General features: G+C 60.1%; 9 protein-coding genes and 4 long non-coding RNA genes across 26 annotated transcripts; 6 read left to right on the forward strand and 7 right to left on the reverse strand.

The window, feature by feature from the left end:
- Positions 1-17,330: 17,330 nt before the first annotated feature.
- Positions 17,331-20,530, reverse strand: LOC139176791 (uncharacterized). The gene is made up of 3 exons (XR_011561245.1): positions 20,102-20,530; positions 19,906-20,007; positions 17,331-17,817 (listed from the first exon to the last, which is right to left on the reverse strand). It is a non-coding gene; the product is annotated as an uncharacterized lncRNA (long non-coding RNA).
- Positions 20,531-26,462: 5,932 nt separating this feature from the next.
- LOC139176792 (uncharacterized) lies at positions 26,463-32,004 on the forward strand. 3 transcript variants are annotated; one of them, XR_011561247.1, is made up of 4 exons: positions 26,463-26,802; positions 27,517-27,886; positions 29,815-30,298; positions 31,138-32,004. It is a non-coding gene; the product is annotated as an uncharacterized lncRNA (long non-coding RNA). The 3 variants fall into 3 exon arrangements; XR_011561248.1 differs by having other exon boundaries at positions 26,548-26,802; positions 29,815-29,933; positions 30,102-32,004; XR_011561246.1 differs by having other exon boundaries at positions 26,550-26,802; positions 29,815-32,004.
- A 2,619-nt stretch (positions 32,005-34,623) lies between these two features.
- ZNF70 (zinc finger protein 70) lies at positions 34,624-42,811 on the reverse strand. Of its 4 annotated transcripts, none has more exons than XM_070769914.1 (3): positions 42,509-42,811; positions 40,013-40,910; positions 34,624-39,401 (listed from the first exon to the last, which is right to left on the reverse strand). In XM_070769914.1, the coding sequence occupies exon 3, from the start codon at positions 39,353-39,355 to the stop codon at positions 37,994-37,996; it is 1,362 nt and encodes a 453-aa protein (XP_070626015.1). In that variant the 5' UTR covers positions 39,356-39,401; positions 40,013-40,910; positions 42,509-42,811; the 3' UTR covers positions 34,624-37,993. The 4 variants fall into 4 exon arrangements, with proteins under 4 accessions (XP_070626015.1, XP_070626014.1, XP_019833356.2 ...); XM_070769913.1 differs by having other exon boundaries at positions 42,349-42,811; XM_019977797.2 differs by lacking the exon at positions 40,013-40,910 and having other exon boundaries at positions 42,349-42,811.
- A 936-nt stretch (positions 42,812-43,747) lies between these two features.
- On the reverse strand, positions 43,748-45,035 carry LOC109571012 (V-set pre-B cell surrogate light chain 3). The gene is made up of 2 exons (XM_019977137.2): positions 44,879-45,035; positions 43,748-44,188 (listed from the first exon to the last, which is right to left on the reverse strand). The coding sequence occupies exons 1-2, from the start codon at positions 44,925-44,927 to the stop codon at positions 43,872-43,874; spliced, it is 366 nt and encodes a 121-aa protein (XP_019832696.1). The 5' UTR covers positions 44,928-45,035; the 3' UTR covers positions 43,748-43,871.
- A 1,062-nt stretch (positions 45,036-46,097) lies between these two features.
- C17H22orf15 (chromosome 17 C22orf15 homolog) lies at positions 46,098-47,851 on the forward strand. The gene is made up of 3 exons (XM_019977196.2): positions 46,098-46,862; positions 47,257-47,343; positions 47,445-47,851. Exons 1-3 carry the CDS (start codon positions 46,838-46,840, stop codon positions 47,567-47,569), a joined length of 237 nt encoding a protein of 78 aa, XP_019832755.2. The 5' UTR covers positions 46,098-46,837; the 3' UTR covers positions 47,570-47,851.
- Positions 47,852-48,882: 1,031 nt separating this feature from the next.
- CHCHD10 (coiled-coil-helix-coiled-coil-helix domain containing 10) lies at positions 48,883-50,767 on the reverse strand. The gene is made up of 4 exons (XM_019977990.2): positions 50,627-50,767; positions 50,210-50,432; positions 49,321-49,468; positions 48,883-49,082 (listed from the first exon to the last, which is right to left on the reverse strand). The coding sequence occupies exons 1-4, from the start codon at positions 50,665-50,667 to the stop codon at positions 49,063-49,065; spliced, it is 432 nt and encodes a 143-aa protein (XP_019833549.2). The 5' UTR covers positions 50,668-50,767; the 3' UTR covers positions 48,883-49,062.
- Positions 50,768-54,178: 3,411 nt separating this feature from the next.
- Positions 54,179-63,365, forward strand: MMP11 (matrix metallopeptidase 11). The gene is made up of 8 exons (XM_070769920.1): positions 54,179-54,340; positions 58,977-59,206; positions 60,057-60,200; positions 60,290-60,423; positions 60,537-60,778; positions 60,859-61,075; positions 61,747-62,004; positions 62,570-63,365. Exons 1-8 carry the CDS (start codon positions 54,224-54,226, stop codon positions 62,701-62,703), a joined length of 1,476 nt encoding a protein of 491 aa, XP_070626021.1. The 5' UTR covers positions 54,179-54,223; the 3' UTR covers positions 62,704-63,365.
- A 1,454-nt stretch (positions 63,366-64,819) lies between these two features.
- Positions 64,820-81,833, forward strand: SMARCB1 (SWI/SNF related BAF chromatin remodeling complex subunit B1). 2 transcript variants are annotated; one of them, XM_070769921.1, is made up of 9 exons: positions 64,820-65,080; positions 68,381-68,519; positions 70,006-70,135; positions 72,961-73,098; positions 73,744-73,871; positions 74,050-74,216; positions 77,822-78,012; positions 81,141-81,272; positions 81,501-81,833. In XM_070769921.1, exons 1-9 carry the CDS (start codon positions 64,988-64,990, stop codon positions 81,538-81,540), a joined length of 1,158 nt encoding a protein of 385 aa, XP_070626022.1. In that variant the 5' UTR covers positions 64,820-64,987; the 3' UTR covers positions 81,541-81,833. The 2 variants fall into 2 exon arrangements, with proteins under 2 accessions (XP_070626022.1, XP_070626023.1); XM_070769922.1 differs by having other exon boundaries at positions 68,381-68,492.
- A 1,099-nt stretch (positions 81,834-82,932) lies between these two features.
- On the reverse strand, positions 82,933-85,670 carry DERL3 (derlin 3). Of its 2 annotated transcripts, none has more exons than XM_019977868.2 (7): positions 85,516-85,670; positions 85,338-85,403; positions 85,173-85,246; positions 84,962-85,055; positions 84,362-84,557; positions 83,877-83,967; positions 82,933-83,773 (listed from the first exon to the last, which is right to left on the reverse strand). In XM_019977868.2, exons 1-7 carry the CDS (start codon positions 85,606-85,608, stop codon positions 83,692-83,694), a joined length of 696 nt encoding a protein of 231 aa, XP_019833427.2. In that variant the 5' UTR covers positions 85,609-85,670; the 3' UTR covers positions 82,933-83,691. The 2 variants fall into 2 exon arrangements, with proteins under 2 accessions (XP_019833427.2, XP_019833428.2); XM_019977869.2 differs by having other exon boundaries at positions 85,338-85,400; positions 85,516-85,667.
- Positions 85,671-90,529: 4,859 nt separating this feature from the next.
- LOC139176794 (uncharacterized) lies at positions 90,530-94,471 on the reverse strand. The gene is made up of 2 exons (XR_011561252.1): positions 94,374-94,471; positions 90,530-91,231 (listed from the first exon to the last, which is right to left on the reverse strand). It is a non-coding gene; the product is annotated as an uncharacterized lncRNA (long non-coding RNA).
- SLC2A11 (solute carrier family 2 member 11) lies at positions 94,038-109,185 on the forward strand. Of its 7 annotated transcripts, none has more exons than XM_070769919.1 (12): positions 94,040-94,532; positions 97,989-98,087; positions 99,679-99,839; positions 103,101-103,225; positions 104,841-104,970; positions 105,436-105,584; positions 106,517-106,704; positions 106,818-106,928; positions 107,388-107,489; positions 107,594-107,669; positions 107,925-108,052; positions 108,295-108,710. In XM_070769919.1, the coding sequence occupies exons 1-12, from the start codon at positions 94,512-94,514 to the stop codon at positions 108,493-108,495; spliced, it is 1,491 nt and encodes a 496-aa protein (XP_070626020.1). In that variant the 5' UTR covers positions 94,040-94,511; the 3' UTR covers positions 108,496-108,710. The 7 variants fall into 7 exon arrangements, with proteins under 7 accessions (XP_019833628.2, XP_070626017.1, XP_070626016.1 ...); XM_019978070.2 differs by having other exon boundaries at positions 94,041-94,720; XM_019978069.2 differs by having other exon boundaries at positions 94,038-94,720; positions 107,925-109,185.
- Positions 101,158-103,103, reverse strand: LOC139176793 (uncharacterized). Its single transcript, XR_011561251.1, has 2 exons — positions 102,138-103,103; positions 101,158-102,003 (listed from the first exon to the last, which is right to left on the reverse strand). It is a non-coding gene; the product is annotated as an uncharacterized lncRNA (long non-coding RNA).
- Positions 109,186-115,714: 6,529 nt separating the features above from the next.
- Positions 115,715-116,517, forward strand: MIF (macrophage migration inhibitory factor). Its single transcript, XM_019977119.2, has 3 exons — positions 115,715-115,932; positions 116,072-116,244; positions 116,327-116,517. The coding sequence occupies exons 1-3, from the start codon at positions 115,825-115,827 to the stop codon at positions 116,391-116,393; spliced, it is 348 nt and encodes a 115-aa protein (XP_019832678.1). The 5' UTR covers positions 115,715-115,824; the 3' UTR covers positions 116,394-116,517.
- Positions 116,518-132,543: the final 16,026 nt, after the last annotated feature.

Genomic DNA, 132,543 nt, shown 5'->3' on the forward strand with positions numbered 1-132,543 from the left:
GAACTGGACTACAGATGAAGGACCCTAGGGAGACATCAGAGGGATGCAGAACCGTCAGAGCTGGGGACCAGAGTCAGAGGGCCAGGACAGGCTGGGGACCTTGGGTCTAGGGATCCGGGTCAGGGACTCGGCAGAGGTGGAAGGGCTCCCCCAGGCCTCCATGGGGCTGCCGTGCAGATCCTGGGCCGGCCAGGGACCCAGGGAAAGTGCAAGGGGAAGACGGGGGAGGAGAAGGTGCTGAACTCAGAACTGGGGAAGGAAATAGGAGGTCAGGACACGGGGGACGAGGACTTCTGAGTCTGCAGGACACACTCCTCAGAGGCAGGAGTCCCTGAAGAAGCAGAGAGACAGGTAGTAGGGTAGGAAATCTCCACCCAAGAAGACTCAGAGAGGAACCTGAACTCAGATCTGCCAATTGGGGGACTGAGGACAGGCAGACAGGCTCCCCCTCGACCAGCACAGAGGCTCCAAGGGACACAGACTTGGAGACCAACGGACGCCTTCGGGCAAAGGCTTGAACAGACATGTCAGCTCAAAATATACCTGGACTGACTCAGGCAACCAGGGAGGCCACATCATCCACTCAGGGGACAGACAGACAGACTGCCAGCCCCAGGTAGACCCCCATCAACCGTCAGACGGGCAGGCAAGGAGAGTGAGGGTCAGATGTCTGTGTGGGAAACCAAGAACCAGGGGGACTCAGGACAGCGCTGGCAGGGGTCCAGGCTCAGGCTTTCCCAGGAAGATGGGGAGGTGCCTGAGAAAACCCCACCCACCTTCCCTGGCACAGGCCCTCTGGCTCACAGTGGTGCCTGGACTCGGGGTCCTGCTGGGCTCTCAAAGGATCCTGTGTCCCCCTGTGACACAGACTCAGGGGCTCCCATGACGGGCACCAGACCTCTGATTGAGTGATCTTCTTCCCCTCGCCCACTTTGCAGGTCAGCCCAAGTCCGCACCCTCGGTCACCCTGTTCCCGCCCTCCAAGGAGGAGCTCAGCGCCAACAAGGCCACCCTGGTGTGTCTCATCAGCGACTTCTACCCGGGTAGCGTGACCGTGGTCTAGAAGGCAGACGGCAGCACCATCACCTGCAACGTGGAGACCACCCGGGCCTCCAAACAGAGCAACAGCAAGTACGCGGCCAGCAGCTACCTGAGCCTGACGAGCAGCGAGTGGAAATCGAAAGGCAGTTACAGCTGCGAGGTCACGCACGAGGGGAGCACCGTGACGAAGACAGTGAAGCCTCAGAGTGTTCTTAGGGCCCTGGGCCCCCACCCCGGAAAGTTCTACCCTCCCACCCTGGTTCCCCCTAGCCCTTCCTCCTGCACACAATCAGCTCTTAATAAAATGTCCTCATTGTCATTCAGAAATGAATGCTCTCTGCTCATTTTTGTTGATACATTTGGTGCCCTGAGCTCAGTTATCTTCAAAGGAAACAAATCCTCTTAGCCTTTGGGAATCAGGAGAGAGGGTGGAAGCTTGGGGGTTTGGGGAGGGATGATTTCACTGTCATCCAGAATCCCCCAGAGAACATTCTGGAACAGGGGATGGGGCCACTGCAGGAGTGGAAGTCTGTCCACCCTCCCCATCAGCCGCCATGCTTCCTCCTCTGTGTGGACCGTGTCCAGCTCTGATGGTCACGGCAACACACTCTGGTTGCCACGGGCCCAGGGCAGTATCTCGGCTCCCTCCACTGGGTGCTCAGCAATCACATCTGGAAGCTGCTCCTGCTCAAGCGGCCCTCTGTCCACTTAGATGATGACCCCCCTGAAGTCATGCGTGTTTTGGCTGAAACCCCACCCTGGTGATTCCCAGTCGTCACAGCCAAGACTCCCCCCGACTCGACCTTTCCAAGGCCACTACCCTCTGCCCCTCCCCCAGGCCTCCCCCTCACAGTCTTCAGGGGACCGGCAAGCCCCCAACCCTGGTCACTCATCTCACAGTTCCCCCAGGTCGCCCTCCTCCCACTTGCATGTCAGGAGGGTCCCAGCTGACTTCGAGGTCTCTGACCAGCCCAGCTCTGCTCTGCGACCCCTTAGAACTCAGCCCACCACGGAGCCCAGCACCATCTCAGGTCCAAGTGCCCGTTTTGGTTGATGTGTTCCGTGAGCTCAAGCCCAGAATCAGGTTAGGGAGGTCGTGGCGTGTTCATCTCTGACCTTGGGTGCTTTCTTAGGAGCTCAGAATGGGAGCTGAGACACGGATAGGCTGTGCTAGGCACTCCCACGGGACCACACGTGAGCACCGTTAGACACACACACACACACACACACACACACACACGAGTCACTACAAACACGGCCATGTTGGTTGGACGCATCTCTAGGACCAGAGGCGCTTCCAGAATCCGCCATGGCCTCACTCTGCGGAGACCACAGCTCCATCCCCTCCGGGCTGAAAACCGTCTCCTCACCCTCCCACTGGGGTGACCCCCAAAGCTGCTCACGAGGAGCCCCCACCTCCTCCAGGAGAAGTTCCCTGGGACCCGGTGTGACACCCAGCCGTCCCTCCTGCCCCTCCCCCGCCTGGAGATGGCCGGCGCCCCATTTCCCAGGGGTGAACTCACAGGACGGGAGGGGTCGCTCCCCTCACCCGCCCGGAGGGTCAACCAGCCCCTTTGACCGGGAGGGGGGCGGCCCTGGGGCTCCGAGTGCAGCTGCAGGCGGGCCCCCGGGGGTGGCGGGGCTGGCGGCAGGGTTTATGCTGGAGGCTGTGTCACTGTGCGTGTTTGCTCGGTGGAGGGACCCAGCTGGCCATCCGGGGTGAGTCTCCCCTTTCCAGCTTTCCGGAGTCAGGAGTGACAAATGGGTAGATTCTTGTGTTTTTCTTACCCATCTGGGGCTGAGGTCTCCGTCACCCTAGGCCTGTAACCCTCCCCCTTTTAGCCTGTTCCCTCTGGGCTTCTTCACGTTTCCTTGAGGGACGGTTTCACTGTCACCCAGCAAAGCCCAGAGAATATCCAGATGGGGCAGGCAATATGGGACGGCAAGCTAGTCCACCCTCTTACCCTGGGCTCCCCGCGGCCTCCGGATAATGTCTGAGCTGCCTCCCTGGATGCTTCACCTTCTGAGACTGTGAGGCAAGAAACCCCCTCCCCAAAAGGGAGGAGACCCGACCCCAGTGCAGATGAACGTGCTGTGTGGGGACCCTGGGAGTAAGTGGGGTCTGGCAGGGACCGTGATCATTGCAGACTGATGCCCCAGGCAGGGTGAGAGGTCATGGCCGCCGACACCAGCAGCTGCAGGGAGCACAGGCTGGGGGCAAGTCATGCAGACAGGACAGGACGTGTGACCCTGAAGAGTCAGAGTGACACGCGGGGGGGGGGCCCGGAGCTCCCGAGATTAGGGCTTGGGTCCTAACGGGATCCAGGAGGGTCCACGGGCCCACCCCAGCCCTCTCCCTGCACCCAATCAACTTGCAATAAAACGTCCTCATTGTCATTCAGAAACCCTGCTCTCTGCTCATGTTTTTCCTTGTCCCGTATTTAATCGTCAACCTCTCCAGGATTCTGGAACTGGGGTGGGGAAACCCAGGCACCAAGGAGGAAAATACCCCTAGGGGAGCAGCTTACAGTGTCGGGGTGGGGGAGCGTCTCTGGGAGACTGGTTGGGACCCACCCCCACCCGCCCTCTCCTCCTCCAGCTCAGGGCCTTGCCCACCCCGCCACCTTCCTGGACTGGTGCCGTCCAGATGAGCCCTCCCTCCCTGCCCTGCTCGAGACCCTCTAGACGGCGACCCCGCCACCGCCACCGCTGTGTCATCTCTTTCCTGCCCTGGCCCTGCCCCTGGAACGCCCCCCTCCCTCGCTGCCCAGTTCATCTCCTGCCCACCCCCACGTCTTCCTTGTCACCCCCGAGGCCTGGACCACCCACGGGGGCCAGGCCACTGCAGCACTGTCAGCGTCCTAGGCTCTTAAATCTAGGGTGCGTCTCAGCTCTCCACCCCACGACAGGTTCAGGGGTGCAAGAGGCTGGAAGGAAGCCAGGAAGGAAAACGGTTGCATGAAAGACCCACCTGGAGGAGGCTTGAGCCCGCGACAGAGATGAGCTCTGAGCTCCTAAGGAAGGCGGCAAGAGGTGCCTCGGAATCTCCGAGATTCGCAACAAAGCCTTCGCTGGAGGGAAGCTAGTGTCTCTGTGCCGAAGCCAGGCACCTTGTACCGCAGTTAAAAGTGAGGTCATGTTTTACTGGAGACCTCAGCCCTGCCGGGAGCCAGGCTCTGACACACACACACACAGGTGATGGTCCGGCAGCCTCGGGACAGGGCGAAGACCATGAGCTGGCACGGCTGCCCCTGCACAGGGAGCCGACCATGTTCCTGTCTCGGGTTCCATCTGGGGCCGGGCGACGGCTACATAGTAACGGTCCCTGGGTTTGGCCCGTGGGAGGTGCACCAGGTAAGCTCCTGCCTCTGGACGCAGGGTGGACCCTTGGAACAAAAACCCACCACCCTGCACACACAGCACACCTAAGGCCTCTCCCACCCCTGCCTGAGATCCCTTGGGTGTCTCCGGGCCCCCAAGCTGTCCCCCAACTCACCACCCACCTCTGCCAGGTGGGAGCAAAGAGGAGAGGGCTGCTCTCCCAGGCCTGAGGCCCAGGAAGGCGCCTGCCACCTCCCCAGGGCTTGTCCACTGGCCACTTGCTCCCTTCCACTATGACGTCAGGACTCACTCCCTCTGTGAGGCCCCCAGGGTCTGGGGGATCCAGGGGCTCTGACGACAAGGGGTGTGATGGGCCCCAAAGAAGCCTTCCATGCTGGGGCCCTGGGCGGTGCCCCCCTCCCGCTGCACTTGGGGGCTAGAAAGGTAGGCTGCGGTCAGGGCTCGGGGTGTCCCTTGGTGGCTCTGTCCCTTGGCTCTTGCATTAGCGGCTATAATGAGTCACCCAAACACAGGCTTTAAGCAATCAATACACATTTATTCTTACAGGTCAGGGGGCAGAAGTACAAAATGAGTCCTACAGGAGAAGTTCAAGGCATCTCAGGCTGAGCTCCTTCCGGGGGTTTTTTCCAGCCTCTGCTGTTTGTTGTTCAGTCGCTCAGTTGTGCCCGACTCTTTGCAAACCCATGAACTGCAGCAGGACAGGCCCCCCTGTCCTTCACCATCTCCTGGAGTTTGATCAAATTCATGTCCATTGAGTCGGTGATGCCGTCTAACCATCTCATCCTCTGTCGTCCCCTTCTCCTCCTGCCCTCAATCTTTCCCAGCGTCAGGGTCTTTTCCAATGAGTCAGTTCTTTGCATCAGGTGGCCAAAGTATTGGAGCTTCAGCATCAGTCCTTCCAATGAATATCCAGGCTTGATTTCCTTTAGGATTGACTGGCTTGATCTCCTTGCTGTCCAACGGACTCTCAAGAGTCTTCTCCAACACCACAACTTGAGAGCATCAGTTCTTTGGCTCTCAGCCTTCTTTGTGGTCCAGCTCTCACATCCCTACATGACTACTGGAAAAACCATGGCACTGACTACACTCATCTTTGTCAGCAAAGTGATGTCTCTGCTTTTTAATACACTGTCTAGGTTTGTTACAGCTTTCCTTTCACAGAGCAAGCATCTTTTAATTTCATGGCTGCAGTCACCGGCCACAGTGATTTTGGAGCCCGCCCTAAAAAAAAAAAAATCTATCACTGCTTCCACTTTTTCCCCTTCTATTTGCCATCAAGTGATGGGACCGGATGCCATGATCTTAGATTTTTGAATGTTAAGCTTTAAGCCAGTTTTTTTTACTCTCCTCATTCACCCTCATGAAGAGGCTGTTTAGTTCCTCTTCACTTTCTGCCATTAAAGTGGTATCATCTGCATATCTCAGATTATTGATATTTTTTCCAATAATCTTAATTCCAGCTTGTGATTCATTCAACCCAGAATGTCACATAATGTATTCTGCATATAAGTTAAATAAGCAGGGTGACAATATGCAGCCTTGACGGACTCCTTTCCCAATTTGGAGCCAGTCCATTGTTCCATGTCCGGTTCTAACCGTTGCTTCTTGACCCGCATACAGGTTTCTCAGAAGGCAGGTAAGATGGCCCAGTACTCCCATCTCTTTAATAAGAATTTTCTACAGTTTGTTGTGACCCACACAGTCAAAGGCTTTGGCATAGTCAGTGAAGCAGAAGTATTACATTATGTCCTTTTGGAATTCCCTTGCTTTCTCTATGACCCAATGGATGTTGGCAATTTGATCTCTGGTTCCTCTGCTTTTTCTAAATCCTGCTTGTACATCTGGAAGTTCTCGGTTCACATACTGCTGAAGGCTAGCTTGAAGTAGTAGGAAGCATTACTATGAACAAAGCTAGTGGAGGTGATGGAATTCCAGCTGAACTATTCAAAATCCTCACAGATGATGCTTTTAAAGTGCTGTACTCGAGAAGTGAAAGTCGCTCAGTCGTGTCCGACTGAGCAACCCCATGTCCGACATAGCAACCCCATGTCCGACATTGCAACCCCATGGAATTCTCTAGGCCAGAACACTGGAGTGGGTAGCCTTTCCCTTCTCCGGGGGATCTGCCCAACCCAGGGATTGAACCCGGGTCTCCCGCATTGCAGGTGGCTTCTTTACTAGCTGAGCCACAGGGAAGCCCATACTGCTGCACTCAATATGTCAGCAAATTTGAAAAACTCAGCAGGGGCCACAGGACTGGAAATGGTCAGCTTTCATTGGATTGGTCAGTATCAGTGTCCAATCCCAAAGAAGGGCAATGCCAAAGACTATTCAAACTGTCATACAATTGCTCCCATGCTAGTAAGCTGTGCTCAGAATCCTTCAAGCTGGGCTTCAGCAATCGTGAACCGAGAACCGAGACCTTCCAGCATCCAGATGAGCCCAGTCCTCGGCTCAACCCTCCCCCTCTGCTTCAAAGCCGCAGCAGCTTCTCACCTCTCTCCTTTCCCCTTTGACCTCTGCCCCCATCTCACCCCTCAAGGAGGTGTTATAGCCATGCGTTCCGGGAAACAAACTCACTCAGAAGGACAATGCAGATAGTGGAGCGAAGTTTATTACACTGGTGGGCCCAAGGCAGAGTCTCCTCTTAGCCGAGGACCCCGACCAGCATTTGTGAAAATCTTTAATACCTGTGTGTACGTGTCTGAACTCACCACCCCAATTTCTTTGAGACTTACATAAACCAAGGAAGGGTAAATACAATCGCAATAACCCCGTCATTCGAGTGTTAGGTGTTCAAACAGTTAATAATCAATAAGACTGCACTCCGATAGACACAGAAAGAATTTATGACCTGTCTGGAGGTAGGGGTGATTAGAGTATGTTTTCTCTTAGGCGATGAGTAACCTGGATGTGATCTTCAAGATTCCCCTGTCCAGAGGGGGTCTTATCCTTCTACTGAGGTTTCCACAGGCTCTAAACACAGAGTTCAGAGTCCATTGGAGAGGTGGCATGAGCAGCACGAACAGGCCTGAGATGGGCTCCAGGCCCTGTGAATCCCTTCTTCAGAGGCTCCAGGTCCATCAGGGCTGTCGTTGCCCACTTCAGAGGTGTCAGCTACAAACTGGCGCTTGCCGTGGGCACTCGCCACCTGCTTCTACAAGGATTAAAGCACGCACTGCTGCAGCTGCCGACCCTCAACACCCGCCGAAAGGAGTTCAGGGCGGAAAGCAGAAAGGAGGCCCTCTGTGCTGGGAGCAGGGGGTCTTCAGAGAGTTAGACTGACTTTATGAGCCCAATTCTTGTATGTCCTCATATCTAGAAAAGTACCAAATCCTTCATGGTGATGATTGCTCCTCGTGCCTGGCAAAAGCTTCACAAGACTGGTAGAAATCTGAAAAGATACGTGCTCGGCTGCATGTCTTCCCCTTCACCGAAATCACACATACACTCGCCTTTCTCCCCCTGCCTCTTCGGGGCAGTTTCTCAGAGCTATCTGAGGGGCTATCTCCTGGGCCACAGTCCTCATATTGTCCCAGATGAAACTTGCAACTCTCACGCTGTGCTTTTTATTTTTAAGTTGACAGAGGGCAGATTGACCAAGTTCAAACACACCAGGCTTGCCCTGCTCAGCCAAGCGCTGGCGCAGCCTCTGCGGACTGAAGGCCCCAGAGCACTGGCTTGAGCGGTCCCAGCTCATGGCCCCAGGGTCAGGTCAGAAGAGGGGGCTTGGCCTGGCCCTGCCCTGCCTCGCTGAGCCACGCTGGGCAGCACCCTTGGCCCGGGCTTGCTTGCTGAGGCCAAGGCAGGGAGAGGCAATTGAGTTGGGTGGGGGAGGGGGGCTGTGACTTCCTCCACTGCCGGAAAGAGGCCTAGAATAGCCTCGGGCTGTGGGGGGAGGTGGGAGGAGAAGTGACTGCTGGGCCCTGGGGGAGGCCCAGGAGTTTCTACCGAGCTGAGCTGGGTGCCTCTCCCGACTGCCCAACCCCCTGAGAGTCGACGGGAGAGCACAGCCTGGCCAAACCTGGGCAGGGCACACGTGTCCTTCACCCCACAGTGGTCACGAGCCCAGCGTGGTCCCTGCGTCTGGCGGGAAACACAGACCCTCACACCCCGCACAAGGGTCCGGCCGCTTTCAAATAACAGCAGCCGTGCCCTCTGGGCCGGTGACCCGGACGCAGAGAGATGAAGTCCGCATCTCTCAGAGTGCGCTGTCCTCCGCCCGGTCAGGCCCGGGTCCCCTGCTTCTCTGAGGTCACCAGGAGGGATTGCATGTGGGTCTCAGGGACACAGGTTCAGTGATGTGACAGAGGGTAGTGGGTCCCAGCAGGGCTGGTCTTTGGACCCGTTTTTCTGAAAAGCCAGTTGGCGACCTGGGGTCACAGCAAAGCTGATCCTGTTTGGCCAGGAGTCTCCCAGTGACGGCCTCCCCCAGAACATCGGGCCCAGTGGGGGCTCCAGGGGGTAGACTTGCCTCCTGTATTTCCCCTACATTCCCAGCTCACGCCCGTGTCTTGACAAGTCCATGATTTGGTAAAATTAATTTGTGTTGGATGGAGTTGATTTAGTGGTGTGTGAGTTTCTGTGGCGCAGCAAAGTCAATCAGTTATGCATACACATGTATCCAGCTCTTCCTACAATTCTGTTCCCATATAGGTCATTATGGGGTGTCAGGTAGAGCTTCCTGTGCTACGCAGTAGGGCCTTATTCAGTTCAGCTCAGTCGTGGCCGACTCCTTGTGACCCCATGGACTGCAGCACGCCAGGCTCCCCTGTCCATCACCAACTCCTGGAGCTTATTCAAACTCATGTCCATCGAGCCGGTGATGCCATCCAACCATCTCATCCTCTGTCGTTCCCTCTCCTCCTGCCTTCAGTCTTTCCCAGCACCCCCTAGAGAAGGGAATGGCAAACCACTTCGGTATTCTTGCCCTGAGAACCCCATGAACAGTACGGAAAGTCCTTATTAGTTTTCTATTTTATATATAGCAGTGCGCACGTGTCAGCCCCAATCTCGCAATTTATCACCCCCCTCCGCCGCCGATTGGTAGTCATGTTTGTTTTCTACATCTGCGACTCTATTTCTGTTTTGTAAACAAGTTCATTTACACCACTTTTTTAGATTCTGCACATACGTGGCAAGCCCACAGCAAACATGCTCAATGGTGAAAGACTGAAAGCATTTCCTCTAAGATCAAAAACAAGACGAGGATGTCCACTCACTCCGTTTTTACTCAACACAGCCCTGAACGTCCTAGCCATGGCAATCAGAGAAGAGAAAGAAATTAAGGAATCCAAATTGGAAAAGAAGAAGTAAAACTCACTCTTTGCAAATGACATGACACTTATACCCAGAAAATCCTAGAGATGCTACCAGATAACTATTAGAGCTCATCAGTGAATTTGTTGCAGGATACAAAATTAATACACAGAAATCTCCTGCATTCCTATAGACTGACAACAAAAGATCTGAGAGAGAAATTAAGGAAACCATCCCACGGCATGAAAAAGAGTAAAATACCTAGGAATAAAGCTACCTAAAGAGGCAAAAGACCTGTACTCAGAAAACTATAAAATACTGACAAAGGAAATCAGACGACACAGAGAGAGAGAGATACCACGCTCTTGGATGAGAAGAATCGATAGTGTGACAATGACTATACTACCCAGAGAAACATACAGATTCAGTACAACCCCTATCAAATTCCCAATGGCATTTTTCACAGAATCAGAATTAGAACAAAAAGTTTTACAAGTTTCAGGGAAACAAGAAAGATCCTAAAGAGCCAGAGCAATCTTGAGAAAGAAAAATGGAGCTGGAAGAGTCAGGCTCCCTGAGTTCTGACTGTGTATACAAAGCTGGCATGATTTTTAACAGCAGGGGTGTAAATGAACTTGTTCACAAAACAGATGGTGGGGTGGGCTTCCCTGGTGGCTCAGCTGGTAAAGAATCCTCCTGCAACGCAGGAGACCTGGGTTCGATCCCTAGGCTGGGAAGATCCCCTGGAGAAGGGAAAGGCTACCCACTCCAGTATTCTGGCCTGGAAAATTCCAAGGACCATATAGTCCATGGGTTTGCAAAGAGTCGGACACGACTGAGCGACTTCCAATCCTGGAAACGTCCCATTGTGGACGGTGAACTGGGGTTGTCCAAGCTCAGGGTAACCGTTTGCTGAGTGACTGACACTCCTTCTCATGGGTTAAAATGTGGGGCCCAAGGCCAGGACCAGACCCCGCAGTCAGCCGGGCAGACCCTGTGCAGCCCCAGCGAGTGTGTGGCCGCCGTGGAGTTCCTGGCCCCCATGGGCCTCGACTGGAGCCCCTGGAGTGAGCCCATTCCCTCCCAGCCCGTGAGAGGCTGGGTGCAGCCCTAACCATTTCCCACCCAGTGACAGATCCGCCTGTGTGGAAACCTGCTCTTGTCCCCAGGGAACCTGGCAGGACTCAGGGAGAATGTCTCAGGGCGGCCACAGATCAGGGGCTGGGGGGGCAGGGCTGGGTCCAGCAGAGGCCCTGTGCCCACTCCCCGGAAAGAGCAGCTGATGGTCAGCATGACCCACCAGGGCACCGACGCGTGCTTGCACACAGGCCGCCCCCTCATGGTGACACTCTTTTCCTGTGGCCACATCTCGCCCCCTCAGGTCCCTCCTGCTCCCCAGCTCCTGGCCTGGGAACCTCTTCCCCGCCCCGGGGACGTCAGGGCTGGTGTCCACTGAGCATCCCATGCCCGGGACTGTGCTGATCACCAGCACCTGCACCCCCTCTCGGGTCTCGCCAGGACGGGCAACTCCTGCCCATCCAGCACCCAGCCTCCTGGGTACACATCGGGGGAGGAGGGAGAAGCCTGGGCCAGACCCCCAGTGGGCTCCCTAAGGAGGACAGAAAGGCTGCCGTGGGCCAGCCGAGAGCAGCTCTCTGAGAGACGTGGGACCCCAGACCACCTGTGAGCCACCCGCAGTGTCTCTGCTCACACGGGCCACCAGCCCAGCACTAGTGTGGACGAGGGTGAGTGGGTGAGGCCCAGGTGCACCAGGGCAAGTGGGTGAGGCCCGAGTGGACAGGGTGAGTGGGTGAGGCCCAGGTAGACCAGGGCCCATGTGGGTGAGGCCCGGGTGGACCAGAGTGAGCGGGTGAGGCCCAGGTGGACAGGGCGAGCGGGTGAGGCCCAGGTGGACAGGGCGAGCGGGTGAGGCCCGGGTGGACAGGGCGAGCGGGTGAGGCCCGGGTGGACAGGGCGAGCGGGTGAGGCCCGGGTGGACAGGGCGAGTGGGTGAGGCCCGGGTGGACCAGGGCGAGTGGGTGAGGCCCGGGTGGACCAGGGCGAGTGGGTGAGGCCCAGGTGGACAGGGTGAGTGGGTGAGGCCCAGGTAGACCAGGGCCCAGAGCAAAGCCCCGGCTCAGCAGTGATTTCCTGAGCGCCCACTGCTTGCAGGGACCTCGGCGATGGTAAGGCAGCCCTGTTGGGGGCTCCCGACTGGGGACAGCATGCAGAGAGCGAGTGGTCCCCTGGAGAAACAGCCAGGGCATGGCCGGGCGCCCTGCCAGGCTGCCCCAGGGGCCACAGCTGAGCCCCGAGGCGGCCAGGGGCCGGGACAGCCCTGATTCTGGGTTGGGGGCTGGGGGCCAGAGTGCCCTCTGTGCAGCTGGGCCGGTGACAGTGGCGCCTCGCTCCCTGGGGGCCCGGGAGGGACGGTCAGGTGGAAAATGGACGTTTGCGGGTCTCTGGGGTTGACAGTTGTCGCCATTGGCACTGGGCTGTTGGGGCCCAGCAGCCTCAGGCCAGCACCCCCGGGGCTCCCCACGGGCCCCGCACCCTCACCCCACGCAGCTGGCCTGGCGAAACCAAGAGGCCCTGACGCCCGAAATAGCCAGGAAACCCCGACCGACCGCCCAGCCCTGGCAGCAGGTGCCTCCCTCTCCCCGGGGTGGGGGGAGGGGTTGCTCCAGTTCTGGAAGCTTCCACCAGCCCAGCTGGAGAAAGGCCCACATCCCAGCACCCAGGCCGCCCAGGCCCCTGTGTCCAGGCCTGGCCGCCTGAGACCACGTCCGTCAGAAGCGGCATCTCTTATCCCACGATCCTGTGTCTGGGATCCTGGAGGTCATGGCCCCTCTCGGGGCCCCAGGAGCCCATCTAAGTGCCAGGCTCAGAGCTGAGGCTGCCGCGGGACACAGAGGAGCTGGGGCTGGCCTAGGGCACCGCGGTCACACTTCCCCTGCCGCCCCTCACTTGGGACTCTTTGCGGGGAGGGACTGAGCCAAGTATGGGGATGGGGAGAAAAATGGGGACCCTCACGATCACTGCCCTGGGAGCCCTGGTGCGTCTGGAGTAACAATGCGGTGACTCGAAGCACAGCTGTTCCCCACGAGGCCTCACAGGGTCCTTCTCCAGGGGACAGGACCTCAGATGGCCAGTCACTCATCCATTCCCCACGAGGCTTCACAGGGTCCTTCTCCAGGGGACGGGACCTCAGATGGCCAGTCACTCATCCATTCCCCACGAGGCCTCACAGGGTCCTTCTCCAGGGGACGGGACCTCAGATGGCCAGTCACTCATCCATTCCCCATGAGGTCTCACAGGGTCCTTCTCCAGGGGACGGGACCTCAGATGGCCAGTCACTCATCCATTCCCCACGAGGCCTCACAGGGTCCTTCTCCAGGGGACGGGACCTCAGATGGCCAGTCACTCATCCATTCCCCACGAGGCTTCACAGGGTCCTTCTCCAGGGGACGGGACCTCAGATGGGCCAGTCACTCATCCATCCGTCTGTGCACCCATCCGTCCAACCATCACCCTTCCCTCCATCCATCTGAAAGCTTCCCTGAGGCCTCCCCGGGGACCCAGCCTGCATGCGGCCCTCAGCTGCTCATCCCAGGCCAGTCAGGCCCGGCACAGTCAAGGCCAAAGTCAGACCTGGAAGGTGCCTGCTTCACCACGGGAGGAGGGGGGCTGTGGACACAGGGCGCCCCATGCCCTGCCCAGCCTGCCCCCCGTGCTCGGCCGAGATGCTGAGGGCAACGGGGGGGCAGGAGGTGGGACAGACAGGCCAGCGTGGGGGGCCAGCTGCCGCCTGGCTGCGGGTGAGCAGACTGCCCCCCTCACCCCAGGTACAGGTCTCCCTGATGTCCCCTGCCCTCCCTGCCTCCCTGTCCGGCTCCAATCAGAGAGGTCCCGGCATTCCAGGGCTCCGTGGTCCTCATGGGAATAAAAGGTGGGGAACAAGTACCCGGCACGCTCTCCTGAGCCCACCCCCAAACACACACAAAAAAATCCCTCCACCGGTGGGACTTCACCAGCTCGTTCTCAGGGGAGCTGCCAGGGGGTCCCCCAGCCCCAGGAAGCCAGGGGCCAGGCCTGCAAGTCCACAGCCATAACACCATGTCAGCTGACACAGAGAGACAGTGTCTGGTGGACAGGTGCCCCCACCCGCGAGCCTGGAGAGTGTGGCCCTCGCCTGCCCCAGCCGCGGTCAGTCGGCTCAGCAACCGCTGTCCACTCCCAGCGCCCTGGCCTCCCCTGTGGGCCCAGGTCAAGTCCTGGGGGTGAAGCTAAGTCAGGGAGCCTCATCCATGCCCAGCCCGGAGCCCACAGCGCCGTCAAGAAATGCTTCTTCCCTCCGTCAGGAAACATTAGTGGGAAAGACAAGAGCCGGGGGGTTCTGGGGTCCTGGGGGATCAGATGAAGGGGACTGGGAGCAGCAGCAGCCTCAGGCACCCCAAAACAAGGCCCAGGAGCTGGACTCCCAGGGCTGAGGGGCAGAGGGAAGGAAGGCCTCCTGGGGGGTTGGCATGAGCAAAGGCACCCAGGTGGGGGCTGAGCACCCCTCGGCTGGCACACACAGGCCCCCACTGCAGTACCTTCCCCCTCGGAGACCCTGGGCTCCCGTCTCCCGCCTGGCCTGCCATCCTGCTCACCACCCAGAAATCCCTGAGTGCGGTGCCATGTGACTGGGCCCTGCCCTGGGGAGGAAGGAGATTCAGACAGACAGGATGCCAGGGCAGAGAGGGGCGAGCAGAGGATGCTGGGAGGGGGCCCGGGGAGGCCTGGGGGGCAGGGGGGCAGGAGTTCTCCAGGGTGGACGGCGCTGTGCTATGCTCAGTGAGCACAGAGGCCCCGGGTGTCCCAGGCCTGGGAACCCAGCAGAGGGGCAGGGACGGGGCTCAAAGGACCCAAAGGCCGAGCCCTGACCAGACCTGTGGGTCCAGAAGGCAGCTGCGCCCTGAGGCCACTGAGTGGCCCCGTGTCCCGAACCACCGCTGAAACATGGGACACACGTTCCCAGGTGGAGCCACTCCTGCCTTCCGGGAGGCTCCCAGCGGGCTCATCGCTCCATCCCACAGGGAGGGAAACCGAGGCCCAGATGACGAACATCCCGGCGAGCAGGTCAGAGCCAGCCCCTGGGGTCCCCTCTCCCGGCCTGGGGCCTCCCCTCTGCAGGGTGGGAAACCGAGGCCACACAGGGGCTCCATGGGGCTGCCCTCTGCCAGGCCCTGGACACCCCGCGGGTGACCCCCGCCTCTATCATCCCAGCCCTGCCAGGCCCTGGACACCCCGTGGATGACCCCCGCCTCTATCATCCCAGCCCTGGGGGACAGATGGGAGGCCCAAGCGTGGACCCCCTGGCCACCCCCTACCCCACAGCCGGGAGGAGCCGGGAGCTGGTGGCCAAGGGCCTAGAGGAGCCCAGACCCCAGGGTGGGGGGGGGGGGGGTCTCCCACCCACAGCCCTTCTCAGACGTGACCTGGGGCCACGTGCCTTCCTCCAAGTTCAGTTCCCTCTACACAAGGGGCAGGGGTGAGGGTAGTGAGTCTCCCTGAAGGGGAGCCGGGGATTAAAGGAGATGATGCCCGTGACGTGCTTGGACCCCAGTGACCCTCGCCCACCCCAGTCACTCTGTCCCCTCCTGGGCTCCTTGTCCAGGGCCTGCCTCTGCCGTGCTGTGTGACCCTGGGCAAAACGCTTCCCCTCTCTTGGCCTCAGCCTTCCCCTCTGCTTGGGGAGAAGCGGGTGGTGGGACTTGCAGGCCAGAAGCATCAGGAAGACCATTAGATTCCTGGGCCAGGGAGCTGGGCAGCCAGGCCCTGGGCCTGAAGGGGCAGTGGGGCCGGAGGTGGGAGCAGGGAAGGGAGCGGGTGGGGTGAGGCTCTGCCTGCAGCTGGCTGCCCCTGGGAATCCCCAGGCTAAAGTTAACCCTGCCCTGGCTGAAACCAGAACTGCGGGTGCCAGCCGGGAGCTGTAAGGGGAAGAGAAACCGAGCCGCGGTCGGCGGGGCGTGGGACGGGGGACAAACAGGGCCAGGTGTGGCTCGCGCGGCGGGACAGGCCAGTTTCAGGGCTGACGTTGTCAGATGTTTGTGCAGCTCGCAGGTGGGGGTGTGCAGACCCCCCCACCCGCCTGCGCCCAGCCCCTGCCCAGCCCCGGTCTGGGCCTGATGCTGCCCCCTAGCTGCCTCCTCAACATCCTTGCCATCCTGGGTCCTGGGATCCTGGAGGGCTGGACCCCAGGGGAATCTCAGAACTGGCCGGGGTGGCCCCCGTGGTCAGCAGGGCCCCAGGGAGGGGGCGGCAGGGTCACCGAACCCGTCAGCACAGCAGGGAGGGGCTCCGGCCTCGGCGTCCCAGCCCCAGGCGCTCCTGGCTGCAGACTGAGCCATGGGTGGGCAACGGGGTGAGCAGAGGCCTCCCCACTGCCCATGACTCCAAGGGGCCCCAGGGAGACGCAGTCCAGCCCTTCAGCAGGAAATGTATCCCCTTGTCCATGGCCTCGGGACGCACTGCCCTTTGGCCCAGCAGCCCTGCTCCTTGGGAGCTCCGCACTGGCCCGGGACCCAGGGACAACGTGCTGCCCAGCCCTGGGTCCCCACCAGCAGCATGTCCACACAGCCTAACGTCCACAGCCCCAAAGGGCCTCGGAGACGTGCCGTGGGTGGGTTCCACCGCAGGGGACGGGGACAGGGACAGGGGATGGGAGGCGGTCTTATCTGAGCCCACCTTTGGGAAAAGGCCATGACTGTCACAGAGAAAAGACTGCCAGCGTGCACACCAACACGCTGCGTGCCCCCTGGAAGCAAGGCCACGTGTTTACTTTCTTCCTTATGCGCGCCTGTTCCTTCTCATTTCTCGAAGAATGTGACACTTTCAAAATCAGAAAACAAAGCAGTGAACTGATTTACGATGAACGACCCTCTAAAAATGGTGTGGTAGAAGGTTTGAATGGCATCGTGAAAATAACATCATCCCCAAGAGGTCACAAGACAAGACCCAGCATATGAGCGTGTGTCTCTGTGTCTACAGGGCCATCCGTGTCCGCACCTCTTACCTGGGGCTACCCGGGCGGGTGGACATACCAGGGATGGTGGTTTTCACTTGGCCCTCGCCACTCTTTCGATTTTTTTCTACAATGATTATATGTTTACTGTGTAATTATAAAAACACATGTTTTTAAGTGTTTTCTTTTTCACTTGTGTTATTTCAATTCACTTAACATTCAACAAATATTTATTGCTTCCCTGCTACATCTATGACAGGCCGGGTGCAAGTTTGGGACTGACCACGTTGATGATAAGAGAGAGAATCATCTCTCCTGATCAGTGGTCCAGGGTGGTGGGGGTGGTTGTTGGAAAGAGGTCATTACAACGCTAAGATGGAGTCTTACCTCTGAGTCGTAGGTCATGTCCAAATCCATGAAACTCTCTTACAACCCCAGCTCCACACCCAGGCAGAAAGGCTACTGAGCCCCTAAGAACAGACAGGGCTATTGCAGGGGTGCTGAATCCTACCAGCAGGCAGGGAGCAAAGAGGATTGGAGAAAAGCAACCCCTTTCAGAAGCTCTCTGGTGGTTCACAGGTTAAGACCTTGCCGTCCAGTGCAAGGGATGTGGGTTGGACCCTGGTAGGGGAGCTAAGACCCGTAGGCCTCATGGCCAGACCACCAGAAAATAAAACAGAAACGACGTTAGAAGTTTAATAAAGACTTTAAAAATGACCCACGTCCAAAAAGCTTTAAAAACAAAGAAAAGCAGCCCCTTTTAATACAGCTAAAACCGTAAGAGTGAGCCATTGCACACCAAAAGTGTAAGCAATTTCTGCAGAGTTTAAAACAAAAAAGACCAAAAAAACCTTTCCCCCAAATAAAGTAGACTGGCCTGGGACAAAGTCCAGGATTGGCGGAACTTATAAAGGAAAGAGGCACTTTTTGAAGCAGACCAGAATACGCTTCAGGAGCGTTTAACCAGTTCTTTGGACAGGAAGAATTACGTGGTAGACGACAGCACAGTCTGTGTGGGTGAAGACCTAGGCTGACAAACTTCTCAGTGCATCTCAGCAATCCTCTGTCCCTGGGTCTGACCTGGTCGATGTGGTAGTCCTAGAGGCCACCGCACAGCTCCATCCCGAGGAATGCAGAAGAGGAGGTAAGTATGCCGTCTCACAGGATACCTGGCTCAGTGAGTGAAAGAAACAGGTTAGCAATAATTACTGGCAACTCACTCACACAGGGCTTGTTAACTCGAGTCGTAGTTACAGGAACCGAAGGATCTTGTATAGACGTCCTTCCTTTCTCTTATACTCCTAAACACTCTATTTAGATCCTCCACTTAAGGGGCTTCCCTGGTGGCTCAGACAAGAAAGAAGCTGCCTGCAATGCGGGAGACTCAGGTTTGATTCTTGGGTCAGGAAGATCCCCCGGAGATGAGAATGGCTACCCACTCCAGTATTCTTGCCTGGAGAATTCCACGGACAGAGGAGCCTGGCAGGTTACAGTCCATGAAGTCATAAAGAGTTGGACACAACTGAGCAACGAGCATGACACACACAAAGTCCTGCAGCTGGCGGCCCTGTAGATGACATGAGCTCGCCTCAGTCGCTCGCTCTACACTCTCTCCCCAGAAAAATATGGTATTTAGCCCAATTCAGTGGGTCTGGCACTGTGACTGTGAGTTCAAACAGGCAGGAAGTCAACAGCCATCTCTCCAGCCTGCCAGTCTCCTGCCTCAGCTCCCACTCCTCGACCCCCTCCGCAAAGGAGGAGGCGCAGCCCCTCCCCGGGCATCTCACCCCCAGCCCCGTGCCTGACCGCTTCAAGGCTCTCGGCAAAGAGTTTGAACGAGGGTGGGAAGGAAGGAAGGGAGATGAGACGGGAGGCCGGATGAGTGGGTAGGTTTGGGGGTGCACGGTTGTGTGGGTAGCTGGGTGGGTGAGTGGATGAATGGATAGCTGGGTGGGTAGGTGAATGGATGGGATAGCAGGTGAACGACTGCTGGATATGTGGGTGGATGGGCGGGTGTGTGGTTAGATGGATGGATGATGGCTGTGAGGGTGGATGGGTCAGTGGCTGGGTGGGTAGATGAGTTATTGGACCGGGGGTTCATGAGCAGGTTAGTAGTCAGATGCGTGAATGGACAGTTGAGTATGTGGGTAGGCCCTAGTCATGAAGAACACAGACCCTCAGCCCCGGGCTGCTCTGTGGAAAGCGGCTGAACTCAACACCCAGGTTCCAAACCCAGCTCTGGTCCTGACTTGGTGTGACCTTGGCCATTTCCTCAGTGCCTCGAAGCCTTGCCCCCTGCAGGCCAAGAGGACCCCAGCCCCTGCCCTGCCCACCTCACAGGCCGGCGGGAAGGACAGACTGCGTGGAGATGCTTTAGAAGCCCGAGAGACTGTTCAGGCACACTCAGGCCCTTTAAGGGGCCCCTGCACTCCGACCCCGGGCTTGGATGACATCTGCGGTGGGAAGAGCCTGCACTTGGGGCCCAGACAGATCTGGGTTCCAGTCCTGGCTCCACCCTTTTCCAAGTATGTGACCTTGGGCAGATGACTGTCCTCCTCTGGGAGGTGGACACGATGACCGCTCAGGGCTGTGGGAGGATTCAGGGGGATCGTTCGGGAAGGCACTCAGCACAGCACCCACCAAGGGCGCAGGGATGGATCTGGGGTCCCAAAGAAGAGGCCCAATCCCGCGTCTTGGCAGCAAGGAGCCCTGGAGACCGGGAAGTGTCCAGGACACTGACCCAGGGGTTCGAGGAACCCCGAAGTGTGTCTGTGAAGATGTGTTTTGTGAGGGGACAGGTCCAGAGCTTTGAGCAGAAAAGCGGCCGTGGCCTGTGGAGGGCCAACCACGCTGATCTTTTTTAAAAGGTTTTTGTTTTGATGTGGACCATTTTTAAAGTCTTCATTGAATTTGCTACAATATTGCTTCTGGTTTATGCTCTGGTTTCTTCGGCTGCAAGGTTTGTGTGATCGTATCTCCTCAACCAGGACTGAACCCACAGCCCCTGCACTGGAAGGCGAAGTCTTAACCCAGACCGCCAGGAACGCCCCTCCCCTCACTGATCTAATCCAAGACCCTCATTAAGGAAAAACCGAGATTCAAAGCTCCCCCAGGAGGACTCGGTGGGGAGGAGAGAGCCAAGCACTCAGCACTCAGTCCGGCACGGCGCCCTCCCTGTCCAGGGCGAGGGCTCGGCCGAAGGACCACCGGAGACCCTGTCGGATTCAGCAGTAGGATTGTGAGGAATTTCAACTTACTTTTTAAATCTGTCTCTCAAGGCTGTTACAAGCGGACTTTACCAGTAACTTAAAAGTTGAAAGGGACTTCCCAGGCGGCACTTGCGGTGAAGAACCCGCCGGCTGGTTTTAGGAGACATAAGAGATGTGGGTTAGATCCCTGGTTCAGGAGGATTCCCCTGGAGAAGGAAATGGCAACCCACTCCAGTATTCTTGCCTGGAAAGCCTCACGGACAGAGGAGGCTGGCGGGCTACAGTCCACGGGGTCGCACACGACTGAATCGACTTAGCTTCAAGTTGAGACAGGAAGAGGCAGTGACTGGTGGCAAAACACCGCACCCACGCTCCCAGGGGACCTGCAGCGCTCTGGTTCATGAGCTGTGCTAACAAAAATCAACCCAACGAGAGGCCCAGACAGAGGGAAGCTGAGTTCATCAAACACGGGCGTGATGTGGAGGAGATAATCCAGGAAGGGACCTGCCAAGCCCATGACAGACTGGTGTCCTGTCTGAGGGCCGTCCTGGCAGAGCAGTGCAGGGCCCTCCGAGACCCCCCGAGCTCCAGACCCGGCTGGGGGCTACAGGGTGGGGCTGAGCTGCAAGGACTCTGCTGTGAGCCCCACGTCAGGGAGGATCACCTTGTTTGTTTTCTGAGTTTCTCTTAAAATAGCCTTTATGGGTCCTGGTCTTTGGTTTTAAAATAACAACTGTTCTCCGTAAACAACGTGAAAAAAAACAAACAGGAGGAAAACAACGCAGCCCGGGCATTTCACCCGGAAGAGCCGCCTCTAACACTTTGACGGGTTGCCTTCTATTTTAACCCTGTTTTCATTGTAAACTGTAAAAACCACATCATAAATAAATTAAAGGTCTCTGTGAAGTTTAAAAAGTAAGCATGGCGGTGGCGATGGCTGTGCCACACCGTGAACGCTCGTTTCAAAACGGTAAATTCTAGGGACTCCCCTGGTGGTCCAGTGGGTGAGATTTTGCTTCCATTGCAGGAGCCGTGAGTTTGATCCCTGGTTGGGGAACTAAGATCCCACATGCTGTATGGAGTGGCCAAAAAGAATTTTTTGTAAATGGTGAGTTTTAGGTGACGTGAATTTCCCATTGATGCACTTCACAGGCTCAGATGCAGCCAGGCCCTCAGGAAGCCCGAGTCCACTGGTCCTTTACTTTTCCTTAGAGTTTTATGGCTTCTGTTTCTGCCCTTAAACCCACCATGTTTCAACCTCATCTGATTTTGGACTTTATAATAAAGTTAGGCTGTGTTTCAGGAAACTTTGCTCAGTATTCTGTAATAATCTAAATGGAAAGAATTTGAAAAAAGAGCAGACACTTGTACATGCATAACTGAATCACTTTGGTGTACACCTGAAACTCGAGTGCAGCCGCTCAGTCGTGTCCGACCCTGCGACCCCACGGACTGCAGCACGCAGGCTTCCCTGCCCATCACCAACTCCTGGAGTTCACTCAAACACATGTCCGTCGACTCGGTGATGCCGTCCAACCGTCTCATCCTCTGTCGTCCCCTTCTCCTCCCGCCTTCAATCTTTTCCAGCATCAGGGTCTTTTCAAATGAGTCAGTTCTTCACACCAGGTGGCCAGAGTATTGGAGTTTCAGCTTCAGCATCAGTCCTTCCAACGACCCCCCATACCTGAAGCTAACACAGTGCTAATCCACTGTGCTGCAACATGAAAGAAAAACACATTTTTTAAGTTTAGGCTGTGTGTGTCTTCCTTCTCTCAACACTGCGTCTGACCCCACCCACACTGCCCAGCGCTGCATTCCCCGTGGACGGGAGGCCCCCTGCCCCACAGCTGCGTGCCGGCCGGTCACTGCCGAGCAGACCTGCCCGCCCAGAGTGGGGCCCCCGGCACTGGGGACAAGGCAGGGGCCTCTCCAGGGCCGGTCACTGTCCACTGTTCCTACTGGTTTTGTTTTCAAAAGTGGAGGCAGCGTAATATTTCCCTGATTATAAAAAGAAGTACACAGGTTCTCCACAAATAAAACAGGGGAAAAGTATAAAGAATGGAAGTTCCCAGCACAGCCTGGAGATCACGCCGGGTGCACCTGGGGTGTCCTTCCAGGCTGGACCTCACATTTCACGCAGACATCAGAAGGCTGCGAGATCTACCCAGAAGGCTGGGTAGATGGGGGATAGGTCGGTGACAAACAGTAGACAGAGAGATATACAGACAGATGATGGATAGACAGACGCTAAGACACCGAGCGAGGGGACAGACGGACGGAAGACACCATCCTTTGTCACTGACCACACACCCACATGGGTGTGGTGAGCCGGCTGTCATACTTGTGAACCTGCTGCTCTCACAACACCAGCTGGGTCCCTCCAGCCCCAGCGTCCCACACAGCAGACTCCCGGCTCCATCCCCAGGCAGGAATCCCACCACCGACTGGGGTGGACCCTCCCGGCAGGAAGGTCGTGCTGTCTAAGGCCTTGAGAGCAAGTTACAGACCTACTTCTGGGAAGACAGCGCACAACCGCCTACCCCGCAGAGCCCAGGAGGACCCCTGAGTCCTAGGGAAGGGACCGCACGGCCTGGACGGGGAGCGGCCCCAGGACGCTGCCCCCAACCTGTCCCACCTCACTCCTGCTCTGCTCTGAGGCGGGGCGCAGAGAGGGCCCCGAGGCCTCTTCCCAGTTCTTGGGAGCACCCACTGGGCCTGAACCAGGCCAGAAGCCCCCTCCTCAAGGTGTCCCCAGACCACTCCCCTCCACCTCCGGTTGCTCTGTCTCCTGGCAGCAGGGAGCCCCAGTGAGAAGAGACAGCTCCAGGCTGTGATCTTGGCCCCTGGCTGCTCTGGCAGTGTGGGGGGTGGGGGTCGCTGGGAGGCCATGAGTGCTGGGGGTCGGGGCTGTGAAAGCACCTCGAGGTCAGTGGGCTGTTGGTCGGGCTCTGCGAGGTCCGCACGGGTAGAGCTGTGCCAGGACACAGGAGGCCTGGTCAGTGGTCCCAAGAGTCAGGGCCAAAGGAAGGGGTTCGGGCCCCTCTGGTTCCTCAGCTTCTGAGGCCGGGGACCCCAGTCTGGGCTTGGTAGGGGGGGATTGGAGGGGAGGCCCCCAGCCCCAGGACCTCCAGGAGCGGGACCTGGTTCCCCAACCCACCGGGCCCTGATCTCAGAGTCTGGGCTCGGCAGGTCCATCGGGGGTCCTGGCTACTCTCTCTGGCTGACTCAGAAGTCAGTGGGGGAGGTGGGGGTTACTGAGGGACCAGGAAAGGGGGCTTAGAGATCGGGGGCCACCACCCAGCTTTCACAGGAGAAACGGAGGCCCACAGGGCGCAAGGGACTCGCCAGGGTCACACTGTGAGCCCAGCTGCTGGACTCAAGGCCCAGGGCTGTCCCCCACCCATGATGGCCCTGAGGGCCCCCTCAACTCGGACAGGGTCAAGCCCCCTGACCTGCACCCCCAAGACTCAGGCTTGGCCGTTCTAAGCTGAGGAGCCCTCGGGGTCTGCAGTCAAGGCCACGGGGCCCAGCACCCCACCCCACCCCCCCCGCCACCCCGTCCTGTGCAGGCCTCTGGCCAGGCTCCTGTCGGCTCAGTGGGCCAGGGCCTGGCTAGGTTCCTGTAGGCCTCGCTCCCGTCTTCTTCCTCTGCAGCCCGGTGTGACAGCCCTGTAGCTGAGGCTCCGGCCTCCCTGAGCAGGCCGCTCCCACGGGGCCACAGGCATGGGGTACTGTGCTTACCCACCCCAATGCGAGGGTATGCAATGCCAAAGAGGAGGGGCCTGCCAGGCCTCCGGGAGCAGAATGAGCCCCCCAGACGGAGGTCCCATCTCACAGGCCGGGGCCTGGGGGCCTCGGTCCACGCCTGGGGCCTAGAGCTGGGCCTGTCGGGAGCTGACCCGGGGGGCAGGATGGCTGAGCTCAGGAGCCCAGCCAGGCGGTCCCTATGCACCACGTTCGCGGGGGGAGGGCGGGTCACCCACACAGCGGAGCCACAGCCCCCACCTGACGGTACTCGCGGGCCACGTGGAGGTGTCCCGGCTGCGTTCCTGACCGCGTGCCCGTGTCCCCGCACCGTGCGCCCCCGACAGATGCACACACGTATGCGAACATGCTCACATGCGTGCACGCACATAGGGCCCGGCGGACAGCGCCCTCTATCGGCCACAGAGCCAGAGTCACAAAGCTCACAGGCACGTCTGTAAAGACCTGGATGCCCGAGTCTGGGAAGACTGTTCTCTTTCACAGCCTGGGGGGTGTGACCTGGCTAAGGTCACACAGCAGGTAAGCAGCGCGGCCCTGACCCCTGACCCCGCGTGCGTGCATGGTAAGTCGCTTCAGTCGTGTCCGACTCCTTGCCACCCCAGAGACTGTAGCCCACCAGGCTCCTTTGTCCAAGGGATTCTTCAGGAAAGAATACTGGAGTGGGTTGCCATGCCCTCCTGTAGGGGATCTTCCCGACCCAGTGATCGAACCCGCGTCTCTTATGCCTCGTGCATGGGCAGGCGGGTTCTTTACCACCAGGGAAACCCCCACTGGCCCAGATTCCAGCTCATTCCAGCTCCCAAGGCCCTGCCAGAGCCCCCTGGGACAGAAAAGCTGGGGGTCTTGAAAAGCTTCCACCCTCCTCACACACGGTGCCTGCTCCCCCCAGGAGGGGGGAGTCACATGCGGAGAGGAATCTCAGGACCAGAGAGTCCCCAAGCCCAGTCTCCTCTGTGCTGATGGGATGGGGTATCAGGAGGGGAGGGGCTGGGTTCACAGAAACACCGAAATGCCAAGATGACGGACACAGACGGGACACCTGCCACACAGGAGCAAGACACACTGACCTGTGTCCACTCGCTTGGCTCCTCTCCCGAGGGAGGAGATCCGGTCACACCAGGTCCCCTTGTTCCCCAGGCCCAGGTCTCTCGTTCCCCAGAAGAAGCAAGCACCATCCAGTCCACACACATAGTCCCTGATCGGACTCGAAGCCCAGCACTGCTCTGGGCCCTGGGGATACGGCAGGGGCCTCAGAGACCAAGACCTGCAGCAAAGTCCCAGGAGGTGAAGCAGGCGGACAAGCAACACATTACATTCTAACGGGAGGTGTGATGAGCTCTTTAGGAAAGGAAGCGGTTGGGGTGACAACTGCTGGTTTAAACTAAGATCATGGCATCCAGTCCCCTCACTTCATAGCAAATAGAAGGGGAAAAAGTGGAAACAGTGGCAGATTTTATTTTCTTGGGCTCCAAAATCACTATGGATGGTTACTGCAGCCAGGAAATTAAAAGATGTTTGCTCTTTGGAAGGAAAGCTACGACAAACCTAGATGGTGTATTAAAAAGCAGGGCCAATGAAGGCCCATCACTTTGCCAATGAAGGTCCATCTAATCAAAGCTATGGGTTTTCCAATAGTCATGTACCGATGTGAGAGCTGGGCTATAAAGAAACCTGAGCACTGAAGAACTGATGCTCTCCAACTGTGGTGTGGAGAAGACTCTTGAGAGTTCTCTGGACAGGAAGGAGATCCAACCAGTCAATTCTAAGGGAAATCAACCCCGCATATTCACTGGAAGGACTGATGCTGAAGCTCCAATACTTTGGCCTCCTGATGCAGAGAGCTAACTCATTGGAAAAGACCCTGATGCTGGGAAAGATTGAGAGCAGGAGAAGAAGTGGGCAGCAAAGGATGAGATGGTTGGATAGCATCACTGACTCAATGGACATGAGTTTGAGCAAACTCCAGGAGCTAGTGAAGGACAGGGAAGCCTGGCGTGCTGCAGTCCATGGGGTTGCAAAGACTGGGCACAGCTGAGCCACTGAACAAGAGAGGCCACCCCCGAATGAAGAAGGGGAGCCCCAGCAAGAGCCTGGGGAGGAGCAGTCCTGGCAGAAGGGACAGCGAATGCACAGGCCCTGGGCTCAGGCGTGTCTGACAAGCCGCAGGAGCAGGAAGGCGGGCAGTGTGGCCGGATTCAAGGCAGGGGTCCGGAGAGGGGCCGGCCCTCGGGGCCTCACAGAGCAGGCTGAGCCCCTGAGGTTTGTCCAGGTTCTCAGGTGATGCTGGATGGCATCGTGTCACCACACCTGCCCCTTCTAACTTCCTGCACACTCAGGTCCTGGGTGTATGTCAAGCAAGGGGAACCAGATGGCTCAGCGTGTGGACACACGGCGGGTGCCTGCCGGTCAGCGAGGACGGACATGGCGCGGTTCCGACTCTTCCATCCCAGACATGGCTGGGGGGCCCTGTGCCTTCTCGGTGCACAGGTCAGCACTTCTGGGGGGCACAGGCCCACCTGGAGCCGCAGAGTGGGGCGTCTCTGTGAGGGTCACTGCGACCTGCCGCCACCTCTGCAAAGCAGCTGGACTCACGCCCGGGACAGGCCGAGCCCGGGCCTGCATCGCGCCCCTGCTCGGAACGTGGCCCCTGGACACTGTGCCCAGCGCACCCCCGCGGTGTCAAATGAGAACCGGGGGAGGCCCCTGACCCCGCCCCGGGCCCCCACTGCCCCTGCCTGGGGTGACGCCAGGCTCCAGCGCTCGGAGTCCCAGGGTGTCACTCGGAGGCTCCGAGTCCCTCCGTCTGGGCCCCTTCCTCCGGGTCAGCACTTCCAGCGGGGGGACAGCGACGCCTTGCGGCCACGGAGGGCACGGCCGGCCCCGGAGCCGGGCGGCAGCGCCCAGGTAGAGGGGCGGGGCGGGCAACTCGGCTGAAACCCGGACCGCTGTGCCCGCGGGGCCCCTCCAGGCTGCCTCCTCTGCTGCGGGCAGGACGCCCAGCTTCTGAGTCCTTGGGACGGAGAGGGAGACTTCTGAGTGCGCGACACAGGGAGCCAAGTCCTTCTGGTCGTGGCCTCGAAACTGCCCAGGCGACCGGGAGGAAGAGGGCTGCTCTCCCGCAGGAGGACCTGAGCGTCTCTCAACCAGAATCGGCTCCTTGGCTTCGTCTCTTAAAAAAAGGTAAAGGGAATTTTGCGCCTTGAGCCAGCTCCTGGGGAATTTACCAATCAGTTTGGGGGAAACTGGCAACTTGACCACATCGAATCTTTCAATCCATGAATATCCTGGCGCTCTCTCCCTTTAATAGGTTTAATAATTCTCAGTGAAGCTGCGTGTGGAGTTTTCCTCATAAACGAATGTCTTGGGCATCTCTGTAGATTCACGCTAGTAAACCTACACATTTGAAAGGGAAAGTGTTAGTCGCTGGCTTATGTCCGAGTCTTTGCGATCCTCTATCCATGGGATCCTCCAGGCAAGAATATTGGGTGCAAGAAATGGAGTGGGTTGCCGTCTCCATCTCCAGGAAACTTATATATTTGGGGGGGTGGATTCTATTGAAATATCGATTTACAATGTTGTGTTAATTTCTTCTGTACAGCAAAGCAACTCAAGTACATACATATATATATACTTTTCCTCAGTCTTGTCGATTATGGTTTCTCACAAGCTACTGAATATAGGTCCCGGTGCCACACAGTAGGACATTGTTGTGTATCCTTTTTATCCATCTTCTATATAACAGCTCGCTTCTGCTGATCCCAAACTCCCACTCCATCCCTACCCACCCTCTCCCCTGGGAACAAGTCTGTTCTCTACAAGCTGATATATTTTATGCAATGGTAAAATATATCCTCGTAAATGTTATTCTCTATTCATTTGCTATTCTATTCATAGACTGTGCTGTTGGAGAAGACTCTTGAGAGTCCCTTGGACTGCAAGGAGATCCAACCAGTCAATCCTAAAGGAAATCAGTCCAGAATATTCATTGGAAGGACCGATGCTGAAGCTGAAACTCCACTACTCTGGCCACCTGATGCAAAGAACTGACTCACTGGGAAAGACCCTGATGCTGGGAAAGATTGAAGGTGGGAGGAGAAGGGGACGCCAGAGGATGAGATGGTTGGATGGCATCACCGACTCGATGGACATGAGTTTGAGTGAACTCCAGGAGTTGGTGATGGACAGGGAGGCCTGGCGTGCTGCGGTCCATGGGGTCAAAAAGAGTCGGACACAACCAAGCGACTGAACTGAACTGAGAGACCCAGTAAGTCTTTATACTTGAAATCGCACCTCGTAAATTTGCTACACTATTTTTAATAGACTATATTAATCTGTCTACATTCTGCGGGACTTGCTACACACTCAAGCACACCCTCTGTGAAGAATGACAGCTCTGTTGCTATCTTCCTGATGCTTATGTATTCCATTGCTTTCCCAGTCATTTCAAAAGCTGGTTTGGGAGGGGAGAGCTCCACTTCAGGAACAGTAGCACAAAGACGTCCACAAACACACCCCCAAGCCAAAGGGCTGAAAATTATTTTTTAAATTTATGTTTATAACAGTATTTAAATACATGTATAATATGTTTCTAATTATTTATAATATCTGAATATGTTTATAAATATATATACAATATATAGGTAAATTTATTTATATACATGTGTTAGTCACTCTGTTGTATCCAGCTCTTTGCAACCCCATGGACTGCAACCTTCCGGGCTCCTCTGTCCATGGAATTCTCCAGGCAAACATGTTGGAGTTGGTTGCCATTCCCTTCTCCAGGGAATTTCCCCAAACCAGGGATCGAACCCGGTCTCCTGTACTGCAGGCAGATTCTTTACTGTCTGAGCCACCAGGAAAGCCCAAAGTTACTTCTACTTACAATTATGCTTATAATAATATATACTTGCTTATAAATACATTATAAACTATTATAAATATAACATATACTTGCTTATAATTATGCATTTATACTATATGCTTATAATTGTCTGCATGTATTTGTTTTATATATTAATTTTAAATTTCTGTATCAGTTCAGTTCAGTCACTCAGTCATGTCCGACTCTTTGCGACCCCATGAACCGCAGCACGCCAGGCCTCCCTGTCCATCACCAACTCCCAGACTTCACTCAGACTCACGTCCATCGAGTCAGTGATGCAATCCAGCCATCTCATCCTCTGTTGTCCCCTTCTCCTCCCACCTTCAATCTTTCCCAGCATCAGGGTCTTTTCCAATGAGTCAGCTCTTCGCATTAGGTAGCCAAAGTACTGGAGTTTCAGCTTCAACATCAGTCCTTCCAATGAACACCCAGGACTGATCTCCTTTAGGATGGACTGGTTGGATCTCCTTGCAGTCCAAGGGACTCTCAAGAGTCTTCTCCAACACCACAGTTCAAAAGCATCACTTCTTTGGTGCTCAGTCTTCTTCACAGTCCAACTCTCACATCCATACATGACCACTGGAAAAACCATAGCCTTGACTAGACGGACCTTTGCTGGCAAAGTAGTGTCTCTGCTTTTTAATATGCTGTCTAGGTTGGTCATAACTTTCCTTCCAAGAAGTAAGCGTCTTTTAATTTCATGGCTGCAGTCACCATCTGCAGTGATTTTGGAGCCCAAAAAAATAAAGTCTGACACTGTCTCAACTGTTTCCCCATCTATTTCCATGAAGTGATGGGACCAGATGCCATGATCTTCGTTTTCTAAATGTTGAGCTTTAAGCCAACTTTTTCGCTCTCCTCTTTCACCTTCATCAAGAGGCTTTTTAGTTCCTCTTCACTTTCTGCCATAAGGGTGGTGTCATCTGCATATCTGAGGTTATTGATATTTCTCCCGGCAATCTTGATTCCAGCTTGTGTTTCTTCCAGCCCAGCGTTTCTCATGATGTACTCTGCATATAAGTTAAATAAGCAGGGTGACAATATACAGCCTTGACGTACTCCTTTTCCTATTTGGAACCAGTCTGTTGTTCCAAGTCCAGTTCTAACTGTTCCTTTTATACAGTCTATAAATAATATTTTTATATAAATATTTAAAGTCTTTCAATATATTTAAAGTGTCTGGAAATAGACCTAAGGGCATACAAAAAATGGAATATTTATTAAAGACAATCTTCTGAAATTTGGCAAGAGCAGGGACAGTCTGTCTAGAGCATCTCAATCATGACCTGTTTCCTTCCTCCCGTTCCCAGCCCAACATGAGGCACCTCCACTCCAAGCAACTGCGGAAAGAACCCAGGGCACCCTCTCCACCGAGCTCCGGGTCAAGGTCGCATCTTCTCGACATTGTCCCCAGGGGAACTGCTGAGAGGTGAGATCTCCGAGACAAGGATGGGGACATCCAAGCCGGACCCCGAGGTTTGGCCAGCGGATGTAATGCCGCGTTCTGCCGGCAGACGGTGCTAGAGGAACGCGAAACACAAAAGCGGCCATAAAGCGCCTTTGCTTTCCTGGTTTCCCTCCCTTCTATCGAGCACAGGAGCCAGTGATGATGGCCCGTGTCTGCTCAGCAGCCCTGACGGACCAGTTCAGCAGGCACTCATGCCCCACTCTGTCCACCAGGCGACCCCTTCTGCAGTAGACCAGCCCTGGGCTCCCACACCTTCTGACCAGTTGGGGGCCACTTCTGTGCACCAGCCCGGGCCACGCCCTCCACGCTGTCTAGCCCGGGGCCAGGTAGGTTTTTTCTGCACCCTAGGACCTGGAATCGGCCCCCTGTCCTAAGACTTCACCTGATTTTATGTGTCACCCCAGATCTCAGCACCGATGCCCCCACCTTTGGTAGGGTAGGAGGGGGTGAGGGCGGCCCCTGAGATGGTGAAACTGCGGGTCGTGATCAGTCAAATCCATTCCGCCTCCCCGCGCTAATCAAGGGTGTTTTAAGACTTGAACGTCCTCCAGTCACGAAGCCAAAACAATAAAATACCCGCCCGGAGTGTTCTCTAGAAAGCCAGACTCAGCAGCGTCTAGTTGGAGCTGAGCTGTTAGGACTGGATGGACCGCTGACCCTCCCACTGGGCGTGGCCGCGTGTCCCTGGAAGCTCCGCCTCCAGCTCGCGCCGGAGGTCCTCGCACCTTGTCCATCGCTTTCCCCAGGCTCCCCACTCCCCACGCCACCTGCTGCTTGGTCTTCATCCGTGAGCACCCAGCCTGTGCCCGCAGGGAGGCAGATTCCAGAGCGTTCTCTGGTTGCCTTGTGGATGAACCCGCTCTTTGATGCAAACCTGACATCTCAGTATTTTGGCCTGCTGTTTGTAGGGGGGAAAAATGTTACCTAACAATAGTAAAACCATTACATGTAGCATTCAGAATTCCCTCACCGCCGAATCCCCCACAGATTGCTGACCACCCTAGTTTTGTCTTTGACTCCCTGCAATGGTGAATCTTCTAGAAAACTTTGGTCTAACCCAGGCCTCTGAAAGGACCCCAAGACAGCCCCTTTTCCCGGTCACTTCACTGCTGACCAGCAAACCTGGGCGGAGGACAGTGCTGAGATGCCTCAATACATCCTTTAGGGTCGCCCCTCCATCTGCTGAGACCGCTGCACAAGTCCACAACCAGAAGGGCAACGCTGGACACTGACCTGGGAGGGACAGCGGGCCAGAGACTGGGGGAAACCCGTGTCAGGACAGCCCACAGCTGACCCGGCTCAGGGGGACGCGATGCCTGTGGGCGCGATGCAGGCTAATAGCTCGGCCCCTGAGCCGACGCGCCCCAAACGTGCCTCCCGGTAAAGGACCATCATCATCGTCACGCGAGCATCTTCTCTAATAAAATACAGCCCAATGACTGGGAACACCAGGAGGAGATCTTTCCACACTAGAGGGCGCCAGAGACCGCGGGGTCGCACCTGGGCTCCCGGGGCTGCCGCGCAGAGTCTGTCCGCCAGGGGGGCGCGAGCGCTGGCCATGGGCTGGCCCTTCCGGTCAGCTGTGATGGGCAAAGAAGGGTCTGGTCCCAAGGGGACTGTGTGATGGGCTCTCGAGGTTAGGGGTGCTCCTCACCCCAGAGGGGTCAAAAAGTTAGGAGTCAAGAAACAAAGGCTTTGGTGCATGAACTGATGAGTGACCAGCAAAAAATATATATTTTAAAATAAGGTTAGATTTGAAGATTAGGCAGTATTGGGGACATACTTAGACTAAAATTATTCACTGGGCATTCTGTGTTTTATCTGCCATCCTACTCATGAGAGATGAACAAAACAGAACTGCGAGGACTGTCTTTTTTCTTTGCTCCTTATTGTTGTATGCCTTTGTATTTATCAACCACGTTCTTTTCTTCTCAGTATTGCTTTATGTAGGAGTTGTCAGAGGTTAGCAGAATGTTCCGTGGAACTGTGAGTGGATCCGAGGACGAATTAACACAATTGGCTGTGATTATAATGACTCTTGGGAGCAGCTGTTTTTCATTTTGGACGGAGGGTGCTCTCTCGGGGTCAAGGATGGGGCACCCAAACGGACACCGAGGTTTCTGTGCAGCGGGTGCCATGCCGGGCTCTGCCAGCAGATGGCGATGGAGGAACGCGCAAGGCCACCGCGGCCAGAAAGCGCTTTTCCCGCTTTCCTTCCTTTTATTGAGCACAGGGGCCAGTGGCGGTGTGAGGATGGCCCCGGGTCCGCTCAGCAGCAGCGCTGACCGACGGTCTAGTGCACGTGTGGCCCCGATCTCAGCACCGAGGCCCCCCCGCCCCAAAACCTTTGTCAGGATAGGTTGGGGTGAGGGCGGCCCCTGAGATGGTGAAACTGCAGATCGTGATCAGTCAAATCCATTCCGCCTGCCCGCACTAATCAAGGGTGTTCTAAGACTCGCGTGTCCTCCAATCAGGAAGCCAGAACCATAAAATACCCGCCGGGGTTGCTCTCTAGAAAGCCGGACTCAGCGGCGTCTAGCTGTAGCTGAGCTGTTAGGACTGGGTGGACCGCGGACCCTCCCACTGGGCGTGGTCGCGGGTCCCTGGAAGCTCCGCCCCCAGCTCGGCTGCAGCGCAGAGGCGGAGCTTGGGTCCACCGCGCGGACCGCGGTCCCGCACCTTGTCCATCGCTTTCCGCAGGCTCCCCACGCCCCACGCCACCTGCTGCTCGGTCTTCATCCGTGAGCACCCAGCCCGTGCCCACAGGGAGGCAGATTCCAGAGCGTCTCTGGTCTCCCTGCCTGGTTGCCTTGTGGATGAACCCGCTCTGTGCTGCTAACCTCAGCATCTCGGTGTTTGGGTCTGCTTCTTGAAGGGGAAAGACATCAAAACTGGTCCCGTAGCAACAGTAAAACCGTTACACGTAGCGCTCACCCCTCCATCCCCCACAGATTACTGACCACCTGTTTCTCTTCGAATCCCTTCAATAAAGAATCTTGGAGGAAGCTTCCGTCTAGCCCAGGCCTCCATTTTCCAGATCCCTGGAGGGGCAGTGGGGGAAAGATTATAATTCAAACAGAAGTCCCGGGTCCATGTAGAACCCAATCACCATTCGCTACGGGGAGGAATCCACGTAGCAGATGAGGCTGATCGTCTGGGGCGGCCTATATTGAAGGTTTCATGGGAAACTGCCTTCCAGGGACACAGCCCAGTATTTTGCCTCTGGCCCCTCGAGACTCCGGGGCTCACCTCCCCGCTCCACTCCCGTCCTCTGGGCTCTGATGGGGCTTCTCCGGGCCAGGGCCCCGCATCTGCAGACAGCCAGCAGCCCAGGGAACAGCAGGAGGCAGGTGGAGACCCCAGGCCGGCCCACCCACACTGGGTTAGACCAGAGGGGAGGGGCCAGCCGTGAGGACGCAGGCAGCTGTTCTGGGATGGCCTTGGGTGGGGGGGTAGCAAACGTGGGTGAGTCTCCAGCGCTCAGCCCCACTGGAGTCCTGGAGGCTGTGTGAGTGTGTGGCCTGTGGTGTCGGAGACACCCTGCTCAGCACCCCCAGACCACCTTCTGATTTGGTTTCCTGGTTATCAGACACTGAAGAGGGGGTCCCCCAAAAGAAAGGGGCTGCCTTTCCCCACCCCTTACCCCCCGAAGGTGGTGCATGTCCATGGCGCACACATCCAGATACCTGTGATCCCAGCGAACCTCCGCGTGGCCCCAGGAGCCGCGCCAGAGGCCATTTGGTTTCCACCTGGGCTGAGGTGACTGAACCCCCTTGTCACCTCTGAGAAGTCCTGGCAGCTGTAGTGGGGGCTCCTGCCTCCCACTGAACTGTCCCCCCGACCCCGCAGCGGCCAGCTGAGCTGATCCGAGACCACTGCACCCGCGGTAAGCTCCTGCCCTCGTGTCCCTCCTGCCACGGGAGTGGCCAGGGCGACCCCCTTCTTGAGGCTCTGCAGCTGTGATGGTGGCCGGCCCCCACCACAGGAGGGCGAGGGGAGAGAGGGGGCGGGTGAGGGGACCATCCTGGGACAGACAGGACGTGGGAGAGGGTCCCCGTCTCCCACGACTGTGTGGGCTCCCTTATGCAGGCGGCCTGATCTGTGAGGTCTAGTTCTTTGCTGCATCTCGTGGTATTTGCTGAAACTTTTCTAAAATGTAATCAAGCACCACGTAGCATTCTAGCTTATGTTGAACGGCCTTTGGGAGTTAGGGTAGAAAATCAAAGGAATATTTCAAAACGCTGACAGTGTGAGAAACACCTGTGCCCTCAGTCTGCCAGGCAGGTGTGCATCCTTTAGTCCTCCAAGCCCCATGGGGCTGGGCAGTGCCATCACACCCTCCGTGTCACAGCCGAGGTCGCTGAAGCACCAGCCTGTGACATCAGGAGTGGACTCAGGACAGAGCCCGGCACTGACCAGACCAGGAGGGGCAGGTGTGCCCGATGGTGGGTCTCTCGTCGGCCTAGACAGGGCGCTCCACACTCGGACAATAACTCACAGAGATGGGGCGGGGATGAGCATGACCTTTGGGGGTTAACCGACCCAATACATACTAAGCTGGAAATAAATCATGCCTCACTCTAAACAGCAATGTTACTCATAGGAGAACTTCTTATGTAAGAAGAATTACAGAAAGAATCAGAAAGCAAAATCCAATAATTTGCTGTTTATAAGTTACAGATATATAGCAAAAATATATACACAAATTTTAAAAATAAAATGCCGAGCTAAATAAACTCTCATGCAAATGCAAATTAAAAAAAAAAAAGCAAGGGGTTTCCATTATAATGTTTGGAAAAGAGAAGTTGAAGCTAGAAGCATTAAAAGAGGCAAAGAGGGCATGCAAAGGCACAGGTTCTCAGTTCATCTCTGTTAAATAGACATCTGCTCCAAATACGGTAATCACTTGATCACGTACACCCTGTCTATCGAGATAACGGCATGACTAACAAAGCGTAAACGGCACTCATAAAACAGAATAGAAACCAAGGCAAAACAGAAACACGTCAGGGAAAAGCACACAAAACCAGACCGTGGTGTGACCAGGTAAACCAGCGCTCCTAACTACCGTGGGGCCACAGGCTTCCTCCCGGAGCAGCCCAGCCGTGCACACACCCACAGGGCTTTGCTGGGCGCCTGGGCCCACGACCCCGGACCCCGGCATGCTCACCGGCTGCCAGGCGTCCTCACACCTCGAAGGGAAGACAAGTTAGAGCAAGTGCGGACTGGAGCAAAATAACATAAAGACTGAGGTAACAAACCGAACTGACAGAGTGAAAACACGTTTCTTGAGAGTACACAAATGCTGTATAAAACTGATAATATATTCAGGCTCAGAGAATGTCTATGGACACTTAAAAATCCTGACACCAGCACATAATAAGTAACAGCAATGACTGAAGCAGTCATCACTGGGGTTAGGATTAGGGTTAATTTAAAAACACTAATTTTTAATTATTAAAAAATACTAATTAAAATAATAATAATGGGGTCAAAGGGAAATTCCTAAGAGCAAAAAAAAACCCAGACGTCAACAGTATAGAGCAGAAAAAGCTGTAACTACAAGAAAACAAACACAGACCCAAGTACCCACGTTTACTAGAAATGTTAAAAATTATTAATTACCTAAATAATTAATCTTAGAAATGTAAAGTGTTAATATTAAGCAACAAAAAAGATAAAGAAAAGAGCAGAATACATGTACTTTGACAAAACAATTCGATTAGTAAACAGAACCAAGAACTGGAGCTTTACGACAGTCAACAACGTCTGCTAAAAGAAGGGAAAACTAAGACAATAAAACAAAATCCGACAACGAAACTCGAGGACAATTCAAATGCTACCAGGACGGCCTCTTACAACGTCGCTGTCTGGGAGCCCAAGTCAAAGGACTTAGAACACATAAGAAAACAAGGAAAGAGCATGAGCTGAAGACTAGGTTCCGCTCACACTTCTGAAAAAAAGCACTTGCCTGGTCTGACCACGGTTTTGTGTGAGTCTGTCAACCCTTCAGGAGAGGAGTCTTACCTGCCGTGTTACATAAATCAGAAAAGAAAGGGATGGGGGTGGGGGGGAGAAGGTCCGCGTTTAGAAGCTTGAGGCGAGCGTGAAGTAGCTGGAAGGCGCGGGGCTCAGCAGGCTTGCTGGGCTTGGGGGGCGACCCAGGTTGGCTGAAACCGGCGATTTACGAGCAGGAGACTCCGGAAGGGTGGTTTTAAGGAGAGTGGTGACGTGTGCAAAGTGATGCTTGGAAAAAAATAAAACAATTTGGCTGGGAGCACAGCGCGCGGAGGAGACGGCAAAGGTTGGAAGTGGATGACTGCCCTGCCCAGTAAGGACAGTCCTGGCCAAGGCTGAGGGGGTCCCGGGGGTGGGGCAAGGAGGTAGATCTTAGGGGGCCCTGTCCCCCTGCACCAAGCGGGGGTGTCAGCATTCTCTCAATTCTCACAAGTGATGGGCGATCCTCCAGGCGGGCTGCCACTCAGATGGGCGCACACAGGGGCTGGTTTAGTACCCCCACGGACAGCAGGGGCTGCACAGAGCTGGTCTCCCCAGACCAGCAGACCTGTCCTTTCAACGTCCCCAGCTGCCAAGCCTGCTGATGGAGGAACAGCTCTGGCCTTCCCATTTTTATTCAGGACCATCCTAGCTGCCGAGCCAAGCCCCATCTGCTGAAATAACCAGCATGACCCTGACGGGCTCGTAGGACTGCGGCCGCAGACATGTAAAACTTCAAAATCAGTTCAGCCCACCTCCTCCCCGAGCAGTGCTAAGGGGCCCTGCGAGGGACAGTACCAGAGACCACCGCCAACTCCCAGAGGCCAGGGACAGACGCTTCTGGGGCAGCCAGATGCGGCCCTGCCCGAGCCCATTCCTGGGCCAGGGGCAGGGGACTTAACTGGGATGGCCACCTTCAAGCCTTGCTGGGTCACAGCGGGCAGGTGTGCACCTAGGCGATGCCAGGGGGCTGCCTGGGAGCTGGCCGCCCGCCTGCTACTGGTGGGAGGAGGAGGAGCTCTGGAAACATGGCACCCTCAGAGCCCCGCCCTGAGGATGCCCAGCTGAACTGGCCCGGGGAACCGGAAAGGGTCGCTGTAGCCCCAGGCACCACACCCAGGGCACAAGCTGGAGGGGGAGGGGCCCTGCCATCTTGGGAACCAGACGGGCCTGTGTCTCCCCTGCCGGGGGGGCCGCAGCAGGAGGTGGGGTGTCACCCTGGGTCTCCGTCCTCAGTTGCCAGTTGCCAAAGCTCGTGAGTGCCCAGTCCCAGTCTGAATGGGAGCCTTGAACACACACACACACCCCCCAGGGGAATGTGGCATTCCCAACGTCCCCACCTCCTGGAGAGGGAAACGGAGCCTTGGGGCTTCCTCCAGGACACCAAGGCAGGAGGGGCCAGAGCTGGACCCTGAACCCAGCCCTTCAGACCGGAACCCCTTCATCCCTGGACAGGGCGCAGGCTGCCCAGCCACAGAACGGAGGCCCCGCAGGCGCCCCAGCCTGGACGCCGGGTCTGGCGGAGGGCTACTCCTCGTGGCAGGGTCCTGTGCCTGGCTGAGCCGGGCAGCGCCTCCACCTCCGCTGGAGGGCCTACAGCCAGGCCCGCCCTCAGCCAACCCAGGCCGAGGGCTGAGAGGCGCGGGGTCCTCGCCTGCCACCCCAAGCCCAGGAGGAGCCCTCCTGCACCCGCTCCGCCCCACCGCCGAGCGACCCTGCAGTGGCCAAGGTGACCCTCGACTTTGGACTCATCTTCCCCGGGCTGTACGGGCTGCGAGTCCGCTTCACTTCTTCAAGTGTCTGACGTTAGAGCTCGCCGGACGTCTCCCGGGGGCTTAACCCCACTTCGTCCCTCTGACGTGTATTCGTCTGCACTTTAGAAAAAAGCGAATGGAGGCCAAAACCAACCCCCCGGGGTCACGGCAGAGAAGAGCCGGCCGGGATTCCGCCGTCCGGCTGGCCCCCCAGGTCCACCCGCTGGGCCGGGGGCGCCAGGGCCGGCGTGCCCTCGCCCCGGGCGGACCCTAGAGCTTGTCCGCCGCGTGGACCTTCTGGTGGCGGAGGAGGTGCGAGCTGCCCCGGAAGGCCTTGCCGCAGCGGTTGCACTCGTAGGGCCGCTCGCGCGTGTGCGTCTTGTAGTGCTCGATGAGCGCCGAGCGGTGGCGGAAGGCCTTGCCGCACTCGTTGCACACGTAGGGCTTGCGGCCCGTGTGCGTGCGCTGGTGCTGGATGAGCGCCGAGCTGTGGCGGAAGGCCTTGCCGCACTGGCCGCACTCGTAAGGCCTCTCGCCCGTGTGGGTGCGCTGGTGCTCGATGAGCGCCGAGCTCTGGCTGAAGGCCTTGCCGCACTTGTGGCACCGGTAGGGCCTCTCGCCCGTGTGCGTCTTGCGGTGCTCGATGAGGTTGGAGCTCTGGCTGAAGGCCTTGCCGCAGTCCGCGCAGGCGTACGGCTTCTTGCCCGTGTGGACGCGCTGGTGCCGCAGCAGGTGCGAGCGGTGGCAGAAGGCCTTCCCGCACAGCTCGCAGGCGTGCGGCCTCTGCAGCGAGTGGATCTTGCGGTGCTGGCTCAGGCCCGAGCTCTGGTTGAAGGCCTTGCCGCACTCCTGGCACGCGTAGGGCTTCTCCCCAGTGTGGATGCGCTCGTGCTTGCGCAGGCTGGAGCTGCGGCTGAAGTCCTTGCCGCACTCGCGGCAGACGTACGGCCGCCTCCCGCTGTGCGTCTTCGCGTGCTGCGCCAGGGCCGAGCTCTGCCGGAAGGCCTTGCCGCACTCGCCGCACTCGTACGGCTTCTCCCCGGTGTGGATGGCCTGGTGCCGGAGCAGGTGCGAGCTCTGGCTGAAGGCCTTGCCGCACTCGCCGCACTCATACGGCTTCTCCCCGGTGTGAATCACCAGGTGCCGGAGCAGGTGCGAGCTCTGGCTGAAGGCCTTGCCGCACTCCCGACACGCGTAGGGCTTGGCGGGCTGCGCGGTCCTGGGCGGCCCCTGCAGCCCCAAGTCACCCCTGCCCACCGCCTCCCTGGCAGGCGGATCGGCGGCTTCCCCGCTGCCCGTGATCCGGTACGCAGTCGGGTCTGGTTTCTGGAGGAAGGTCGGGCCGAACAGCTCATCGTCCTGGGCCCTGTCTCCCGGGGGGACGCTCTGAGGCGGAACAGGGCTGGAGCACAGATCGAAGTCCCCCCGGTAATCGTCCTGCTCCCCGCCTTGCTCCCCGAGAGGGATCTCCTTGTAGATGACGGCCATCTGCTCCAGAGCCCTCCCCTGAAGAAAGGGGGCCCCCAGGTCCTCCTCCGCGAACAGGTCTGCCTGCATGTCCAGCCCGCCGGCAAACACGAAAGCCTCACCCAGCTTGGCGGCCGGGGGGATCTCCACAGAGGGGCCCGTCATCCCAGCGGCTGGGTCTGTCTGGGACACACACAGCTGCTCTCGGATTCTGAAAAGAAAACAAGAGACACTGTCACATCAGCAGGTCAAGCAGCGAGGAGCCGGACCCCAAAGCAGATGGAACCAAGGACACAACCTTGCCCTCGAAGACGGTCCTGGGTGAGTCAGAGACAAGCCAGAGACTTCCCAGAAACAAGCGCAAGGCGGACGCTGGTGTCCAGACTCTAGAGGCTCAGGGCACCGGAAAGATGGGCGAGGACAGCAAGGGAGCCATTCTGGAAGAGGGGCGGAGTCCGGCCCCGGAGGGTGCTGGGGCTGGGGTCTTGCTGGGAGAGGGCATCTGTTTGCCTCCTGTGCTCGGTGGGCGGCACCCCTCCAGCCCGGAGCCCCAGCCGGAACCCAGGAGTCAGATCTTCCCAACATCCGCCCCATCCACGTCCTGAGGGCCCACTGACGGGGTCTCTGCCTCTCTCCAGGCTGACTCCCGATGGATGCCCATCTCCAGCTCCCCCCCCACACATCTGTCCTCTACGTGGACACCAGGGTCAAACACCTAAACCCGGTCATGATGGCGGCGTCCCCCTTCTCAGGAGCCTGCAGCAGCCCACGCCCTCCATGGCCGGCCCTGCGGCCCTGTCCCCGGCCTCTGCTTCCACACACCCTCATGCTTCCAGCTCCACAACTCGTATGAGCCGCTCTTTCCTCCGCCTGACTGGTCCCCTCACCACTGGCTTCTCACGTGGCCACATGCTCATTTTTCCAGACTCAGTCCAAATGCCTCCTCTTCTCTGCACCCTCAGACCCGGACAATCTCGGGCACGTGGCCCCAGTGGCCGCAGATGCGGGACACGCATCCATCACAGCACTGGGCACTCGCAGGGCAGGCGTCCTGGCAGGACCCCCCGCAGCACTGCCTGTGAACTCCCCGAGGGCAGGTCCGGGGCTCCTCTGAAGTGGAAGCCCCAGCTCCCAGCACAGCCGCTCCGTCTCTACACGCACACACCCACTGAATAAATAAATGACTCAACGGAGGAAAAGCCACTTGCTTTTGTGTCAGTACTGCTTGCCACACTTTTATTTTTTGCCAAAGAACTTTGTATTCAATCAAGTCAATTATCTCTGAGCCAAAGTTTTTCCAGTAGTCATGTACCGATGTGGGCGTTGGATCATAAAGAAGGCTGAGTGCCGAAGAACTGATGCTTTTGAACTGTGGTGTTGAAGACTCTTGAGAGTCCCTTGGACTGCAAGGAGATCAAGTCACTCAATCCTAAAAGAAATCAACCCTGAATATTCATTGGAAGGACTGATAATGAAGCTGAAGCTCCAATACTTGGCCACCTGAGTCAAAGAGCTGACTCATTGGAAAAGACCCTGATGCTGGGAAAGACTGAGGTCAAAAGGAGAAGGGGACGACAGAGGACGAGATGGTTGGACGGCATCAGCAACTCAATGGACAGGAGTTTGAGCAAGCTCCGGGAGATGGTGAAGGCAGAAGGCCTGGTGTGCTGCAGTCCATGGGGTCGGAGAGTTGGACACGACTGAGCGACTGAACAACAATCTAGGAGATATAAACAAACACAAGAGACAAAAGCAGAGCTGCTCGGGTGGAAGGGGGTGTTCCACAGGGGACAAGCAAGGAGCGGGGACACCCCACTCAGCCCCCCAACCCCATGTGGGAGCCCCAAGGGAGCCCCGCAGGACCCCATTCAGAAACCGTGCAAGCTCCAAGGAGACTCTTGAGGTACCATAATGGTGACAACTCGAGGTTATTGAGCATCTGCCGCGTGCAAGGCACTACTAGGCCTTCTACAAGCCCGTCTCATTTACTCCTCAGGACTCCATACAAAGGCACGCTTCCCCAAACACGGAAGTTCAAAGAGGAATGGCCTCAAGAAGACACGGGAAATTCATCAGGATAGTCACGGCGGAACTCATTCCCAGTTGAATCTTTTTACTGAAATGTTTACTGGAGTCTAGCTGACTTACAATGTTGTGTTTGGGGTTTTTAAGTTGTACTTGATCTTTAATTGGAGGGTAATTACATACTGTGTTGCTTTCTGCCGTACACCCACATGAATCGCCCATAGGCACACGCACGTCCCCTCCCTCTTAAGCCTCCCTCCCACCCCTCTAGGCTGTCACAGAGCAAGGGTTGTTTTGTTTTCAGTGAATTTTCAGCCAGGTGTGAAAAAAAGCACAGAACTGCAGTATCCTCAAGACGTCTAAGCTCACTCCCATTCCTCACAACCCCCATCTCCACTGCTCCCCCTCCTCAAACTTCCCACCCCATTTCCACCCTGGCCCACCCCTTCCCCGTTAAGCTTAGACCTTCTCTACTCAGGCCTTCTCCAGCGGGTCCACCGATGGGCATCACTCCAACCAGCTCTCTGACCAGCCTCAGGTTCCTCACCTTCCTGCCCTGCTGCAACCGCCCACGAACTACCCGCCTCCCCCGCCAGCTCCTCCTAAGATGCTGAACGTCGCCAAGGAAAATCATAGGCCTTGTGGCTGGCACGGAGACAGATTTCGAGTTTCCAGTTTCGGCTGGCGCTTCAGCTCCAGTGTCCAGTGACCTCCTTGCAGCGGGCCAAGCCCTCTCTTCTGGGTCCTCACTTCCCGCGCCCCCCCCTCCAATTCTGGCAGGCACCCCAAGACCTCCTTCTCGAAAAACCCTCCGTTTCAGAGACTGCAAATGGGCAGCCTGGAGACCCTGTCACAGACGCCTTGTGCCTGGCTCTCAAAGAGTCGGGCTTTTCCTTATTGTTTGACTCAGCTGCCACAGTATTTAAAACTCTAGGTTTTCTAGCGAAGAGCTGGAAGATGTGACAATAAGGGGCCCAGCCTTCGCTCACTCACGGGGCAGGGGGCGGCTGCTGGATAACCAACCTCAAGCCTCGTTTCATTCCCTTGGTTTCTGAAAGCTCCTCTCCCCACTAATCTTCCCGCCCCACTGACCCCTCTTTCGCAGGATCTGGGCAGTTGTGACCTCCACCCACCTGCTAAATCCTGGTTTTTCCATTCCCCCTAGGTGCCAGCTACCCGCTAAAGTCTCCGCCGTGTTGAAAAAGTTGGCGACGCTTTTATCTGTGCCCAGCAATGTTTTCACCGATGCTTTGGGGCTGAAATGTCCTAGGTCTGGAACCCCGTGCTTCCCACCTCTCTCGGGCCTTCCCGGCTCCTCCGGCCTCTGTCACTCTGTCCTCCGGGGCTCCCAGGGCCTGGGCACCGGGCCGGCCCCCGGGGCCCGTCCTCCGGGCTGGAGGCTCACGAGCGGCCGCGGCCCCGCACCTGCTCCCAGCGCCGGGGGCCGCCCACACCTGCGCCCCCAGAGGGACAGGTGGCCGCTCTCCCGGGCCGGGGCGGGGCCGCTCTCCCGGGCGGGGCGGGGCCGCAGCTCAGCGCCTCCAGCCCCGCGGCCGTGGCCTCGCTCGCTGGCGGCTGCTGACGCGAAGCCCGCGGCCCCGCCCCCGCCCGCGGCACTTCCGGGGCCGCTCTAGGCCGCGCGGAGGCCCGCGTCTCGCTGGTCCCGCCGCCTGCACGCCAGGCCCCTGGATGCCGGACTCCGGGGGTGGGGCGGGGCGGGTAGGGAGCGGGCCGTCCCGTGGGCGCGCGGCTCTCGGGGCGGTCCCCGAGCGCGTCCCGGCCGGCTGGGCGGGCTGGGTACCTGTCCTGCGGGTGGGGCCGGCCGGAGGCCGAGGGGGGCGCTGGGGTCCCCGGGAGAAGGGCAGGCGTGCCCATCACGCCTGTTGGGATTTTCCACCCGCCGCCTTCGTGGGGAGCCCGGGACCCGCCTGCCCATCTCGTCCCCTCAAAGACCGATGAGAGCCCAGGAGATGGCTTGGCGCCTGGGCGGGACCCTCTCATGCATCTGATGGGTAGTCCCCCTGTTCATGTGGCGCCTCTTAGAGGAACCGGGAGAGAAGAGAGCTGTGTTCTTCAACCCCCCCACCCCCCTCCCAGGGCTAAGTTCTGCTTCTGGTGGCAAGCCTGCCTCTCTACCCCAGGAGGGCTGCTGCCCATGCCTCCCCTGCCCTCTGCCCACCTGCCTTCAGGTGCCTCTGAGTGTCTGCACCCCACACACACACTCACACCTGCCCCCTTGCCCCACCCAGGAGTAGGCAGGGGCTCCCGAAGACCCGGTCCAGTCCCCTCGTTGAGTGTTGGAACCCAACCAGCCATGCAGAGCCGGGACCAGCAAAGGCTGGTTCCTTTTTCTCTCACTCCAGCTCCTCCCGTCACAGGAAGGCAAGAGCCACCAGTCTGGGCCCCTGGGGGCTGGTGGGGAGGCTGGGCCCCACGCCAAGGGTCTCAGGTGCTTCCTCTTCTGCAGTAATCCCCAGGACCATCCCTACCCCCACACCCCGAGCCACAGGGATCTCATGACCCTCAGAGCAGTTATTGTTGACATGGTGAGTGTTATTAACCCATTTCACAGAGGAGGAAAACTGAGGCTCAGAGAGAGGGTCCCAAGGTCAGGAGTAGAAGTGGCAGGCAGACGGAAGACACTCATCCCACACCCCTAGAATAAGTCACCCACAAAGCAGTAATAATCGGCGTCATCTTCGGGCTGCACGGGGCTGATGGTCAGGATGCAGGTGTTGTGGGCTGCATCCGCAGCTGCAGAGAAGCGGTCCGGAATGCCGGGGGCCCGGTGTTGGTGCTCCTCTGAGCGGTAGTAGAGGAGCAGGCGGGGGGCGCTGCCTGCTCGCTGCTGATACCAGGACACGCCGAGGTCCCCGACGATGGCGTAATGGGGGCTGATCGTGCAGGACAGTTGGGCCACTTGTCCTGGGAAGACCAGCAGTGCTTCTGGCTTGGTCAGGGCTGGCTGGGAGGCTGAGAGACACACACTCAGGTCTGGCCTGGGCCCCTTCCCTCCAGCCCCTGCCCCACAAAGCCTGGGTCAGACTCCCCGGGAGAATCTGCTCCCAAAAGCTCACAGCCAGTGCTGTGGAATCAGCACTGTGTGGGCCACAGAGCGGGCAACCCTTAAGCCCCGTCTTCCCAAGGAGCCACATGCAGCTAAGGGTCCAGAATTCAGAGGGTGGGCTGGTGGGCTCTGGGTCCTCCTGCTGCCCACCCTCATCCCTTGCTCTGCAGACCCCCATCACTTAGGTCACTTCGGCTCGTCCAAAACCTGGCTACAGGCTGACCACCCCCAAGAGGCCGCCTGGGCTGTTACTATATCCATCGGCTCAGCCTCCGGCCACTGACTGCTGGAGACCTCCTCAGGGATAGCTTGTCCCTGAGGCCCTGCAGGGCAGTGACAAGGCCACACCAGCTTCCCCTCTGAAAAACTGAGTAGGAGACCAGTCTCTGAGAGCCCCCCAGAGTCAGAGTCCAAAGGTACCCTGGCTATCTGGTCACTCACCAGTGGGGAAACTGAGGCCAGGTCTCCTGTCCCCCTCAGGGCCCCTTCGGAAACCATCCCCCCTGCCCACTACGATTTACTTCCCCGCGATTTACTTCTAGAGCCCCGTGCTGTCTTACACACCCCTAGGTGAGCCAGGCCTTGGGAGGGCTCACCTGCCAGGAGGGCCCCGAGCAGAAAGAGGGCCAGAGGCGGGCAGGCCATGGCCAGAGGCAGGGAGGCAGGCAGGAGTCCGCTGTTCTGCGGGCGGCGCTCCAGGTGCTTCGGGACCTCCACACAAGGGAGGCCGCTGGACCCTGACACGACATGCAAATCGTCAGCCCCCCCACCCTGACAGCGGGGGAGGGCGGTGCCGTCTCCCCGTCAGCCAGTGGGCCCCGCAGGGCCGCCTGAGGGCAGGAGCTGGAAATCCACAGGTGCAGTCAGAGCAGGTGGCTGCTTTCCACCGAGGTCTCCTGTGTACGGTCACATGCACAGACCTCACACGTGTGGCTCGAGGGTTTTACACACACACACACACACACCCACACATCTCTGTAGCCTGTACCCAGACCAAATTTTAGAACATCTCCATCGCCCTAGAAGGCTCCCTCAAGTGCCTCCCTGACCTGTTACAGCCCTCCGCACCAATGTTATAAAGCTCCCACTGTGGGCCCCTCTTTATGGCACTTCTGTGACACTGCAGACAAAAGACTCCCTCCTCGGCGGCTCGAAAGACAAAAACCCCTTGACAAACAGGGGTGGTGGCTGGAGCCAAGGGTGCAGGCCGGAATCTGGGCACAGCCGCTCCCGACCGTGCTGCAGGACTCGGGTCCCCAGACACAGTGGTGTCCTGGGAAGAAAGCACTGGCCTGTGCGTCTGGGGAATGCTGCCCGGGGCCACCTCTGAGCACCTGCTGCCATCGAAGTGCGTCCTCCAGGTGGGGCTTCAGCCGGTGCTCCTTGCCCTTTCTCCAGCTATGAATGCCGAGGGAAGCAGAGCAACGCTGGTGGGCTGCGCTGGGATCTGGGCCTCCTCCCGCCTCCGGCGCTGAGCTCTGCCCCCAGAAGGGCACAGATGGCCTGACCACCTGGGGGGGAGGGCCGCTGAGAAGGAGGTCTCCTGAGTCCAGACGCACAGAGGGGCCGTGACATGGTGCAGCACACTGGAGAACACGGCAGCTTCTTAGAAACAGAAGCATACTCTCCCCGGACGGTCCGGCACCCCACTCCCAGGATCTGCCCTCAGGAAAGAGAAATAAATGCCTGTTCACCCAGAGACCTGCTGGCGAGTGTCTGTACTGGCCTCTTCATCATCACCCCATGCGGGAAACAACCCAAAGAGCAGGCAGCGAGCGGATCCACGGCACCTCCAGGCAAGGGGACCCTCCTGGCGTGAGAGGAAGGGGCCACCGACACGGGGACGACCCCGGTGGACCCCACACGCAGGAGTGCAAGGCCCTGCCCCGTCGGCCGCCTCCCTCTTCGTGACAGCCTGGCTGGGAGTTTGGGGGGACGAGGGACATGTTCTGTATCCTTAGTGTGGAGAACACTCCGAAGAGTGGCTGTGAACTGTATGCCAATCATACTTCAACAAGAGCAGGGGACAGAAGACGGGGAGGCCGGGAGTGCGCCTGGGAAGGGGGCCTGCAGAGTTGAGGATGCTCCCCCTCCAGGAACCTCCGACTCCCCGCCTGGGAGCTCTGTCTCTCCTTGCGGGCGGCGGCGGTGGGAGGGCACTGGTCTCTGGACAGCTCTGGGCCCGAGGCTCCAGCCCCCACTAGAGCCCTGCACCGGGAATGCCCGGACCCTCCACAAACCCCGTTACCCGGATACTGGCCGCTCAGACCTCTTGGCAGCTCCCACTGCCACAGAGACCAGCTTGGAAGCTGGGTGGGGGGGCAGGGGAGGGAACCTCAGTCTTCCCTGATCCAGTGAGGGGGAGAAGGCTGAGGATCCTGGACTAGCTGCAGGGACCGCCTGGACTGAGCAAGGAGCTCCGCTTGAGCCCACCCACCCATCACCCTCTCCACCCGTACACCTCCCACAGGGCCCCACCCTGCAGTCGAGCTCCACCCCAGCTCCTTCCCCAGGTCGGAAGTTGGGGGTCGGAGGGATCTGTCCCCACCACGGCCATGTTTATCAAGGTGATGTTCGGAGGTAAGTGGGGTCCCCTGTCCTAGCAGACAGGTGGGGGTGCGTTCCCTCTGCCTTGGAGGGGGAGAACGAGGAGGCGGTGTGGGGAAGGGGGTGTCCATGGGATGACATCCATGGGGAGTTGCTTGAGGGAAACAGGCGGGCTCTTCTGGGCCACACAGCTGCTGTGCCGCTGCTGGGGGAGCGTGTGTTCCAACTGTCCCATCTCTTCGCTGGTCAGGGGTCCTGCAGCTTCGGGGAGGGGGGGCGGGGAACCTGAGCTTCTGGTGGAGGCGGGGCTGCATGGTGGAGGCAAGAGTCCTTCAGATGTCTGGGGAGATGGGCGGGAGGAAGGCAGAGCATCCTGGTCTGGGGGGAAGGCGGGTGCCATGCGCCCACCTCTGCCCCTCTCCCACAGCCAGCTGCTGGGAGCTGGTGAACACCTGGTGTGGCCTTGGGACCCTCACCGCCCACCTGAGGCAGAGCGGCCAGGTGCCCCCTGACGGTGAGGGGGGGCAGCAAGGGTGCTGGAGGACCGGCTGAGGGCCCCCCCGCCCCAGCGGGGGTCGTACCAGCCCTGCCCTGCCTCCCTCTCCGCCCTCCCAGCGAGCGTCGCCCTGCTGGCTGAGGATGGGCACCTGGTGAGCCTCGCCGAGGGGCTGGAGGAGGGGCCTTCCCCAGCGCCCTCCGTGGCCAGCCCCCCGCTGCAGGAGGGGGGACCTATGTCCTGATGCAGATCATCAGTAAGTGGGGTCCAAGATTTGCGCCCCCCTGCAGTGACGTTGGAATATAAGAAGAGACAGGGGCACCCATGCCCTGCAGAGCCCCCAGCCTGGCCAGGACCCAGCCCTGTCCTTCCCATCCAATGCCCTGTCCTGAGCCCAGGCGGGGGTAGTAAACACGTCCAGAGTCGGGGGGGCGGGTACGGACCACCAGCCTCCCAGTGATCAGACTCCCTCCCTCCACAGAGGGGGAGGGAGGGGACCCCACCCGCTATGAGTGCCTCCTGGAGAACCCGGATGGGTGGCATCCAGAGCTGGCTGGTGAGTGTCACTCACACAGGAGAGCCTGGGGGCAGGGGCACCTGCCCACCCGCACCCTCAGGCAGGGTTTCCCGGGCCTCACAGAGGAGCCGCGCTGGCGTCGGGCCTGCTCCCTCAGGGCGACGGCCGGAGGCGGCGCCTGGGCCCTCGGCGTGGCCTCCAGAAGCAAGGTCCCCCTCCACAGCCCCGAGGGGTGGGCTCCCTGCTGTCCAGGACCCAGGAGCCGGGGCCTTGAGCCAGGTAAGGAGGAGACACGGACCCCAGGGGGCTGCTCGCACCCAGAAATGGGACCCCCTTCCCAGGGGACAGATGTTTGTGCTGAGAGGTGGACCGCAATGCCAGCCTCCCTCAGAGACACACGTAAAGCCACGTGACGGGACACAGTGTACCCGAGGGCAGGTCCCCACCAGCCCTGGGGGCTCGGTGACTGGGGAACGTGGAATAGGGCCTGGTACACAGTGGGCGCTCTGTGCGTAGACACTGAGTGAACTCAGCGGAGGCAGCAGCTCCGAGTGCTCGACGGCACTGAAGGGCCTGCTCCTCTGTGCCGGCAGGCCCTGTGACCTGGAACGTCACGGCCAAGCGGCCGAGCTGGACTGAGATCCAAGGGGGCTGGCCGTGACCTCTGCTCATGCGGTCAGGTGCAAAGGCCCGAAGCATTCCTCCTGCTGAATCTGCAATTACGGGGAAATTGCATCAGCAAGAGGGGCAAGGTGACCGACAGAGCGTGAGGCCACCGAGGGGCCCCCAGAGACGAGAAGGAGGCGGCACGCTCCTCCAGGGTCTCCAGCTGGCCGGAGTCGGACGCCCTTGAGGCTTGAGGTCAGCAGTTAGTGCCTCACCATCCGGTCTGCGCTGCCCGTCGGATTACGCAGGATGACAAGGTCACCCTCCCCACAGGGGGCAGCAGCTGAAGGGGTGGCACCCCACCCCGCAGTGGGACTTCCATCTCCCTCCCCCCCGCCCCCCGCAGACAGTCCAACAAGAGGAGACACAGCAGGTTCGGCTAAAATAAAGGCTTTTAATTGCACGTTTTCATCTCAGGTCATCTGTGGGGTGAGGGACCCCCTCCTCACTCTGGGTCCCAGCTCGGTGGGTACAATCTGACGTCATGGTCCGGCTGTCGGTGGGAGGGGGGTGCAGGTGGGTGCAGGGCTGGCCACCCAATCTGCTCTGGTCTCTTAGGGCAGGGAGCTCAGACCTGTAGAGGGAGGAGGTCAGGCCGAAGGTACAGGAGCCGCCGGGAGGAGCAGGAGCACCAGGGAGAAGTGGGAGCACCTGGGAGGCAAAGGAGCAGCCAGGAGGAGAGGGAGCACCAGGGAGAATCGGGAGCACATGGGAAGTGCAGGAGCACCTGGGAATAGCGGGAGCACCCCGAAGGAGTGGGAGCCGTGGACCGCCCTTCCCACCCTGGCGCCAGTCGGGCAGCAGCCGCTCACCGTGGTTGTACTTGCACTGCTTCAGGGCCTCGCTGAAGCCCTCACACAGGGTCAGGTCGCTCTGGGTGGTGGAGCAGTCCAGGAACTGCCTGATCTCATAGGCACAGGGCCCCATCTGCAGGGGCTGCGGGGCGGCGCGCTCCGGGCCCTGGGGCACAGCGTGGGAGGCAGCCGGATCAGCTCGGGCTGGGCACCCGGGAGAGGACTCCAAAGCTGGGGGTGGCGGCTGCCCCTCCGCAGAGCCCCCGGCCCTGGTGCCTCAGGGGTCCCTAGCGGGCAGTGTGCCCCAGGTCTTAGCGGCTCCATCCCTGAAATAGGGTGAGCCCACAGCCCTCTCGAAGCCCCTGCCGCTGCTGGTGGGGTGCGGGAACAGGGGCAGGTGGGGCAGGAGGCGGGACATGGGTCTAGAAAAGCCCAGGGCAGTGCTGGTATGAACTCCAGGCCGACAGGTTCTAACACCTTCCTGGCTCAGCCACACTGATCCTCATGATCCCTGACCCCGTCACTAAGCCCAAATGTGGCTCAGGACTGGTGGGGTGCCCAGTGGGGTACAGGTCGGCAGGCCCAAAGTCACTGACTACCAGTCACCCTTGGGCTCAGGAAGGGGCCTCCCGGGGGGTGGGAGAGCGGGCACTCAGGAACTCCAACAGCCCTCCCTTCTACTAGGGTTGGGCGACCTAGGGCTATCTCTGACCCCTAAGCACCTTGGTTTCCCCATATTTAAAGGGCTGGTTGGTGTCTGCCCACGGGGTTCTAGGGACCTTGGCCTCAGGGGATGGGTTGGGAGAGCCCGCCTGTGATGACCCCAGGCCAACAGCCGAGTGACCAGTAGGATCCTTCTTGCTGCGGCTCTGTGTCGGGCCTCAGTTTCCCCTGAGCCCTTGCTCACCTGCTGGGCCGCAGGCTGGGCGGGCTCTGAGCTCCCCCCACTGAAGGCTCCGGTCAGAGCGCTGCCCACGACGTGGCCCACAGCCGAGCCCACGGCCACTCCGGCGGCGGTGGTCGCCATCTGCGCCATCAGGCCGGGCTGGCCCGACGGGGCGGGGGCCGGGGCCGCGGCCGAGGGCGGCGGGTGCGCAGGCGGGTGCGCGGCAGAGGGCGCGGCGGGGCGGCTGCGGGATGCGGGGAGAGGCGGGGTCATTCCCGGCCGGACCCCAGGCCGGGCGACCACCGTCCTAGACGCGCGGCGGCAGCCCCCGCCCCGCCCCCGCCAAGATGGCGCGGCCGTCACCAAGGTCACGCCGCCGCGTCCTTGCGGGGCCGCGCTTCCCCCGCGCCCGCCCCCGGCGCCCGTGCCGGCTCCTACCTGGCTGGCCGCGAGGCCACGCTGCGGCTCCCCCGGGGCATGGCGGCGGCGGCGGCGGCGCGGCGGGGCCGGACGAGCCGAGTCGGAGACGGCGACCGCGGCGCTGGCTGTGGCTCAGGGACGGCGGCGGCGGCGCCGGTCCCCGCCGGCGGGGCGGGGCCGGGGCGGGACTGCGGAGACACGCCCCCGGCGGGAGGCCCGGGGCCCGGTCACGCGGCACCCCCGCGGGTCCCTGGCTTCTCCTTCGGCAGCTCCGGGGGTCGGTGAGCCTGCGCCCTCCGGGCCGCCGGCCCGAGCTGTGTGCGCCCTGGAGAATCGGAGCCGCTGTGGCAGCACGCGGAGGGCGCGCGCAAGGGCCACGGGACGGACCTTCAAAGGCCGCGGCGGAGCGCGGCAAGCCGAACCGAGGGCGGTCTGGCGATCGGCCGAGCCCTGCTCCCCCCTCCCGCGTGGCCCCAGGGTCGCGGGTGGACTGGGGCGGGTACAAAGCACTCACCCCCGTCCCGCCCCCAGAAAGCCTCCCAGGACTCTCACAGAGCACCCGCCAGGAGGCATCCGGTTCCCCCCTCGGCTCAGTTCAGTTGCTCAGTCGTGTCCAACTCTTTGCGACCCCATGGACTGCAGCACCCCAAGCTTCCCTGTCCATCACCAACTCCCGGAGTTTACTCAAACTCATCTATTGAGTCAGTGATGCCATCCAACCGTCTCATCCTCTGTTGTCCCCTTCTCCTCCCACTTTCAATCTTTCCCAGCATCAGGGTCTTTTCTTATGAGCCAGTTCTTCACATCAGGTGGTCAGAGTATTGGAGTTTCAGCTTCAGCATCAGTCCTTCCAATGAACACTCAGGACTGATTTCCTTTAGGATGGACTGGCTGGATGCAGCGCCAGACACCGACCGCGTTTACCCCGTGTGTCCTTTCCAATGGCTGTCCCCTGCGGGCCTAGGGGCATTGGTGCGGGTTTGAATCCTGTGGCCTTGAATTTTACGCCTTAGTTCCAGGTCCAGGGCAGGGCCATCCGGATTCAGGATGCTTCCCAGCCCTTCAGGAATGGCAGGTTTTCATGGTCCTTTCTGAGTGAGTTCTGAGTGGTCATATTGGTGCCCTTGGCAGGGAGGGCTCCTGACTTTCCTATCTTCACATCACTGTCCCCAACCCCCAAGAGAGGCCTCTTGGCCCAGGGACTGCAGGGAGGATGAAGTCAGGAGCAGAAGCATGGGGTAGGGGGCTCAGGTGGGCAGAGGAGGCCCCTCTGTGAGGAGGAACGGCAAGCGAGGAGGGAACAGGGGCACCGGCAGTGCCTGGCAAGCTGGGTGATGTCACGACTACGTCCCGACCACACAGTCCTCTCAGCCAGCCCGAGAAGCAGGGCCCTCCCCTGACCCCCATCTGGGCCTGGGCTTCAGTTTTCTCCTCCCTGCAATGGGGTGACTGTTTGCCTCCAGGAGAGGGGAGCATGTAAAGGTGGCCACTCTCTTCTGGCAGACATGCCAGGCCTGGGCCAGCCTCCACCCCTTTGCTCCTGCAGCCCCTGCTGACCTGCTCCTGTTTGCCACACCGGCCCCTCCTGGGCTGATCAGGGCCCCCCTCCTGCAGGAAGCCCTCTGGGACAAGCCCAGCTTGCTGTAACTGTGGCTTTCCACTGTGACCTGCAACGTGGGAGGCTGTTACTTAAAACTCCCATGACTGGTGGATTGCCGGTCCCCAGAACAAGGCCACGCATCCCTGGAGGCCCTCGAGACCATTTAAGGTAGTTAAACATTTTTACTTTATGCATTTTCATGTGTATCAGAAAGAAAAAAAATGTATCATCAGTTCATCAAATCCATGATTTCTTGACCAATATTGCTAAGATGAGGCTGAAATAGGCATTTCCATTTTTAAAAAACTGAATCACTCTGAAGAAACAGATGGCAGGCTTCCCTGGTGGTCCGGTGGTTAACAGTCCATGCTTCCAGTGCTGGGGGCATGGGTTCGATCCCTGAAAATTTTAAAAAGGAAGAAAAAGATGGCTCCCCCGTCCCTGGGATTCTCCAGGCAAGAACACTGGAGTGGGTTGCCATTTCCTTCTCCAGTGCATGAAAGGGAAAAGGGAAAGTGAAGTCGCTCAGTCGTGTGCGACTCTTAGCAACCCCATGGACTGCAGCCTACCAGACTCCTCCGTCCATGGGATTTTCCAGGCAAGAGTACTGGAGTGGGGTGCCATTGCCTTCTCCAGGCAAACGGCCTGCTACTGCTACTGCTGCTAAATCGCTTCAGTCGTGTCCAACTCTGTGCGACCCCATAGACGGCAGCCCACCAGGCTCCCCCGTCCCTGGGATTCTCCAGGCAAGAACACTGGAGTGGGGTGCCATTGCCTTCAGCCTGCTGCTGCTGCTGCTAAGTCGCTTCAGTCGTGTCCGACTCTGTGTGACCGCATAGACGGCAGCCCACCAGGCTCCCCCGTCCCTGGGATTCTCCAGGCAAGAACACTGGAGTGGGTTGCCATTTCCTTCTCCAATGCATGAAAGTGAAAAGTTAAAGTGAAATTGCTCAGTCGTGTCCGACTCTTAGTGACCCAATGGACTGCAGCCTACCAGGGTCCTCCATCCATGGGATTTTCCAGGCAAGAGTACTGGAGTGGGGTGCCATTCGGCCTAGGGAGTGAGAAATCACGGCTGTCTTCCCTCTTCTCGCCCTCTAGGGGTCTCTGTGGAGCCTCCCTGGAGAGGCCGCGGCGGCTCCGGGGACTGGAGGGGGAGGGGGGGTTGAGTCAGCCGGTGGCCCTCCCCTCGCTGCCCGTCTCCTCCCTTTTTAGGCACAAGCTGGGCGCCCTTTTTAGGCGCAGCCTCACCCTGCGGGCCACTGCCCGTGTTTCGGCTCCCCGGAGATAAAACAGATTGCCTGCACCCCGGGTCATCACAAGGATTGTATGACCGTTTCCCAGTGTGCTCACCACCCTCCCTCTGATTCTCAGAGACGCGCCCTCGCCTCAGGAGGCTGCTCATCCCAGGCCAAGGGGCGGCGTGGGGTCCCCAGCGCCCCGCACAGACACTGCCTTCTGACCACCTCCTCCCAACAGCTTACCTGCCAAGAAGGCCTCCTGACCCCTCATCCTGCCCGGTGGTTTGGAGAAAGCCTCATCTGGCCCCTCCTTCTCGGGGCCTCAGTTTCCCCCTCTGTGAACTGGCGGATTCTGCCAAGCTGACGTCCTGGCCAGCCGCCTCCCCGTGGCCAGTGTCCCCCGGGACACAGCTGAATGTCCCTGCTCGGGATGCACCTTCCCAAGTTGGCCTGTCAGGAGGCGGGGGCGAGCAGGGAAACCCGACTCCTCTCAGACGGCCCATCGCATTGGGGACGCTGAGGCCCGGAGCAGCGGCACCCTCCTGGCCAGGGTCATTCTCCCGCCCCGCCCCGTCCCTCCGGGCCTCCGAGACCGCAGCCCGGCCCGCCCCGGGAAGGACCGGATCTGCGGGCCGGGCCACCCCCCTTCCCTGGCCGCGGGCGCGGGGCGAGTGCAGAACAAAAGCGGGGGGCGGGGCCGGGGCGGGGGCGGGGCGGAGGCTATAAGGGGCGGCGGCCGGCGGCAGCCCAGCAGGCCCTGCAGCCCCGGGGCGGATGGCTCGGGCCGCCGGGCTCCGCGGCGCGGCCTCGCGCGCCCTCCTGCTCCCGCTGCTGCTGCTGCTGCTGCTCCCGCCGCCGCCGCTGCTGCTGGCCCGGGCCCCGCGGCCGCCGGTGAGTGCCCGCCGTCCTCCAGCCCCCCCCGCCCCGCCCCGCCCTCCACGCCGAGGGGCGCCGGCTCGCAGAGCTGGATCCAAGGGGGTGCCCGGGAGTGGCCCGGCGCGGCCCGTTACCCCGAAACGCTGTCTGGGTGCCCCGGGGGCGTGGTGGATAGTGAGCTTCCCGTCCCTGGAAGTATGCAAGTGAAGCCGGCGCCGGGATCGCTCGGGCTGGCTGGTGAGCGGGCGGGACTCGGTCGGGCGCTAGACGCACGCCGCCAGCCCCCCAGCTCCCAGACCTGCCCACTCCGCGCCCGCCCGGCCGCGATCCCGGGTGTGTGTGTGTGTTGCAGGGGAGGGACAGCGGGAGTGGCTACAGGGCTCCCGACTCACCGCAGGGACAAAGACCCGCGGGTCCCCAGCTGGCGTCAGCCGCCAGGTGTGTGGCCTCGGTGAGCACACCTCCAGGCGGGAGGGTTGAGGGAAGCGCTGTGGGGAGGGCATGCGGGGTCTGAGCCTGGAAGAGACGGATGCTACCGCCTGGGACCTGTGAGTGGCGGGATTGGGAGGCTATGGAATCAGGAGGCAGCCTAAGCGTGAGAGCTCCGGTGTGGCCTGGCGGGGGTGGTAGGGGGGGGACGCCCCTGTGTGTGCCAGCCTGCGTGTGCCCTAAAGGCTGCGCCCTCCCCCACTGCTGGGGCTTCGGGGGACCAGTCACAGCCTAGGCTACTGCAGGCGCACAGCTCCCCGGGAGCCCGGCCCACGCGGGTGTGCCGCTGAGCCTCCAGCCTGTCCGGGCAGGGGTGGGGGGCAGGGATGGGGTCGTTAGCGGGGTTGGGGGCAGACGCCCAGGCAGACTCTCTGGGCACAGCTCCGGTGACAAGGGAGGTCTGGCAAGCCTGGGCCCCTTCTGTCCAGCCACGCCAGCTCTGCCCTGGCCAGTCTTGCCCCCTGGCAGCGCTGGGGATGGAAGGGGGAGCGGGTACCTCAGTCTGGGGGCCCTGCCTCCTCCCCAGCCCCGCCCGGCCCCCTAGGCCTAGGGGCAGAGTCTAGGGGTCACCCTGGGGAGCTGCTGAATCCGCGGGTTTAGGAACCGGAGGGACCTGGGCTTTTGAACCACGTGGCCCTAGGTGAGCCCTCCGGCGCCTCGGTAGCCCTCACCCCCAGCCTTGTCCAGGTGGGCGGGTGGGAGGCGACAGTGCCCACTGCTGGGCTGAACAGCGTCTGCAGGGAGGCCAGGAGAGCTGGGCACACGGACACGTTCCATCACCTGGAGCTGCCACTGTGCCACTTGTGCGGGGTCAGGCGGGGTCTGAGCCGGGCTGTCATCTGTCACGCCACAGATATGCAGGGGGCACTCGGGGTCGCCTCGGACATGCTTATCCCTGGACGGCTGTTGGCAGGGCCGGGAAGGCTCTGTAAATATTTATCCATCCCAGCTCACAGCTTTCAGGGTTGATGAAAGCCCCGCCGCCCGCCCACTGTGGGGGACCCCGCCTTCCCTTCTGGAGCCAGCGGGGTGAGGGGGTGGGGGAGATGGACCTGCCTGCCCAGGAGCAGGCGGTGTGACTCTGGCAGGTCACTTGACCTCTCTGAGCCTCAGGGAGGGCCCGGGATGGTGTGCGGATGCTCTCTGCCTTCCTCCCAGCCTGACCAGTGTCCTCCCCTCGGGGTCGCCTCCTGCCCACCGCAGAGGGGGTGGCTATGGGGACCTGGGCCAATGGCAGGCAGGCCGGAGAGGGCATGCCCGGCTCAGCCGTGCCCAGCACTTCCCAGTCCAGGGGCCCCCGCCACTCCCAGCCGCTGGCTGCCTCCCATTTTCCCGATTGCAGGTTGGCCCCGAGGCTGACCGGAGCCTCTGGCTCAGCTGGGAGACTGAATTCCCCAAGCAATTCCTCAAGGATGTGTGAGGCTGTGGTGTGGTGCCTATCCGGGAGAGGTGGGGTGAGCGGACTGGGCACCTCCGCCCAGGGCAGGCCCAGGGAGACGCTGGCTGACGAGCAGGCAGGCCTGCAAGGAGGACGAGCAGCCATCTCAGGAATGTGGGTTTTGGAGACAAGCCACAGCTGGGGGGGTGGGGGGGCCATGGGTGGGGAGGCCTGATCCCCAGGTCTAGGTCCAGCTCTGGGCTCCCTCGCCGTGTGACCCTGGGCCAAGACCTGGACCTCTCTGGGCCCCGTCTCTTCCCCTGGGAGGTGGGGCGATGCCTGCTCCCCAATCCCCCAGGGCTGTGGATGAGGCAGACGAGGTGTGTGCTCATCCCCACCTCACTGCCTTCCAGCAGCCCCGGGCGGGGGGGGTGGTGGGGACTGGCGCACCCAGGTGAGGATCAGGCCTTGGAGCTAGGGAGGGCCCCCCAGCCCCAGGCCAGAAAGGACACGGGGAGACAGAATGCAGGAGGGCGGCAGAGCAGGGGCCAGCGGTGGGGAAACTGAGGCCAAGAGCCTGTGGACGATGTGCTCCAGGAAAGGACCTCGCTGCCTGGGGCCTGGATCCTAGAGCCTCCAGGAGCGGTGACCATGACGTGGGCAGGGAACCGGAGGCCCCGGCTTGCAGGTGGACCCGGCGCGAGTCACTCTTCCTCTCTGGCCCTGAGAGCTTCCTTCCAGCTGCCGCTCCTGTGTTCTAATGTCAAGTCTGGAGGCCTGGGGGGCAGGTGGGGGCTGACTGCCAGGTGGGGGAGGGCAGGAATTTGGCAGAGCAGCGTCCCAGAGTGGGAGAAGCCAGCCCATGGAGGGGACTCTCTCCATGCCTGCTGCCCCAAAGGGCGTTATAGAGAGAGGTCGGTTACCCCTTCGCCATGGCCCCGTTCCCATTGAACAGATGGGAAAGTGGAGGCTGAGAGAAGGCTGTGACTTGCCCAGGGTCTCCGTGGCATGGAACTGGGCCTGCTGAGTCTCAGGCCGGGGATCTCGCTGCTGCACTGAGCACGCCAGGATGCAGGGGTCTGGGCCTGGACCTAGCGCCTCGTGGGGGCAAGAGAGGAAGGCACGCTGGGCCTGCCTGTCACCCTCCACCCCACCGTGGCTTGTTGCTCAGGCCTTCCTGGGGGCAGAGGAGAGGGGAGATTTCACTCGCTGGCAGGCTAGGCCCTGGGCTCTCTGGGGCTCCGGGGGAACAATGCAGCCCTGGTCTTTCTGAGGAGGGTCCTTGGACCTCCACCAGGGTTGAGGAAAGGATTTCTGTTCCTCCTGGAGGTCACGGAGCCGACATGGGGAGGAGCAGGGGCAGGCCCGGGGCCCACATCCTCAGTGTGAGACCTGGACGTGTGTCCTCCCACCTGACGCTGGGGGTGGGGGGTGGGGGCCGGGGGGGATCCAGTGAACCCTGCCCCCAAATTGTCTGGAAGACAGCGGGTACTTGGTCATTTCCCCTTCCTCCTCTTCGTTTGCCCTGGTGGGGACAGTCCCTCCCCTGGGGAAGGGGGACCCCAGCCTGAAGAACAGAGCAGAGCTGGGGTCAGGGGTGTGCTGGGAGCGCAGAGAGCCTCCTGCTCTGCCTGCTGGTCATTCCTGGTGGCTCTGGAGTCGGCAGCTGGTGGGGAGCGGCTGGGGTGCTCGTCTGAGCTCTGGGGTGCCCAGGGCCTGGGAGAGTTGCCAGAGGCTGAGGCCGAGGGTGGGGCCCTGGCGGCCCGGCTCCTGCCCCAAATATGGCTCGGGAAGGCCACAGCGGCACTGAGCAGACAGGCCGGGCCAGACGGGCGCTGAGGCTCCCGGCCTCTCCCCCAGCTCCGCTGTGACCCTCACCTGCGGCCCGGGGTGCCAGGCCCCCCGCTTGGTTCTGCCGTGTCTTTGCAGGCTGATCCCACGGGCTCTCCCTGCCTCTCTGAGCTTCCGCCTTTTCCAGGCAGGGGAACCGCGACCTCCAGGCTGGGACGCGGGGAGGGTGTATGCGCCAGGTCAGAATCACCCCTCCACCGGGAGAGCGTGGTCCAGGGGCCCTGGCAGGGTGGGGACCGAGCATCTGGGAACTGCCAGCCACCCCCACCCATGCAGAGGGGACATACAGACCACACGGAGGCTGTGCCTCCGCTGCAGCAACTGGAGAACACCCAGCCGCGGCCAAACATAAATAACTAAATAATAAAAGTTTTAAAGATCGTTACTTAAAAAAACAAGTGTGCCCCAGTGATCGGACCCCAGTTCCCGGTGCCCTGAGTGGTGCCGGCCCTGTGCTGAGCATGGCCTGGTTGGTTCACCCCCAGATCCACACTAAAGGGTGGGATCACCCCTACTAGTCAGGTGAGCAGATGCAGGGGGGGAGGGCGGCAGCCCCTCCATGCTGGTGGGTGGCCGTGGTGGGTGTCCTGGGCAGGAGCCAGCTCACGGAGCTGGAGAGGACAGACCTGGGGGGCTGGGGGCGCCCAGGAAGAAACGCAGGGGGAGAGGTGTCTGCCGGGGGTGGGGGTCCCTTCGAGGCTGTGCGTGAAGAGGGCAGGCGGGCCTGCAGCCCCACCTACCCGTCCCCGGCCCAAACGGCGGGAGTAAGTGACCCTGGGCACCTGGGGCCCTCCAGGAGGGGGCGGGAGGCCTTGGGATCAGCATCTGGACGCCAGTCAGCCCGCGCCAGAGCGCCATGCTCCCCGACGGCCTCCGCTGGAGTGAGGCTGCGCTGACACCCACACCGCTGACCCGGGCCTCTCTCCCGCTCAGGATGCCCCCCGCCGCCACCCCGTGAGCAGAGGGCCACAGCCCTGGCCCGACGCCCCTCCCGACAGTGACGCCCCCGCCCTGGCCACCCAGGAGGCCCTCCCGCTTGCTGGCCGCCCCAGACCTCCCCGCTGCGGCGTGCCTGACCTGCCCGATGGGCCGAGTGCCCGCAACCGACAGAAGCGGTTCGTGCTGTCGGGCGGGCGCTGGGAGAAGACGGACCTCACCTACAGGTAGGGCCAGTGGCCACGAGCTGGCCTTTGATCTCCACCTGCTGTCTGAGACACGCTGGAGCTGGGGGGAGGGCAGATCCCTATGGCCAACAGGCTGGAGTGTCCCCCAACTCCCGTGCCCACTGCTCAACACCCCAAACCCACACTTAGATGCACTCCCATGCCCTCCCTTGGGAGCACGGTCTCCACACCCACCTGGCCACCCCACACACCCGTGGGGCACGGCCGTTAGTCACCCACGCAACCTCTGCGGGCACCGTGCTGCGGGCCAGGCCCTGGGACTCTCAGTGAGGGAGGCAGACACGGCCCCTCCTCCGGGGGAGCGAGGTGCTCCCCACGCCCGGTTCAGCTCTAGCACCGCACTCGGGACCCTCACAGGGAGGGACCCACTGGGGCAGGCCAGGTGACGGCTCGGGTGACCTCGGCCCCTGGCGCTGAGACTACACTTCCTGCAGTGGGCGGCGAAGATGGGTGTGGTGTCCCACGTCGTTGCAGCGGGGACTCCTGGGGCCTCGGAAGTGTCCTGGGCGGGGAGCCTGGGGAGCAGGAAGGGCAGGTCTTGGGGTCCAAGGCCTCCCCACGGTCAGGTCTGGGAGGGGGCCTCGGGGCTCTTGGGTCCTTTCCGCCCAGTGCAGACCCTCGCGGCCACCTAAGGGCACACAGACCACACAAAGCTGTGCCCATGCAGTGTGGGGAGTGGTGCGCACCCTCAGAGCACACTGGGCCCACATCACGCACGCCTGCCCCCTCACTGTGCATCCGGGGAAACTCCTGGCCCCGACAGCCAGCGGGGCTGACGCTACCCCGTGAGCCAGACCCAGGCCCCCCTCACCGCCCCTGTCCTCCCCAGGATCCTCCGGTTCCCATGGCAGCTGCTGCGGGAACAGGTGCGGCAGACGGTGGCGGAGGCCCTCCAGGTGTGGAGCGATGTCACACCGCTCACCTTCACCGAGGTGCACGAGGGCCGCGCCGACATCGTGATCGACTTCACCAGGTGAGCGGGGGCCTGAGGGCACCCCCACCCTGGGAAGGAAACCCATCTGCCGGCAGCCACTGACTCTGCCCCTACCCACCCCCCGACAGGTACTGGCACGGGGACAATCTGCCCTTTGATGGACCTGGGGGCATCCTGGCCCACGCCTTCTTCCCCAAGACCCACCGAGAAGGGGATGTCCACTTCGACTATGATGAGACCTGGACCATCGGGGACAACCAGGGTAGGGGCTGGGGCCCCACTTTCCGGAGGGGCCCTGTCGAGGCCCCGGAGCCGGGCCCGGGCTCTGCGTCCGCTGGGGAGCTCGCGCATTGCCGGGCTGTCTCCCTCTTCCAGGCACGGATCTCCTGCAGGTGGCGGCACACGAGTTTGGCCACGTGCTCGGGCTGCAGCACACGACAGCTGCGAAGGCCCTGATGTCCCCCTTCTACACCTTCCGCTACCCACTGAGCCTCAGCCCAGACGACCGCAGGGGCATCCAGCAGCTGTACGGCCGGCCTCAGCTAGCTCCCACGTCCAGGCCTCCGGACCTGGGCCCTGGCACCGGGGCGGACACCAACGAGATCGCGCCGCTGGAGGTGAGGCCCTGCTCCCCCTGCCCACGGCTGCCTCTGCAGCTCCAACATGGGCTCCTCCTAACCCTTCGCTCTCACCCCAGCCGGACGCCCCACCGGATGCCTGCCAGGTCTCCTTTGACGCAGCCGCCACCATCCGTGGCGAGCTCTTCTTCTTCAAGGCAGGCTTTGTGTGGCGGCTGCGCGGGGGCCGGCTGCAGCCTGGCTACCCTGCGCTGGCCTCTCGCCACTGGCAGGGGCTGCCCAGCCCTGTGGATGCAGCCTTCGAGGACGCCCAGGGCCACATCTGGTTCTTCCAAGGTGAGTGGGAGCCGGGTCACACTCAGGAGACTGCAGGGAGCCAGGAACGTCATGGCCAAGGGTAGGGACAGACAGACGTGATGAGCAGATGGACAGACGGAGGGGGTCCCGGAGTTTTGGGGCCCAGGAAGAGCGTGACTCACTCCTCTGGGCACAGCTGGGAGGCTTCCTGGAGGAGGCGGTTCTCGAAGCGGGAGTAGGATAAAAGGTATTGCACCCCATGAAGCACGTGTGATCCTTGCCCCTAGAGACAAGGCTCTGGGGCTCAGAGGTGGTGAAGTGACCCACATGAGGGCACAGCTTGGAGAATGTCGGGAGGGATGTGAGCTCAGTGTGCCAGAGATGGGAGCCTGGAGCATGCCAAGGGGCAGGGCCTGCTGCCTGAGAGCTGGCACTGGGGTGGGCAGCCAAGTGCAGGGATGGAGCGGGCGCCCAGGTGGCCTCTTTGCTGCTCAGAACGACCTTTCCCATGTATACCTCCCAGCGCCGCTGGCATTGCCCAGTGTCGTTCTTGGGGGCAGGGGTACCAAGCAGGCATTATTACTGGCCTTTTGTGTTTTATGGACAACGAAACTGAGGCTGGGAAGGTCCGAGGTGGTGTTGGTGGTGGAAGGTGGCCGCTGGGCAGCCCTGTTGCAGCACACACCCCCCACCCACCGTTTCTCCAACAGGAGCTCAGTACTGGGTGTATGACGGTGAGAAGCCGGTCCTGGGCCCCGCGCCCCTCTCCGAGCTGGGCCTGCAGGGGTCCCCGATCCATGCCGCCCTGGTGTGGGGCTCCGAGAAGAACAAGATCTACTTCTTCCGAAGTGGGGACTACTGGCGCTTCCAGCCCAGCGCCCGCCGCGTGGACAGCCCTGTGCCGCGCCGGGTCACCGACTGGCGAGGGGTGCCCTCGGAGATCGACGCGGCCTTCCAGGATGCTGAAGGTGTGCAGGGGGCAGGCCTCTGCCCGGCCCCCTCCCATTCCGCCCCTCCTCCTGCCAAGGACTGTGCTAACTCCCTGTGCTCCATCTTTGTGGCTGTGGGCACCAGGCACGGCATGGAGACTGAGGCCCGTGCCCAGGTCCCTTGGATGTGGCTAGTGAAATCAGTCCGAGGCTCCAGCCTCTGTCAGGCTGGGTGGCAGCTCAGACCAGACCCTGAGGGCAGGCAGAAGGGCTCGCCCAAGGGTAGAAAGACCCTGGGGCTTCCTTGGTGGCTCAGACAGTAAAGCGTCTGCCTGCAATGCGGGAGACCTGGATTCGATCCCTGGGTCAGGGAGATCCCCTGGAGAAGGAAATGGCAATGCCCTCCGGTACTGTTGCCTGGAAAATTCCATGGACAGAGCAGCCTGGAAGCTCCATGGGGTCGCGAAGAGTCAGACACAATGGAGCGACTTCACTGTCTTAAGGGCCACCTGAGGTCCTCAGGTTTCAAGGAACCCAGCAGTGGCCAAGGCCTGTGCCCATCCCTCTGTCCACTTACCAGGCCCTGACCCTCCTGTCTCCTCAGGCTTCGCCTACTTCCTGCGTGGCCGCCTCTACTGGAAGTTTGACCCCGTGAAGGTGAAAGCCCTGGAGGGCTTCCCCCGGCTCGTGGGCCCCGACTTCTTCAGCTGCACTGAGGCTGCCAACACTTTCCGCTGATCACCGCCTGGCTGTCCTCAGGCCCTGACACCTCCACACAGGAGACCGTGGCCCTGCCTGTGGCTGTAGGGACCAGGCAGGGCACGGAGTCGCGGCTGCTATGGGGGCAAGGCAGGGCGCTGCCACCAGGACTGCAGGGAGGGCCACGCGGGTCGTGGCCACTGCCAGCGACTGTCTGAGACTGGGCAGGGGGGCTCTGGCATGGAGGCTGAGGGTGGTCTTGGGCTGGCTCCACGCAGCCTGTGCAGGTCACATGGAACCCAGCTGCCCATGGTCTCCATCCACACCCCTCAGGGTCGGGCCTCAGCAGGGCTGGGGGAGCTGGAGCCCTCACCGTCCTCGCTGTGGGGTCCCATAGGGGGCTGGCACGTGGGTGTCAGGGTCCTGCGCCTCCTGCCTCCCACAGGGGTTGGCTCTGCGTAGGTGCTGCCTTCCAGTTTGGTGGTTCTGGAGACCTATTCCCCAAGATCCTGGCCAAAAGGCCAGGTCAGCTGGTGGGGGTGCTTCCTGCCAGAGACCCTGCACCCTGGGGGCCCCAGCATACCTCAGTCCTATCACGGGTCAGATCCTCCAAAGCCATGTAAATGTGTACAGTGTGTATAAAGCTGTTTTGTTTTTCATTTTTTAACCGACTGTCATTAAACACGGTCGTTTTCTACCTGCCTGCTGGGGTGTCTCTGTGAGTGCAAGGCCAGTATAGGGTGGAACTGGACCAGGGAGTTGGGAGGCTTAGCTGGGGACCCGCTCAGTCCCCTGGTCCTCAGGGCTGGGTGTTGGTTCAGGGCTCCCCCTGCTCCATCTCATCCTGCTTGAATGCCTACAGTGGCTTCACAGTCTGCTCCCCATCTCCCCAGCGGCCTCTCAGACCGTCGTCCACCAAGTGCTGCTCACGTTTTCCGATCCAGCCACTGTCAGGACACAGAACCGAACTCAAGGTTACTGTGGCTGACTCCTCACTCTCTGGGGTCTACTTGCCTGCCACCCTCAGAGAGCCAAGGATCCGCCTGTGATGCAGGAGTGAGTGAAGTCGCTCAGCCGAGTCCGACTCTTTGCAACCCCATAGGACTGTAGCCTACCAGGCTCCTCTGTCTATGGGATTTTTCAGGCAAGAGTGCTGGAGTGGGTTGCCATTTCCTTCTCCAGGGGATCTTCCCAACCCTGGTCTCCCGCATAGCAGGCAGACTCTTTACCGTCTGAGCCACCAGGCAATGCAGGAGACCTAGGTTCAGTCTCTGGGTGGGGAAGATCCCCTGGAGAAGGGAATGACAACCTGCTTCAGTATTCTTGATTGGGGAATCCCATGGACAAAGGAGCCTGGAGGCCTACAGCCCATAGGGTGCAAAGAGACACGACTGAGCAAGTCACACACACAGAGCCCTACGTGGATGCTCATAGCGGCACCTCATAGCTGCCATGTATCAGGTGTTGGCATGGGCAGCCATCAGCAGGGGGCCATTTCTGACCCACTGCCTTGTTCCACCGGATACACGGGTGCCTTCCTGTGTGTCGGGCCCACTCGGCTGTCAGCGCCCAAGGGCAGGGCTGTCGGGAGGCACAGGGCACAGAGTTAAGGAGGGGATGGGGACGTTAGCTCCTCCCCAGCTCTCAGCGGATGCAGCAGGCAAAACAAACGCTAGGAATCCTGCCAAACCCGGTAGTCTCTGCCCATGCTCGCCCCATCCCCAGAGCCACAGGAACGGGAGCTGGGGGGTGGCCCGGAGCTGGGATACTGGTCCCTGGGCCCGCCCATGTGCTCGGCCGCACAGCGTCCTCCGGGCGGGGAAACTGAGGCACGGGCGCCTCCGGCTTCCTCCCCGCCTTCCGGGCCTCGCCTCGTTCCTCCTCACCAGGGCAGTATTCCAGCCCCGGCTGTGAGACGGAGAAGGGCGCCGTTCGAGTCAGGGCCGCGGCTGTTATTTCTGCCGGTGAGCGGCCTTCCCTGGTACCTCCACTTGAGAGGCGGCCGGGAAGGCCGAGAAACGGGCCGAGGCTCCTTTAAGGGGCCCGTGGGGGCGCGCCCGGCCCTTTTGTCCGGGTGGCGGCGGCGGCGACGCGCGCGTCAGCGTCAACGCCCGCGCCTGCGCACTGAGGGCGGCCTGCTTGTCGTCGGCGGCGGCGGCGGCGGCGGCGGCGGCGGCGAAGCCCAGCGGCGGCGCGAGCGACCCCGGCCCGGCCCGCCCTTCGCCTCCCGAGTCGGCTTCCCCGGGCTAGGAGCGTCCCCGGCCCCGCCTCGGCCCTTCCGATCCTCGCAGCCCGGCCGTGGCCGCCCGCTTCTGCCGCCGCAATGATGATGATGGCGCTGAGCAAGACCTTCGGGCAGAAGCCCGTCAAGTTCCAGCTGGAAGATGACGGCGAGTTCTACATGATCGGCTCTGAGGTAGCCCGCGGCGCGTCCTTGCCTTCCGGGCCTCCCGGCCGGCCCGGTTCCCGCGGGAGCCTCGGGGCGGGTCTGCGCGCCGGGAACGCGCGTCTCCATTCATCGCGGAGGGCCTGCGTGCGCGTGCGCGGCCGGGGAGCACCGGGGGCGTGGCCTGTTGGGGCGTGGCCGAGCAGCCCCCGCCCCGGCCGTCTGGGCACGACCATCCTTGTCCTTGGGCGTGGCCTATCGGGGCGTGGCGGAGAAGGCCCCGCCCCGCGTCCGGCAGTTTGGGGACGCTTACCCGTGTCCCGGCAGCGGGGATGCGCCGCGCGGCCAGGGTCCCGGGGGTCGCGGTGGCCCCGGGTCCGCGCTGAGTTCCACAACTCCAGCCGGACGTACAGAAACGGGGTGTTGGGTTATCCCTTGCTGCGCACGGGGCGAGGTGTTGGATCCCTCGCACGCTCCCTCCCTCATTGCCCCAGCTGGAATCCTGAAACCGCTGATTGGAAACACCGAGCTTAGTGGGGACTCACCCGCTTGGTGTTCTTTGACTTTGAGGTGGGCGGGTGGGCGTTCTGACCTTCCATTATCAGCGAGAAGACAGGTTGGGAGAACAATGCTTGATTTTTGGATGGCTAGGGCCCAGCCGTCCCTGAGCTAGATCCATCAGCAAATGGGAGGCACCTGGCACTTCGGATATCTCGGACTAACTCTGAGTTAGTGCAAGTAAACGAGCCCAGAACCCCTTCATCCTTACCTAAAAGGTGACCTTTCGGCACTCTATTGAATCAGCTGGTGACTGACTGTCACTGGCAGCATGCACCAAGTATATTAAGTTCTTCCAGTGTCCCTCAACCTTTGGCAGTCTCTGGCTTGTGCTGTGTCCACACACACATTTTTAAATTACAAATCCGCAGTTCGGGTGTGCAAGTACTGAGCAGCAGTGCCTCCCTTTTGTAGCGAGGCGAGTGTGGGTCTTGGGGAGTCAAAGCAGTTACAAACGCCAATGCTTGCTTCTCCTAGCAACAGTTTTCAGTATTACACATTTCACTCTTTCTTTCTTTTTTTTTTTTTTTTTTTACAATTTTTCCCCCTCTTTATGATTGAATACACTGAATAAATTAAGCCTCATGATGGTCACACTAGATGAGGCTATTGGGATTCCCTGTGACTCCCTGTGGTTTGTCTGACTTGTATTGAGTTATGAGACCCGTGCTGTCAGTCGCATCAGAACTTTGTGTGTTTCCTTTCCTCACCCGTGTTCATGAAACACGGGGCCGGATGCAGTGTATTTTCACATCATCACAGAAACGCTCCCCTTGACAGCTGGCCGTACTGAAGAGAGGTGCCGCTGCCTGCCACATGCCGTAGCTCAGAAAGGTCTTTGCCAGCCTGTGGGCACAGAGGCGGCATGTGGTGACTGGCAGATTGATTAAAGAAACCTTCACCCAATCTAATGGGCAGGAAAAGTGGTCGGTTTAGCATTGGCTCTGAGTCGGTGGTACTTTTGAAAATCAAGCCTGCGTTTACTGGGTGGAACGCGGTGCCAGGTGGGCAGAACGCGAGGAGCTCTGGCTCCAGCTTGGCGTCCACAGCTCTTGTCTCAGGCATCTGATGAGATGCTTAGGCCAGACAGTTTCTGCGACTTGCCCTGTAGCACACCTTAGATTTGAGAAAGATAGCTGCAGTCTTCTGTTTCAGCCCTGGTGAGTGAGAAGATTTGTCCTGAGATGCAGTTTATGGAGACCAGACGGCAGGAGGGAGAGGCAGTTGCCGTCCGGGGCCTGATTTTACAATGTTCAGACCTCAGGAGGCCTGGGCAGGGTTCAGAGCTAGACTGGCGTCCACTCACAGCCAGCAGCTCCTCTGACGGCAGTGGTGCTTGGCTCCCGGGCCGGTTGCCCCGGGCAGACGGCAGGCGCTGGTTTCCAGGAGGTGCGCTGAGCAGAGCGTGCCCACAGCGCCCCACACCACTCGGGGGTAGCAGCCTTGGGAGGGTGTCCGCAGCTGCCCCAGTCCTGCCCCCTCCGATGGGCAGCCGTCATCACCATGCAGAGGCACAGCTGAGAGGAGCCCAGGGAGCTTCCATACCCACACCTTCGTTTTCCATTTGGGAAACCTGGGTCCAGAGGGGGCAAAAGCTGGTGCAGGGAAAACCCAGGGGGGCAGACCGAGTCCCCTAAGTTCCGAAGGGACCTCGGGAAGGGCCTGGGAGGCTGGGAGGCCTGCAGGACCTGCACGGTGGTAGTGGGGGCATCCGGGTCAGTGTCTTGTCAAAAACGTCTTGGAAACTGTGTTTACCCCCTGATGGTAACCACGCTCAAGCCAGATAACTCGCCCTGCCCCTGCGGCAAGGTGCAGGAGGGACCTTGTGGCCACGTCTCTCATGCTGTTCAGCAGCCCTGATTATGTAAACCTCTAAATCCATGAAAAATGCAGAAACTGTCACAAAGAAAACTCCTATAATGGGGTAGGTACGTGGGAAATAGCAGAAGTGGGTCCCTCGTGGGGTGAACTTTACAGCTGATGAACATTTGTCAAGAGGCGTAGGGAGGCCGAGAAGGGGGCAGTGTTGCCTGGTCACAGAAGGAGCCAGCACCCAGTCCAGCCACGGTCCCCTGCCACGTGATCGAGTGGTTGTTTCTGAAAAGTTGGCGGAAGAGTGGAGTTTCTTTGTAAAAACGTTAGGACTAGATTTGTTTTCGTCAAGTAAGTAGTACTTTGAGTAACTGGCACAGGCAGGCTATTGTTTGGGGCAGTGATGATGTATGCAGCAGTCTAGTGATTGCTGATAAGCGCTTTTGAAACTCTTTGGAAAATTCCTTTGGTATTTCTGGTTTGAGTTTCGTTACTAAACAAAGCAGCAAGGGCTACGGGGGAAATTATCCTACATCTGTCTGAAATTAAAAGCCCTTCTTGGTATTTATTACATCGTAAAAATATCAAAGTCTTAAGATAAAAGGAAGAGAGGCCTTACATTTTTGGACCGCGCCAGAGATCTTTAGTGCAAAGTCAGAGCTTCTCGGGCAGCTCCGGGGGGGCCGTGTCTCACCAGTGTCTGCGTGGCCCTTCCTGAACTTGGTGCTGTCGTCGGGAGGCAGAGCTTACCCCCTGCCAGTGGGCCAGGTGCGGGCCAGACCTTCGCTGCTGCGGAACCCCTGATGTCAGCAGATCGGGCTTTGCCTGCTTTCAGAGCCCGGCGCCTGCAGGCCGCGCGTGGTCTGCGTGTCACTGAGGTGGCAGAGCCTCTGCGCCAGGGCCCTGCCCTTCCCCGAGGAGCCCCGGCCCTCGTAATGAGCCTTCTCGCTTTACCCCTAGGTGGGAAACTACCTCCGTATGTTCCGAGGTTCTCTGTACAAGAGATACCCCTCGCTCTGGAGGCGACTAGCCACTGTGGAAGAGAGGAAGAAAATAGTTGCATCGTCACATGGTAAAAAAACAAAACCTAACGCTAAGGGTGCGTCTTCACGAGGGTTTGTAAACCTGTTTCAAAACCACTCGCTTATGTCATGAAGATAAAACGTTTTCACCCCGGCGCGTCTTCACGGCAGTCCTGACCTTAGCGTGGCGGAGCGTCCCCGGGGTGGGGGTAGGCTCCCCGGTGCGGGTGGGGGTCCGCGGTCAGGGCGGGAGGAGGGCCGGGCGGGGCGCGCGCGCGGTGAAGATGCACCGGTCTGAAAACGTTTTAGGATTGCTGTGATGCTGTGCCATCCGCGGGCGTGCGCCATCCTCACCCTCCATGCGCCCGGGCGGTGGGGCGGCCCGGCCCCACCCCGCTCCGGGCTTCACCGCTTCGCTCCCGCCCCTCCCCGTCCCCGCCCCCAATCCATCGCGTGGCACCTGGTCTGGCAGCCGGTCCGCTAGCGCTCGCTCTGTGCTCTGTGCATGTTTGCTCCGTGCTGTGTGCGCCTGGGGCCACCGGGCGCCGCCTCCGGGCCGGGGCGCCGCCTCCAGGCGCCCTGGTGGAACCGGCCCGGGCCGTGTGTGTGTGTGTGTGTGTGTGTGTGTGTGTGTGTGTGTGTGTGTGTGTGTGTGTGTGTGTGTGTGTGTGTGTGTGTGTGTGTGTGTGTGTGTGTGTGTGTGTGTGTGTGTGTGTGTGTGTGTGTGTGTGTGTGTGTGTGTGTGTGTGTGTGTGTGTGTGTGTGTGTGTGTGTGTGTGTGTGTGTGTGTGTGTGTGTGTGTGTGTGTGTGTGTGTGTGTGTGTGTGTGTGTGTGTGTGTGTGTGTGTGCGCGCGCACTCTGCAGATGAGTGTGTCCGTGGCGCTGTCGTGGTCTGTCCACCGCGTTCTTTTAACGCAGGAGCCGGAGCCTCTTGTCCACGCACTGCTGTGACCTTTCAGCCCCTCCCTGGCCCTCCTGCGCCGGGTGCAGTGCCGGTCACTAACCCTGCGCCCCTAGCTGCGCTTGCCCCTGGCGAGCCTTGGCGACCCCGGGCCTCGCGCTCCCTGGGGAGCCGCCTTCCCCTAACCCTCCGTCTCCACCCGGCTCCCTAGGCAAGCTGTGGTCGGATTGCCGAGAACTCGGGCTCCCAGCGCCGCTGGCACCGGGGCCAGGAGTTCATGTTGCGTGTGCAGCAGCTCTTTCCAACTCTCTGGGCTCTTGTTTTAAAAGAAAAGTGTTTCTCATCCCTCATCCCATCTCCACCTCGCTTCGTGTTGTGGACTGCAGCGGTGTCAGACCTCTTCCCGCCGGCCGGCTCACTCTGGAGCCCTCCTGTCCCAAGAGGCCCTGTGGCTGGAGCCTGTGCGGACGGCCCAGCAGGGCCTCTGGAGAAAGCCAGGGTCCAGGCCGGCCCTTTGGAAGAGGCCCACATCGGGCAGTCGTGAGGTCCACAGCCGCTTCCCCCACCTCCTGCATGTGAGGACCTCGGTGTGCTGCGTCTCCTGGCTGCTCCTGCCTGCCGCCCGCCCGCGGGCTGACCGCAGCCCCGTCTCTGGTTGCAGATCATGGATACACGACCCTGGCCACCAGCGTGACCCTGCTGAAAGCCTCCGAGGTGGAGGAGATCCTGGACGGCAACGATGAGAAGTACAAGGCCGTGTCCATCAGCACCGAGCCCCCCACCTACCTCAGGTACCCCGGCCCCTGCTGTGCTCACAGGCCTTCTTCATCAGGTTTCCAAGTGTCTGTCTTTGGAATTTCTAGAAACGTAAGCCAAGCCCTGGGTTCTGGAGAGTTGTTAAGAATGCTTTGAAAGGCAGAACAACGAGTGGCCTAGGTTCACTCCCAAAAGAAACACACAACGGTTTTGAACATAGAAACTTAGGTCCTTTGAAAGCACATTTACATTCCCAGTTGAACAGGCGAGGGTCGTGGGGACGTTGCTGCTTGTGGGTAGTGTTCCTTCATTCACTTAGCAGCAAAACTTGGACATGCTAATAGATAAGTAGATAAAGGGTTTAGAGCAGACACACAGGGGGAACGGTGTTTGTCCTTCGGTATCATTTCTAAATTGCAGAGTAAAAATAGACATAGCCGGGAGCATAAAGAAGCAGGGAGGGAGGGAGGGAGGGAGGGAGCTGGGCCGCTCTGCACCATGGGTGCCCTGCGCCAGGCGCCGTGGCGGCCTTGGCCTCGTTTGGATCTCCGGCCCATTCGTCTCAGCCCCGGGAAGCACTTTACACCTCAACGAGGGCCATCCTGAACCCAGAGACGCCCTTGGTGTTGTGGGAGAGTCCTGCCTGGGGGAGGCGGGTGGCAGCGAGAGCTGGGGCTGCATCTGTGTGCTGGGCAGGCAGACCGGCAGCGAGCCCGGGCCACGCGAGCGAGGCAGGCAGCGGGCCTGCTGGCATCTTCAGCTCTCTGGGCACGAGACCTGGGGCACTGGTGGTGGGGGAGGAGGGGGAGGGGGCGGCCGTGTGGACAGTCCCCTTCCAGGTTTTCTCCCAACTGCACCATCGGATTGTTTTTCTAGCCACCCCCCCCCCCCCCCCGCCCCCACAACCTCCCGAAGAAGGTGGTGTGCTCACGGCCTGGCCCATTGTGGATGTGAGCGCTGGAGATGGCTTTTCTCGCCCTGGTGGTGCGGTGAGGATGGCAGGATAGCCGGGCTTCCCTAGAGAAGTCACCGGAGGAGATTACATGCACGTGGATGGGGCTTTGAGATCCTCATGCAGCAGCCGAGAACCCTGTGTGGGGCCGTGAACGCTCCTGGTTGAGTCCATCACACGAGGGAGAGAGCTAGGCCAGTAGCCTCCTGTTACTGGGCAGTGAGAACTGCTGTGTGGAGGTGGGGCTGCAGGAAAGCCACCAGTGGGCTCCACTCTTAGGAGGCGCCTGCCCAGCGCCCAGCCAGCCCCCCAGGAGGGGTGGCACACCCCCTCTCCCACACCGGCCAGGTCGGACAGGGGCTGGATGGCCCCCAGGGCTCTTGGACAGACCTCTCTGCAGCGGAAGGGAGGCTGAGTGGTGGGACTCGGATGCCCGGACCCCGCGTGGCGCTGCCCGTCCCACTCACGTGCTGCAACGTGACTCGCATTGTCCACTTGAGGCCATCAGGCAGGAGGGGTCGACCGGGCAGCCTCGGCCTGGATACGAGAGGCTACTGCAAGGTGGCGGGGTGGGGCTGGCCTGGGGGGACCTGGGTGACAGCTCCGGCTGGAGACTCAGTGGGGAAAGGTGTGGTGGTCCACGCCCATGCGGCCCGCACAGGCCCAGCAAGCCAGTTTTGCCCATGGAAGTTACAAAGGATCTGACCTTGTAGGCCCTCCCTGGGGACGGGAGGCGTCTGATCTGAGTGGGGCGCCTTTTCCCTCTTGGCCTGCAGGCCCGGAGTAGAAACTGCGAGCCAGATGGCCTGTGGTGGGGACCCCGTCTCACCGCCTCAGTTCTTGGTCCTGCCCGCATCAGCCCCAGTCCCCCGTTTCCCCAGGTCTCGGGTATCAGGGCAGGGCAGCAGATTTGGGGGGGTCCTGGCTCCCCTTGGTGTGTGGATCCCTCCCTGCCCCACCCCAAGGGGCGCTCCTGGGCCCGGGCACTGGGGTGCGAGGGGCCCCCGCTGCAGAAGAGGAGTGAAAAGGCCAAGGCGTGTCCCTCTGCCCCCCATCCTGGAAGGGCGCTGTTTTAGCGGGAAACCGGGCAGTGGTCAGGTTCTCCAGGGGCTGGACGTCACCGATGGTGACAGCTGTGGGGCAGGGCTGCAGAGGTGTGTCGTGCAGTCACCGCACTGATTGCCCCCTTGGCCACCAGGGATGTGGCCCAGGGGTGACGAGCAGTCTCACAAACGGACAGCCCGGCCCGGGAGCCTCAGCTCAAAACGGCCTTCGGTATTTTCCTCGTAGTAAACGCCCCATGTAAATTGGAGAGAAGGGCTCCCCACTGTGGGACGCGAGTTCCTTGAGTTACTTTGAGTCCCGCTTTCTAGAGTATCTTTCCATCCCTGAAGGCCCGGAGGCCAGAGGCATTACCTGTCTCAGGCTGGACCAAGCGTCTGAAATAACAGCCTGATCGAAAGTGTGCAAACCCCCAGGGACTCCCAGCCACCTGCTGAGGGCACCCCCCCGAGTCGGGACCCTCTCTGTGTCTCCAGCCCTGGCCCCCTGCCCAACCATTGACCTGAGCCTCCTCTCTGCTGCCCTCGGGGCTCTCCTGGAAATCTGCGCGCCACCCCCCCGTGAACCCTGACCCTCTTTCCTGAGTGCCCAGCCCAGCACATAGGACGGGTGACAGCTCACAGACTGGGCTGGGGCCCCTGCCCTCTCCTCCTCCCCTAAAACTGGTGACCCCGAGCAGGTGCCGCTTGGAGCCTGGGGAATAACCACCGCGGAGCTGGGCGCACAGAGGTCCCCATGGGGGCCTGGGCCCAGAGGGGCATGGCGGGCGTCCACTGGCCACAACCTGGCGGCTGGGGGGCGGCTTTTGGCCCATAGGCTGAGCGGACGGGCGTCTGTGTCTCCCAGGGAACAGAAGGCCAAGAGGAACAGCCAGTGGGTGCCCACCCTGCCCAACAGCTCGCACCACCTGGACGCCGTGCCCTGCTCCACCACCATCAACAGGAACCGCATGGGCCGCGACAAGAAGCGGACCTTCCCGCTCTGGTGAGGGGCCTCGGCCACCGGGCCTCCCGCCTGCGGGCTGCTGCCCATTGTTCATCATTGGCGCCCCTGCGTTCTTGGAAAGTGGTTCTCGCCCCCGGGTCTAAGCGGGGCGTGCCTGGTTTCCTTGCCCCCCGCAGCCCCCGTCTCTTCCCTCTTCCCCATCCTAAAGGGCAGGTGTGAGTGCGGAGCTGCCTTGCTCTCCGTCCTCTGGGGCTCCCTCGGGGTCCAGGCTGCAGGTGGGGAGCCCTGGGTGCTTGGCCACCGAGGCTCCCCAGCACCCCCCAGCCGCCCAGCCCCCCTTCACTGCTCTCCAAGCAGCTCCTCAACCCTCCTGCCCCTCGGCCTTTGTTCCAGGGTTTCTTCTTCTGGACATACCCTTTCTTCCCCACAGCTGCTGGGAGAATCCTGCCTGCTCTGGGGCTTAAACCTCTCTTCCTGCAGGGAACCTCTGAGCTTGTCCCGCTGCCGAGTCGGCAGCTCCCCTCCCGCCCCGCGTGGACCCCCGCCAGCCCTGTTTCTGCCGGCCCGGCCCGTAGTGGACAGGTCCTCTCTGGGCAGGTCTCAGCGACCAGTGGTGCAGAGAGGGAGGCCCTGGGCACAGGGGCCCAGCCCGCTTTGCTGAGCACGCGGCCGCTCCCCTTCCAGCTTCGACGACCACGACCCAGCCGTGATCCACGAGAACGCGTCCCAGCCCGAGGTGCTGGTCCCCATCCGACTGGACATGGAGATTGACGGGCAGAAGCTGCGGGATGCCTTTACCTGGAACATGAATGGTCCGTCCGCCGCCCTGGCTGGCGTGCACTCAGCTCTGTCTGCGTGCTGCCGGGGGGTCCTGTCGTCACCCGGGGGGGCGGTGGCAGAGGAGGCAAGGCTGGGGGAGGCCGGGGCTGAGCACGCTGACCGTAGGCCCTGTGGTCCACTGGGGGTTCCCCCGCTCCGTCATCGTTTCAGAGAAGCTGATGACCCCGGAGATGTTCTCAGAGATTCTCTGTGACGACCTGGATCTGAACCCACTGACGTTCGTGCCAGCCATTGCCTCTGCCATCAGACAGCAGATCGAGTCCTACCCCACGGACAGCATCCTGGAAGACCAGTCAGACCAGCGCGTCATTATCAAGGTAGGCGGCTCCTCACCCGCAGCGGGCCTGCCTTGTCCTCGGGGCTTGCGAGGTGCGGAGGTGCCTGGAGGCCTGCACAGGAGCCTGTCTGGGGTCCGTGTTGTGGGGCAGGGCTCTGGAAGACTGTCTCTTGGGCGGCTTGTCCCAGGAAGGGCACAGGCCGACTTCTGAGGAGGGCACCACGTTCTGGGCGTGTCCGGGCGCTGCTGCGGCCTTGCCGTCCACGGAGCGGAAGCTGGGTGGTCCCAGGGGTGGCCCAGCTGGTGGGCAGAGCAGGGAAGGGCGCAGTGAGGCGAGCACACTGCCACTCTTGTCACGGGCAGGCTAGGCCAAGCACACCCCATGCTGTCTCAGCAGCCCCCGCGGTCCTGGGGGCGTTACGAGAGAAGAGGGCACCACCTGCCCCGAACCCCGCTGAAGAACGCCTGCCTGGTGGTGGACAGTATCTCACTGTGGTTTTGATTTGCATTTCCCTGTTGATTTGTTATTGTTCAGTCGCTCGGTCCAAAGATTTGGGACCCACGGGCTGCAGCACGCCAGGCTTCCCTGTCCTTCACTCTCTCCCGGAGCTTGCCCAAGCTCATGTCCATGGAGTCAGTGATGCCATCCAACCATCTCATCCTCTGTCGTTCCCTTCTCCTCCTGCCTTCAATCTTTCCCAGCATCAGGGTCTTTGCCAATGAGTCAGTTCTTCGAATCAGGTGGCCAAAGGATTGGAGCTACAGCATCAGTCCTTCAGTGACTATTCGGGACTGATCTCCTTCAGAATGGACTGGTTTGATCTTGCAGTCCAAGGGACTCTCAAGAGTCTTCTCCAACACCACAGTTCAATCAATTCTTCGGCGCTCAGCTTTCTTACGATCCAGCTCTCTTCCCTACATGACCACTGGAAAAACCACAGCCTTGGATACGGGCCTTTGCGGGCCTTGCTTGCTGATTAGTGACCTGCTGGCGGCTTGTCTGTCTCCTGCGTCTGCTGGAGTCCTTCCCATTTTTGAGTCCGGGTTTTGCTGTTTTCTTGTTTTTATCGGTTCCCTGTATCTCACAGGCAGCGGTCTGTTCCCAGATGCTGTGATTTGCGGATGTTTCCTCCTTTCCCTGGGCTGCCTTGTTATGCTGTCGGTAGTGTCCTTGGATGCATACAAGTGTTGTATTTTGGTGAAGTCCAGTTTATTTTTTCACTTATCACCTATGCCTTTGACGTCATATCTGAGAAATCACCGCCAAATCCAACATCATAAAGCTTTGCTCTGTTTTTCTGAGCGTTTTATGGCTTGAGCTCTTAGGCTTATATGTTGTGTCTGTTTTGAGTTGATTTCTGTAGATGGGGCTGGGTAAGGGTCCCACTTCATTCTTTCGCATGTGGGTTCTTTTTTCCCAAAACCGTTGGTTGCAAACACTTTCCTTCACTGAGTGGTCTTGGCATCTCTGTTGAAAATCATTTGACTGCTTATTTGAGAGTTTATTTCTGGGCTCTCCCGTTGGCCCACGTGTCTGCTTTTACGTTAGTCCCACAGTGTTTTCATTATTGTATCTTTGCAGTAAGTTCTGAAATCAGGAAGTGTGAGTCTTCCAGCTTTGTTGTTCTTTTCGTCATTGTTTTGACCAGACATCCTTTGCTTTTCCTTAGATTCCATATGAATTTTAAGATTTTTTTTCCTGTTTCTGCAGAAATGCTATTGGGATTTTGATAGGGATTACATTTGGCTTTGTAGATTGCTTTGGGTATTCATGTTCAGTTCAGTTCAGTCGCTCAGTCGTGTCCGACTCCTCACAACCCCATGAACCGCAGCACGCCAGGCCTCCCTGTCCATCACCAACTTCCAGAGTCCACCCAAACCCATGTCCATTGAGTCCGTGATGCCATCCAACCATCTCATCCTCTGTCGTCCCCTTCCCCTCCCGCCCTCAATCTTACCCAGCATCAGGGTCTTTTCAAATGAGTCAGCTCTTCGCATCAAGTGGCCAAAGTATTGGAGTTTCAGCTTTAACATCAGTCCTTCCAATGAACACCCAGGACTGATCTCCTTTAGGATGGACTGGTTGGATCTCCTTGCAGTCCAAGGACCTCTCAAGAGTCTTCTCCAACACCACAGTTCAAAAGCATCACTTCTTCGGTGCTCAGCTTTCTTTATAGTCCAACTCTCACATCCATACATGACCACTGGAAAAACCATAGCCTTGACAGCTTAATAATTTTAAGTCTTCCAATCCATGGACATAGGATGTTTTTCCATTTATTTATATCTTCAATTTCTTTCAGTATGTTTTATATTGTTCATTGTACATCTCTTTGATCAAGTTAATTTCTAAGGATTTTATTCTTTTTTATGTTATTGTAATTTGTTCATCCTTTCTTCAGATTGTGCAGTGTTAGCATGTAGAAATGCGGCTGATTTTTGCACGTTGACTTTGTATCCTGGTACCTTGCTGAATTCATTCATTAGTTCTAATAGTATTTTGTTAGCATCTTAAACTCTGCATATAAGAGTGTAACATCTCGGACCAGAGATAGTTTTACTTCTTCCATTCCAGGTGGATACCTTTGATTTATTTTTCTTGCCTAACTGCTGGAAGGGATTGGAGGCAGGAGGAGAAGGGGACGACAGAGGATGAGATGGCTGGATGGCATCACTGACTCAATGCACATGAGTTTGGGTGAACTCCGGGAGTTGGTGATGGACAGGGAGGCCTGGCGTGCTGTGATCCATGGGGTCGAAAAGAGTCGGACACGACTGAGCGACTGAACTGCACTGCACTGCACTGCACTGAGTAGAAATTCCAACGCTATATTGAACAAAAGTGGCAAGACTGGGTATCTTTGGCTCGTTCCTGATCTTAGAGGAAAAGTTACCAGTCTTCTGCCATTGTGGGTGATACTTGCAGTGATTTTTTTGACTGAATTAATCTTGTTGACGTGGTTTCCATCTGATCTTAGTTTACTGAGTGCTTTTATCGTGAAAGCACGTTGAAGTTTGTCTAATGATTTTCCTCCGATTATCGAGATGACTGTGTGGTTTTTGTCCTTCACTCTGTTCAAGTGGTTCATGGCATTGACCGGTTTTCTTACTGAGCCGTCCTTACATCGCCAGAGTAAGCCCCACCGTTTATAATGTGTTTGTGTCCTCATCCCATCATTTGTAACGGTGTGTGATTCTTCTGACGTGCTGGTGAATGTAGTTTTGCTCGTGTCTGCTGAGGTTTCACGTCAATGTCCACAGTAAGTGCCGGTCTGCACCTTTCCTTTCTCGTAGTATCTTTGTCTGGCTTTGGTATCAAGGCAGGGAGTTATGATGTGTTCCTTCCTTTTCAGTTTTTTGGCAGGATTTGATAAGGATTGGTGTTAGTGCTTGAAATGTTTGGTGGAATTCACCAGTGAAGCCATCAGATCCAAGCTTTCTTTGTAGGGAGTTTTCCAGTTACCAGCGCGTCTTCCTCGCTAGTTAACCCTTTTCAGAGAGATGGGGGTTGTTTTCCTTACCCCAAGTAGCAGCACAGGGGCGCGGCCAAGAACGAGGCGGGGATGTTCCGGGGAGAAGGGGTGGTGAGGGTGCGGCCTGGCCCCAGAGGGGGCCGCTCTGGCTCATGTCTGTGCTCCCGGGCAGCTGAACATCCACGTGGGGAACATCTCCTTGGTGGACCAGTTCGAGTGGGACATGTCGGAGAAGGAGAACTCGCCCGAGAAGTTCGCTCTGAAGCTGTGCTCCGAGCTGGGGCTGGGCGGGGAGTTCGTCACCACCATCGCCTACAGCATCCGGGGACAGCTGAGCTGGCATCAGAAGACCTACGCCTTCAGGTAGGGCTCGGGCCGGTGGTCGCCCCCGCCCGCTGCAGGGATGCCCCGGGACTGCCTGGGCTCGGGCCGGTGGTCGCCCCCGCCCCCTGCGGGGATGCCCCGGGACTGCCTGGGGCCTTGATGCCAGCTACTGAGGGCTGCCCCGCACCTCAGCGGCCTCTGTCGCCTCCTCCCGTCCCGTCCCGGTGGGGACATTACTGAGACCCTTGCTCATTCCCTGGACTTGTGCTCAGTCTCGGACAGGTCTGCCCTCCCCCGAGGGGGTCTGGAGGCCACTGCCGCCTCTTGTTCAGTCCACGAGCAGGCGGTGGGCGCCCCCGTGGGAGGGGGCGGCGTTCAGGCCGCCCTCAGAGCGGGGAGGGGATCTGGTCCCAGGTGCTGGTGGCGGGGACGCGGGTGGGCTCCTCGTGACCCCCGACCCGGTGGAGCTCGCCCCGGGCAGCCCCGTCCCCGGGCCCCTCTTCCACTGCGGGAGGCTTCCAAATTGGATGTCAGGCTTTACGCGGCTGCTCGAGCTGCCACCGTCCCCGTGTGGTTTTACGCGGCTGCTCGAGCTGTCACCGTCCCTGCATGGAGGCCGTCACCAAGGGGCCACCCGTGACAGGGAACAGCTGAGGGAGCGCGTGGGGCTGTTTGCATCTCAGCTGCTTCTCCAGAAACCCCAGGAGGCAGCGCCCACCATGTTCCTAGGACTCGGAGCAAGAGAGGGAACAGCCGCCACACGGGGCCCCCCGCGACCACTGGCAGCCCCGGGGTCCAGGCCGCGCCCCGAGTCCCGTGGGAGGCCTGCTCACGGCACCTGTCCACGCACGGCTCACGAGCTGAGGCCAGCGGGCCTGGGGCCAGCCTGGGGAGCCTCGCTTCCCAGAGCAGATCCTGAGGTCCTGGGAGTGATGTCGACACCAAGTCCCTCATCCCTGGAGGCTGACTCAGAACGCACCTCTCACTGCTGTGCAGCAGGGGACTCGGAGAGGGTCCCCTCACAGGCCTGGGCCGAGTCCCTCCTGCTCTGACACTCAGGGCACCTGGAGTGTTTCTACTCAGGTGGCGCTACTGGTAAAGAACCCGCCTGCCAGTGCAAGAGAGACACAGGTTCAATCCCTGGGTTGGGAAGATCCCCTGGAGGAAGGCATGGCAACCCACTCCAGTATTCTTGCCTAGAGAATCCCATGGGCAGAGGAGCCTGGCAGGCTACCGTCCATGGGGTTGCAAAGAGCTGAACAGACTGAGTGACTAACACTTTCACTTTTCAGGAGTTCGTTATACATTCCAGATACAGGTCCCTTCCCACATATCTGAAGATCCGCAGGCTTTTTGTGGTTTTCTTGGGTTTGGAGTTCACTTGTGTGACAGTGTCCAGCTTAGCATCCGCAGGCTTTTTGTGGTTTTCTTGGGTTTGGAGTTCACTTGTGTGACAGTGTCCAGCTTAGCATCCGCAGGCTTTTTGTGGTTTTCTTGGGTTTGGAGTTCACTTGTGTGACAGTGCCCAGCTTAGCTGTTTTTCTCGGGGTGCTTGTGCTGTTCGTGTCATAGCTGAGAAACCATGGCCTGCCGGGTCCCGTCCCAGCACCGCTTGCTGGAAGGACTGCCCTTTCCCCATCGGGTGGGCTGGGCCCCTTGTCCAGAGTCAGTTGATCTTAAGCAGGAGGGCGACACCGAGTTTTGTCTCCTCCTGGTTGGGGAAGTTCAGGGGGATCACTCCCTGCAGTCTTGTTCTCATCTACCAGGAGGGCACAGCCATGCCTCCCAGCTGGCCTGCCGCACCTGTGAGGTTGTAAAAGTGAGGTCACGTCGAAGACGACCCTCCAGGCCCTCTGCCTCCTCCGACACGGCCTCCCTGCTTGCACCTGGCGGGTGGTGGGAATGCAGGGTCCCAGCCGGCCTTGAGGCCCAGGAAGCCGAATGCCCGTAAGGGTGGGCTCCTGGCTCCAGGCCCCTCCTTCCAGGCCTGGCCCGAGCAGCCCTTGGTTTAGAACAACCCCCTGGGATGCAATCTTCCCGGAGCCACAGGGAGGTAAACACAGGGCCTCCGGGACCCGCACTTGTTTAAGAGGAAGACGTGTTTGCTCCCGTCGGCGTGGGCTTGGTGACTTTCGTGTCTGCTGCCCCCAAGGAAGGCAGCTGGGAGCCCGCAACGTGAGGAGTGACATTTGGGTCTGCAGTGCTGGCTTCTGGACTGCCGCAGCACCGCCCGGCTGGGAAGCAGCTGTCGGCAGGGTGGCTGGGGCGGCCCAGCCACCAGCCTGGGACTCGGGGGCACCGGCTCGGGCCCGAGCCCCCACGCAGTGGGTGTGTGCTGGGTGTTGCATGGCAGTGGTCCTCTGAAACCCCTCGCAGCAAGGACACTGTCCCCATTTTCCAGATGAGGAGCTAAAACTAAGGCCAGGGGTCTGTTTGTTCCTGTGCTGTTCCCCCGGGCCCCCTCCTCCCTCTGGGGGCTGACTCTGCAGGGCTCCTGGCAGGCCGACTGCTGGGGCTGAGCACCAGTGGCCCAGCAGGAGGCCAGAGGAGAGGACCCGGAGGCCAGCGTGGCGCCGCGGGCAGGGTGGGTGAGGGCGTGGCTGAGGCTCGCCGGCAGGCTGGGCCTGGCTCCTGGCAGAGGCAGCAGCTCGGCCAGGAGTCCCCAGCCTTTGCGGCCTCACCGAGGCTGACCCCCAGCCCTGAGTCCACTTCGCCAGAGGGTGTGCAGGTGGCCCTCGGACGGAGTCTAGGCGCGTCTTTGAGGGGCCCCGGGGTGGAGCAGTCAGGGCTTATGGATTCTGGGCCCCTGTGACGTGGGCCGAGGGGCCCCCTGCAGGCTGGTCAGGGCAGGGGCCCTGGGACTCCACTCCTGGGTGGATGGACTCCTTTGCTCTCCTTTCTCCTGGACACTGAGCGGGGCGGACGGCCCTCCTCCTCCCAGCAAGTCCACTGGGAATGGCTGGACCTGCAGCACTGTCCTGTGGACCCCTCCCCACATGCAGACCCGGAGATGCCATGTTGGCAGCGTGCCCGGCCGCCCTGTGTCGGGAGCCGGGTGCAGAAACCAGGCTCCATGTCCTGTCTGCCCGCAGGGGGGTGGACACTGCTTTCTAGGGGCCTCTCCTGCAGCTGCTCTGTGAGCCGTCTACCTCTCTCGTCCTCCACAGTGAGAACCCCCTGCCCACGGTGGAGATTGCCATCCGGAACACAGGCGACGCTGACCAGTGGTGCCCGCTGCTGGAGACCCTGACGGATGCAGAGATGGAGAAGAAGATCCGGGACCAGGACCGGAACACAAGGTGCTGCCCCAGCCCCTTCCAGGCAGGACAGGGCCCCGGGCGAGGCTGGCCCTCGGGCAGGTCTGACCACAGCCCAGAACAGGCTCACTCTCCCTGGGGAGGGGGGCGAGACAGAGGACGACTTCAGGGCCCCACGCAGCAGAGCGGCCGAGGGAGGGGCTGGGGGCTCCTGCCTCCTCACTCGGTTGCCTGAGAGATCCGGGGGTTGCTGCCCTCCCCCTCCCACAGGCGGATGAGGCGTCTGGCCAACACGGCCCCGGCCTGGTGACCACCCCGTGGCGCTTGGCTCCCAGGGAGCATCTGGAGATCGGCCCACCTCTCCTCCATCTTCTGGCTCGGAGGGGACCAGGTGGGGGCAGCCCGGCCGTCCTGAGGAGCGGGCCAGGGGCCTCCTGGTCCCCCGCCGCCGGGGACACATTCCGTCTGCTGAGCCCCAGTCCCCACCGCCCGTCTCTGGTCAGGAGAGGCCACGTTGAGCTGTGTTTGTTTTTTGTATAGAAGCCCCCGGCAGGGCAAGCAACACTTTCTAAATAAAAAGGCAACAGGTTCTGTTTCTTCAAAGTGGTAGCATGGAGCTGAGAACGGGGGACAGCATGGCATGGGCTGGCCCCTCGCCCTCCCGCGCGCACGTCCCAGCTGGGCCTCAGCAGGGCTAGGGCGCCACTGGACCCCCCCACCCCCACAACCACGAGCAGGGCCAGGGTTCAGCTCAGGGCTCAGCCCTGTGGACCGCCCCTCCTGCCCCCACGAGCAGTTTGACTCCCCTCGGCGTCCCACCTGCCCAGCTCAGCAAGTCCTTGGAGTCCCGGGTGGCTGGGAAGTGGTGGGGCGCAGAGGGCAGGGCCACCTGTCAGTCCCAGCCCAGCCCCCAGCCAGGAGCGTGGCTTCTCTGGCCCTTGCAGGGGCCCATCCCGTGCGGGCACTGCTGGTGGGCCTGTGCCCACCTGTCCTGCTGCAGCTGGTGGGCACTGCTCCGCTCCGGCCGCACCTCCCAGCACCACGTGCCCGACAGGAGAGCTGGGGCCCACCTCCACCCGCGGCTGGTGCTCTGGCAGGGTCCGGCGCCAGCTCACCGGGTGACCCTGCATCTTCTGTGACATGGACGGGTCCCCACGTGACCTGGACGTGGCACCCAGGAGGGTGGCACCTGGGTCTTCCTCCTGGGACCAGGCCCCGCAGGTGACCCAGGCCCAGTTGCGTTAAGCCCGTGGGCCCGGGCCCTGCACCTTCCGTTGCTGGCAGGGCTGAGGGTCGCATAGCAGGGGCCTCACACCACGAGGGGCAGAGCTCCAAGGGTTTCCAGTTCGGGGGTGGGCTGAGATGGGCCTCGCCCCTGGGCTCGGGGGTCTCGCAAGCACATCCTAGGAACTTGCGCTCCAGCCTCTGCCCTCCATACAGGGCAAGGGGACAGCGGGGCTTCAGAGAGGAAGGTTTCAGGCCCAGCTGGCCTCACGGACACTGGGCTCCACCACTGGGGGAGATGTTCCGGCCACAGCAGGAGGTGGCCTGAGCCCCAGAGCCAGTGGGGGATGACACTGCCTGCCTTCCCTGCTGGCCAGGCGGCACCTGCCTGGAGAGGCCCGGGGAGGGGCCTTCACCTGCCACCCACTGCGGAGCCCGCTGCTGGGCCAGAGGTTTCATGACAACGTTAAAGTCCAACTCCAGAGCGAGTACTTTTATCCTCTGTGAAAGGGACAGCCGGCGGCGGCTGGTGCCGACCCAGGAGTAAACCACTGTGCGGACTGGTCCTCCAATGCCCGTGAGCTGGGGACCAGGTGAGGCTCCTGCCGGCCTCAGCTGCAAACGGCAGGGGCAGAGCTTCCCAGAGGCCTCTGCCTCAGCCACTGGACTCTGCAAACACTGACACTTGAGGCTTCGGAGTCACAGAAAGGGCCTGGCCCTCTTCTGCACCTGGCCCGTCCTTCAGTGGCCTGGCTGGGAAATGAAGCAGAGGTCCCCTTGGGGGTTGCTAGTTCGGGACAGGAGGGCCCCCACGGCCAAAGCTCAGCACAACCCAGCATCCCAGTCCCAGCCCCGCCCCTGAGATGTGAGCCCCATCAGTGGAAGCTGAATTACGGCACAGGCAGGGCAGGGATGAGAACCCCAGCAGGGCTGCCCTCTGTGCTCAGAGTTCTGCTGGCGAGTGGGCAGGTTCTGGACCCTCTCTGGGCCTCCAGCTGTGCCAATGTTCTGGGTCGGAGAGCACGTCAGGCTTGGTGGCCCTGGCTCTCGGCCAGCAGCACCTGCCCCGCGTGGAGAGGCTGGCCGCGGCAGGAGAGCCAGTGCTGTGGCAAACAGGCTGCAGGTCACTTGTTTATTCAGGGCGGGGGCCCTGGGCCCAGGCCCGGCCTCCAGGACAGGGAGCTGCGTTGCAGGCCAGGGGTGGGGGTGGGGGACCCGGCTCTGGGTGAGGTCGTCCTCACTGCTGCAGGGGTCCTGGCTGCTCCTCGGGGAGGGGCAGGTAATTGGGGTCCTCCTCTGGGGCATCCAGTAGCAGTTTCCTGTGGGGAGGAGCCCACGCTGAGCGGCAGCTGGCAGGGTCCCCCCCCTCATGGGGTAGAGAGCCATCTGGGGAAGGGGGTGGGGAAGGCTGTCAGCACTCACAGGAAGCTGGGGGTCAGCAGCAGCCTCTTGCCTCCAGGCTGGTTGGGGAAGACGTCCTCCAGGAAGTAGTAGACGTGGCCCACCGCAATCCCTGTGGGAGAGGCGCCAATGCCGAGGCCACCCTCCACAGCCCTGAAGCCCCCAAAGCATGGGGGTCTGATGCCCTGCACGGCCAGCCAGCCCAGCGTGGGGCCAGGCTTGGCCCAGAGTAGGCAGAACCTGGGAGGAGGTCAGGCCTGAGGACGTCAGAAGAAGTGGAGCTGTGAGCAGGCACCCTGAGCCACCCATCCCTACCGGGTCGGGCCCCACACAAGCGTCAGCAAATGGGTCAGGCTCGAATAAGTAAAACCTATAGGCTGACTTGTTGGAGGGGCTGGAAGGATGGGGGCGCCAGGAGTGGGGAAGAGGGGTGGGGGCGGGGAGAGGACCAGGGCTCTGGCCCAGCACACCCAGCTTGGGGCAGGCTCCCTGGACAGCAGGCTCACCCAGCAGGTCCACCAGGATGGAGTTGCCCAGCAGCATTGAAAAGCCCATGAGCGCCCAGGGCAGGAACGGCGCCTGGAAGGTGAGGAGGCCAAAGAAGTTGACCCTCACCCCAGGGCTGCGGCGGCTCCACACATACACCAGCATGGCCGTGAGGGCCTGGCCCAGGAAGAAGAGGCTACCCAGGAGCCCCAGTAGCTGGGCCAGAGTCAAGGTCTTGTGCCCTGCCCAGGGCCCCTCTGACTTCCTAAACCCCTGAAACCCTCAAGCAGGTTGGTTTCGCTTCCCACTCTAAGACCAAACGGTGGCCTCCAGGGGCCCCCTGATCGGCCCTGCCTCTCCACTTCACCCCAGCCCCCGGGCCCAGCCCTAGATCCTCCTGGCTACCTGCATTCAGGACTCAGCCCCTGGGCACCCTGCCCTGTGGTATTTTGGGTGTAGCCCTGGAGTTCGACAGGGGCACCTGCAGCTGAGCACGTGATGTACGCTCAAAAACACCCTCAGCTCGGGGTCGCAACTCTCCCTCTGTGGCATGCGCTCAAGCAGGGCCTCAGGGCCAGCAGAGGCCCGGACCCATAGGTCCCCGAGCCCGGGAAGGATACAGTCATCAGGACGCCCCCGAAGAGAAACATGAAGACGAAGTCGGCCGTGCGGCCGCGGAAGGAGCCCTCCTCCAGCATGCGGCAGTAGCGGAACCTGCGGCTTTGGTATAGGAAGCGTGCCCCTTGGAGGGTCTCAGCTTCCCGGGGCCCGCTGCCTCCCGCCCGGTCCCCCGCCCCGCCCTCCTCCCGCTTCCACCACGGCGCAGGATACACGAAGAGCATGTTGAAGAAGAAGCTGAATCCCAGGGGCCCGAAGAAGAGGAAGTTGGTGATGAGCCTCCAAACCTGCGTGGGGTGCGGCGGGGTGGGGGGCGGTCAGGCCAGCGCTGGGCGGGAGGGGTTGGGCCAGCAAGTGCAAGGGGCGGGGCGGCCTCACCTGGAACTTCCGGAACACGAGGTGCGGGTTGAAGTAGAGCTGGAAGGGACTGAGGAGTTCCAGCTGCTGCGGAACCAGGAGATCTTAGAAACTGCCCCCCGACCCACCCACCCTAGGGGAGCAGGGTCGGGGCGGGGAGGGTCCAATCGTAACCTTGGCAACCCCCGGGGGCGGTTACCACGGCGGCGGTGGTGAGGACGCAGGCCACGGTGTACGTCCGCGTCACCGCCGGCACCTGCAGGAATTCGGTCGCCAGCCCCTGCCACGCCATGGACGCTTCCTAGGCATCGTGGTCGCACTGCCGCGCTCTCTTAACACGCCTCCAAGCCCCGCCCATCCACCTTCAGCCAATCCGCATCTGCGGTGGAGCGCGCCCGCAGCTGGAGGGAGGGGCCCTGGGGAAGATAGCCAATAGGAAGAGACAGCGGAGGGCCGGAGGGCGGGACGGGGCGTGGGCGGGCCGTGACTCGGGGCCAATGAGCAGGCCCCACGATGGAGCACGTGGCGCGTGTTGTGGTGCCCTAGGCGGCGGCGCGGGAGAAGGTGTGGCCAATGAGGAACTGAACCCTTAGGGGACTTAGGGGCGGCCGGTAGCGGGGACACCTTGGCCCACCCTGCGGGCGAGGCTGAGGCTACGAGCACTTGTTAAAGGGGGCCTCCCCGCCCCCGAGAGACTGAGGGGTGCGGCCTTGCAGCCTCCCGCCCGGCCCCCCACCCCAGGTCCCGCCGCTTCCTGGCCTCCACCCACGCAGCGTGGGTGGGACATGGGCGGGGCGGAGCCTGGAGTTGGACCGCCCTGCTCAGCCAACCCACCTGGGCTGGCTGGGGTCCCAGGCTGTCCTTCTCTCTGAGAACCAGAGCAGCAAAGGAAACGCTCGGCGGCTGCGTGTCCAAATCTCCCTGCAAGCCCAGGCCCCGCTGAAACTGCCGGTTCCTTTGGGAAGCCCCAACGAGGGCCGCCAGAGGAGGGGCAGACTGGGGACCTGCAGCACTTGTGTGAAGAGAGGGTGCCGAGACCGGCTGGTGCAAGTGGACGGGCTAGAGAGAGCCTCCTTACTTGGGTGGAAAAGAGAAACTCCATGTATTCTTCTAATGAACACGGTCCATAGTTTATTGAGCATGGACTGTGTGCCAGGCACTGTTGTGGATGCTTGGAGACACGGTGGCCAACAAAAGATGCTGTCTGTCCTGGTGCAGCCAAGGAGACCGGGGGGTCAGGGGCTTCTGCTAAGATGAGAACTAGTGTTTGCAGGACAGTGTGCTGATGGAGATAAGAGCCAAGTGGAGGCTGGAGGGTTGGGTAGCGGGCCCCTTGCCAGATGCGATGATCTGGGAAGGCTCCGTGAAGAAGTGATGCTTGATTGTCACTTTAAAAAGATGCCTGTGGCTGCTGTGAGGACAGCAGAAGGCCAGAGAAATCCGGGGGCAGGTGGAGGATGCCAGGGATGCTGGTGGCTTGGGCAGGGCAGAACCTGGAGGACCAGGAAGGACGGGATGGGGGTTTTGCCAGCAGACTAGATGGAGCTGTGAGACAGGAGTCAAGGGTGACTTCAGGGACTGAGCCATAGGGGAGATGGAAGGCAGTGGCCTTTCCTGAGCTGGAGAACGCCTGGGGGGAGGGCAAGCGGATGGAGCGTCCTGTTCTGGCCTCACTGAGTCTGGGTGATCTATGTGACATCCGCGTGGAAAAATCCATGCGGCAGAGAGGCCAGGCAGGTGGCTCAAGTGTGGGTACCAGTCTTAAGAAGACCAATGGCCTTCGTAGCCTTGGGCCCACGCGAGAGGCCCGAGGCGCAAGGCCAGGCCCAGCCAACTCGACCTTCATGAGTTAGAGAGAGAAGGTGGACAAGCAGGGAGGCTGCAACAGAGCCAGGACAGGGCTGCAGGGGCCAGGCGGTGGGAGGCCCTGGGACACGAGGCCTGGGAAGTCTCTGAGATGCGCAGCCGCGCCAAGGGCCCTGGATAACAGTGGCCACAAGGGAGAGGAAGTGTTCAGACCTTTACCAAACGGGAGCTCAACCTCGGACTCAAGTGTGACGGGTGAGGGAAACCCTGGGTGGGGCCCTGAGTCCCCCCAAGGAGACCAGAGTGGAGACAACCAGCCAAGACGGTTATCTCCGATGGATCATGGGAGGGCTAAGAGGAGCCCCTGGGGCGTGCTCTTGGAGGTCCACTTGGGAAGGGAGGTGGGGAGAGAGAGGCGTGGATGAAGGGGGATTGTGCATTTGGTTCAGGCATGAGGAGAGGTCAGTCTGATACAGCAGGAGTCGGATCAAGGAGATGGGAGGCTAGGCGGTGGGAGCAGGCTGAAAAACCCCTCCCTCAGGCAGCCTCTGTTTCCCAGGTGACCAGAGCTAGGTCAGGCTGGAGGTGAACCCGGAGGATCAGAGCCCACCCAGCTGAAGGTGCGGCTGCAGGCCAGGGATCCAGGGCCTCAGACACCCTGGCGGGCGTCCGCCAGGCTTGAAGGAGCCAGCGAGAGGGGTCGAGGTTCCTGTGTGCGTGGGGAAGGGGAGGCATTCCAGCCTGCCAGCCGTCAGCAGCAGGTGCTGGCTGGCCCTCTGCAGGGGTCAGGCTGGGGCTAATGGAAGGGCCATGATGGGATAGAGCCTGTCTCTCCCCTTTGACGGGGCCGGTCAGGCAGGAGCCTGGTTTGGGGCTGAGGAAGCACACTCCTGGGAGGCTGGGAGCCCCGGGTGGGGGCAGGACGTGCCAGGGACAGCGCAGGTTCTACTGCAGACCTTCCGTCCTGCCTGGAAGGTCCTCTCCCAGAGAGTCCAGGGGGTCCCCAGGTGGGGACTCACGCCCCGTAGGAGGCAGAGCAGGGCCTGGGGCAGGCCATCGCCGCGTGTCCGGGCTTTCCCGCCCAGAATCAGGCCCAGGACAGGCCGCTCTGGAGGCACCGGATCCGCGGCTCCCACCCCCAGCACCTCCAGACGGTTCATTACATAAAGAGGTCCCGGGCTCCACTCGTTCCCGGGAGCCAGGCTGACCCAGGAAGTTGGTGTGCTGGATGCTGACGGCTTCTACTCTGTCTGTCTGTCCTGAGCAGCAGGGCCGCCTCCTCTCTCCTGGGCTGAGGACTGTGGGGAAGGGGCCTGTGGTCCCTTGCTGGCCTGGGGCTCCTGCCTGCTGCAGAGCAAGGAGCTTGGGGTGCCCAGGTATGGAGACCCCCAGCTTCCTCCCCTGTCCTACAGGCGGGACAGCACCCTCTGCCTGCCCACAGTGCCCGCCTTCCTCTCAGGGCTCACACCAGGAGAGACCCTCGTGAGCCCCCAGCAACAACCCCAAAACCGGGGGCCATCCCTGCCCACATCCCCTCCCACAGGGAACCCTCCAGCCCTCCCCCCACCCCTTAGTCAGCATTCCTCTCCTGTGAGGGCCCAGATCTGACTCCTCCGTTCACTCACTTCTTTCCCTACCATCCTCAGTGTTCTGTTAAAAGAGATAGAGGGAGGGTGCTGGAAATGCCCCCCACTCCAGGAAGCCTCCCTGAAGGGACCAGAGCTCACCTACCTTCTCTTAGGGCCCTGTGCACTCAATTTTTAAATGTTAGTTTATTCTGAACGCAGCACAGGCCCGAAGCAGAGACACGGTGAGTGCTGGGGCTGCGGAGTCTTCCTGTGGATGACGGGGTGCCCTCACGGGGCCTTCCCTCCACCCCCACTGCTGTGGATGGGCCTCACTGCAGCTCCAGCCCGCGCCCCCAGGAGCAGCTGGGTCCCCGGTGGCCCTTCCTCTCTGGGTCACGGGATATTTTTAGCACTGATTCCGGAACTCACTGTGCAGCAGCTGCTCGTGGCAGGAAGGTAAGACGGACACACAGTCCAGGTGGGCTGCCTCAGGGCTACCCAGCAGAGGGGGCGACCGGGGCCTTCCGAGCCTGGTAGCAGACTCGACCTTCCAGGAGTCTGAGGGTCTCCAAGTGGGCTGGGGAAGGCAGGGGGGCTGTCAGGGTGGAGGAGGAGGACAGAGAGCTCGTGCAAAGGTCCTGAGGCGGCCGGAGGAACAGAGGCGGGGGGCAGGGAGGGGGGCTGCACGTGCTGAGAGGCTGGCCCACCAGGCCCTGCAGGCTGTGTTCTCTGTTCTGCGGGCAGCGAGGCGCCTCAGTGGGATGAGGTCAGATGGCGGCTGGCTCTTTGGAGGAAGCAGAGGATCAGAGGAGAAGATGGCCACAGCCTGCAGTGATGGGCACTAGGCAGAGAGGGTGGAAGGTCCAGGAGGCAGGAGGCACAGACCTCAGTAAGCACCTGGCCCGGTGAGGGAGCTGAGCCGGGGAGGGCCAGGCCCAGTTCAGAGACTGGCTCCCATCACGGAGTCCTGACAAGCGGCTCTGCGCCCAGCCTGCTCCCTGGATGAGCAGTGTGGCCTGGGGCTCCCCACCTGGCCCTCGGTTGGCTGGATGAAGTGGTCCCTCCCCAGCTGCCGGGCCAGCCTGACCCTCAGTGCCTGGCTGTCACGACCCTCGGCAAGTGCCCCGCGCTCCTGCTCACCACTGTGACCGCCGCCTCCAGCTGGCACCCGGAGCAGCTGGTGGGGCCTCCCCCTCTCCGCCCAGGGCTATGTTCGGGTTCAGTGTGGCTGCAGGGCCATGTTTTGGAAGAAGATTATCTGCTTGGCCAAGTCAGCCAAGTGGCAGGGCTGGGGATGCGAGTTCCTGGAGACACGTGTGTCCCCGCGTGGGTCTGCCCCGCCCCCCCCGCCCACTGGGCTGCATGTGGGATCTGGTCCAAATGAAACCTAAGACCATGCTGTCCCATGGCCTTCCTTAGCCGTTGCTGGCCAGCCAGGTCATCAGACAGTTCCGGCCTGTGGTCTGGCAGCGACCTGGAAGGCCAGGGCCACCACTCTGGGAGAACCAGTGACTCAGCGCTCAGAGAGGCTGGGAGAGGCCCGGGGCACCACACCTCCCTCCTGGCTTGTCCCCAGACAGCCCTGCTCCCACACCCGGGAAAGGGAGCCCCAGGCCGGGTGCGGGAACAGGAACCCCGTGCCCTCGGGCCCCCTGGAGACACCACCGCAAGACCTGCCGCCAGTTTACTCAAGACCTTCTCCCAGCCTCGCCTGCCCTTCACTTGTGTGAGGTATCACGGCCTCTTTAAAAAAAAAAAAAGCAAAATTACAGATCTAAGATTAGGTATGAAAGTACCTCGTTGGCTTAGTATGGATAAACAAAACCAGCGACAAGTTCGTTAAAGGTAATAAATAGCACTTCATGTCACAGCCGGACAGAATCCCCTCCCTGGTCAGAAGCCGCGCCCAGGTCGAGCCGGGGCTGGTGAGAGAGAGGCTCCAGTAACCAGGCCCCCAGGGAAACAGGCTGGGGTGTGGGGAAGGCACTGGGGGCGGATGGGCCCAGGAAGGGGTGGGCTCCCTGTTCAGCTCCGTCCCAGACCTGCCCAGGTGGCCCGGCCACAGGGGACTGGCTGCTTTGGCGTTCTCCCCCTCCCCCGCTCCACGGGCCCTGCTGGGAGGGGCCTCCCTCAGCAAGGAACGCGGGTGTCAGCGCTACAGACGCTCTAACTGCCATCCCCACCGCCGCACAACCCCACCCCGACCCTTGCCTCCAGATGTGGGCACAGCTGTAGTTTTAGAACAGCCAACCACAAGGACATTCTTTCCTTCTAATTAAAATGGCTTTAAATCTCTGGTCCCACAATTGCACTTGGCTCCACTGCTCAGTCCTCGAATATCAGAGGGTGGTCAGGAGGGTTGCTCACCCGGGGGTTGCTTGTGGTTTTCTTTCTTTCTTTCTTCTGAATTAAGTTGGAAATGTGTCCCAGAACTGGAGTGGACGCCAGCTCAGAGGGGAGGGGGCGGGGAGGAGGGCGGAGCTGGGTCTTGGGGTAGAGTCTGCCTCTGGCTGGCCAGGTCCACAGGTGGGCCAGGTGTGTCTGGAGATAAAGAGAGGACGGGGTAGCTGCCCTCAGGACGCTGGGTGCAGGCAGTCAGTAGATACACGTGGGGCCTTGCCGGGGACCAGCCCCGGCTGATCCAGGGTATTCGAAGGAGAGACGGCGTAGGCGAAGATCAGGAAACAATTGCTTAATTAAACGTTAATTAAGGATATAAAGAGTAATAGAATGAGGATAGCTCAGTAAAATTCAGTGAAGAAAAGAGGCTGAAATAAGGATAGCTCAGTGAGGAAATTCAGTGGGGAAAAGAGGCTGAATAATTCAGCCAGAAGGTAAGAGAAAGAACGACATGGTGAGACACAGCAGGTAAGGGATATGGAAACTTAGCAGCAAACATTGGCCCAACAAGTGAAAATCCCTTCACCAATACAATTTCTAATCAATCTTTTAACTACTCAAAAGAATCTGTGTTTAGACAGTTTAGAACATCTCCTGCCTCTCACAGTTGGGAGGCTCTGAACAATCACATGTGGCCGGAAAAACCTATTCAGGCAGGCTAGAATTTCCAAAGGAGTTTGTAGGTTAAACACTGTCACACCCAGGAATTATTAACTGGAGCTGTAAGCTAACTCTTTTTTCAGAGAGAGGTAGTGGGGGACAGCCCCCCGTAAAGTCAGAGGTGTAGGTGAAAGCACAAAGCAGAAAGTAGGCAGACTCTGGTTTTGGGGGTAGATTGCTCGAGAATTTCCAGGGAGACTCCTGAGGCTTGATCCCGCCTTTGCGTATGCCAAGCCTCCTTCCTCATGACCTTTGCCAGAGGCGGAGTTCCTCACGCTGGCTACCGGCAGTGATAGAATTCCAGTTGAGCTATTCCAGATCCTGAAAAGTGCTGCACTCAATATGCAATATGCACTCAATATGCAATATGCCGGCTCCCGGCAGGGCCTGAGGATGCAGCACCTGTGTCGGGGGCAGGCCGGTTGTTATGATGTCCCCATTTCACAGGTGAGCAGACAGAGGCTGGGAGACGGGAAGTAAGTGCTGGGATCGTACGGGCTCCGTCGGGATCCACCATAACCAGGCCCGTCGCCGGCCTGCTGAGCTTGATGGTGGCTCACTGCCCACCTTGGCAGCCTGGTGGCCAAGGTCAGCTGGCCTCTGAGCTCCGCCCAGTGCCCACTCTGGAGGCTCCTGGTGTGGAGTAGAGATGCCAGCCCAAGTGGGAAGGCTACAAGGAGGAGGAGCCTTCGAGCAGCCTGGAACAGCTTCTGAGCCCTTTAGGGAAGGCACCACTGACCGAGAAGGACACTGAGGTCAGAGAGGGGGCAGTCAGGTCAAAGGCGTTCGGCCCACCAGTGGTCAGGGGCAGTAGGGGCCCAGCCACCACTCCACCGGAAGATGGGCACCCAGCTGACAGGCTGAAGGACAGACTGGGGCCTCTGGGGTCCAGCCTGGGCCCTGGTTCCAGGCCTTAGGCCTCTGCCCAGACTCCTGTCCCACGACTTCATGGATCAGAGACGGAAGGCACGCAGCGAGACAGAGGCAGGGTGGGCTGGGTAGCAGACCTCCCAAGCCCCCTCCAAGGCCCTGGCTCAAGGGCCGGGCGCGGGCTGGGCGCGCAGGACAGAGGAAGCGAAATCACCCGGGGATCGCGGAACCGAGGATGCCCAAACTCGGCCAGGAGCCGCGGAGGCAGCTCCTGCTGGAGGGGCCCGCGCCTGGCGGGGCGCCGGCTCAAGCCTCTTTGTCTCCGCCCGCGGAGCCCCAGAAGGTCCCGCCGCGCCGACGCCGGCAGCGCGGGCTTTGTCGGCCCCTCGCAGCCGGAGCGGGTCTCCGCGGCGCGGGCGGGTCCCTAGGAGCTAGCGCCCGGGGCGGGCTGGACAGGTCACCCGCGGGTCTGGAGGCCGCATCTCTGGGGAAGGCCTCGAGCCCGGGTAGTGATGGAGGCCTCATCTTGGGGGGGGCGGGGGGCGGCGGGCTCCGGTCGACCAGGCGGCCCCGCCGCTTCTGCGGGGCTAGGAGTAGCCAGCGGCTTTTAGGGGCGCGGACCCGGTGGAGCCCTCCAGGCGGCTTTGCGGTATCGATCGCCTGCGGTGCGAGCCGTTGCTGCTCCCGCCTCCGGTTGAAGGCTGGGCGCGGGCCTCCCCGGCCTCCGCCCTCCCCGCCGCTCTGGGTCTCAGTTTCCCGATCTGCAGAATAAGAGGCTCGGGCGTGTAGCAGCGAGAGCGGGCCTGGCTCCCAGGCCTGGGGAGGGGCGCCACCACCCACGCTGGCCGCGGGCGCGGAGGTCCTGAGCACGGTAGCTACGGGCAGGCCGCCCCTCCTCCCCTGCTGCCTTCTCCGCCTTCCCACCCGGGAAACCGAGAATGGGTGGGACTCCACGCGGGAAGGCCCGCGGGGGAGGCGGCTGTCCACGCTACCCCCGACTCGGGCGTGGTTTGGCGGCCCCGTCGCGCAGGGTCCGCGGCGCCGCGCTTGAGATCTGACAGCCCAGCCCGGACTCCCAGCACGACCGCGGGGCACAGGGTGCGAGCTCCACCTTGTGGCGCCTCAGGGACTCCTCCGCAAGGGAGGCTGAAGCCACCGCGTGTGGGGTGTTGAGAGGATTCGTCATCAAACACCCACAACCTTGACTTGCACATGCTGAAGGTTAAACTCCCGGTTAATGTTTGCCGAAGAGAAATCTCAAGCTTCCTTGCTCAAGGATAATAATTAGTGTCTGGGGAGCCCACGCACTGAGGGGAGGGGGGGGAGCTGACTCCAGCAAGGTGTCCAGGCGGCACAGGGGGCGGGGGGAGGAAGGCGGAGTGGGTGTTACTACAGCAGTGGATCATCTCAAGAGATGCAGAAAGACGAGCACTTGGCAACTGCTAATATTTTATCTTGCGTATTTTTCCTTAAAAACACATGACGCTTCAAAAGTTCAGAGCAACGAAAATAAAACCTAAGCAGGAGCAAGAGGAATGCTGCATCGTCCCTTGCGGTCTGTGTCCTGTCGCCGTCGTCGCTCAGATGACTTCCTAGGGTGACTTTCGGGTCTATGTTTCCATGACCACAAATAGCATCTTTGGCAGGTCTGGTTTCGATTTGACCTTAATTGACCTCCTGGATTCACGCAGGACCTGAGAAGCCCTAAGAAATGAAAGATTAATCCGGCCCAGTGGATCCGCTAGTTGCTCACCTCACAAAGTCCGCTGGACTGGACTCATCTTGTTTCCGGGGCCAGCGCGGCCTCGCACACAATGTATGCTTGGGCTGCAACCCGAGACCCGCTCTCCCATCCGGGTTCCTACTCCGCGGCTCTGCGGGAGACGGACAGATGAGAGCGCTCCGGAGACTGGTGGGTCGGCCTTTCATCCCTCCGAATCCTGCCCCTCCTCCGGGAGAAGGGCGGAGACACCTGGGCTGGAGGAGCGTGGGGATGTCCGCGCAGAATCAAGGGCTCGGCCTCAGAGTGCCCGGGGACGGGGCCCTCCCGGGGACAGGGGTCTCCCGGAACCTGACAGAGGGCGGGGGCGCCAGATGGAGGTGAGAGGCGGCCCCGAAGAGGGGCCGGAAGGGGCGGCGGCGGAGATCCAAAGAAGGGTGCGGCAGGGACCGGCAGAAAGTCGGTCCGAAGGCCGCAGCGGAGCAATGCACGGGGAACCAGGGCCGGGATTTCGGGCGAGTCCGAGCTCGTTGATCAGAGCCGCCTGCCAAGACCTGCGGGGGGTGGAGGCAGGCTTTGTTGGGCGAGAAGTCCCCGGATCGGAGCTCCCTTCCGGTCTGCAGAGGTGGGCCCGGGCTGGTCTTCGGAGCTGCAGAAACGGGGGGATGGAGGATACGCGCGAGCCGCCTCATCCCCAATATAGCCTCGGACCCTGGAGACCAGCTCGCGGGCCCCCCCACCCCTCACTCCCTGTGCGCCTGCGCGCGCGTTAAGGTGCGCCTTGCCCCAGCCTTCGCAAGCGCCCACCGCACATTCGTCTCGCCTTCCCCTCGGGTCTGCTTCGGGCGAAGGTCTGGCTGGGGCGCAGGGTGCTGGACCTGTCCCCCACTAGCATCACTTAGGTTCTCGTGCGGGCCGGACAGCGCCCCCAGACTCAGCAGCCCCTGGCCACTGCGCCCGCTCCTCTTCCTTTCCGGGGCCTGTTTCCCACCTTCGTCTCCTCCACGCTCCCCCTAAACTCCGTCTCCATTCACCTCCTGCTTCACCCAGGGAGCCAGGCACCCGAAGCGCAGGTCCACAACGCCCACCACCCCATCCCTGGGGGCTCCCCGCCAGGGCCAACCCCCCGCGGAGTCCCTTCACACCCCTGCACGGCGCCTCCCCTCATCTCCTTGGTCTTCATGCGGGCGCCCCCCTCAACTCCGGGCGCCTTCCCTGAGCACACCCCAGACCCCGGCCCCTCCCCTTCCCCCTTCTCTCTCTGAGTGTCTGCAGCAGCTGACACTCTACATGTTCTCCTTGCTCATTTGTTACTGCCTGTCACTCTCCCGCTGGAAGAAAAGTTCCGTGAGATCCCAGGTTTCGTCTCTTTGGTTCACTGCTGTATCCCCAGCACCTAGAACCGTAGATTTATTGCCCAGAATGGGAAGGCAAGCCATCTTTACTCACTGAATGACTCCTCGCTACCATAGCTAATGTTTGAAGGCTTTCATGACCAGTCGCCGCAGGCCTAGGTGGTCTCCATGCACAGTCTTGGGGAATTAAGTAATTTATGCTGCCTTGGCGACCTGCCGGCCTCCTCCCTGCCACATGGGCTCAGTTCTCACCGGGTGACTTGCCGCTTCCTGCGGATCTGCGCACCCAGTGGGACTCTCACGGGCAGGCAGCCCATTAGGGAGCTTCCTCGTGACTCCATCGGGATCGGACTCCCGGGTTCCCACCTGGCTTCCCTCTGTGGCTTCCCGCTTGGGAGGAAGTCACTTAGCCTTATAGGAACTTGGCGACCGGCCAGGGTGCCCGGCACAGAGCTGCCCGCAGACTGGTGGCAACATCTTCGGCAGGGTCCTGCCCTGGGAGCCTATTCCCCCACCTCCCCACCCCAGCGCAGTTTCTCACCATCTGGTGGAAGCAGATCTGTTTCCAGCCCTCCATCGCCCCTACCCGCCCCCCGTATCTGCCCCCCAGCTCAGTTCCTGGCTGGATCAGGCACTCGGTATTCCACAGATGAATGAGTAAGTAGCCTTCAGGTTCTGGAAATTTTTCACAAAGTCCTGAGCCAAACATCCTTCTGCCATGAAACTTGTATTTAAATATTAAAAAAGTAATAAATATGACACAGTACTTTATAGCTGGGCGACAATTTTCCAGAACATGAAAGGTAGTATAGAGTTATTGGGAAAAGATCAACAATCCGATTTTTGTACAGTTAACGCTTTGTGAGTGTCTCGTCAAACATCTGAGGGAAGCAGGTCACTGCTCTCTGGGAGAGTGGAGAACCTTCAGTGTGTACTGAGCTTTCAAAAGATTTAATGAGCATGTGTGTGCGTGTGTGCATGCTAAGTTGCTTCAGGCGTATCCGACTCTGTGCAACCCCACAGACTGTGGCTCACCAGGCTCCTCTGTCCATGGGATTCTCCAGGCAAGAATACTGGAGTGGGTTGCCATGCCCTCCTCCAAGGAATTTTCCTGACCCAGGGATCGAACCCAGGTCTCCTGCATCTCCTGCAGTACATGCGAATTCTTTACCGCTGCGCCAGCAGGGAAGCCCCTTAATGAACATACTCTTTTGTAATCAAAAGGGACAAGACGGGGATGTCCCTGGTGGCCCAGCGGTTAAGACTTCACCTTCCAACGCAGGAGGTGCTGGTTTGATCCCTGGTCCTGGGAGCTAAGATCCACATGCTTCTCAGCCGGAAAAAAAAAAAAAAACAAAAACATAAAACAGAAGCAATGTTGTAACAAATTTAATAAATACTTTAAAGAAATGACCCACACCAAAAAAATCTTTAAGTGGGGGGTGGGAGGGAGACTCAAGAGGAAGGGGATATAGGTATACTTAGAGCTGATGCACGCTGTTATGCAGCAGAAACCAACACAACATTGTAAGGCAATTATTCTCCAATTAAAAATAAATTTTAAAAAGTGTAAAAAAAATCTTAAAAAAAATTTATATATAAGAGGCAAACTCTAAATAGATGGTGAATCCCTAGGAAAGCTTAGCAACCTAACGACGGGGCGTCAGGGCTCTGAGCCTCCTGGGGGTGCCCTGGGGAGTCGCCCACCTGTCTAGGGGTGCTGCTCCAGGACGAGAAGATGCCCTCTTGTTGTACCAGCTGTGTGTGCGCCGGCTGCCCCCAACCTGGAGGTCGTCACCAGCATCAGCGGGGCTCCAGCTGCTCTCTGCGGCTCAAGGTGCCTCCAGGTCCCCACACATGTAGGTCCACATGGCCCCTTCTCTTAACAGAGGGGGGTGCCCGGCCAGTCTGTGGAGAAGCTTCACAGAGCTTCACCCCCTGGGGCCCCAGCTCAGGGTGTTGTCCCCTGAGCCACAGCAGGCGTGCCCGGGGGCAGCTGGGCAAGGCTAGGGGTAGGGAACTGGGAATGGCTGTCCGTCTCAGGAAAATGCCATCAGGGCCGAGGGGCAGTGGGATCCCGGACTCAGAACAGAAGGCGGGGGACACCTCTGCTACCTGCTCCACGCTGTGTGACGGAGGCAACTTTTCTCTGCCTCCGTTTCTTCATCTGCAAAGCGGGGACGTCACCACCGCCAGCTTCAGACAGATCGCCATGCTGGGACTGGTGGGCTGCAGCCCCGCGGAGGGAGGTGGGGGCTGCCGTCGGCCACTGGGTCCTCTTCTTGCTCCTCAGGCTCAGGGCAGGGTCCTGCTCCTGACCATCTGTGCGGCTGGTATTGGTGGAACTTTCCAGTTCGGCTACAACCTCTCCATTATCAATGCCCCGACCTTGGTACGTACCCTGAGTGCCCACTGTCACCACCCCAGCGTCAACAGCGGCCCACGTCACATCTTCAGGCCGCCATCCGCTTGGTGGAGCTTCCTCCCACGCCTCCACCTCCACTGGGCTGTTCCCCAGGCCCTGCGAGTTCAAATCCAGCTCTGCACTCTCCCCTGAAACTCACATGTGCTCCCGTGTCTCTGATGTCAGCAGACAATTCCCCCTGTGCCCCCAGGGAGGAGGTCCACCCTGACTCTGCCCTCCCTCCTGGAAAAACACAAAGTCCTTCCTGACTATCTCTGGCTTCCAGCCATTTTTCCTTGGGTCTCTGCCATGATCCTAGTTTAGACCCATCTTTCCTGCCGGGATCACTAGCCCCGCCTCCCCACTGGCCTCCCTGCCTTCAGCCTCTCCCCTTGTAGGTCCTCTCAAGTCTGATCAAACCACTGCCCTGCTCAGAAACCTTCTGTGACTCCCAGTGCCCATAGGAGTAAGGACAGACTCATCTACCTGAGGGCTTCCCTGGGGGTTCAGATGATAAAGAATCTGTCTGCACTACGGGAGACCCAGGTTCAATCCCTGAGTCAGGAAGATCTCCCAGAGAGGGGAATGCCAACACGCTCCACTCTTCTTAGCTGGAGAATTCCATGGACAGAGGAGCCTGGCGGGCTACAGTCCATGTGGTCTCAAAGAGTCAGACATGACTGAGAAACTAATACACACACACACACACACACACACACACACACATCTACCTGAAGTCCAAGGGCCCCTGGGGTCCGAACTTGTCCACCTGTCTCCCGCCTTGATTCCCCCAACTCTGTGCCCAGAGCAGTTAAACACAGACCCCACCCCCCACCCCCGTGGGCCAAGCCCTCCCTGCCCCTCCTGCAGAAGCCCCTCAAGAGCCACCCAGATGCCATCACCTGCCTGAAGCCTTCCTTCAGCAAGCTCCCAGCTGGACTAAGCCTTCTGCTGGTCCCCTCTCAGGGTCCCATTGTCTCTGAGTCCCCAGCAAGCTCGCCAGACCTGTGCCCATGCTCAGCGAGTGCCTGTGGAAAGGCAGCATCTCTCAGCCCCAGTGATAGAAGCCGCCTCTAACCCACCTGACTGAGAAGGTCATGTGTCCTGTCACACAGCTGGGGCTGCAGGAAAAAAGGTCCCAGGACGGAACTGGGGCCCTCCCATCCCTTTGAGGTTAGGGTTAGGGTGCAAGAGAGCAGCTGTCAGCGGACTCACTTCCCATCCAGGAATGGAGCCCGGGGGACAAACGCCCCTCCGGCCTCCTCTGATACCCTGCTGATGCTCGCTGACGGCCAAGTCGATCAGAAAGCTGGCCCGTGGGGGAGCCCGCTGATGTGGGCCAGGTGGGATTGGGGGAGAGACGGGGCTGATCCTGGGCTCGGAGGGGCCACATCGACACTGGCCGGCTCTGAGCTCCAGGATGACACACTGCAGCAGAGACGGCACAGCGCCCCGCACTCAGGGGAGTTCCGTCCCCCAACAACGGGCAGGGTGGCTGGGGAGGCTTCCTGCCCTGCGGAGGCAGGGCCTGGGGAAGAAGGCCTGTGGTGGGGGTGCTGACCAGCATCTGCATCCACAGTACGTTCAGGAATTCACCAATGAGACGTGGCGGACGCGAACCGGCCAGCCGCTGCCTGACCACCTGGTCCTGCTTGTGTGGTCCCTCATCGTGTCCCTGTATCCCCTCGGGGGCCTCCTGGGAGCGCTGCTCGCCGGGCCCCTGGCCGTCACGCTGGGAAGGTGAGTGCTTCCCACGGACCCCCAAGTTCCTCTCAACAAGGGGCAGCCCGGTCCATGGGCTGAGGGGTGGGGGCAGGTCACCCAGCAGGCCCAGGCCCGGGTCAGCTCTGCACCGGCCCCCGGCTCTGCCTGCCGTGTCACCGAGAAGCCCACATTTCCCGGGGACGTGGTAGAGGGAAGAGTCCGTGCTGGGAGGGAGAGAGGACCCACGTCTGACAGCGGAACGCAGCGCAGCGCAGCGCAACGCTCAGCAGGGTCCAGGCCTCTCTGCCCATCACCAACTCCCGGCATCTGTGCAAACTCATGTCCATCGAGTCAGTGATGCCGTCCAACCATCTCATCCTCTGTCGCCCCCTTCTCCTCTCGCCTTCAACTTTTCCCAGCATCAGGGTCTTTCCCAATGAGTCAACTCTTCGCATCAGGTGGCCAAAGTATTGGAGTTTCAGCTTCAGCATCAGTCCTTCCAAAGAACACCCAGGACTGATCTCCTTTAGGATGGACTGGTTGGATCTCCTTGCAGTCCAAGGGACTCTGAAGACTGAGTCTTCTCCAACACCACAGTTCAAAAGCATCGATTCCTCGGCGCCCAGCCTTCCTCATGGTCCAACTCTCACGTCCACACATGACTCGTGGAAAGACCACGGGTTTGACTAGACGTGACCATGAACAGGTGCTTTCTCCCCAAGGACCCCTTTGTAGCCACCTGAGGCAGTTCTTGGGTCGAAAGCAGGAGACTGACTGAGGAATGGAACACTGTGAGAGCACAGGGGGCCCTGAGGCAGCTCACCGGACGGAAGGAGGTGCTCAGAAGCCTGGCCTGGGGAGGGCGGGCCTGCAGCCTGGGCTCTCCTGGAGGGGTTGGGGCGGGGGTCACCTTGAGCGCATCAGCTCCAGCCACACTCCGACTGCAGCGTCTGCACTCGGGCTCAGAGTCCTGGGAGACAGCTTGTTACTGGCCGAGACGGCGGGAGAGAAGGCAGGCCAGGCTCCCACCATCCCCTCCTTGTCTGGCCGCCCAGCACCCGTCAGCACCAGTCTCCTGTATCTTCGGCTCCCCACGTGTGCCGCCTCACGGTACCCAGTCCCGCCCTTCCTGAGCCCGCCCAGGGCACTGCCTCACCACAGCCACCAGCGCCGACACAACCGAGCGGAGCTGCCCGCACGCGGGGTTTCCACGAGGCAGCCAGCGTGCCAGCCCTGCAGCCCTCTCAATATCCTGCCATCTACACGCTGACGGTAAACTTAACTGCCCTCAAGACCTCTCACGGCAAGAGAGACCAAGAAAGAGAACAGACAGACTAATCGAGGGAAAGGAAGCTAACGGGTGAACTTAGTTTAGAGCACAGGACCCCGAGCCTTGGAAACAAGGGAGGGCTCTGCTCCGGGGTTTTGGAGCCGCTCACGCTGTTGCCTGCCTCGCTGACGTCCATGCTTCGGTCTCCCAGTCCGGTATCGGGTCAGTGCTTCCAGGGGCTGCAGCTCTTTGCCCACCAGGGTGACCCCAGTCTTTGCGCTGAGTGGATGCCACAGTCCTGCAGGCCTGGGTCCTTTAGCAGGCTCTACCCTCTGAGGACACCAGCTTCTGCACCACAAGGCTCCTGAGATGACGCCGGGTGCCGTGGGCTCTCATCCGCCGTTACTGAGGTAGCCTCCACTGTCAGAAGCAGAAGTGCACAGGACGGCGTGTATTTAACAGAAGCATCAACTGCAAGCAACAGAAAACCAGGACTCAGCTGGCTAAAACAACAGCCACACCCCCAGTCTGATGTTTCTCTGCTACCAGGGCAAGGCGACCAGTCAGGAGTTATTTCAGGTTAAGAAGATAATGCTCTTGCCTGGAAAGTCCCATGGATGGAGGAGCCTGGTGGGCTGCAGTCCATGGGGTCTCGAAGAGTCGGACACGACTGAGCGACTTCCCTTTCACTTTTCACTTTCACGCATTGGAGAAGGAAATGGCAACCCACTCCAGTGTTCTTGCCTGGAGAATCCCAGGGACGGGGGAGCCTGGTGGGCTGCCGTCTATGGGGTCGCACAGAGTCGGACACGACTGAAGCGACTTAGCAGCAGCAGAAGATAATTCACTGAAGTTGTGGCTTTGCTCCAAAGTCCAAGGTCTTGCATTCTGATTCTCTGGAGGCACTCTCAGCACTACAGTCTTCCCAGTCTAAAGGGTCAAAGGGCAGAGCATCTGGCAGTTGGTCTGGACCCAGTAGAAAACACTCCCCTCACAGGACCCAGGTTTGCAGATCACCCAGGTTTGCAGATCACCCGGGGTAGGTGTCAGATCACGACACTCACCGTGGAACAGGCTGCCTCCAAACTGGAAAGAAGAGATTTTCCCATCCTTTTCTTTTTTTTGAATTACAAGCCGCCTCTGGCCCGTTTCCCCAATCAGGACCTGAGCTGCAGGATCTCCTGCCAGCTCTCCTGGTGACCTCAGGATGGTGCCTCCGAGCGCAGCGTCAGGAGCCCAGAGCTGAGGCCTCCTGTCAGAGGAGCCGCCGCCGTGCCCAGTGCCCCCTGCCCAGTTTGGCAGTCTGTCCTGCCGAACCAGCTGGGCAGGGGCCGTCCAGATGTCCTGTTCTGGGCAGTGACTGTAATGAATGGAGGACACGGGAGGTTACCTGGCTTCCCTTCCTTTCCTTGCCAGGGTTTCACTGGGTCTGAGGAATCAGGTATTAGGCACTTGGCTTTACAAAGGACTTTGAGGAGAGCGGTGCTCAGTCTGTAGGGATAAACCCATAAAATATGAGTTCTGTCCATTCAAGCTGTGGTGGAGGCAGAAAGGGCAGTAATCTAGGGGTGTACTGGAGACGTGGGGCTTCCCTGGTAGCTCAGATGGAAGGATCTGCCTGCAGCGCGGAAGACTAGGGTTCAATCCCTGGGTTGGGAAAATGCCCTGGAGGAGGGCATGGCAACCCACTCCAGTACTCTTGCCTAAAGAATCCCATGGACAGAGGGGCCTGGCGGGCCACAATCCACGGGGTTGCAAAGAGTCAGACACGACTGAAGCAACTTAGCAGGCACCACTGGGGCTGGGGGGTGGGGGTTGGCCCCTGGGGGCATCCCATGGGCGACCCCAGCTGCAGTGGCCGGCGTCACTTCTGTGCAGGCAACTCACACTCCACACACACACACACACACACACACACACGGGCGTGATCAGGGCTGGATGTGGATGCGGGGAAGGGTCCCTGGGCGGGGGGGGTCATCCTTGGCACTGAACCTGAGCCTGCCTCGCCTGTGTTCCGCTTCCCCAAGGAAGAAGTCCCTGCTGGTGAACAACATCTTCGTGCTGGCCGCCGCAGCACTGTTTGGCTTCAGCCGCAGAGCAGGCTCCTTCGAGATGATCATGCTGGGAAGACTGCTCGTGGGCATCAGTGCAGGTACGGAGTGGGCCTGGGGGTCCCCTTTCCTTCCCGTTGCTCCTTATTCCTTTCACTCATTGATCTCTTTTCCAGGCGTGCTTCACTTAGTCATGATTTATCTTAAAAGGCTCATATAACTAGACAGCTGAAGTGGATCTAGAAAAAATGGAAACACTCTGCAGGGCTGGGAGGACAGACATCCCCAGAAGGCTAAGCCGGGGGCTTCCTGGCGGTCAAAGTGGAGAGGCATGTAAGAGGAGACCTCTGGTCATCCCTACAGAAGCCGAGGAGCCTGCCAGGGACCTGGGGCTCCTGCAGGGGTGGGGGGTGGAGCAGAATCTTGAGCGTGTCCACCTGGGCTTTTAGGGGCGCCATCATCAGTCCCCTTGACACCCTACTGTGTATACAGCCGGGTGCCGATGTCCTTACTAGGCGTCTGTTCCTGTGACACAAAGCGCTCCACAATTCAATGGCTTAAAGCCAGCAACGCTGATTCACTCACGGATTCTAGGGGTGAGGAACCCAGAGTGTCTTAGCTGGGGGGTCCCGGCTTGGGGCTGCTCGGGAGGCTGTGACGTGCCAGGCGGGGCTGTGGTGAGCTGAGGTTTGGCCGTGGCTGCTGGGCCTGCTGCTGAGATGCTGTCCCCCTGTGTGCTGTTTCCCGGGAGCTGCGCTCCCAGCCTGCGCGGGTCTCCCAGCAGGGCTGCTGAGTGTCCGCACAGCATGGCAGCTGGCTTCCTCCAGGGGAAGTGATGGGTGACAGAGAGCCTGTGTGTGTGTGTGTGTGTGTGTGTGTGTGGTGTGCGCACACGCCTGTGTGTGTGCATGTCTGTGTGTGTGTGTGCGCGCGTGCGCGCGCGCCCACCTGTGTGTGGGCCCGTGAGGAGCGAGTCCCGGGAGGCTTATGGCCTGATCTCAGGAGTCACACACCATCCGCTTTGCCACAAAGCGAGTCACTAACAACAGCCCACACTCAGGGACCTCAGGGACAGAGGGGCCAGGTCAGACGGTGCCTTTGTGCCCCAAGTTCCTAGCACAGAAGGAACCCCTCCCTCAGTGTCTGCAGGAAGAGCGAGGGTACCTCTGAGAATTTCTGGCCATCAGCGCAACCCTGCTCCTCTCAGCTCCCCCAGCCAGTGCTCAGAGAGGCAGGGCCTTGTCACGGCCTGTTTCCCCGACCTGAGGGCAGGGAGGGGCTGCAAGAACCCTGCAGGAGCGCTCCAGCCCTGTTCCGTGTTCCCTGGGCAGATGAATGGTGCCTGGGCACAGCCAGCTGTCGCCCTCTGGGGTGGGCGGCAGGTGGTGGGGGGGCAGCGCCTGCCCGTCCCAGTGCCCTACAGGGTGCTTGGGCACCAGATGCCTCCCTGGGGCAGGTGGGAGGGGGACAGCCTACAGCTGATGGGTGCCGGCTCCCTCCTGCCCCTCCCACTCCCCAAGGGTGACCAGGGCTTCTCTTCCAGGAGTACTGTGGGAGGACTGGAGTCTTGCTTGCCCGACAGCAGGGAGGGGCGGGGGGGGAAGCCCCACAGGGCTCAGGCTGAGGGAGCAGCACTCGGGCCGTGGATGGGAAGCCAGGGCGCCAACGGGGGCGGGGGAGCCCGCCCCGCCACTGACTGTCACCCTGCACGGCCAGGTGTAGGCATGAACATCCAGCCCATGTACCTGGGGGAGAGCGCCCCCAAGGAGCTCCGAGGGGCCGTGGCCATGACCTCTGCCATCTTCACCGCCCTGGGGCTCGTGATGGGTCAGGTGGTCGGACTCAGGTACACGCCCCCCCACACACTGAGTGGTTAAGGGGCAGCCTAAACCTCCCCCCACCCCCAAGTAGGTTCAGACACGGCTTCCTTGAACGAAGGCGTTGAAAGCCGTCCATGGGCTTCTGGCCAGCGTGCTGCCTGTCAGCCTCTTCCAGCCCCGAAGGACCAGGCAGCAGGGACAAGTCTAGACAGAGGACGGGGCAAGTTTGGGCTTTGAAAGGGAGCGTGTGCTGTTTGTCCCAGAAAAGAGAGGCAAGGGCAGAACCTGGTGCCCTGGGGAGGGCCCTGGAGAGAGGAGTCGCCAGGGATAAAGGGAGGCCATGGCCCTTCCCTGCCATGAGTCCCTAGCTGGGTGTCCGACCCAGAGCTGGCTAGGAGGAGGCACAGGGGAACGGGGACGCTGCCCTCGGGCGCGGGAGGCAACAGGGCTCTGGCCAGGCGGCGCTGGCCCAGCCTCTCCTGTCTCCCCAGGGAGCTCCTGGGTGGCCCGCAGGCCTGGCCCCTGCTGCTGGCCAGCTGCCTGGTGCCCGGGGTGCTCCAGCTGGCCTCCCTGCCCCTGCTCCCCGAAAGCCCGCGCTACCTGCTCATTGACTGTGGAGACCCTGCAGCCTGTCGGGCAGGTGAGCCTCTGGCTTGGGCCCCCGGACCACGCTTGGCCATGGGGCACATGTGGCCAGAGCATGTGGGTCCTCCTTTCTCACGTAGGAAAAGCTGTTGCTCTCTCTGCGCCTTAATTTCATGATCCATCCGTCCCTTCGATGCTCTTTATCAGGGGCCTGTCCTGAGTGGCAGGGCAGTGGGAGGGAACAGACCCAGCCCCTGCCATCTGGGAAACCCCAGCGGGGTGTGAAGAAAGAGCCCGCCACCCCCCCACAGGCAAGATGATGAAACCCCGAGCAAGGGCTCAAGGGCCTAATGCCAGCTAGACTGGTGGGCTCACCTGCTAGCCAAGGCCACAGTAAGCATGCCCAAGGAACAATCCCCAAACCTCCAGCTTAAAACAGCAATCCTTTACGACGGCCTCCTCTACTCATTCACTTGTTGAGCTGGGCTGCAGGACCCTGCTGATTTCAGGGTCAGCGGGGGACCAGCCAGTCCAGCCTGCTTTTGCTGGCAGTTTTGCTCATCTTGGTCACTGTCGAAGGTCAGCGGGGCATCGGCTGATCTAGGACCGTCCCAGCTGGGCTAACCCTGCGGCCTTGAGCGAGTCAGGGGGTAGAGCCAAGGGGCGGCGCACACATGCCCACTTGGTGGGAGCAGCTGCCAAATCCCGCAACCCCAGGGGCTGCGTGGGCACGGGGACCCCTGGAGAGCCGGGGGCGGCAGTGGCAACCGGCCACAACTGTGTCCTGTGTGAGGCACCCGCAGACCACCCGGGTTCTTAAAGCCTTCCTAGTCCGTGGGGCTGTGAAGTGACCCGGAGCGGGGTTTGGGGAGCTCACTATGGGGGCCATCTAGACGCTGGGAACTCAGCCCAGTGCCCTCTGCCCCTCCTCCTCCCCGGTCCCTCCCCTACCCCATCCTTCCCCTCCCCTCCCCTCTCCCTCCCCAGCGCTGCAGCGGCTGCGGGGCCCCGCGGACCTGGCCGGGGAGCTGGCCGAGCTGGAGCAGGAGCGTGCCGTCTGCCGGGGCGGGCGCGCGCGGCGCCCGTGGGAGCTGTTCCGGGAGCGCGCGCTGCGGCGGCAGGTGGCCAGCCTGGTGGTGCTGGGCGGAGCCATGGAGCTGTGCGGGAACGACGCGGTGAGACGGCCGCGCGGGGCCGGGGAATGCGAGCGGGCGGGGAAGGCGGGGAGCCGGGGCAGCTGCGGCCGGGCGTGATGGGAGCCGGCGCGCAGCGGCCCCTCTCCTCGCAGATTTACGCCTACGCGTCGGCCGTGTTCAGCCAGGCAGGGATCCCGCAGGACAAGATCCAGTACGCGGCCATCGGGACCGGGGGCTGCGAGCTGCTGGCGACGCTGCTCAGCGTGAGTCTGCTGGGGCTGACCCCCAGCGCCTAGCCCTGCGGCAGACTCTCGGGGTGCTCACCTTGGGGATGCCGACCGTCGGGGTGCTCACCTTGGGGGTGCAGCCTGTCGGGGTGGAGACCCTCGGGGAGCTAAGGCTCCAGGCACCACAGGCCTCCAAGCTAAGGCACTTCCACTTCAGGTTTCTGTGTTAAAATGCAGGGAGCGAGCGAGCATTTATTGAGCACCTACTGTTTGCCAGTTGCTCACACCGCCATTTTGAGATGGAGAAACCCAGTGGGTATTGAGTGATCGCGACCCTCTGCGAAATTAATAATGTCTTAATCCACGAAGTGGCAAGCCGCGCCCACCACCCTCCCCAGCTTCTGCATGATGCCCCTGCCCACTGCGGGCCGGCGGCCTAGGGGACCTTAACCGGGGCTGCAGCGGTGAGTCAGCCAGGGCTCCTTCCCTTCGCAGTGCCTGGTGATTGAGAGGGCGGGCCGGCGGGTGCTGCTGACGGGGGGCTACGGCCTGATGAGCTGCTGGGGGAGCGTCTTCACGGTGGCCCTTTGCCTCCAGGTAGCTGGGCCCTTTGGCATGGCGGGTTAGGGCGTGGGGGTGGGGGTGGGGGAGGCTGGGCCCCGCCCACTTTCCCTTCACCCCTCCCCCTGCCCCTCCCGCAGGGCTCCTTCTCCTGGATGGCCTACCTGGCCATGGCCTGCATCTTCGCCTTCATCCTCAGCTTTGGCATCGGCCCTGGTGAGTTGGGGCCCCGGGGGCTCCCTCCTCTGGGCCTGGCTGAAGGACCAGGGGTGTCTGGGTGAAGGATGGGTGGGTGTGCCTAACCCTGACACCCTCACCCCTGCCTGGTACAGGCTTCTGGGAGGGCGTGGCTGGAGGAAGGCTGGAGGGGCCCACTTTCTTGTAGGGGGCGGGTTGGGGGGGGCCAAGGTGGGGGTAGGCAGGCCAGGGAGCCCTGACTGGCAGCCCCCCCGTCCCTACTCCCTCTTCCAGCCGGAGTGACGGGGATCCTGGCCACGGAGCTGTTTGACCAGATGGCCCGGCCTGCTGCCTACATGGTCTGTGGGGCGCTCATGTGGACCATGCTCTTCCTGGTGGGGCTGGTGTTCCCCTTCATCATGGTAGGCCTGCCTGCCCCTGCCCCCCCGGGAGCGGGGGGCGGCCTGCCTTTGTTTCGTCCCTGTCAGTGTGAGAACCCCCCGCCCCGGGGAGGCTCCATCCATCCAGGGAGTGTGACCCTGAATGGGGATGGGGCTCACCTGAGCCAAGAGGGCGGAGGCCCTCACGGGGCCTGTGCTGGGGCCTCCGGTGCGGCGGGGGCTCCGTGGGCCACAGCAGGCCTCGGGTCTCTTGCAACCCCCAGGAGGGCTTGTCGCACTTCATCTACGTGCCGTTCCTCTGTGTCTGCGTCTGCGCGGCTGTGTACTCGGGCATCTTCCTCCCCGAGACCAGAGGCAAGAGCTTCATGGAGATATCGGAGGAGCTGCACAGACTCAACTTCCCCGGGAGGAGCCGAGGCCCGGCGTGGGCTGGCCCCGAGGTCGTCCGGTCCACGGAGCTGTAGCTCGGCCAGCACGGCGGGCCGGCCCCGGGCCCTCCCCCTCCTGTGGAGCTCTCGGTGTGCAGGCCAGGTGCTCAGCCTCAAAGAGACGGTTTCGGGGGCCTCTCGGCGCCCCGTGTCTGGAGGCTGTCGGCAGGAAACCAGCAATGACAAACTCAGAGAAACGCAGGCGAAGAAAATACAGCTTGTGAAGCCTTTGAGAGGGGCGTGGCCACGAAAGGATTTTCTGAGGAGTTGATTTTTTTTTAATCAAGTTTTTTGAGGTCTAATTTTCATACAATAAAGTGAATCCACAGTAAGTGTACATCCGGTGAGTTTTGACAGGTGTGCATACCTGCGAACCACGACCACGACCAAGGGAGACCGCTCACCCATCCCACCTGCCTCTTTGTGATCAGTACCCCCCACCCCAACCTCGGACCTGCCTTCTGTCACTAGCTGTTCCTTTTCAGACAGTTTGATAAAACTCCACGCCGTGTGTATGCGTCTGTGTTTGGTCTTGCTCCAGATAAAGGCTTTGAGGTTCACGCATGTTGTTGCGTGTATTCGCACATACCCCTTTGTGTGGCTGAGTAGCATCTCGCTGTATGGATGTACCATAATTTGGTAACCCATTTCCCTGTTTGTGGACTTTTGGATTGTTTTTCATTGTTGGCCACGATGAATAAACCTGCTGTGAACATTCCTGCACAAGTTGTGTAGACATGTGCCTTCATTTCTTTTGGGTAAATGAATTGCTGAGTTTAATAACGAATGCATGCTTACCTGTAGAAGAAACTTTTCCAGGGTGATGATACCGTTTTACATTCCCACCAGCCGTCCACGAGACTTCTCGAGTCTCCAAGTCCTCCTCAGCACTTGGCATCTTCAGTCCCTTCAATCCAGCCATCCCACTGACAGTAGTGGCACCTCGTGGTGAGCATCTTTTTATGTACTAATACAAATGGCACGCCATTCACAGATCTCCTTTGGTGAAGAATCTGTTCAAATCTTTTGCCCATTATTTAAAACAAAAAAAATATTTTTTTGAGCAGTTTTAATTTGACAGCAAAATGGAGAGGAAAGTACAGGCATTTCCCGTGTGCCCCCGGCCCCCACACACGCACAGCCCCTCTCATCAGTGTTCCCCACCAGAGCGGATGTCTGTCACAACGCACAACCCTATGTTGCTGCCTCATTATTATCCAAAGTCCACGGTTTACACGGGGGTTTTCTCCTCAGCATTTTGCATGCTAATTTTTAGCTACTTTTCCATGCTAATATTTTCCATGCTGATTTCCTCTGCTGTACATGCTGTGGGTCTACACAGGTGTATGGTGACGTGCATCCACTCTCTGCTCTGTGTGGTCACCCCTTTCCTGCGCTGCGCACCCCGTCGATCACTGATCTTTTTACAGTCTACAGTGGTCTCCAGAACGTCAAATAGTTGGAATCCTGCAGTTATGCGGCCTTTGCAGATTGGGTTCCTTCACTTAGTAATGTGCATTTAAGTTTCTTTCTTGTCTTTTTATAGCTTTTAAAAGTTCGTTTCTTTTTGCACTGAGTAAAATTCCACTGTCCGGATGTCCCACAGTTCATTTTTGGTTGCTTTTGGAAATTATGAGTGAAGTAGCTACACGCATCCATGCGCAGGTTTTTGTGTGGACATACATTTTGATCCTTTGGGTCAAAGGAAGAAGCATGATTGCTGGGTCATAGAGCAAGAGTCTCTTGAGCTTTGTAAGAACCCGCTAAGTGCTCTTCTGAAGCGGCCATGCCGCTCTAATCCCCATCAGCAGCGAGGGGAGCGTTGCGCCACACCCTCATCAACATTCGGAGTTGTCAGTGTTCCGGATCCCGGCCGTTCTGTTTGTTAATAACGGTGCGGGTGGCATTCTGCTGTGGTTTGCACTTCCCTGAGTTCACACCTGGAGCGTCTTTTCATACGCTAATTTTCCATCTGTATATACCTTCTTTGGTGAGTATCCCTTTAAAGTGACCAATTTTTTAAGTATTTTCTTTTTTAAAACAAATTATTTATTTTTGGCTGTGCTGGGTCTTTGTTGCGGCATGGGCTTTTCTCGAGTTGCGGTGCGTGGGCTCCTCACCACAGCGGCTTCTCTTGTTGTGGGGCTTGGGCTCCAGGGCGAGCAGCCTTCAGTAGTTGGGGTGTGTGGGCTCAGTAGTTGTGCTCCCCCCGCCCTGGAGCACAGGCTCAGTAGTTGTGGCTCACGGGTTTAGGTGATCAGCAGCATGTGGGATCTTCCTGGACCAGGGATCAAACCTGTGTCTTCTGCTTTGACGTAATTTTTTTTTTTTTTTTTACCAGTGAGCCACCAGGGAAGCCCCAGTTTGGTCAATTTTAAAAAATCAAGTTGTTTGCTTTCTTATTGTTGAGCTTTAAGACTTCTTTGTATATTTTGGATAATAGCCTTCAATCAGATGCATCTTTTGCAAATATTTTCTCCCAGTCTGTGGCTTGCCCTTTCATCTTCTTGACAGTGCCTTCCGCAGAACAGACGTTTTTAATTTTAAAAAAGTTGAGCTCATCAATTCTTTCATGGGTCGTGTGGTATCTAAAAATCATCACCAAATCCATAGTCGTCTAGATTTTCTCCTAGCGTCCACCAGTGTTTTCAGCTGCGCCCCACAGCTTGGAGGATCTCAGCTCCCCAACCAGGGGTTGAACCCCGGGCTCTTGGCAGTGAAAAGGGCCAGGCCCCAACCACTGGGCCTCTAGGGAACTCGATTATTCATTTACTGGTAATGGAGGTGCAGTGGTGCCGGCATCGTTCACTGAAAAGACCACTTTCCCCGTTGGATTACCTTGGCACCTAGGCACAAAAGCCAGCCGGCCACTGTTGTGTCATGAAGACCTTGTTGGCTTCCACAGGGAGCAGTGACCGCCAGGTTAGCAGAAGCGGCGGGCAGTGGGCTCTTCAGGGAGTGAGAACTCTCTGAGCCGGGCTCAGGGGAGGTCTTGTGGAGAGGTCACCTGGGGCTGGCTTCCTGCGGACAGGCCCCGCTGGGGCTCCCTTGGAGGCAGGAGTGTTGGAGGATGGGAATGAGGGCCTCTGGGTCCAGTCACTGTAGTGTTTTCTGGAAGGCAGGAGTCGGCACTGCGGGAGCCCTCCGTGGGGTCTCCCAGCTTCTCTCTGCCATCCATCTGGCCCAACTTTGCCTCTGCTGACCGGCCTCCCCGGATCCTCCTTGGGCTCCAGGGGGCACTACTGACCTTGCGATCCCGAGGTGTACAGGCTAGGAGCAGCGCAGGCGTCCGGCTGTGTCTCGGGTCTGGGACTGCATCGGTCACACTTCAGCACGCTGCTCCCCGGCATGGGCCGCAGAGATACACCCAGCCCAGGCCCAGCCCTTGGGCCATGTCCCGCTTGCCACCCACCCAGCTAAATTGGCTGTAAAAGTGTGGGCTGGGTGTTGGGAGTCCTTGTTGCCCAGGGAACGCCCCCAGCGGGGTAAGGAGGCAGGGATGGGACCCCGCAGATAGGAGAGGCTGTGCCAGGGGAGGTGGACGGGACCTGGCCTGGCCTTGGCTTTGATGGGATGGGGGCGGGGGTGGGGAAGGGATCGGGCCGCCGGGGAGGGAAAGCCCAAGGCCACCATCAGGGTCAGGCCCGTTAGTCCGTTTGCTGCTCCAGGACACGTGGTGACAATGCAGTAAGGTCGGGGAGCGTTTGCTGAGCACCTCCTGCATGCAGGTGCTTTGTGCTGGTACTTTAATCTCTCCCATCTTCACCCACGTCTGCGGGAGAGGAATTCCCCTATTTTGAACTTTTCCGGCTGAGACTCAGAGAGTTCGTTCACAAGGTTCAGCCCAGCTCGCCCCCTCTGAACCGTGTCCCGGCCCTGCTTTGGTAGCATGGTGGTCTCCTGGCGGACACCCCTCTTAAAACCCTGTCCCTTCAGCTGGGATGGTGGCCCCCACGTCTCCTTCTGCTATGACTAGAGGGGAGGGGGTTGACTTGGCTGGTCTTTGCCGCACCTTTCACCACACTCAGCAAACAAGAGCACAGGGGCTTGCTGAAGGCTCTGCCCAGCTGGATCCTTCCGCGAGAGATGAACCGTGAGTGCTGGGGGAGGGACACCAGGGAAGGAGGCTGGCAAAGGCGCCCTGGGAGCCGCTGGGCAGTGGGCCGCCCATGGACGAGGACTGGAGGACAGAGTCGCCCTCCCCGGGCACCCCTCACAGCCTGGCTGACTCAGGCCCTGCTCTTGGAGATGTTCAGACCTGGGCCCAGCTGCCAGCCCTCTGGGCATGCTGGGTCCCCCAGAGCTGTCCTCCACATCCTGAGGTTTCCTCCCCTCCTGGTCTCTGCCTGCAGCCCTCACCTGTGGGGCACGGCTCCTGGTGGTCCCATCTGACTGCCCATCGGGCAGTCCGGTCCAGGTTCCAAGCAGGGCAGGAGGAAGGGCTCGGGGAGGCGGCCCCATCTGCAGGCAGCTGCTCCCTGCGGAGTCTGCACATCACGTGGACACAGCTGCCCGGGGGTGGGGGGTGGTGACAGTGCCCGGTTGCCAGTGGCTCTGGTGGTGAAGGTTCTAAGCAAACAGATGCTGCCGGTGAGGAGGGAGAGGATGGTAGGGGGGTCCAAGGCCTCCTGGCGCGCAGGGCCGGTTATTGTTCGGTAGCTAATTACAGAGCCCCTGGGGACGCAGGGGTGATGCTGTTCTATTGCTCCTAGAACAAATTACCACAAATTGAGCAGCTTGAAACAACACACGTTTATTATCTCACAGTTTCTGCAAGTCATCCGTTGAGTACAAAGTGACTGGCCTTCCGCTTCAGGCAAGTCAAGGCATCTCAGGATCAACTAGGGAGGAGCCCACTTCTGAGGTCATTCGGGATGCTGGCAGAATTCAGTGTTGGCAAAATTCAGCTCCGGATGACTGAGGCCCCTTCATCTACAAAGCCATTTATTTACAGCACTTCTGAGTCCTTCTGCTTTGAGGCTTTCTGAATGCCCCTTCCGTCTCATCTGCGACTTGAGCTGGAGAAAATTCTCTGCTTTTAAGGGCTCATGTGATTACATCGGCCCCACCCAGATAATCCACAATCATCTCCCTACTGTAAAGTCTGTAACCCTAATTACATCTGCGAAGTCCCTTTTGCCGCAAAATTTAACATCTTCACAGGTTCCAGAGATCAGGGCGAGGTCGTCTTTGGAGGCCCTCTGCCTGCCACCGAGTCATGTGGCCCAGAAGTCATGAGCCCAAAAAAGACAGTGCCCCACCGCATGGAGCCTAGCAAGGAAGCAGTGCGGTAGCTCAGATGGAAACAGGGTGGCGGCCTTGAAGGAGAGGGCTTTCCCGAGGAACAGAGCCCGAGGCGGATGAGCGTTCCAAGAGCAAGGCCCAAGCCAGGGGCTGGGAGCACGGCATCGCGGGGCAGCACACAAGATTCACCGCCGAGGAGGGCGGTGTGAGCCGCAGGGTGGGGACCAGGCCAGCCGGGGCACTGTGACAGCACTGCCCCGAGGATCAGACGGACCATCGCCAGAAGTTAGGCTACTCGATCCCTACCACGGCCCTCTGTAAAGGGGGCTCTACCGTCATGCCCGAATTACGCATGGGGAAACAGGCTCAGAGAGGTGAGCCAGGTGCCCACGCTAGGAAGAAGTGGGACCGGGAGGCTGCCACCTCCTCCGATGCCCTTCTACAGACAAAGTACTGACACTCCTGGGAAGGTCAGGGGTGAACAGAGGCGGTGCTGACCAGGGAAGGCTCCCGGTGCCACAGTAACAGCCTGAGGGCCACAGGGCTCACCTACGCATCATCGGTGCAAGTGTCTCTGCCGGAGGTGGGGGCTTCACCGTGTCACCCACTTCCACTATCAGAGAACCGCCAAGCAGGCACTGGCTACTAAATCTTCTGCTTGGAGTCATTTGGGTCACTTCTCTTCATGTATCACTGGGCAAGTCACATGATCATATGGATCTGCTGCCCCAGGCAGCTCACAGAGACTAGGCGGGGTGGGCGGGAGGGGTGAGGACCCAAGCACAGTGGAGGGAGGTCCATTTCACTGGCAGGCGATCAGGGACGGGCGAAAGGCAAGCACCTGGATTTGGACATAGAGAACAGGCTGTGCGGGCTTGCCTGCTGGGGCTTGGGGGAGCCCCCGAGCTGGAGACGGGCGTGGAGGGCATCCGTGGTTAACAGAGACCTCGGCACAGGTGGCCTGCTGGGGTAAGAGCAGGGACAGAAGGGGCCTTTTACAGAGCATCTGCCCAGCTGGGCCACGGGACCTCCTGCCTGAGTACGCCTGGTCCCATGGGCATGGGGGCCCATGTCCAGGCCAGCATGTGCAGGGTCCCCCTTAACCAAACCATACCTGCCAGAGACCAAGGACAGGACCTCTCTGGACAGATCTGAGACTGGGCCCAACCAGCATGCCGCCTCAAGTGCCCAGCAGAGCTCCGCTCCCCAGCACAGCCCCGTGACCAGGGTCTCCTCAGAGCAGGAGTTGGGCAGCCTTTCTGCTCAGGGACGGCAGGGCCTACAGGCTCAGCCCTGGCCCTGCCCTCTTCCTGCCCTGTCAGGGCTAAGTTCATTCACTCCTTCATTCAGCCAGTATTTAGTCCACGTCTCTCATATGCCTGGCACCTACGATGTGCGCCCCGAGCTGACCAGCAGTGGCAGACAGAGACTTCCCCCCCAGGGCTCTGAGAGACGGCACCCCCAGAGGACCTGATGGGGTGGGCTTCCCTGAGGAGCTGGCATTTTCAGCGCTGCAGAGAGGTAGCCCGGTGGACTGAAGCTTTGCGGACTGCCTCTGGGCTCCGTGTGTCCCCAGCCCCTCCCCTGGGCACCTCCGGGCAATCGCACCCACTCCAAGAGCTGGGTGCAGGAAGGTCCCTGGATGGCGACGCGCTGCGGCAAGCGCTGCCCACATGCAGCAATGACCACCGCTCTCCATCACTCACACGCACACACATACAGAGGCATGAGCGCGACTGCGGCCCGGGAGACTGCGGACACACAAGGACTCCGTAGAATGAACTGGGACTCCGCCTGCGCCCTCCTCGAGGGCCAGGGGTCATCTGTCCCGCTAACCGCTGTTCCCAGCACACAGACATCGCTGGGACCAAGTGAAAGGACTGACACTTCCGGCCGCCCAGCGGAGAACGGCTCAGACAGGGCGCGCAGGGCCAGAGGCGGTGACGTCACCGGCCGGGAGCGCGCCACCGCCCGGGGGCGGGACCGGCGGTGACGTCGCGGGAGGCGGGCCCACGTCGGGGCGGGGCGCCGGGCGGCGGTCACGTAGCTCAGGTTCCCGGGCTGCCTTAGCGCGCGCGTCGGTCGAGTCCTGCGTGCCGGTCCCCGCCGCCCCTCGCCATCATGCCGATGTTCGTGGTGAACACCAACGTGCCCCGCGCCTCCGTGCCGGACGGGCTCCTCTCCGAGCTCACGCAGCAGCTGGCGCAGGCCACGGGCAAGCCGGCACAGGTCTGCGGGGAGGGCCGGGCGGGGAGCGCGTCTCCGGGATGGGGCTCCGGGCCGGGAGTGTGGGCGGCTACGGGATGGGGCTCCGGGCCGGGAGCGGCGGGGGCGTGCAAGCCGGCTGACCGCGGCCCCTCGTCCGCAGTACATCGCGGTGCACGTGGTCCCAGACCAGCTCATGACCTTCGGGGGCTCCAGCGAGCCCTGCGCGCTCTGCAGCCTGCACAGCATCGGCAAGATCGGCGGCGCGCAGAACCGCTCCTACAGCAAGCTGCTGTGCGGCCTGCTGACCGAGCGCCTGCGCATTAGCCCGGACAGGTGCGTGGGCGCCGGTGGGCGGGGGGCGCGCGGCCTCGGCGGCACCCGCACGGCCGGCTCAGCCTCGCTTCCTCCCTCGCAGGATCTACATCAACTTCTGCGACATGAACGCGGCCAACGTGGGCTGGAACGGCTCCACCTTCGCCTGAGGGCCGGGCCTCGGGTTCCCAGGGCCCGCAGCCCTGGCGCGCACAGATTTCCCGCCCGCCCCGCCCCCCCCCCAACACCGACCCCACCTCCCTGGAAGGAGCAATAAACGGTGTGGAGACGCGGGCTGCCTCGTTTTTTCTTGGCTTGCGGAGGAATCGATGCAGGGCGGGGCCGGTGAATGTGGAACCGAGGCCGGGACGGGTTATCCCCGGAGTCTGCAGCCTAGCCTTTCCACGCCTCAGCCCCCAGTAGAGGGCCCACACTTGGTTGGCATCCTGCCTGCACCCAGATCCAGGCATCCAACTCAGACCCGGAACCCTCCGTTCCCTCTCCCCACTCCGACCTCCTGCAGAGGCCCAGCCACCACGTGGGTCGGGGCTGGCTGAGGAACTGGGGGAGGGGTCAGAATCCCAGTAGAGCCGAGGAGGGGCGGGGAGGAGAGAGAAACCTGGACTCGGTCGGGGTCACTGCCCCGATGCCCGCCTCAGGGTCGTGATTTGGGAAATCCCCCTGTTCTGGAGCTTGGAAACCGTTTTCCAGTGTGGTGGTGGGGGAGGTGCCTGGGAAGGTTGAGTTCCTGATGATCCGCCCTGTCCACCCCGGGCCCTGGGGCACAGCAGTTTCCTGCGAGAACAAACTCGTGGTTTGGGTGCCATTCAAGTCTCAGGGTACAGCAGCTGTCAGAGCCTCCAGGTGGCTGTTAGCCCCTGTAGGATAGGAAGGTCTTGGCGCCGAGGGGACAGTCGGGAACACCAGTGTACTTGGGGTCTCCTGGCCTAGGTAGGATCCCTTCTCCAAGTGCAGGGGCTCGCTCCCTTGTGGCCAGGCCAGTTGCCTTTGGGCCCCACCTGGCGGCAGCTCCTTCCAAATAAGAAAAAGTGCAGTCACTCAGTTGTGGGCACGGAGATGGCCTCCCCCTGCCTCATCAGCCCGGGTTCTGGGGCCTCCCCTATGGACTCGTGCTAGCCCTGAACCTCAGCCCCTCAGACAGACAAGAACACCCAGAGAGAGGTGACTTAAAATTCCACGGAATTGAAGTGAATTTGGTTTTGGAAGCTGAGATACTGGGGGAAAGGGTTCTACTGCCTGGGCAGGCCTCTGGTGCTGGGAGTGAGGAGCAGGCCTGCCTTTGAGCCACAGTGACAAGGGCCCCTTTATGCGTGTGGCCACCCCAGGCCCTTCTTGGGCAGCTGCCAGTGGCCCCGCCCATGTGGCTTCCCGCAGGCAGGGGCAGGAAGCTCCAGGTACCTAGTCCAGGCCAGTAGTCGAGGACGGGTCAGAACAACCCAGTTCACTGGCACTTTCCACTGGGGCAGCCTGCCAGGGCCAGCTTGCTCCCCTGGATACGCCTGAGGGCTGCTCTCCTTAAGTCCAGGCTGAAGCTGGGGAGGCGGGAAGCACTCCATCCCCCAGCCCCAAGTCTGCTTCCTGGCTATGGAGGGTTTAGCTTCCAGGACAGGGGACAGTCATGACCTTAGAAAGGAGGAGTCTGGAGGGTGTGGCCTGTCTGGGGGGGTCATTCTCCCCCCGACAGATGTCTTCAAGCTCCCCTCGGTCTCGTTCTGTCACCGGTGAGGCAACAGGAGTCTCAGGGTCTCCAGGCTGGGGCAGGCATGTTGTGGCCTGGCTCAGCGTCCCCTCTTGGGTATGAACTCCTGCCAGCCTGGCCCAGCGCCCGTGATAGGGAGAGTAGGGGTCTGGGTCTCGGAGCATCTCGTCCAGCTTCCTCATTTCACAGCTAAGGACCTGGTTCTGGTCTCTGGGGCGTCGACCCGGGCTGCCTCCTCCCAGGGTCCCGCCTCACGTCTCCGCCCCCCAATGCCCCAGCTAGGACTCTCACTGTGGCCCCACGGGAGCCATGGGGGGCTCTCCAGCTGCAGGCGTCTGAGGGCCCAGGCTTAGCGCCTGCTGTCTCAGGGAGGGTGGAGGGGCTTGGGAGAGCGGAGCGTGGCTTGCCGCTGGAGGCTCTGGTCAGCTGCAGTGTTGCATGGCAAAGGCTCCTTGGAATCCGAGGAGACTGTGGGCACCTGCGGGTCAGGGCCCACATTCGTGGCCACGCCTACTGCTCCCCAGGGTTCTCCAAAGCGAACCACTGTTACTGCTGTGCCCCGCTCAGGCCATCCCGTCTCCCTTACCTCACTCCCTGCCTCACCCCGTGAGCTCCAAAGCACGGGCTTATTGCCCCCGGAGCCAGCAGCTGCCCTGCCCACAGGGGTGCCAGCACCCTTGGAACCAGCAGCAGAAACTCATTTCCAAGGAACACTTCACACAGAGGTGGGCCAGACGGGGGTGGGGGCGCCGGCTGCCACCTGCTCTCCGCCATCACTCCAGTGCTACCGGTCGTCTGCAGTGAAGACCCCCGGCCTCCAGGGGGACCGGCCGCCCTCAGCCCCAGTTTGCAGCCTGGTGCCTCCGTTGCTTGTGCACTGAATGCCCTCCCTTCCTCACTCCCGGGAGCCCCACACAGCGCCTTCTAGGACGCACTCCCTGAGGCCCTGACGCCAAGGAAGGCCCCTCTGCATCAGCCTAGGCCCTGAACACCGCTCCTCCTGGTCCCGTGTCCCCAGCAGCTTCTGGGCAGCTGCACCAAGCTCCGTGTTCTTTGGGGCCAGCAGCCTGGAGGCCACTCGGGGCATGTCCACTCTGGACAGCCTAGCAGCCTAGGTCCCTCCAGGCCTCTCTCGTCCCCTCCAGGCTTGTCCCACTGCCCTCTCCCCCAGCCTGAGACCCCTGCCCGAAGGCCTGCTTCCCCTGGGAGCCTGACCCAAGGGGCTCTGGAGGCAAGTGCTTGTGGCTCCCCTTCTGGGCCTCAGTTTTCCCCATCGATGAAATGAAGGGGTTCCCCAAACGTCTTTCCTCCATGTTCCCTAACCGCGGACCCATCCCCGTCAGCCTCAGCAGCATGGGCACAGCGATTGCCGGGGATGCTGAAAGTGTCAGCAGGGTCTGCGCCTGCACTAGGGTCTTAATATTATCTGGGGGGCTCCGTGGACCCCAGAGCTCAGGACGATGCCAGCGTTTCTGGGCCAGTGAGCTCCTCCTTGATGCTTTTCCCCACTCCACACCCGGTGCTGGCCCCCAGGATGGGGCTTCGTGAGGCTCTCCTGCCACTCAGCCCTTCTTCCCAGTTGAGCCAAGCCAGCTTCCAGCCCTGCAGGCCTCACAGCAAGAATTACAGAATGAGCTGGAAAGGTGGGTGCATAGTAAGGCTCCATGAGCCGCTTCTGCCAGACTCACCCTCCTGGTTGAGTGAGTGCGTCTCCCTTTCTGTGTTTGAAGCCCACGTAAGAGGGAAAAAAAAGAGGCCAGTTTTCATAAGCTGGCTGTGTCCCCTCGCTCCTGGAGCCTTGGCTGCCATCCAGGGACAGCAGGGTACTCTCGCGGGTCCACCCCCCAGACAGGGCTCCCAATCCCAAAGCTACAAATGGGAAGTCTCGTGAGTGCGACCCCATGACCGGATTTCTTGCCTAATTCTGCTCTCGTTTTAGCAGGGGACATATGTCTGGGGCTCAAATTCAGAGTATTCCAAAGATCCCCCAAGAGAAAGCTCCCTGCGGCCACCCGCTCCACAGAAACCCCCAGAGGCATCTTTACACACACATAACACCCCTCCCCCAACTTTTGTCGCCCACAAGTGGTAGCCTATTCTAACGCTAGTTTGACTTTGCTTTTTTTTTTTAAGTCTAGATCAGTTGCTTAAGCAGCCCCGGTCAGGACGGCTTGGGCTCGGTCCATCCCTCAGCCCTCAGCCGCATGCTGTTGGTGGCCACGCGTGTGGAGGTGTATCTGGAGGATAGGTCCCTAGCAGGGTGAGTAGGTCAAAATCGGTGCAGTGACCAGAAGTCCCCCCTAGAGGGGGCGTCTGGAGCCCGGGGCCTCCCCACCTGTGCCATTCCTGGTACCTTTTCGGGAAAGCAAGTCCACTCCTCCAGCCCGTTTCCCCACTGAGTGGTTTGTTGTGTTCAAGCTCTTTGTGTATCAGAGAAGCTAACTCTTTGCTGGGAGTTGCAAATGTTTTCCCCAGCTTGGGCCCGGACCTCGGCCGGCCAGAGCACCACAGGGATGAAGCCCTCTCGGGCCACAGTGATGCTGCCAGCAGTGGAGAGGTGTCTCCCCAAAGTCCACAACTATCAACTTAGCTTGTAAGTTAGGGCGTCTGGTGGCAGCCAGGCCCCCGCCCCCATCCTCCCCAAAGAGCTTCTTCCCACCACTGCTAGCTCAGTGGGGGATGGCAGGGCGATGCCTGCCTGAATTGTTACTTTAACTCATGACCTTCAAAGGTGGTATGAAGTTCGCTGTGGCTTTGCTGAAAAGTAGACCTGGCTGGTCAAAAAGCACTGTGACGGGGACTTCCCTGGTGGTCAGTGGTTAAGACTCTGCACTTCCAACACGGGGGCGGGGGGCGAGGGTCCGATCCCTAGTAGGCAATGAGGCAACAGGACTGCCACCCACGAGAAAAGCGCGTGGACTCTGCCGGGGTCTGCCAGTGCTTCCCCAGGAGAAGCCCAGCTTCAGGGAGTGAGCCTCTCCTCCTTTGCTCTCTGATAATTTGGAGGATACTTTTCTTGATTCTAAAATAAGCCCATATTGTCTTTGTTCAGGCAGAAGTGGAAAGACCCTTTGGGTTTCAAGCCTATAAAGTTCTAGTGAGCCCCCAGTCTTCTGCTCCAGAAGTGGGTCTGAGGGGAAGGGGCAGGTACCGACGCCCTCCAGGGAGGCGCATGGCTTCAGAGAAGAACACAAGTGACCCTGCAGCCAGCACCAGCGTTTGGGGTGGGGCTGCCCAGGCGGCCCTGCCCCCCAGGAAGCAGGCCGTCCAGTAGCAAAGGGCTGATTCCTCGCTGAGTGGCTGGCTGCCAGTCAGAACAAAACGCAGCGACGAAGCCGACAGGCAAGTGCAGGTTCTACCGCCATCCCGCGTGTAGACAAGGGTGAGGGGCCTGGTGATCGTGGGGGGGTAAAGAAGGACACGAACGGCGGTCACAGCCCTTGTCCTGTTACGTCAACAACCCATGTTTACCAGACAAGCAAAATAAAGAACGCTGAGGTATAGTGAATGTTGGCGCAGAAACAGACACTTTCCAGAACAGGCTGTGACTTCACAGACACCACGCCGAACGTGGCTTCAAACACGTGGAAGAGGCGAGACGAGAGGTGGCGACGAGGGAGACAAGCAGCAATTGCTGAGCTCACCGCTCACATCCGGGAAGGAAGCAGAGATGCGCTGAACTCCACAGAGAAAACGAAGACCCACCCGGGGGGCCACTGAAGGGCCCCATAGTGTCTTCACTTCCCCCCAGTCTGCCCCACGATTCCACACAGCCCCAGGAGATATTCCCACACACTTGGGGTGGGATTTGATCACCAAATTCTAACGTTTGTGAGAATCCAAAGGGTCAGGAGGAGCCAAAACATTTTCAAGGCGGGGGACCTGCTTCGATGTCAAGATTTCTTATCAAGCGCCGTAAGTGAGGCGAAGTGAATCAGCGCAGGGCAGAAACCTGCACACACCTGTGGGCCCGATGCAGGATCAGGCAGAGGGGAACAAAATCCGTGTGCGGGAAGCCCAGGTCAGCGAGCCGCCAGGGCCTCCGCACGCCAAAAAAAAAAAATAAAACAGCGAATTAAAGACACACAGGTCACAGAAGAGCGTATCACCTTCACGACTGCTTCAGTGAGGTGCAGAAAGCACAGATGACTAAGGAGAGCTGGACACGTTTGATCTGATTAGTCAGATACCACGACGGGTCAAAAGACGTGCGGTGAGAGGCTCACATTCAGATATCAAAAACAACACAAAAAACTCTTTTATAAATTTGTGACAGACTAACCAACAAAAAATTAGCAAAGGACTTAATAAGCCTCTTCACAAATGGAATAGCCAGTGGCAAAGATGTTCGGCTTAAAGATGAGGGAAAGGCAGTTAAGGCACCACAAGCTGCCACTCCTACCCGTCCCGTCGGCGGTAATGAAGCCACTGCAGCTCCCCGCCCAGGTGCCGACCCCATAGAAACCTGGAGACCACCCAACAGCCATCGAGAAGGGAATGGATAAATAAAGCGTGACACATTCCTGGCACCCAACATGTACGGCCGGGCAGCGCCGTGGGCAAGCCGCAGGGACACGCGCCACCGTGGGCCCGGCCCTTTCGGGCGCTTACAGGTCCCAGCCAGAGAGCCGCAACCAGCTTGTTCAGAGCCCTGCCGAGGCGCTCGGACCCTGAGGAAGGCCGGGCCAGGCTTCCTCTCCCAGGGGACAGCGGGACAGCCCGCCACGGTGAGGCTGGCGGTGACCGCGGCGGAGCGGGGCTGTGGAGACCTCGTCTCTCACTCTTGTTACGAGTGTCTGCGTTGCACTTGTTCAAGTTCTACGCATTTTTCTGTGTGTATGTATGTGGTGTGTGTGGCCACCCCCCACACATACACAGAAAGGAAGTCAGGGAAGGCCAGGAAGACCGCCACGTGCCGTGCGTGTGGGCCCGCCGGCCCCTACCCCTTGGAGGCCTTGCCTGACGAGATCTGTCCCCCAGCTGCCTCCTCCCAAGCCTAGCTCTGGCCTCCCTGAGCGCCCAGCCGCTGCGGGCCTGCGGAGGTGGGGCGTGGTCCCTGTGGGGTGCGTCTATCCCACAGCACCCCCCCACCACCCCCCTCCACCTGCCGGCGTGACCCTCTGGGCTCCATGTGCTCAGCCCGCCTTGTGGCACGTGCTGGGACCCCCACAATATGGCTGAAGTCCCCCAAAATGGAATTGGAAGAAAGCAGTGGTCTACGCAGGCTCCTCGAGCCCACCGTCTTGCACACTGGCGTCAAGCTTTGAGCAGACCCCAGTGGACCCCACACAGGAGCCCAGGTGAGGTCTGAGGCTGTGGGAATGGATGCCAGGGGCCTCGGGGACTGGGTGCGAGCCACACCTTGGCAGTGCCCTAGCTGATGCCCAGGCTGTGAGGTCTTTGATGGGGGGGCGCTCCACCAGCCACGCAGCAGGGTCCTCATGGGTGGGTGGGTTTGTGAGCCGTCAGAGGCCTCGCTGGGGCTCCAGAGAGCTTCTGGGTGGGGGTGGGGTTCTCCAGGGTCAGTTTACAAGGAGGTGCTGGCCCCCCAAGTTTGCCGTCAGAAGAGGGACCATGGAGGGCCCGCCTACACCTTCCAGAACATTCCCAGGTGAGGTCTGGCCCCTGGAGCTGGGAGCCCAGCCGGCCCGCCAGTGGGAGGTATGGGGTTGTGAACTCACAGCAACATCACCGGCAGAGAAGAGGGGCTGAGACAGAAAAACAATTCAGGAGGTCATTGCCCACCAGAGGCTGGCACAGCAAGCAGAGGGGCGCACGGGAGCCAGCGGGCGGGGGGACAGAGCGGTTTGAAAAGCCCGCCCTGGTCTCACGCTCAAAACAGGAGCAGCGGAAGAAGGAGAAAGAGGGGTGTCCTCAAAGGACCATGAGGACAGGCTGGGACAGTCAGAGACAGGCTGGGCAGAGACGCAAGGCAGCGAGCAGCCAGGCCCACAGAGCACCCGGGTCAGCGGTGCTCCCTGAGGTGGGGGAACCCAGGGCCGAGGCTGGGGACGCGGCCGGCCCCCTGGAGCTGGGCGGCGCAGTACGCCTGTGGGCAGGGTCTCTGTGAGAGAGGCTGGGGAGGAGCCGGGCAAGCTGGGCAAGCTCCTCGACAGGAGATGGGCAAGCAGCACTGAGAAGCTCTGGGTGCACGGGATGGGCTGGCAAGACTAGGGGAGGGGTCCCAACACAGGCGTGAGGCCTCGGGCAGGCCCGGCTGGAGGCCAGTGGGAGGGGCTGGCCCGGTTCTGGGGTGGAGCCCTGGGGCTGTCTCAGCGGCGGATGCTGTGACCACGCTGGCCTCAGCAGTGTTTCTTTCTCTTGCCTAGGAGAGCCCAGGGGACAACATCTAGAGGAATATGTCAGAAGTGCTTAAATGTTTGGGCCAGGAAGCCACAAGAAAGGGCCAGGAGGAGGGAAGTCCCTGGAATCCAATAAGAGCGGCCGGCCTCTGTGCGGTGAGGAGCCGGCCAGGTGTGCCCGCTGGACGACGGCCCCCATGTGCCCTGCCCTCAGCAGAGGAATCCGCTCCGGGTGGGCGATGGACACTGGGCGGAGCTCAGTCAGGGGTGGCTGGAGGGAAACGGCAAGTACAAGGCTCCGAAAATCTTAGAAGGAGGAAGTTATCACAAATGAGCTCCAAAGGCTGGGCCACCCACAGGGTAGGGTTATGAGCAGGCAGGAGTGGCTCGAATGGACTCAGAGGAGGCTGAAGGCAAAGAGGCTCCGGGCCTGGCCCCGTGCGTGCCCGCGGGGCTGAGCTCACCCTCTGCTGGGGCAGGACCCCCAGGGGTGGGGCTGGGCCGGCATGCTCCTTCCTGCCCACTTTCTGTCCATTTCCAGCCAGACCTTGAGCCAGCAGGAAGAGGGGTCCACACGGGGCTCAGCACAGCGGATTCTGAGGCCACGAGCAGCCCGCAGGCCGGCGGGTGGCAGGCGGGGCACACGCGACAGGCTGGGACCGTGCCGAGGAGTGGAGACAGCCCGGGAGCCCTGCAGGTGGCTGCACAGCACAGTCCCTGGACGAGGAGCACTCGGCCACCAGGCTCCCTGGGAAAGGCTTTGGGCCTTAATCCCCCTGACCTTCGATTTTCCATTTTTCTTTCTTTGAACTTTAACCTAAAAGGGCAAAGCAATTTAATTTTTTGATTTGCATTTCACCCTAGGAAATTCAGGACAGAAGGTCTGTTTCCAGGCTGACCCTTTAATGGGAGCATCTCTGTTGTTTCGTCTCCTTGCAGAACCTCTGAGCCAAATTTGGACTCTGAGGTTGGACCTAATTCAGGATGGGAAAGGGCAGGGAGAGAGTTCCGGGTCTGGGGTCCAAGGTGTCCTGAGAGTTCACTGATGTGGGTTCCGGCCCATCGTGAGGTGGCTGATGTGGGAGGCTCTATAAGCCGCCCGCGGCCCGCATAGGGGGACGAGTAGATTTGGGGCCTGCCCCCACCCCTGGGAAACGGCTGAGGCGCCCGGTGGCCCCTGCCCTCGCATCACATCCGCCCGCCACTCTGCTCGGGGAGCAGCAGCTGTATCGCTGACCCATGAACTTGGGAGGACAGAGTGGGCAGCTTCCATCCGTCCGGCTCCCTCAGCCTCTCTGGGGACCTGGCCCGCCCTGCCACGCAGGTGCCCGCGGCCCTCCTTGCTCCCGTTGGGGCTGAAGCGGAGCAAACTGCCCGGCAGGTGAGGGTCTCTGGCAAGTGCCCCAGGCCCCAGGCCGGCTGCTGACCGGTCCTCCCGCCGCCTCGCCATGCCCCCCCACCCCCTGGCTTCCTCCTCCTCCTCCATGCTGTACCACCCCTCTGACCACTGTTGCCCACTCAACCCGTTGTGACCCGTTTTCTCTGCTGGAGATGAACCCTAAACTCTCACTTCAAGTCAGCTTGTTTGGTTTCTTAAAGGGGTCTCTCTGTGCACACCGACAGAGGCGAGTGTGTTCAGATCGCAGAGGCGACAGGGAGCAGGGCAGGATCAGAGGGGCTAGCGCCAGGTACCAGGTGCAGGAAGACCATCCATGGGGGTGGGCAGCAAGCCGGCCCTGTGCCCACCCCACTGGGGTCCACCAGCCCTGCCCCGCAGCCCCCTGTGGAGGTGGCCCCTGCTCCTCACGGCCCGGTCGGGCCCCACAGCTGCCCGATCACCGCTGTGCCGACTATCGGGCCCCAGCCTCTGCAGCCCCCGGAGCTATGCCACTACAGCAGCCCCTCTGTTTTCCAGGCTTTTCCCGCAGCCTGGGGTGCCGCCCCCCGCCCCCGAGCTCGGGCCAGGGCTCTGGTGGGCAGCACAGCTGCTGCTCCGCCTAAGGCAGGCTCAGCTTTGAGTAAAGGCCCGAGCGGCTTCCCCTCCCAGGCAAGGCCCCCGGGGCCTGTGTCTGGGGCCCTCCGGGCTCCTGTCCCTCTTAGCCAGAGGCTCCGCAGCGTGAGTGGCCTTTCCCAATTTCCCAAGCAATTTCCCCCGGACGCTACCTCGTGTTATCCTCACAACAACCCTGTGAGGGAGGGACTAGCGGCCTTACTTTCAAGGGGAAACTGAGGCCCAGAGAGGTAACGTAGGCGGCCTCCCCCATGTCACACAGCAAGTCAGCGAGAGGACCGGTGCCTCTTCTCACCCCCCGGCCCTCCCCCCACCCCCGCCCCAGCCAAGGCCCACTCGCTTTTCTTCCCAGTTTTCTTCTTCTACACTTCCCCTCCCATATCCCTCCCGCAGCCCCCTCCCCCCCCCACCCCCCCACCCGCCCCCCGCAGTGGACAGAGAGGTGGGACCTGAATGAGTCCTCCCACCCTTCTGTCCTCAGGAAGCGGCCTGCGGCACAAGGATCAGCTTGACCAAGGCTACGTGTGGACAGGGCGGGGAGGGCCCCCAGGAGAACTCTGCTCAGGGCCAAGGACCCTCCCCTTGTCCAGAGGAGGGCTTTGTGGGGGGGCGCCCACAAACCCAGGAACCTCCCTGCTGTGTGTGCTGGAGGACGGCGGCGGGAGTCGGGGGGCAGGAGAAGGACCTGGTGCGACCCCACCAAACGAACGAGGCAAAATTAGAGTGAACTGGTGGCTTGGCAGTGCTCAAAGGTGCCCGCCCATCTTCCCTTGAATTCTGCCCCTGCCAACAGCTGCCATGGCTCAGAGCCGTTCCCTTCTGTCACACATCCCCCGTGGGAGTCATGGGCATTTGGGGTGTGGCTACGGGGAAGGTAAAGGCGGTGGATCACTAATGTATGGGTGGAGTGGAATATGTCCACGAGCTTAGAAGTCACTCCTGTGTCTGCTGCTTTGGTGCATAAATGGTTTTTGGGGACACGCTTACTGCCAAAGGAGAGGTGGGGGAATCCCCTGTTCCCTGCAGGAAACATAAAATCATGGTCAAAATGAAAGGTGAATCAAAGAGTCTGCAGTCAAAAAATATAGGGGGAAGAAGGAGTATTTGAAAGGAGAAGGTATGTCTGCCAGTTAAGAAAAATGTCAGGGTATTTTGCTTGAGTTTGTGATGTCTGTGGTCCTCATTTTTAAAATTTGTAACTTCTCAATCTAGATAATTGCTTTATACACATATATGTATTTATTTATGTAAAGGTTGTTTATCATCTTGAGTGTGTTGACGACCCAGTTTTTCTGTTCAGCTTCCTTTTCCAACCAACTCTTCACTCAAGACTTAACTTTCCCCGGTGCTCACAGGTGGGACTCTCATTGGCTCCCCGTGGGCTGTTCAGGGCTCTGTTCTCATGCTGGGGAACCGGCTGCTCTTCAGGACTGAACACCCTCGCCTATGCGCGTGAACTGTAATGTGACCTGAGAGCTTCCTCATCGTACGCTTACTGGTTTCTGCAGGAATCCCCATCCCCAGGCCAACACAGCAGGAAACTGAGGGGAAGGCCAACGTTAAGGCTGACGGGGGTGACAGGGTTGAGAAAGACAGTGTGACAGGCAGGGGGAGGTAGACAGCGGTGCTCTGTCCCAAGGCCATTCCAGTCGGTGACAAAATAACTGTCTCTAACAGGTTCCTGGCCAGGGCCCCTCCCCAACCACAGCAGCCTCCTTCTGGAACCAGAAGTGCCTTGGTTTCTATGGTTTCATTCACAGGCCAGCTTTGTCCTACTTAAGCAGGAAAGCCAAAATGTCTTGCCCAAGATCACTCAGCTAGTAAGTGACAGGTCCAGGATTTAAATCCAGGTCTCTGGGCCCAGAGCAGGGCCAGGGGGAATGGGGGTACATGAGGGTCCACACATCAAGCTGACCTGGCCCGGCTAGCCAGTGGTGGCAGCGGGCTCCATCCCCTTCCTTCCCGCAGTGGCTCCACAAGCCACAGGGACTGGCCTTTCAAGTAACTCATCCTTGCATTAGAGGGCCCACACCCTCTAAAAGCACTTGCAGGGTCTCACTAGGTCTCTATATATAACCACCTCTGGAGAGGGGAGAGCTGTAATTGTTTTACAGATGACAAGGCGGCCTCAGAAAACTTTGGGGAACTCAATCTGTGATGTTCCCTGGAGTCATCAGTGGTAACGTGGGTTCCCCCCTTTGCCCACAGGGGCCGTTCACCTCAGGTCACAGCAGGTTCTATCAAAAGACCACCAAGGTCCTCCCTGAGGGAAATGAGCTGGGACCTCAAGGTATCCGGGCAAAGAATGAACAAAGCATCAACAAGACGGTGGGCGGGTGGGTCCCATGTGAAGTCTCTGTTGCCAAGAATTACCTAAAGTCTTCTCGTCCGGAGCCCCTAGTCTTAACTTGGTCCACCTCACTCAGAAGCCGCAAAATGGGACTGGGTGTCAGGACATGGACTTCTCTTAAAACCAGTGCCTAGTTCTCACCAGAATGGATTTCATGGTGCTCTCTCCCCTTTCCTCCTATCGGCATCCCTTCCTTGTAATTCCTACTGGGCATCTTGTCCCTTCCTCTTTCCCCTCCTTAACCCAAAGATGAGTCTACCACAGGCAGAGGAAGTCAAGGTGGTTAGATCTCTAGGCGCCAGAAAGGGCTCTGTGGTCAGACTTCCAACTACACGTGCAAGCAACCCATGACGACCCTCCCTGCTCCACAACGGGGCTCTAGGCTCGGGTGTCCGACCTGCCCGCTCCCCTTTCCCTGACCATTCTTCCCTCCTCTATCGTGTGCGTAAATATACTCTTCTTCCAACACTGAGTACGGGTTTGCTCGGTGATACGGCGTCTCTGGCTGGGGCATGCTGACGCAGTGAAATCGGGTCTCCTACAGTCTGCTCAGTGATGTGACTCCACGAAACCTGCCTTGCCAGGAGGCCCGCCCCGCTGTTTCTTCCCTCTTCTCCGTTTCCCTGCACTTTCCGAGCCCGTCTCCCCTCCGCTTCCTCCCCTCGCTCTGGGACACCCTGCACAGCTCCCCTCACTCGACACGGCCGGAGACGCTGCACACCCTCCCTTCGCCCCGGACCCCTCTCTTCCGCTTCTACGCCCCGCTCCCGTGTGGTTTTTCCCGCCCTCTCCTTCCAGGCTCGGCCGCCGCCGGGCAGTAACCGAACCACCCGCCGCCCTCGAAAGCCCGCGCGCAGCGGCCGCTCTGGTCTCGGGACCCCAACTGTTCAGCTCGTGCCAAGCCGCACGTTGCCAAGGCAACCCACCCACATTCCCTTTCTCCCGGCAAGCTCCGCGCGCCAAGCAGCCCGCGAGGCGGGGCGTCGGCCCATTCCCGTCATGCTCGCGTGCGGGGCGGTGCTCTGAGGGGCGGGGCGAAGCTGGCAGCTCCCGGCGTACTCCGCGCGGCAGGGCGCGGCGGGGCCAAAGGCGACCCGGGACCAGGCGGTTCCGGAATACGCGCGCTGGCCGCACCTGCCCGAGGGGCAGGAGGTCTGATAAGATGCGGCTAAGGGGCGGCATGAGGCTCACGTCCAGGAGAAGGACTATCTGACGTCATTTTTGTTTCTGCAGTGACCTTTCTACGTTGTTCAGTCGCTAGGGCGTGGGCAGCTCTTTGCGACCCCACGGACTGGAGCACGCCAGGGCTCCCTGTCCATCACCAGCTCCCGGGGTTTACTCAAACTCATGTCCATCAAGTCGGTGATGCCATCCAACCATCTCATCCTCTGTCGTCCCCTCTCCTCCCGCTTTCAATCTTTCCCAGCATCAGAGTCTTTTCAAATGAGTCGGCTCTTCTCATTAGGTGGCCAAAGTGTAGGAGCTTCAGCTTCAGCATCAGTCCTTCCAATGAATATTCAGGACTGATTTCCTTTAGGATGGACTGGTTTGATTTCTTGCAGTTCAAGGGACTCGAGTCTTCTCCAACACCACAGTTCAAAAGCATCAATTCTTCGGCGCTCAACTTTCTTTATAGTCCAACTCTCATATCCATACATAACTACTGGAAAAACCGTAGCTTTGACTAGACGGACCTTTGTTGGCAAAGTAATGTCTCTGCTTTATTATAGAGAATACGGTATAAATACTTGTGCATCCCCCACGTGGGTCAGGCTTAAGTGAAGCTCTCAGGGCGCTTCCACCACAACCTCCGCGCTCAGCAATCTGGTGTTTGTCATTTGATTTGTGTTTATAATTGAAGGAGGTTAGAACAGCCACCCCAAAACATGCTGCTCTGGCATGTTGACTCTTTTGAGTCAGATACTTGAAAAACAGCAAATGCAAGAAAAACACTGACTTTTCTTTTTCTTAAAACCAGGAGATGAAATTGCTATGTGAAAAAAGTTCACGTTTTTGGCCCAGTTTTCTATTCCATCTTTTTTTTTTTTTTATTACCAATAAATTCTCAGGCCGGTTTTACTGGGGATTTACATTTTTAGGAGTAAACTTGGGGGCTTTTCTTGCATTTCCTCTCCTGTCATTTGTGGAGATGGTGAAAGACAGGGTAGCCTGGCATGCCGCGGTCCATGAGGTCGCAAAGAGTCGGACACGACTGAGTGACTGAACAACTTCTTATTCCGTGGCTGAATCCTAGCAGGGTCTCCAGAGGACGCGCTGTACCATATTTAATCATCATGAAGCCTTCACCCTGTTTTATAGTCAAGGGCTCCTTACAACCAATGGTGAGTCCAAACACAGACATTTAGGGAATGGCCCCTAAGCATCAGAAACAGCACAGATGAAAGCCCACGCTTTCAAGTTTCTCAAGTTTCCCTTACATACGTTTCTATTTTCTTCTTCTTTCTGGCTGCACCTTGGGCATATGGGATCTTAGTTCCCTGACCAGATACCAAACTTGTGTCCCCTGCAGGGGAAGTCCGGAGTCTTAGCCATTGGACCAGCTAATGTGGGAAATGCCCGCATTTCTGTTTTCAGTGGAGTGACTGATTTTCTTCTATGTGGTGGGGGGCGGGGAAGCTGTCTTCCAGGGCTCCCCACGTGAGAAGGAAAGAAAGAAAAGGAGAAGGAGGAAATTCCTTCTGGCCCTGTGCTGTGTGCGCAGGGTAAGTCTCGTTGGCGGCAGGCTGAGTCTGGAAGTTGGTGAAGCCGCCAGACCACGGCAGGGAAGGGGCTGGGGGTGGTCCAGCGGTAAAGACTTTGCCTTCCGACGCCTGCAGGTTCGACCCCTGGTCTGGGAGCCAAGATCCCACATGCCTCTGGGTCAAAAGACTAAAACCTAAGACATAAGCAATACTGTAACAAATTCAATAAAGACTTTAAAAATGGTCTGCATCCAAAAAAACTAAAAAAAAAGAAAATCCAGCAATCAGCCGCTCACCAGGGCAGAGGCCAGGGGGTGCGGTGTCCTGGCTGGCGGCCCAGCCAGTCATGGGGTGAGTAGGCTTCAGGAGAAGCATGGATGGGACCCAGGTGGAGAGCAGGCAGGAGGGAGGCACAGGGATGGATCTTGAGCTCTTTCTAGACCTGTATTTGCCCCCCTACCATGCCACCTACATTTTCACCAGGAAGAATGGCATCCCCTTCGAGCTGAGGCCTTTGGAGCTGGCACCACGGGGTTAGCAGAGCCAGGTGGGCTCCATGGAGGGGGCACCTGGGGGCCAGACCCTGCCCTGAGCCACCTCTGTGCTCTCTCTGCTCCCCTCTCCCCCAAGGGAGCACCTGAACCCCGAATTCCTGAAGGTGAACCCCGCGGGGAAGGTGCCTGCCCTCAGGGATGGGGACTTCCTGCTGGCTAAGAGGTAAGGCGCCCTGGGTCTGGGGCTCATCATTGCTTGGAGGCAGACAAAAAGCTGGAAATCTTTCCAGCAGCTCCTTCCTCTTCTGAGCTAGTCCAGCTCAGAGGGCAGGGACCTGGACCAGAGGGCTGCTTTGGGGCTAAATCTGGAAGCTTCAGAGCGGAGGGCATGCCGGCCTTCCCCAGGCCTGCACAGCCTGCAGGCAGCCAGGGAAGACTGAGGCTCCAGGGGAGCCCCTCCCCAGATGTCCCAGCATGGCCTTTCAGAGTCACAGGGGCTGGGCGGCCCTGGGGCTGCACTGTGCTCTGAATGCCAGTCCCCTGTCCTGACTCTTTGCAGGCAGGTCCCGAACCTTGGGCCCCAGCTCCTCTTCTGTAAGACAGGGGAGTAAGGTAACCACCTCCCAGGGCTTGTCGGAGGATGGAGACTGAGCACCAGGTGCCTAGAGCCCAAGGGCACTCAGGAATGGGGGTCCGGTGGCTAAGACTCCCCACTTCCACTGTAGGGGGCTGGAGTTCGAT

This window comes from Bos indicus, chromosome 17 (assembly GCF_029378745.1).
Source record: "Bos indicus isolate NIAB-ARS_2022 breed Sahiwal x Tharparkar chromosome 17, NIAB-ARS_B.indTharparkar_mat_pri_1.0, whole genome shotgun sequence".
Classification (NCBI taxonomy): Eukaryota; Metazoa; Chordata; class Mammalia; order Artiodactyla; family Bovidae; genus Bos; species Bos indicus.

Coding starts and splice junctions, on each gene's coding strand:
- DERL3 (XM_019977868.2), bottom strand. CDS start 85,608: ATGGCGTGGCAGGGGCTGGCGACCGAATTCCTGCAGGTGCCGGCGGTG. Junction 85,247..85,337: donor TCGTGTTCCGGAAGTTCCAG/GTGAGGCCGCCC, acceptor CACCCCACGCAG/GTTTGGAGGCTCATCACCAA. Junction 85,056..85,172: donor TTCTTCAACATGCTCTTCGT/GTATCCTGCGCC, acceptor CCAAAGCCGCAG/GTTCCGCTACTGCCGCATGC.
- ZNF70 (XM_019977797.2), bottom strand. CDS start 42,371: ATGGAAAAACCAGGATTTAGCAG. Junction 39,402..42,348: donor GAAAAACCAGGATTTAGCAG/GTGGGTGGAGGT, acceptor TTTTCTTTTCAG/AATCCGAGAGCAGCTGTGTG.
- MIF (XM_019977119.2), top strand. CDS start 115,825: ATGCCGATGTTCGTGGTGAACACCAACGTGCCCCGCGCCTCCGTGCCG. Junction 115,933..116,071: donor CCACGGGCAAGCCGGCACAG/GTCTGCGGGGAG, acceptor CCTCGTCCGCAG/TACATCGCGGTGCACGTGGT. Junction 116,245..116,326: donor CTGCGCATTAGCCCGGACAG/GTGCGTGGGCGC, acceptor CCTCCCTCGCAG/GATCTACATCAACTTCTGCG.
- SMARCB1 (XM_070769921.1), top strand. CDS start 64,988: ATGATGATGATGGCGCTGAGCAAGACCTTCGGGCAGAAGCCCGTCAAG. Junction 73,099..73,743: donor AAGCGGACCTTCCCGCTCTG/GTGAGGGGCCTC, acceptor CTCCCCTTCCAG/CTTCGACGACCACGACCCAG. Junction 81,273..81,500: donor GACCAGGACCGGAACACAAG/GTGCTGCCCCAG, acceptor CCCCTCCCACAG/GCGGATGAGGCGTCTGGCCA.
- CHCHD10 (XM_019977990.2), bottom strand. CDS start 50,667: ATGCCCCGGGGGAGCCGCAGCGTGGCCTCGCGGCCAGCCAG. Junction 49,469..50,209: donor CCCAGCCTGCGGCCCAGCAG/GTGAGCAAGGGC, acceptor GCTGTGCCCCAG/GGCCCGGAGCGCGCCGCCCC. Junction 49,083..49,320: donor GCAGTGCAAGTACAACCACG/GTGAGCGGCTGC, acceptor CTCCCTCTACAG/GTCTGAGCTCCCTGCCCTAA.
- LOC109571012 (XM_019977137.2), bottom strand. CDS start 44,927: ATGGCCTGCCCGCCTCTGGCCCTCTTTCTGCTCGGGGCCCTCCTGGCA. Junction 44,189..44,878: donor GCTCGGGGCCCTCCTGGCAG/GTGAGCCCTCCC, acceptor TGTGTCTCTCAG/CCTCCCAGCCAGCCCTGACC.
- C17H22orf15 (XM_019977196.2), top strand. CDS start 46,838: ATGTTTATCAAGGTGATGTTCGGAG. Junction 46,863..47,256: donor TATCAAGGTGATGTTCGGAG/GTAAGTGGGGTC, acceptor CCTCTCCCACAG/CCAGCTGCTGGGAGCTGGTG. Junction 47,344..47,444: donor CGGCCAGGTGCCCCCTGACG/GTGAGGGGGGGC, acceptor CCGCCCTCCCAG/CGAGCGTCGCCCTGCTGGCT.
- SLC2A11 (XM_019978069.2), top strand. CDS start 94,439: ATGCTTGGGCTGCAACCCGAGACCCGCTCTCCCATCCGGGTTCCTACT. Junction 99,840..103,100: donor CTGGCCGTCACGCTGGGAAG/GTGAGTGCTTCC, acceptor CGCTTCCCCAAG/GAAGAAGTCCCTGCTGGTGA. Junction 106,929..107,387: donor TGCTGGCGACGCTGCTCAGC/GTGAGTCTGCTG, acceptor TTCCCTTCGCAG/TGCCTGGTGATTGAGAGGGC.
- MMP11 (XM_070769920.1), top strand. CDS start 54,224: ATGGCTCGGGCCGCCGGGCTCCGCGGCGCGGCCTCGCGCGCCCTCCTG. Junction 54,341..58,976: donor CCCGGGCCCCGCGGCCGCCG/GTGAGTGCCCGC, acceptor TCTCCCGCTCAG/GATGCCCCCCGCCGCCACCC. Junction 60,424..60,536: donor GACCATCGGGGACAACCAGG/GTAGGGGCTGGG, acceptor TCCCTCTTCCAG/GCACGGATCTCCTGCAGGTG.